At 40.6% G+C, this 144,179-nt stretch overlaps 1 protein-coding gene across 3 annotated transcripts; it reads left to right on the plus strand.

Annotated features, from left to right (window-relative positions):
* Positions 1 to 4,343: 4,343 nt before the first annotated feature.
* LOC132828227 (membrane cofactor protein-like) lies at positions 4,344 to 65,555 on the plus strand. 3 transcript variants are annotated; one of them, XM_060845181.1, is made up of 14 exons: positions 4,344 to 4,577; positions 12,683 to 12,883; positions 15,695 to 15,791; positions 18,053 to 18,126; positions 20,526 to 20,711; positions 24,528 to 24,710; positions 38,788 to 38,884; positions 41,218 to 41,291; positions 41,667 to 41,846; positions 51,138 to 51,200; positions 54,428 to 54,448; positions 59,893 to 59,980; positions 60,513 to 60,642; positions 65,418 to 65,555. In XM_060845181.1, exons 1-13 carry the CDS (start codon positions 4,523 to 4,525, stop codon positions 60,607 to 60,609), a joined length of 1,416 nt encoding a protein of 471 aa, XP_060701164.1. In that variant the 5' UTR covers positions 4,344 to 4,522; the 3' UTR covers positions 60,610 to 60,642; positions 65,418 to 65,555. The 3 variants fall into 3 exon arrangements, with proteins under 3 accessions (XP_060701164.1, XP_060701165.1, XP_060701166.1); XM_060845182.1 differs by lacking the exon at positions 54,428 to 54,448; XM_060845183.1 differs by lacking the exons at positions 54,428 to 54,448; positions 59,893 to 59,980.
* The last annotated feature ends 78,624 nt before the right edge of the window (positions 65,556 to 144,179 follow it).

A 144,179-nucleotide genomic window follows, 5' to 3' on the forward strand; every position in this document is an offset into this window, starting at 1 on the left:
GTGTTTGTGAACAAATTTAAATAAAAGTGATGTAACCTTTTCTTAAAATTTTGTGACCTCATTTATTCTCCACTGAAATAATCACTCCAACAATGCTCAAGTTATTTTCTTTTTAAACTTTCCACTGATGCCTCTTTGTTTTTCACATATCAAAGATGTAGTCATGATTCCTATCAAGAAACACAATGGGCAGAATTTTCCCATTGCTAGGGAATATCATTTTTGTTGAGTTTCTTAGAAGGTTTCTCCCACTGAGATCTGGTGAGTATTCTCACATCATAGTCTCAGACTCATCTCAAAACTACTTATCCAATTCCTAAGTGCCCTTCTCATCTGATATTATCACTCATTGTAGGTAATAAGCTTACAATACTGACCAGATATCTTGAGATAGGAAATTGTCCCGAGTACTGGCACCATATTTAAAAAGCCATTGTGCATCTGTCAAGTGCTAGAATCTGGAACTGTCCTGTACAGTCACCGCACAAAGTTGAGGGAAATTGACATTCCACTTTATGGACAGGACTGAAGGTTTCTGGTAAATGGGTGATGCAGAAGAAGATTGACCTCTTTCTCAGGACTGAAGCCATGCCAACAGACCCTACCAGCTTGACCTGAGATTGCCACCTAAGTTAGTGTGGTATCCATAGTGCAGATAAATGCCTAGCAATATTGTTCAGGGTCCATATTCATTGACCTCACACAAACTATCTCTGCTACTGTACTTATCTCCCAACAAGGCTCCTATTCTACCACTGTAGTGTGCAGCTCCTAATCACTTTGGGTACCTCACCAATTGTCTCTCAGCTGCACTAGCACAATAGCTATGCCATTCATGTGTGTCTGAATGCAATCCCTTCTTCACTTGTTTCAGGAGAAAGTGGCATATAGCAGATCTAAAAGGCTCAGGATGGGCACTGGGTTGCCCAGATTCAGCTCCTCACCCACTAAACAGAGGAGATCTTGATATTGGCCAGCGAAGATGGGTTGGGACCAGTCTTGTATCGATGTTGTACTATTCGTGACCTAGCAGCAGTAAAAAGCTTTGTACAGTACAATACCAGACCTTTATTAACTCCAGTTACATTTCATCCAAATGTCACAAACTTTACTGCCTGGTCATGATATTCTCTCTTATACTTGTGTCTCACATATACCTGTGGGTACTGTGGGATCATGTTTAAATTACAGCCAGAATCGATGAGTGGTGAAAACAGCCTCTTTATTCAGCAACTGCAGTAGTACAAGTTCGAGGCAGCAATAGAATCCCAAAATATAGTTCTTACATTAGCGTCTTTATACACTGTTCTTAAATATATTAAAAATCCATCAGCATGGTGTTACATTGTTTTACCTATAGTACACAAAGGTTTGAGGAAACATGAGATGGCCTAAACATTTCCTAATTGCTACCTGAAACTCCTGATTGGATTAATTATGAAGTCTGTCTGGTTTGGTTGCACAATTAGGAGGGGTTAGTCCTTTCGTCTTTTAAGTTAGTAAATATTAGTGATAATACTAGGTCTATATACTCTAAATAACTTTGAAATTATACCTGTATTTAATAAAAGAATAAAGCATATTAAGCTGATTACTACAGCTGGTTTGTGAGATTTGTTTACTATTTGCTTCATTCATGCAGTTTCATGGAAGCACTGTTTTGGTAATTAAGGGGATAGTGGTCCTGTTAAAAAGTACATACTAACTAGGAACCATGATGTAGAGGTGCTGGAGTTCAACTGGGTTGGACAAAGTAAAAAAAATCACACAACACCAGGTTATAGTCCAACAGGTATATTTGGAAGTACTAGCTTTCTGAGCACTGCTCTTTCATCAGGAAGCTATGAAGCAAGATCATAAGACACAGAACTTGTAGCAAAAGATCACAGTGCCATGCAACTGAAACAATATATTGAACAACCAGAGCTCTGAAACTAGTACTTCCAAATAAACCTGTTGGACTATAACCTGTGTTGTGTGATTACTAATTGGGGAAACTGTTTGGTGTTCTGTAATCTATTCAGGTCTGAGAGATGGTGGGTAAGGGCTGATGTAGAAATAGGCCTGATAAGGGTTTAACGTGAATGGGTTGAAAGGGATGTTCTAATTTTAGCCTTTATTATAATAGTAAAATATAGTACAAAATGCGGTTCTATGAATGAATGAGACTGTGTTCTAATAAACATTGGGTTAGAAAAAGGTTACGAATGAATGAAGGAGAACCTAGTATTAATTAATATCGTGAGCTGGTGAGTGGTTTAGTAAAGATATTCTATCACACAATATCTCACAGTACCAATGCTCACAGTGGCTATGGTCAAGAGGGTTACTCTATGAGAGATTCTCACTCCCAAGACTGAGGAAGAGAGTCAGGATACCTCTCAATCAACCCCATAGGCTTTGCTCCTCACCATATCCTCACCCAAAGAATCTGAGTGTCCATGTGCTGACCTTTCCACCACCCAGCCCCAGTTATACTAGATTGATCAGCCAGTTCAGGCACTTAAATCAAGGTTGATGTTTGCAGTTCACAATCCCCCTTTCGCTTGGCTCTTCTCTCTCTCATCCTGTACTATATACACCCTTTGTTTTAATATAAAGAGCTAGAGATTAGAAACAGACAAAAACAGGAGAAAATCAGCAGGTCTGGCATAATTCATGGAGAGAAAAGAGAATTAACATTTTGAGTCTAGACATGCTTCTTCAGAATTTTGCATATTGAGTTGACCCTCTTTAATACTGTCATTTCCCCAACTCCAAGTTACAGCAATCTGACTTCTATCCCCAAAATTGAATTCTCTAGTCTTCCTGCACAATATCAGTCCTTGATAATCCCCCTTGACTTTTAACAGTCAGATGCCTCAAACTGACTATGGCCCTTGAGAGACCTTGACAGTTAGCCCTGAACAATGAATAATTAGATGTCTGACATGTCTGTACAGCTACCCACTATGTTCCATAAGTCCTTGAACTGGTTACACTGGACCCATAGAGTGTGACCCCACTCCCTGAACTGCAGAGATTACTTTCTTTAGACTTTGAGCTATGCCTGTTTACTTGCAGCGCATGGTAGTGTGTTTTCGGATACACTACTGAGGAGAAAGTGACGACTGCAGATGCTGGAGATTAGAATAGAAGAGTGTGGTGCTAGAAATGCAGAGCTGGTCAGGCAGCATTTGAGGAGCAGGAGAGTTGACATTTCGAGGATAAGCTCTTCAGGAAGGTCTGGTTGAGAGCTTATGCTTGAAACATTGAGTCTCCTGCTCCTCAGATGCTGCCTGACTGGCTGTGCTTTTCCAGCACCACACTCTTGATGCACGTTACTGATACAGGATGCAGGTGTGACATTGACATAGTGACAAGCCATAGAGCAACATATCCACCCCCTTGACTGACAATCGCTGACAAGCATGAACAGTGGAGTGGTCTGGCTTTGTGTCTGCAAAGAGAAAAGTCAAAACAGAAGTATCTTGACCCTTTAAGATTTGGCTGAAGGGGTAAAGCTCAGATATGAAGGCAAAACAGGAATGCTATTAGCATCCAGGTATGCACTACATTAGTAGTTGGTAAGAGTGCAAATGAACAAATCTGAGATATGGGCTGGCCAAAACTGCAAGCTAGATGTCCCTGTGCATAATGTGTCTCCATGACTGCATTGCAATAATAATTGCCAGTGCGCTCTAAACTGCAACATCACTTTGTAAAAAATGTCCAGTAAGTGGATAAGAGATGGATCTTCATAGTGCAGTGAAGCTGGCATGTGTCTGATGGTGTGGAGCAACACTAATGTGTTGGGGCCAGAAGTCCAAGATGTTACCCAGAGTAGCCAGCTGCAAGTTGGCATCAAGATTGGAGTGGTGCTGGAAAAGCACAGCAGGTCACCAGATACCTGTGCTTATTCTTTTTCCTCAATGAAATTCTGACTTGGTGGAAACTGAAAGAGATGTGAGAAATCTTTTGTTTTGTGTTGCAATCATATTCTCCTGATTTGGAGATGCCGATGTTGGACTGGGATATACAAAGTTAAAAATCACACAACACCAGGTTATAGTCCAACAGGTTTAATTGACAGCACACTAGCTTTCGGAGGGGTGTGTCAAGACACGCATGCGCTGAGGGTTGATCGGCATTGGCGGCCATACAGACACGCATGCGTAAAGTGGAAGTTTCCTCGGCGGGCAGGGCGGTTGGCGGAACGCGCATGCACCGTAGGTAAAGGTCCCCTGAAACGGGCGGTTGACGGAATGCGCATGCGCCGTCGGTGGATGTCCTCTTTGACAGGCGGTTGTCAGAACGCGCATGTGCGCGCTGCTGTGTTTGACTGTCGAGGCGAAGTTGGTGAATTAACGGAAATTGGGCTCGGGGCACATCTGGGAGGAGGATAGGCCCGGGACTGAAACACCGGCGAGTTTTGCAAAAAGGCTCAATGTTACTGAGTTAGAGTCTAACAGTTCTGTGGAAGGAGTATTCTAGAGTTTTCATAATATCCCCGAATATTAAACAACGGAGAGAGGATTGTGAAATGTTAGAGAGACTCATCCTCGCTCTCATGGCGACCGGGGTGACCCGGGTAACCGGTAAGCAGCACCCCAGCTTCCCGTTGCTGCTTCAGACCTGCCTGCCTTTGTATCGAGCAAAGTGAATTTTACTTTGACTAGAGGCAGCTTGACAGAACTTCACGGGTTGCTAACTTGTTTACCTTTAAATTCTCCGTTTTTTTGGGGGGGGGTCACGCTTATGAATCAATAATACAAAGTGATTAAACGCTAGCATCTCGCTTCTGACGATACGTTTTGTGCGGCTCAATGAAGCACTCCAGCCTCCGAGTTTTCCATGGACGAGAGTTAATTTGTACTGCAACATAGCCATCTTCGGTGTGAAGGGACTGCCTAAAAAGACAAGTTTTTCGTTTCAGGTGCCAATCCCTGGATTTGTGTTCTAATCCTGCAGATGATCCACTGTCCTTGTGTTGGGATACTGTGTTGTCCAATGAGGAGTCATGCTATTATGTAGTACAGAAAGAGCACCTCTGGTCCATCATGTCGAAACTGGTCATCAAGCACCTATATACCCTAATTTCGCAGCACTTGGCATGTTGGCTTCAAGTGATCATCTAAATACTTCTTAAATGCTACAATGCTACATGTTTCAGCACCCTTTCAATAGACAATAGGTGCAGGAGTAGGCCATTCTGCTGTTCGAGCCTGCACCACCATTCATTATGATCATGGCTGATCATCCTCAATCAGTATCCTGTTCCTGCCTTATCTCCATAACCCTTGATTCCACAATCCTTGAGAGCTCTATCCAACTCTTTCTTAAATGAATCCAGAAACTGGGTCTCTACTGCCCTTTGGGGCAGAGCATTCCACACACCCATCACTCTCTGGATGAAGAAGTTTCTTCTCATCTCTGTCCTAAATGGCCTACCACATATTTTTAAGCTGTGTCCTCTGGTTCGGGACTTGCCCATCAGTGGAAACATGTTTCCTGCCTCCAGAGTGTCCAATCCTTTAATAATCTTATCTGTCTCAATCTGATCCCCTCTCAGTCTTCTAAACTCAAGGGTAAACAAGCCCAGTCGCTCCAATCTTTCAACATAAGATAGTCCTGCCATTCCAGGAATTGACCTCGTGAACCTACGCTGCACTCCCTCAATAGCCAGAATGTCTTCCCTCAAATTTGGAGACCAGAACTGCACACAATACTCCAGGTGTGGTTTCACCAGGGGCCTGTACAGTTGCAGAAGAACCTCTTTGCTTCCAAACTCAATCCCTCTTGTTATGAAGGCCAGCATGCTATTAGCCTTCTTCACTACCTGCTGTACCTGCATGCTTACCTTCATTGACCTGTGTACAAGAACACCCAGATCTCTTTGTACTGCCCCTTTACCTAAATTGATTCCATTTAGGTAGTAATCTGCCTTCTTGTTCTTGCCACCAAAGTGGATAACCATACATTTCTCCACATGAAACTGCATCTGCCATGCATCTGTCCACTCACCTAACCTGTCCAGGTCACCCTGTAATCTCCTAATAACCTCATCACATTTCACCCTGCCACCCAGCTTAGTGTCATCAGCAAATTTGCTAATGTTATTACTAGTACTATCTTCTATATCATTAACATATATTGTAAAAAGCTGCAATCCCAGCACTGATCCCTGCGGTACCCCACTGGTCACTGCCTGCCATTCCGAAATGGAGCCGTTTATCACTACTCTTTGTTTCCTGTCAGCCAACCAACTTTCAATCCAAGTTAGTACTTTGCCCCCAATACCATGTGCCCTAATTTTGCTCACTAATCTCCTATGTGGGACTTTATCAAAAGCTTTCTGAAAGTCCAGGTACACCACATCTACTGGATCTCCCTCGTCCATCCTCCGAGTTATATCCTCAAAAAATTCCAGAAGATTAGTCAAGCATGATTCCCCCTTCATAAATCCATGCTGACTCTGACCTATCCTGTTACTACTATCCAGATGTGTCGTAATTTCATCCTTTATAATAGACTCCAGCATCTTTCCCACCACTGAGGTCAGACCAATTGGTCTATAATTTCCTGCTTTCTCTCTCCCACCTTTCTTAAAAAGTGGTCCAACATTAGCCACCCTCCAATCCGCAGGAACTGATCCTGAATCTATTAAGATTTTATAAACCTCTATAATGTCACTTCTTAACTTCCTACGCTCCACTGAAAATGTTCTCCTATAACTAAAACTCTCCATTCCTGGCAATATCCTGGTAAATCTCTAATGAATGTTTTCCAGCTTAATAATATCCTTTCTATAATAGGGTGACCAGAATTGGATATAGTACTTCAGAAGAGGCCTCAATAACATCTTGTACAACACAAGGTTATAGTCGAACAGGTTCATTTGGAAACACCAGCTTTTGAAGCGCTGCTTCTTCATCAGATGGTTGTGGAGAATAAGATTATAAATCACAGAATTTATAGCCACAGGAGTACAATTTTAGATTCATCCTTTCATCTTTTAGAATGGGATGTACTGTTATCTGTTCTTTGATATGTTAATGTAAATATAATTTAAAAGAAGTTCTGGGATTTACATTATCAAAGAACAGAAGCTGGTACCCCATTCTAAAAGATGAAAGACTGAATCTAAAATTGGTTTGTGTTTCATTGCATCTCCATGCCACTGTACTCCTGTGGCTATAAATTCTGTGGCTCATGATCTTATTTTCCACAACTACCTGATGAAAGAGCAGCGCTTTGAAAGCTAGTGCTTCCAAATAAACCTGTTAGATTATAACCTGGTGTGTGATTTTACACTTTGTCAGCCCAGTCCAAAACTGGCATCTCCAAATCTTGTACAACCTAAGCATAATGTCCCAATTCCTATATTTAAAGGTCTGACCAATGGAGGCAAACATGCTAAATGCCTTCTTGACTGCCCTATCTATATGTGACACAAACTTCAAAGAATTATATACCTGAACCCCTAGATCCCTCTGTACAACACTACTCAAGGCCCAATATTTAATTGTATAAATCGTGCTCTTGTTTGTTTGACCAAAATGCAATACCTCACATTTATTTAAATTAAACGCTATCTGTCACTCTTCAGCCCATTGGCCCATAGTGATAGTGATGGTACTTAATTTCTCTCCCATATCCTTTAGTATTTCTGGAATGTTTGAATTATCTTCCACTGTAAAGACTGATGCACAATATCTTGTAAACTCTTCTGTCATTTCTTTGTTCCCCAAAACTATCTCCCCAGATTCATTTTTTAAGGGATCAATGTTCACTTTGACCCCTTTCTTCCTTGTTATGTACTTAAGCTCTTAGTGCTAGTTTTTATATTCTTCATTAGTTTGACCTCGTTTATTTTCTCTACCTATTATTCTATCCTGTCATTGTACTACCTTCCTTGTTAGTCCTCCCAAAATATATCTCCTTATACGTTTCAGTATTAGATTTCAATTGCACTGCCTATATTGACCAGTAGTCTAATACTTTCTACCTCACTATTTTCACATCAAACCTTCTGTGTTCGTGTCTAGATCACCAATAAGCACCAAGAGACCTAGCAACAAGCTGTTCACTGTGTCACTGGAAACAAATTTCCAGTCACAAAAACAACCTTTAACCATTACCCTCTGCATCCAGCTACTAAGTCAGTTTTTGATCCAATTTTCCAAATTATTTTGGATCCTTTGGGCTCTTACCTTAATCAGTCTCCTGTATTAAACATTGCCAGAGTTTTACACGGGTCCATGGAGACTGCATCTGCCACACTAACTTTGGCTACACATCAAATCACTACCTTGAAGAACTATGTCAAACCTGTCAGATGTCAACAGCACCTTACAAAGACATGTTGACTATGCTTGATTAATCTTTGCCTCTCCATGTAAAGACTGATTCAATCCCTCAGAATTTTCTCCAGTAGTTTCCTACCATCCTCACAGTTCCTTGCTTTATTCCTACCACTCTTCTTGAAAATGATACCAGATTAGTTGTTTTCCCAGTCCTCTGTCACCACTACTGTGTCCAGGGAGGATTTGAAAATTAATGTCAGGGTCCCCTGTAATCACCATCTTTGACTCCCATGGCAACCTGGGACTCTTGTGAATTTCAGGACTTATCCAGTATTAAACCTGCTAATACTTTCTGTCTTTCAGTGTTAAATCATTCAAATATAACACAGTTTCTTTCCCTAATTTCCATATCTTGATTGTTTTTCATGACAGTGAATACAGGTGTAAAGTGCTCATTTAAAATCTTGCCCAAGCCTTCCAGCTCTGCCCACAATTTAATGGTCGTTCCTTAATGGGTCCCACTCTCTTTTCTCATTATCTGCTTGCTCCTAATTTACTCATAAATTGTTATTTAATTTTTCTGCCAGTCAATTTTCACCCTCCGCCCTCTGTTTTCTCAAGTAACCCCTAGCTCTTTGTTCACCCTCCATCCTCTGTTTTCTCAAATAACCCCTAGCTCTTTTTATACACTTATAGGGCTTTAGTGTTTTCAACCATTGGTATCTACCATAAGCTACCCTTTTGTGTATCTCCAATCCTTCGATATTGAAGGTTCCCTGAAATTTTTTATCTCATTCATCATCTTTGCAGGAACATTTTGGCCCTGCGTGTTGCTCAGTGTTTCCTCTTTAAAGGACTCCCAATGCTCTGATATAGATTTTCAAAGAAATAATGACTTGCAGTACATTTTGGCCATATGTCATCCTGAAAATGACCTTTCCGAATTCAAATCTTTATTGTTGGAATGAAACAACTGTGCATAATGAAGATCTGGAATAAAGATAGGAATTGCTAGAGAATCTCAACAGGCCTGCCAATATCTGTAGAGCTTCAGAACTCTGAAGAATGCTCTCTGGATTCAAAGTGTTAGCTTTATTTCTGGCCCATTTTTGTTTTGTTTCATGACTACCTTAAACCTTAATGAGTCATGGTAATTATCAGAAATGCTCTCTCTCTCTGACACTCCTGTAGCTTGCCCAACTTTGTCCCCTAAAGTTAGGGCTGTCTATACACCAGCTTTAAAAGCTTTCCTGAATACAGTTTTAAATATTCAACCCCTAAATATTTCACACTTTTTATATGTCAATTAATAATGGACATGTTGTAATCCCTTACTGTCATCATTGATATTTTTTACACTTAGGTTTCCTTGCACATCTGCCCTTCAGTCATTTCGTAACTGTTTGGATGTTTATAATACTCTTCTAACTGCTATTGTTCCCTTTTTTGTTTCTAGTTCTACCCTTATGGTCTTAATTGAGGAGCCTTCTAAGATATTGTCAATAGACAATAAGTGCAGGAGTAGGCCATTCTGCCCTTCGAGCCTGCACCACCATTCATTATGATCAAGGCTGATCATCCTCAATCAGTATCCTGTTCCTGCCTTGTCTCCATAACCTTTGATTCCACTATCCTTGAGAGCTCTATTCAACTCTTTCTTAAATGCATCCAGAAACTGGGCCTCCACTGCCTTCTGGGGCAGAGCGTTCCACACACCCACCACTCTCTGGGTGAAGAAGTTTCTCCTCATCTCTGTCCTAAATCGCCTACCCCATATTTTTAAGCTGTGTCTTCCGGTTCGGGACTCACCCATCAGCGGAAACATGTTTCCTGTCTCCAGAGTGTCCAATCCTTTAATAATCTTATATGTCTCAATCAGATTCCCTCTCAGTCTTCTAAACTCAAGGGTATGTAAGCCCAGTTGCTCCAATCTTTCAACATAAGATAGTCCTGCCATTCCAGGAATTGACCTCGTGAACCTACACTGCAATAGCCAGAATGTCTTCCCTCAAATTTGGAGACCAGAACTGCACACAATATTCCAGGTGTGGTCTCACCAGGGGCCTGTACAGCTGCAGAAGAACCTCTTTGTTTCTATACTCAGTCCCTCTTGTCATGAAGGCCAGCATGCCATTAGCTTTCTTCACTACCTGCTGTACCTACATGCTTGCCTTAATTGACTGGTGTACAAGAACACCCAGATCTCTTTGTACTGCTCCTTTACCTAACTTGACTCCATTTAGGTAGTAATCTACCTTCTTGTTCTTGCCACCAAAGTGGATAACCATACATTTCTCCACATGAAACTGCATCTGTCCACTCACCTAACCTGTCCAGGTCACCCTGTAATCTCCTAACATCCTCATCATATTTCTTGCCACCCAGCTTTGTATCATCAGCAAATTTGCTAATGTTACTATTAATACCATCTTCTATATCATTAATATATATTGTAAAAAGCTGCGGTCCCAGCACTGATCCCTGCAGTATTTGCTGGTCACCGCCTGTCGTTCCTTACTGCAGTAATTGACGCCTTGATTGCTATTGTGACACCACTTCTTTTTCACTATCTTTGTCACCCTCTTTCCACCTGCAGATTATATACCCCAGAGTATAAGTTGCAGTCCTGTCCCTCAAACTTGTCTCCATGGCAGCCATGATGTCGTATTCCCATATGTCAATGATCACTTTTAACTCATCTACCTTACTTGGAACACTCCTTGCATTAAAATAAATGCCATCCAACACTAATGAACACCTTTGTATCTTAGCTTGATTATAAAAGCTCTGCCTGCCAGTATGACTTTATTTTATATTTATTTCTGTGTCACCCACTATTGTACTTCCTCCACTCAGACCCCATTCCATTGCCAAATATGTTTAAATTCCATCACCAGCATTCACAAACCCCTTATCAAGTATTTTGACCCATGTGGCTCAAGTGCAACACATCATACTTGTATATGTCCAGTCTTCCTCAGGTACAGACGAATAACTCAGGAATCTGAAGCCTTTCCTCCAGTGTTTCAGCCGCACATTCATCTGTTGTATGTAATTATTCTATACTCATTATCCTTCTTTTCAATCTGCTACTAAGCTCTCTAACTGCTGAGTTCTGAAGAAGAGTCTCTGGACCTGAAACATTAAATATGTTTTCTCCACAAGTGCTACCAGATGTGCTGTGTTTTTCCAGTAGATTCTGTTTTTGTTTCTGATTTCCAGCATCTGCGGTTCTTTGTTTTATTTCCACAATGTCTTGTTGCAAGACCTCATTCTTATTTCTCCCTATGTCAATGGTATCAGTGTCAATGGCAGTCAACCGTCTGACTGCCAACCCTTCACCTTCAGAATGCTCTGCAGTTATCAAGTGATATCTTTCAGCAGGCCCCAGGTGGGCAACGCACCAGTGTGAAGTCATGTCTGTGACCATTGAAACACCTGTCTGTATGCCTGATGATTGAGTTTTCTACCACTATAGTTCATCTTATCTGTTGTCCCCTTGTGTAGCAGGGCTATGTCTGTACTCCCCAGAGGGAACGGTCATATTTCCTGTTTTCCAGCACACATTTTGGGTGAAATGCGATTTGCGGGCTTTCTTAAGCACCTGCTTCTGATTGCTGTTCAACTGTTGTTTCTCTGACTGTTCTTACTTACGAACATGCTATCCACATAACTCTCAGATTGTTGTGCCTCTAGCCGATGGGAATGTTTTAAAACCTAGCTTTCAGGCTAATCGAACTGATGTCACTCCTGCAGATGTGGTCATGTAAACTGCCAGGAGCATCTAAGATTTATGACATACTGAAAGCCATATAATGCACAGAATTAAGTTTTCGAACATATTTAATACCTTTAGTTTTAAAAAGCAACTCACTTATTTTTCATGCTGAGTATACAATTAATTGTTTTATTTTTGAAAGAACTTGCTAGAATTCATACCTTTCCTTAATGCAGCTTTATGGTGGACAATAACAATTCCACCACTACTTTCCTGGATTTGGGTTAAAATTCTGGAAGGGGTCTATAACTTTTTCTTAAAGAAACGCTTTCTCAAAATAAACAATATCTATCAGTCTGTGCTTTGAAATTTGAAATTCAGAAATTGACATTGATACGTGATGTATGTTTCATCCTAATCCAGAACCCAGCTTGTTTTTCGTAATTCACACATTTACCAATTTACATAAGTTTTAAACAGCCTATAAAGAACAAAAAAAAGTGGGAATATAGTTGGTGAAAATGCTAATATAGAGAAATACAAGACAAGAACAAAGTGCAGGATATCAAGAATGATGTTGAACAGAAGAGATTTTGGAGTTAAAGATTGGTCTCTAAGCTACCTAAAACTTTTATGTTACTGAAATAATGAGCATAATTGTGTTTTTTTTGTTTTAAAGGTGACTGTAGCAAACCTCCGCTGTTGGAAAATGGATTCCCAACAAACAAATTTACTCCTGAGACCTTGTTTGGTGTGGGTACAGAGATCACTTATAAGTGTAATTTAGGCTATGTATTTAAGAAAGAAATGTTAAATGGTTCAAGATCTGTTAATTGCAAGGAAGATTCAACATGGACACCACTGGAGGTCATTTGTGAACGTAAGTAATGAGTCATTTGATTTTACCCTATTCCTTTCTCCTTGCCCATTCTTTTACTTAAAAAGTGACTCCTGCTGGAGCAAGTGCATTTTCATGAGTAACTCTCTAGTACTTAGTTTTGAAGTTCAATGTTAACATATGTGCATTTGTTCTTTACCTATGAAATATGTGTCTTACCTCTGACTCTTAGGTAAGGACAAACTGAATACAATTGATGTATCAAAAGTGCTTCAACCTTAATACTCATTAAATTTGGAAGCAAGGTCTATCCATGGAAAGGTTAGACTACAAATTGAGGCATTTTAGTTACTCTATGCCTAATTGCCTTTTGTTGTATGTTAGTATTCCTAAATGATATTTTTTTTAAGCTGAAAAAAGCAGGAAAGGAAGGGAGCTTACACCGCTTAAAAAATTGCATCTTCTCAGTATTTACTGAAACTTTATTATAATTTATGACTTGTAAATTTAGAAACGGAGTCAGTGCAGATTTCTCTTCCCTGCTACTTTGGCTTTCATTTTTAAAATTCAACCAGATCTGTGTTTGTTGAGTACTGGACTATAAATTTTGCTAAACCTGTAAAAGTCACCAGTTAAACCACACCCAGAATACTATTAACAAATTTGGTCCCTTGTTCAAAGGAAAGGAAGGCTGGCATTGAAGGCAATCCAGAGCAGGCTCCAGAGATTGATACCTGTTATGGAGGTAATATCTTAAGAGAAGTTGAGTAAGTAGGGACTGTACTCATTGGAGTTTAAGAATGAGATATGACCTTACTGAAACACAAAATTCTAAGGGGGTTTGACAAGGTGGAAAGAGGAATTGTTATTCCCTCCTGGGAGATACCAGGACCAGAGGGTAAAATCCCAAAGTATGGGGTCACTCAATTAGGGAAAGAGATGAGAGGAATTTCAACTTTGAAGAAAGAGAATCTGTGGAATTCCTTAAAGCTGTAGAGGCTGGGTCATTGTGGGCATTCAAGGCTAAGCTAGACACTTTTCTCATCAATAGCAAAATCAAGGGTTAGGAGTCAAAGGCAGGAAAATGGAGTTGAGGCTTATTAAATCAGCCATAAACGCATTCAGCCCCCCAATGGGCTGAATAGGTCACTTCTGTTTCCATGTCTTATGTTGAAGAATTACTTAATTCGTTAATCCAGTGATTGGGACATGATGTATGAAGGATGAAGGATGTACTGCGTATGTTTGAAATCAAAATATGTTATTTTGTTGAATGACTCAGATTTTATATCTCTAGACAAAGTTTATTGACTTTCTGCATTTCTGTCCGTATTTGTCTGAGGAAACAATTAAATTTAAAATGTCAGCAAAGAATCTTTGACCTTCATTTCTGGAAGCTATTTAAACTGAGAGGAGAACAATGTACAACTTCAAATAAAAATTGATAATTTGGCGATTGATGTCAGATGAAGTTTAATATGAGGAAGTGAGTTGATACGTTTTGTTAGAAAGGAGGAGAGACAGCATTAAGTATGCTGCTTTAAAGAATGTGTTTTTGTATAGAAGTCACTGAGTTGACAGGGATGATAAACTTGAGTTTTCATGCATGAGTCAAAATAATGCAATATATTGGTACAGGAAATAATTAGGAAGCCTAATACAATGTAATTTATCGAAAAATAATTTAATACAAAAATAGGGAGACTATTCTCAGTTATACATTAATGGAGTATTGTGTACAATATTTGGTCACTTTTTTTTAAGCAAGGATGTATTGGATGCAGGTCAGAGAAGGTTTAGCAGACTGATACCTAAATGGTATGGGGAAAAATTGGACAGCCTAGACTTTTTTCAACTAGAGTTTAGTAGACTAAGATTGCTTGATTGACATATATGATCTTGGGGGTTGGGCATGGAGGTGATGCTTCCTCTTCATATGAGAATATAGAATTATTGAAAGATAAGGAGTCCTCCCTTTAAAGCATAAAGTGAATTTGTTTCTCATAGTGTCCTGGATCTTTAGGAACTCTCTGCCTCAAATGGCAATGGAAGCAGCTTTGGAAAACTTTCAAGGTGGGGTGGATAGAATCTTGGTAATTGAGGCTGTGAAAGACTATTGTGTGTTGGCTTGTGGTTACAATCAGATCAGCTTTGAATTTGTTAAGTGGCCTGAGTCTTTTTCATTGTTCATATATAGTCATGAGGAAAGCTTTGAGAAATTCACACCACTTTTCTTAGAGAGGAGAAGGCTGGAAGATTTGATTGAAGTTTTCAAATTCATGATTAATCTAGAAGGAGAAATTTGGAGAAATTGTTCCTTCTCATGAACAGATTAAGAATGAAAGGACAGATGTTAAAGTGATTTTCAAAAGAAGTAAACATGATATGTGAAGAATTTTATCATTGAGCAAGTGGTTTGGGTCTGGAATGTACTGCCTGGAAGTGTGGTAGAAGCAGATTTAGTTGAAGAATTAGTTTTTTTCCATTAATGTGCAGTTTTAAAGGAAGAGGCAAATGAGTTGCACTAAGTCATGATGCTCACCCAGAACTAGTGCAGACAAGATGGATTGAGTGGCCACATTCTGTACATAAAACTTCTGTAATTTTGTTAATAAAGATTGCTTTTGTACTTCTGTCTTATTCTGTGGCACAGTTAAAAGGAATCTTAGCAAATTTTTTGGACTGCTAATGGATGGAAAATCTAGCCCTAAATTCCAGAATTGGGGAAGCCTGTTCTTGGAAATAAGTGTAGATTTGCCTGTACACATGTGTTCAATGAAATTAAAAACTGAAAAGAAAATTCTGTTGGAGACCTTGGTATTATGCAATACTCTTTCTCTTTTTGCTCTATAGCAAAGATATGTGGTAACCCAGGCAAGATAGCAAATGGATATTACGAGGCACCAAATGCTACTTTTGGAAGTAAAGTTATTTTTCACTGTGACACAGGGTAAGCATTTTGTGTATCAAATCCTGAATGAGGCTGAAGTGACTTTAGTTTTTTTATATTGTTTAATAATGTCAGGTTGTCTTTCCTGTCTATTTTTCCAAAGATTTACAGTGATTCTGCAACTAACAACCTGATGGTACTCTTTGCCTAATTCAAATCAACATTATATTTTCTAAAATCCTATGAGGAAATTATGTACAAATGTTGTTGCCATGTAAATCTTCTGAAGGAGTCTATCAGAATTGGTAGTTGGTCTTTTGAATATTGCTGTTGGCACCTCAGGAAAAATATGCTCATGTGTGAAGAGTGTATGAGCAGTAACCTGTAGACAATAATGATTTGCAACTGAAACACATTGAAATAGAAGTAAAAATGCTATAAGTACTTGGGTTAGATGGCAAATGTGTTGAGGGAAATAATCTACATTTTATGAGCTTGGTCATCACACTGAGTGAATCTTGCTGGATTGCTTCCCCTGGCTTTGGAACTCGCTGCATCACAGCTAATTGTGAGCTTGTTTACATGGGGACTAATAGAAGCTGCTTGGAAACTGAGCTGAGAGAACAACTGGGATAAAGAGAAGAGCAAAACAGACTAAGAGAAACAGGGAGAATTTGTTTCAGTCTGTGATATGAGCAGATTTTATAATGTGTTTTCTTCCAGGAGTCAAGTAGTCTCACCTCTGAGACAACCCTTTCATTTTGTTTTTCTAAATGATTTTTTAGTTTGGAGCTGTCAACTGAGAGCTGAAAAGTGACCTTCAGACTATGAGCACCAGCTTATGTTTAAAAAAAGCGAACAACTTGTTATTTATTTTTGAGGCCAGGCTTGAGAGTTGCAGGTTGGTTCTTGACCAAAGAACTCTGTAAACTCTTTGCTCTGGGGAGGCAGTACGTTTAACCAGATGGCAGATGTTTAGCCATTAACGAGGTCAATACCTGGAAATTAGTTAGAGCAAGTTTGGGATAGAACATGAAGATCATATGGAGGGAGGACCCCAAGCTTTTTGAACTGTGGATTTCTGAGAGGAGGAGCTTTGTCTGTTGATGCAATAGCTTGAAGATTTGAAAGCTCACTGCCTAACTTCCCATTATCAACGATTGAAAGTTCAGAAAATAGAAACTAAGTTACAAATATTATTGAATCATCCTCAGAATGAACTGGAAAAGGTGACATCAATCAACATCTTCAGAAAATCAATCAAGAAACAATTCCATATCCCTGTGAAGCAACACATCATGAAAACTGCTAAAGTGATCTGGCCAACTTTGTTATTTTTCCTTTTGTTTATTTGATCTCTTAGTTCTGTTTTCTGGCTATGTTTGTGTGATTGGAGCTGTAAAAGGTTATTGTGTTTAAACCATATACACTAATTAAGTTATTTTATTGTTTAACTTTGCAAAAGTTTCTGTATTGTTAATAAATTGTCAAGGCTTTGATTTAAGCTAAAACCTGGATTCTAGTGTCAATCATTCAGAGTCTGGTGTTGGCTATTCAAAATGTCTGCGTGGGAACCACTGAACTCACTTGTAAGGGTATTGAGTATTTTAATTTTACCATGTTGCGAATACAGAATTAGGAAGGTTGAATTGGTTTGGTATATCCTAACAAAAAAATGGCACGTTCTTTTGACCGAAGGATAGAATCTGATGACTTCTTACGGTTCACTGATTTTCCTGGTGCCCAAATTGAATTGCTTACAGCTGCAGACTAATGGAAAATGTTCAGTTCTGATTCTAATCTACCTCTCTGAGTCTTCAGAATGTGATCACAGACCACTTCCTCAGATTTTACAAGGTATTTAGACATGGTACTTGGAATTCTGTCAGGTTTTAGGAACTTCTATTGAGAAAAAAAGAACAACTTGCACCTTCTGGGCTGTCTTCCTTACTGATTATTTAGGTGTGTAAAACAAAAATCCAAATACAGTTTGCAAGATACCTATTAACATTGAAGCCTCTGTAATATTTTTTCAAAACCAGGTCCCAGTAATTAAGAACCTCTTAACTCATTGAAAGTTTTGTTTGCATTTTCTCACAAACAGACCTGATATTTGGAAATAGCAGGTGGCTTGCAGCATATATTAAGTTGTTGACTACATTACTTTTAAAATGTACATGATAATTTATTTTTAGTCCTGGAAAAAAGGCAAACTATTCCATGTTTTCTGAATTTTCCACACAGCCCTTAAATAAGTCATTGTTTCAAGCTCAATCATATCTACATTTGTTTTTCTACACTAATTTGTTTTTTTTTCTTAGATATAAGATGGTGGGTCGAAGTTTTCGGGTTTGTAAAGCTGATGGTTGGGATGGCCAAATCCCAACATGTGAAGGTAAGTTATGATCTATATTCTTTGGGTAGCTGATTTGTATCTCAATGAGCAATTTGGGTTTCTAACTTTGACCTATTGAGGGATGCTGCATGCGATCAGTTTAGACTTTTGTGCCTTGCATGACCAAACACAGACCATATCCTTTTTAAAAAAAAATTTCTTTCTTAAAAGGACTTGCGGGGGCATGAAAGAGTTATTCCAGCAAGGAATTATTTCAGCCCTAGGATTTTTAAACCAAGTCTTTGTCCATTTCTGTGACACATTGGTTTGTTTGGCATTAGCGAGTGCTTATGATGAAGGTGATGGAGACACTTTTCTAATATAATAAAGATGGATATCCACAAATCTACACCCTTATGCATTATTATACTAAAGGTCCAAAGATTTTGAATAGTTATGCAATTCAATTTTTGAATGTCGTGGATTGGTTAAAGTACAGAATAGAACAGAATATCCTTTATTGTCAAGTGTACTACGGGAGTACAGTGAAAAGTTTACAATGTCACTCCACATGGCACCACCTTAGGTACAAAGTACCTAGGTACAGATCTTAGATATAAAATACTGAAACAAAGGGGAAAAAAGGAAAATGTTACATTATCCTACAGTTATTCATAGTATAAGTTATAAAAATGAGAAGTAAAGTTAAAGATAAGCATTACAGTCTTTGATGGAGACCATGAAACCTATTGTGTCTTGGCCAACTTTGTGAAAAGGCAAATCAGCTTAAGCCAATTCCCTTTTGAACGTCGTGATTCAATCTGTCTTTACTACAGTCTCAGTCTATGTATTCCAGATTCTAATCGTTTGCTGCTTTTAAAGGAGAACACTTTTCCTCACGTCACTTATGGTTCTTTTGCCTGAAAATAATGCCGGTGTTTCTTGACCTTTCTACCAATGGGAAGGATTTCAGTCCAAACCATTCATAATTTTAAGCCTCGAGAGTGTGGTGCTGGAAAAGCACAGCAGGTTAGACAGCATCCAAGGAGCAGGAGAATCAGTGTTTCGGGTATAAGCCCTTTATCAGGAATTCCTAATGAAGGGCTAATGCCCAAAACATCAATCCTCCTGCCCCTCGGATGGTGCCTGACCTACTGATCTCTAGCATCTTCAGTCCTCACTTCCTCTATGATTTTAAGCCTACCATGTATCATGAGAATAATAGTCACTGGACCCTGTGTTAACTCTGCCAGAACCCCTTGATATTTCCAGCACTTTTTGATTCAGATTTTTGTGAATATTTTACTTTTCTTTCATTGTATCTTTAGTAATGCTGAAACTTTTAGATTATTGGAGTTATGTTCCAGAATTTCACAAGATGTAGTAACTCAGCAAGAAGGTCCATTATTTTTATGTTTAGCAGGGTTCGTATCTGAAAAAGGGTAATCAACTTCAAACATTTACTCTGTTCCTCTCCACAGATGCTGCATGATCTGCTAACTATGTCAAGCATTTTCTGTTTTTATTTCAGACTTTCAACATCTACAATCCTTTATTTTTGTAAAAGGAAACCTCTAACGGGAAAGATTTCTTTGGTAGCTCTTTAAAACAATATAGAAGGATAACTGAACTCAGATTCCGTGATTCATATTATCAGGAATTTAAATGAGATATATTGGATCAGAATTCTGGAACTCCATCATTAATGGCATTGTAGATTATGAGCTTTTCTTTTGTTTTTCCTCTTAAAATTGCTCAGTGATCCAGCAAATGATCATAATACATGTGTTGGATATATTCAGGCGCAGCAATGCCCAAGGAATAATTGGGTTAATTCATTTTTACAGCATATTAAAAAAGAAATTGTTCCTCAATCTTGTTGACTGCAAATCTCCTGTGTTAAAACTTTTAATTGTACATGCAGCATAGTTTATAGGGATAGCTAAAATCTGCTGTTTAGAATAGTGTGCTCCAATTTTATCTACCTGGTTTGGAGTGAGGTGGTGGGGGAGGAATGCTGCTGTAAGTTGCCATTTGTATGCAATGTCATTTGAAGTTAGTTTTCAGAGATATTTGCTGTACTTGGATTTGCATATGTTCTGTACTGTACATACTGTACTGACTAACATTTGACTCCATGTTAGTCAAAGTTAAGCTCCATTTTTTATATCAGTGTTTTAATTTTACTTCTGGTATCTCTGATTTGGCTTGTTGCATTATAAATATTTGGAGATAATAATGGAAATTTTTTTTCTTATCTAATTATCACTATTCCTAGATAATATATATTATATTGGAAAGTAGAAAGGAATGTGATATCCAGTTAGTTGGTCAATGTTGGATTTTTGGTTTGGCAGTCTGTTATGTCTGAACTGAAAAATAATTAATTCTGGAAAATCTAGTTTTCATTTGACTGTTTAGCCAGATCATTAAGTATGTTCCATTCTCCCTTACCCAAGCCGTCACATGCGATGACCTTCCACCTATCAGTAATGGGAAAACTCCATCACTACCTCGTGGAGATCACTGGCAATATGGAATGGTTGCAGTATATTCTTGTAACAATGGCAATTCGTTGATTGGTGCTGAGAAACTTATTTGTACAGAGTCTGGAAAGTGGGACAATGACCCACCTACTTGCAAAGGTACAGAACTTTGTTATCTTTAAATTGTTTGCAACTTAACTTGCAAGTGTATAGTTCTCGGGTAGTGTTTACATAAATGTTGCTATTTACTCCTTTGCTAAAAATCATTTAATAGACATGATGAAGAAATCGTTCATCATATGTTAGAACCCTTGCTCGTTTTTTACTATCATTTTTGATAGAAGCTATATTGGATTAGATTAGATCACTTACTGTGTGGAAACAGGCCCTCGGAAGAGCAACCCACTCAGACCCATTCCCCTACTCCTAATACTGCAGGTAATTTAGCATGGCCAATTCACCTAACCTGGACATTTTTTTGACTGTGGGAAGAAACCGGAGCACCCGGAGGAAACCTACACAGGCATGGGAGAATGTGCAAACTCCACACAGACAGTTGCCTGAGGTGGAAATTGAACCCGGGTCTCTGGCGCTGTGAGGCAGCAGTGCTCTATGCTGAGAGTTGAAAGAAACGTACAGACTATGAGCAACAGATTTGTTTTTCTAAAAGAAGGAAAACAAACAAACCGATATTTGTTTATAGGACCTGACATGGAAATTAATTGCAGGTTGATTCTTGATCAAAGAATACTGGAGACATTTTGGTTCCTTAGGTGCATGTCTCAAGTGTTTAGATTAGATTAGATTGTCGAGTGTTCGGATGTTCGCAGCATCCATCAAAGAGAGGCCTATGTCAATCAGTCTTATTGAGAGTATGTTGAGAAAAACAGAATGAGGAACCAAAGTTTGAATTCTGCTTTTTGTCAGGAGTATGGCTGCCAAATCTACAGGATGGAGGTTTGATTGATCCCTGGTGATCCTCCCAGAGTTAGTTGTTGATGGTTTGGAGAATAGAATGTTAGTTATAAGAGGTATATAAATATTTCAAGCTACTTGCATTGACTGATATCTTGAAAAATCAAACAAGGTAAAATCCTATGTGCCTGTGATATTCAAATCATTGAATTATCCAGTTATATATCTTTTATTTCTCTTTTAATTTATCCCTTCATTGAGTGTGTGTGTCTGTCTTTGTGAGTGGGGACTAGACTCAGAAGATTGTATTTAAATCATAGATATCAATTAGATTATCTCATTGTTTGACGTTGCTCAGCTCAAACTCCTATTTTTAAAACAAATAATTATTTTGTTTTAAGCTATACATTTGGTGTCTGGTGTAGATTATTCAAAAAAGTCTGATTAAGAACCATTGGAGGCATTTTCAGAGTGATAATTGCATTGTGATACAGATGCAGGGATAAGGAGGCTGATTTGATTTGTCCATGTTGTAACGCATGTATGTCTGAAATGTTAATGCTATTCAAAAGTAAGTATTTTCAAGTATTCTTCTCATAAGTGACACCTTGCATGTTACTTTTTGTTGTGTCAGTCCTTTTTGAAAACAATATCTTGTGCTGTGCAGGCCAACAATCTCTTAGTAACTCTCATTTCCAAGCGTTACTAGGTGATTCCATTAAATTCTGCCAAGCAGAATAGAGTCATAAGTCATTGCAAAAAATTTAATAGGTCTTTTAGGACTGTTCAGGGGTCAATGAAGAGGCATTCAAAGGTAATGACAATGTGGTAGATTCCTTGAAAAGGGGAGAGAGAGAGGAAATAAAGAGAGAGAGAGATATATGGTTGCCTTGTTAGGCATTGCTGCTTTTAGCTGTATTGTGGAGAAAGCAGCTGAACTGCTCAAGTTGTAAAACTTTTATTGAGAAGTTCAGAGCCATTGAATATTTCCTTGCTGATTGACCGCCCAAATACATTTAAGGAGCTATTAGACAACTAAGTTTTGGGGTCATTTGTAGACAAGTGTTGGAACCTATCGGGACTTGGAAGAAACTGTCCAGAATGATTAGTTGAGATTGGGTATAAAAGGTTTATCACAGGTATTTACTTAACCAGCTAAGCAAAGTTAGAATTGAAGGAAACACACTAAGGTAGTTCTAGATTGGTGAAAAACTGGAGTTATACGTATAAGTTCAATAGTGTAGTTTTTGGAGACTAAGGGAGCATAAACCCAGGAAAGGAGAGCAATACTTCAGATCAGTTGTCATAGGTTCAGTCCAATTCCTGAGAAGGAATTTCACAGTCAGATGAACAAAAATGAAGAATTTAATCTCTTGAGAAATTGAATGAGATTAGATGACTTACTGCATTATGAACAGCTGGGGGGAGTTGCTCAGAATTTCATGGGATCTGACTTGATTGCATTTGCTGTTGTGGGGTGTTCAATCACATCTGTTGCCCTTATTAACCACATGTTAATTCTGGGTGTTAGAATATAAATGGTAAATGTATTGTAAATTGTATTACTGTTCTGACATTGTATATTAATGTTTATTGTTTTGTTCAAAATCATGGACTCTTGCGATCTGTTATCTTAACAAGTACCCCTTTGTCAAGTAAACAAACTGGTTATTGATTTCAGCCAGATTGACGCTTTAATTTGGTGATCTGATCCAGGATTATAAAAGTTTTCAATCTGAATCTATTCTGCGTTTCACATATAGCCATTTTGCTATCACCAGTTAGGTTGGATGACTTCTATATTTTCCAACAACTTAATTTTATAAGTATGTTGATATGTTATAGCTGAAAATGTGTTGCTGGTTAAAGAGCAGCAGGTCAGGCAGCATCCAAGGAACAGGAAATTCGACGTTTCGGGCAAAAGCCCTTCATCAGGCTTTTGTCCGAAACGTCGAATTTCCTGTTCCTTGGATGCTGCCTGACCTGCTGCGCTTTAACCAGCAACACATTTTCAGCTCTGATCTCCAGCATCTGCAGACCTCACTTTTTACTTGTTGATATGTTATACTTTACCTTGTTGCCAAATCAGAATATGACAATAATGCATGGGAATGCTGGAGTTTGGGATAATACTCTCTTTTTCTAAATCAGCCATACTCATTTGAGATAAGTGGAAGCTTGTAAACTGTTCATGAGGCTTATATTTTAAATTCAGTTGTTCACTTTCCAAGTGCAGACAAATGCCATTATCTGAATAGATTGTGAAAATATTGCCCATTTTAAGGCATGATGTTCTGCAGAATCATATAATGAAACAGTGAGGTAAAATGACAATAATATTTTTGCTTGGACATCTTTTAATTTATAATACAAGGCTGGAGCAGCTAAATATGCTGCTGAAACAATTTTTTTCTCACAACTATGAACCCTTGTCAAATTGTTAGAATAGAAAATCTTGACCTTTTAATTTGTTTTAAACTTTATCAAGATTGATATAGTTCACAATACTGCCATTTATTAAGTAGTGTAATATTAGCTCAGTTGGATTATAGTAAAATTAATGTAAGAATTTTGGCAGTGGAGTTAAAGGAGTATTTTATAACTTGAACAAATGAATATCTGTTCAATTTAGATTTAGCCTAGAATGGTTATTTTATAGAATACTAGTTTGATCTGTGAAAGGTTAATTTGTATTCAAAGACAGTAAAAATGGCACAAGTAGGACAAATCTAACCTAGACAAGCTCAATCTGTTAACCTACATAAACCATAGTTAAGATTATTTCAAGACATCTAAGAAAAAAACGCTATTCTAAATGAAAAGAGATTCTTAAATTTTAGTGTACTCAAAAGAGAATTCGGAATTTGTAAAAGACACTCATTATATATTGATTGATATTTAACAACAGGGCTTAAAAAGCACGATGTTTTAAAATCTTATGTCCACACATCTCTTTTATAGCATAGATATTGTACTCACTGATGATAAAGGTAATATTACTGGTATATCATAAGCTCAGTCAGCTATCTAGTACATCTTGATGTATTATGTTTTTTGTAGTTGTTGAATGTCAACGTCCTGAACTGCCTGCCAATGGCAAAATAAAAGAAGGATTTGGACCCAAATATAGATATCAAGAGACCATCAGTTATATCTGTAATGAAGGCTTTGAGATGGTTGGCAACCATGTGATTGAATGTAAAGAGAACAATACATTTATACCATCACCACCTATCTGCAAACGTAAGTAACGATTCCTTGAGATAAGTCCTGCATTTTTGGTTCTCTTCACTCTTGTGAAGGTTTTAAATAAATGAAATCAAAAGATGTGGTTAGTAGGGTGAACATTGCTTCAAGTCTGGAAAAGTATGTAATGTGTATTTTTCTGTTTTGGACTTCCACTGATGTGGATATTTTAAATAAATGAAGTTTTGTGCCTTGATGTTCTTTTAAAATACTGCAAGATTGGTTTTCAAAAAATACCTAGCTGTTAAAAATACAGCAGCCAGAACACCTTGCTAAGGTTTTAATTATCTCTGAGTGAAAAGGGTTCAAAGTATAAAGCCTTTTGTCTTCTTTAAAAAGGTATTGTTCTGTCTTCACGTAAGAGAATTAGTGCTGTTGATTGTCTGCTCCAAGAGGGGTTGTTCTGCGGCAATGTGTGATGGTGCAGGTCTCCCATGTTCACAATAAACCTATTTTTTCATCACATGAGTCAAATCTGCCAGCTATCACCAATAAAATTCACCAGTTGGTGAATAAGTGGAGGCATTTGAGCAGTAATCCTGCCTAATATGGTCCATGATTAACATAAGACCACCAAAATAGCAAGATAAAAAATATTAAAGTGCATTTAATTCATTATTAACTGTTGAGGTAGGCTTATGATATAATAATAATTGAGGTGTTGACTAATTATTGAGTCGTAGAGATGTACAGCATGGAATCAGACCCTTCGGTCCATCCCGTCCATGCCGAACAGATATCCCAACCCAATCTAGTCCCTCCTGCCAGCAGCCGGCCCATATACCTCCAAACCCTTCCTATTCATAAACCCATCCAAATACCTCTTAAATGTTGCAATTGTACCAGCCTCCACCACTTCCTCTGGCAGCTCATTCCATACCTATACCACCCTCTATGTGACAAAGTTGCCTCTTTGGTCTCTTTTATATCTTTCCCCTCTAACCCTAAACCTATGCCCTCTAGTTCTGGACTCCCTGACCCCAGGGGAAAGACTTTGCCTATTTACCCTATCCGTGCCCCTCATACTTTTGCCTCCAACACTCCAGAGAAAACAGCCCCAGCCTGTTCAACCTCTCCTTATAGCTCAAATCCTTCTACCCTGGCAACATCCGTGTAAATCCTTTCTGAACCTTTTCAAGTTTCACAACATCTTTCTGATAGGAAAGAGACCAGAATTGCGCGCAATATTCCAACAGTGGCCTAACCAATGTCCTGTACAGCTGCAACATGACCTCCTAACTCCTGTACTCAATATTCTGACCAATAAAAGAAAGCATACCAAATGCCTTTTCACTATCCTATCTCCACTTTCAAGTGCGACTCCACTTTCAAGGAGCTATGAACCTGCACTCCGAGGTCTCTTTGTTCAGCAACACTCCCTAGGACCTTACCATTAAGGGTATAAGTCCTGCTAAGATTTGCTTTCCCAAAATGCGGCACTTCACATTTATCTGAATTAAACTCCACCTGCCACTTCCCATTGGCCCATCTGGTCAAGATCCTGTTGTAAACTGAGGTGACCCTCTTCGCTGTCCACAACACCTCCAATTTTGGTGTCATCTGCAAACAAATAGCAATAGGAATAATTTGATAAATACTCGGCTGGTAGAGGGTTTTGAGAACCATTGGTCAAAATGTACTCTTGTGCTTCCAAGCAGACTTCCATGCCACGTTTGAAGTAACTAATTGAATCCCAAAAAGATATTTTCGAAAAGGAGTTGATTAACTGGCATTTGAATTTATCGATGCCAACTGCTTAAGAAGTAGACTAGAGAATTCCTCACAGGAAAAGAGAATACCATAACAAACACTAGAAATGATAATCATGTAACATAACCATGTCACTGTATGTTGCTTGGCCTTTAACAATACCTTAACAAGGTGTCTAATGTATTGATCTTCTAATTTTCATGATTCTGTGGTATTCCATTGGGCAGGAGCTGTCCACAATTGTATTGCAGGTTAATTTTCTTGAAGGATTCATAAAGGGCGTTCTCTAATTGCTCAAGAGGCAAAGACTGATGGAAGCTAGGCCAGTTGTGTGCTCCTCTTGCAGCATGTGGGAGATAAGGGTCACCACTGGTGTCCCTGCTGACTTAGTCTGCGAGATGTGTACCCAGCTCCAGCTTCTCACAGACCATGTTAGGGAACTGGAGCTAGATGAACTTCGGATCATTCAGGAGGAAGAGGAGGTGATAGAGAGGAGTTATAAGGAGGTAGTCACACCTAAGTTACAGGATAAAGGTAGCTGGGTGACCATCAGGAGAAGGAAAGAGAATAGGCAGCCAGTGCAGGGACCCACTGTGGCAGTTTCCCTCAATAATAGTATACCATTTTGGATACTGTTGGGGTGACGACCTACCAGGGGAAAGTCACAGTGGCCAGGTTTCTGGCACTGAGCCTGGCTCTGTGGCTCAGATGGGAAGGGAGGAGAATAGGAGTGCGACAGTGATAAGAGATTCAATCGAGAGAGGTACAGACAGGAGATTCTGTGATCACGCGCGAGACTCCCGGTTGGTATGTTGCCTCTCAGGTGTCGGTGTCAGGGATATTTCACATTGAGTCAACAAGGATTCTTAAGGTGCAGGGAGAGCAGCCATAAACCGTGGTACACGTCAATACCAATGACATAGGGAAGGAAAGGGAGGAGGAGCTAGAAAGAGAATTTAGGGAGTTAGGTTGGAAGCTAGAAGTTAGTGGGTGTAGAGTAGTAATCTCAGGATTATTAGTACTAGTGAGGCTAGTAATAGAGAGTGAGTGCAGATGAACTTTTGGCTGCCAGATAATATAGGAGGGACGGCTTCAGATATGTGGATCATTACCTCCAGGGGAAGGTGGGACCTGTACAAGAAGGATGGGTTGTACTTGAACTGGAGGGGCACCAGTATCCTGGGCAGGAGGTTTGCTAGACATCTTTGGGAGGGTTTAAACTTGAGTGACATGGGGTAGAAACCAGGTGACAGGCAGGAATGGACAGGACTGGCAGCTTAATGTTCCAGGATACAAATGCTATAGGAAGGAGGGGGAGTGACATTTTTGATAAGGGATAGTATTACTGCTTAGGGAGGATATTCTGGGAATACATACAGGGAAGTCATTTGGGTAGAATTAAGAAACAAGAAAGGAATGATCACCTTATTGGGATTGTAGTACAGACATCTTAATAGTCAGCGGGAAATTGAAAAACAAATTTGCAAGGAGATTTCAGTTATCTGTATGAATAATAGGGTGATTATGGTGGGGGATTTTAACTTTCCAAACATAGACTGGGATTACCATTGTATCAAGGATTTAGACGGAGAGGAATTTAAGTGTGTATAAGAAAATTTTCTGATTCAGTGTGTTGATGCACCGACTAGAGAAGGTGCAAAACTTGATCTCCACTTGGGAAATAAGGCAGGGCAGATCACTGAGGTATCAATGGGAGAGCATTTTGGGGGCAGCAACCATAATTCTATTAATTTTAAAATAGCAATGGAAAGGATAGACCGGATCTAAGAAGTTTCAAAAGCTGATTGGGGGCAGCTGTTCACAGTAAAGGGACGGCTAGAAAATGGGAAGCCTTCAGAAATGAGATTACGAGAGTCCACGAAGTGCTTTGAAAGGCTGGTCATGGCATTAATCAACTCCAGCCTCCCCACAACTCTTGACCCACTCCAAATTGCCGATCAGACCAACAGATCCACATCAGATGCCATATCATTTGCCCTTCACTCCTCCCTAGAACATCTTGACACCAAGAACAGCTATGTAAGAATCCCACTCATTGATTACAGTTCAGCATTATTATCCCCTTTAGACTGATTACTAAACTTAGTGATCTCGGACTAAGCCCCACTCTTTGCAACTGAATCCTCAGTTTCCTGACCCACAGGCCACAATCAGTGAAGACTGGGGATAATATTTCACTCTCACTAACACTCAACACAGGAACCCCCCCGTGTGGCAGCTGTACCATTCAAGATCGGAGGTGGTTACAGAGAATGGCGAACTCGGCCCAACAATCACAAAGGTCAACCTCCCATCTGTAGAATCCATCTACCAGGCCCGCTGTCAAAGAAAGGCCTCCAACATTCTCAAAGATCTATCCCACCCTGGCAATGTTTTTCTACAACCTCTACCATCAGGGAGAAGGTGCCTGAATGCACGCACCAGCCGGTTTTGTAATCGTTTCTGCCCTACTGTTGTTAAAATACTGAATGGACTCTCAAACTCTTAACATTCGCCTGTACCTGTGTTTTTGTTTTTGCTGCTGTTTACCTATTATTTACTTACCTATGTTACTTAACTATGTAATCTGCCTGTATTGCTCGCAAGACAAAGCTTTTCACTGTGCCTCGATATACGTGACAATAAATTCACTTCAATTCAGCTCAGTTCAATTCAGACAATATATTTCTGTTAGTGTGAAAGGAAAGGCTGATAGGTGTAGGAAATGTTGGATGACTAGAGAAATTGAGGTTTTGGTTAAGAAAAAAAGGAAGCATATGTCAGGTATAGACAGCAGAGATTGAGTGAATCCTTAGAAGACTATAAAGGCAGTAGGAGTATACTTGGGAGGGAAATCAGAATGGCTCAAAGGGGACATGAGATAGCTTTGGCATGTAGGGTTAAGGAAAATCCACAGGGTTTTTACAAATACATTAAAGCCAAAGGGAAACCAGGGAGAGAATAGGGCCCCTCAAAGGTGGCTTTTGTGTGGAGCCACACAAGATAGGGGAGATACTAAACAAGTATTTTTTATCAGTGTTTACTGTGGAGAAGGACGTGGAAGATATGGAATGTAGGGAAATAGATGGTGACATCTTGAAAATACCCACATTACAGAGGAGGAGGTGCTGGATTTCTTGAAACTCATAAAAGTGGATAAATCCTCCAGCACCTGATCGGGTGTACCCTAGAGCTCTGTGGGAAGAACAAAGAGGCCTGGAAGCGCAGGTTCATAGTTCCTTAAAAGTAGTGTTGCAGGTGATTAGAATAGTGAAGAAGGTGTTTGGTCTACTTTCCTTTATTAGTCAGAGCATTGAGTATAGGAGTTGGAAGGTCATGTTGTGGCTGGACAGGACTTTGGCTAGGCCACATTTGGAATATTTAGTGCAATTCTGATCTCTTTCCTATTGGAAGTATGTTGTGAAACTTGAAAGGATTCAGAAAGATTTACAAGGGTGTTACCAGAGTTGGAGGGTTTGAGCTACAGGGAGAACCAGAATAGACTGGGGCTGTTTTCCCTGGAGCGTCGGAGGCTGATGGAAGTCAGAAGTTTATGAAATCATGAGGGGCATGGATAAGATAAATAGGGAAGATCTTTTCCCTGGGATGGGGGAGTCCAGAACTAAAGGACATAGCTTTAGGGTCAGAGGGGCAAGAAAAAAGGGATCTAAGGGGCAACGTTTTCATGCAGAGGGTGGTGCGCGTATGACATGAGCTGCCAGAGGAAGTGGTGGAGGCTGGTACAATTACATTTAAAAGGCATCTGGATGGTATACGAATAGGAAGGGTTTAGATGGATATGGGCCAAGTGCTGGCAAATTGGACTAGATTAGGTTAGGATATCTGGTCGGCATGAACAAGTTGGACTAAAAGGTGTGTTTCCGTGCTGTGAATCGCTATGACTCTATAAGTCCATGAGTAGGTAGTGAACAGCCAGATACAGCATGCAGAGAATCTGTGAAGAGGCATTGGCAGTTGATAGGGAAAAGGTGCAGTCAGTGTGATAGGTTGAAGTGTGCCTATTTTAATGCAAGAAGTATCAGGAATAAGGGTGACAAACACAGAGCATGGATCAGTACTTGGAACAATGATGTGGCCATTACATATACTTGGATATCACGGGGGCAGAAATGGTTGTTGGATGTTCCAGTGTTTAGATGTTTCAAAAGGAATGGTTGGGGGGGGGGGAGAAAGGTAAAGGAGGCAGAGGAGTGGCATTGCTAATCAGGGATGGTAGCACAGCTGCAAAAAGGGGGTCATCGAGGAGGGTTTGTCTCCAGCGTTAGTAAGAGTATATGTCAGAAAGAGGAAAGGAGCAGTCACTATTGGAAGTTTTCTACAGGCCCCCAGTAGCAACAGAGACAGAGGAGCAGATTGGAAGGCAGATTTTGGAAATGTGCAGAACTGATTTGTTGTCAAAGGTGACTTTAACTTCCCTAATATTGATTGGAACCTCCCTGGTTCAGATAGTTTGGATGGAGCAGCTTTTGTCAGGTGTGTCCAGTAAGAGTTCCTGATGCAGTATATGGATCGGCCAACTAAGGGGATGCCATATTGGATTTGGTGCTTAGCAATGAACCATGCCATGTGTCAGATCGCTCGATGGGAGAGCATTTTGCAGATAGTGATCACAACTTCCTGACCTTTACTATACTTATGGATAGGGATAAGAGCAGAAGCTATGGTAAAGTATTTAATTGGGGAATGGGGAATTACAATGCTATTAGGCAGGAACTGGGGTGCCTGAATTGGGAACATTACATTTCTAAATGTTCTCAGGGAAATGCATGACAGAAATGTGGAGGTTGTTTAAGAAGCTCTTGCTGATAGTGCTGGACAGGTTTATTCCACTGAGATGAGGAAGGGATGGTAAGTTGAAAGAACCTTGGTTGACGAGGGATGTGGAACATCTAATCAAGAAGAAGAGGGAATCATATTTAAGGTTGAGGAGGCAAAGGTCAGACAGGTTTACAAGATATCCAGAAAGTAACTGAAGAATGGACTTCAGAGAGCTTCAGCAGATAGGATTAAGGAAAACCCTGCGGCATTCTACACTTGAGGACAAGAGGATGGCCAGAGTGAGGGTAGGGCCGATCAGGGATCATGGAGGGAACTTGTGCCTGCAGTTGGAGGAAGCAGCGGAGGTCCTTAATTAATACTTTGCTTCTGTATTCAGTACCAAGAGGGACCTTGACGTTTATGAGGACAATGTGAAATAGACTGATATGCTAGAACAGATTGATGTTAAAAAGGAGGAAGTGCTGAAAACTTTGAAAAATATGTGGATAGATAAATACCCTAGGCCAGACAGGTATACCCTATGTTACAACAGGAAGCGAGAGAAGGGAATGCTGCGCTTTTGGCGACGATATTTGTGTGCTCACTGTCCACTGGAGTAGTGCAAGATGATTGGAGGATGGAAATGTTATTCCCTTGTTCAAAAAAGGGAATAGGGATAATCCTGGGAATTACAGACTAGTCAGTCTTATATCAGTGGTGGGCAAAGTATTGGAAAGAATTCTGAGAGACAGGATTTATGATTACTTGAAAACCGTAATTTGATAGTCAGCATGGCTTTGTGAGGGGCAGGTCATGCCTCACAAACCTTATTGAATTCTTTGAGGATGTGACAAAACATGTTGATGAAGGTAGAGCAGTGGATGTGCACATGGACTTTAGCAAGGCATTTGATAATATTCCCCATGATAGGTTTATTCAGAAAATAAGGAGACATGGAATACAGAATTGGCTCACCTATAGAAGACAGAGGATGGTGGTAGTTGGAAAGTGTTCAGCCTGGAGCTTGGTGATCAGTGGTTTTCCACAGGATGGGTTTTGGGATCTCTGCTCTTTGTGATTTTTGTAAATGACTTGGATGAGGAAGTGGAATGGTGGGTTAGTAAGTTTGGCAATGACATGAAGGTTGGTGGAGTTGTCGATAGTTTGGAGGACTGTTGTAGGTTGCAGCGGGACATTGACAGGGTATAGAACTGGGCTGATAAGTGGCAGATGGAGTTGTGAAATGTGAAATGGTTCACTTTGGAAGATTGAATTTGAATACTAGGATTAAAGGCAAGATTCTTGGCAGTGTGGAGGAACAGAGCGATCTTGGGGTGCATGTTCATAGATCCCTCAAAGTTGCCACCCAAGTTGATAAGATTGTTAAGAAGGCATATGGTGTGTTGGTTTTCATTTGCAGGGGGATTGAGTTTAAGAGCCGTGAGGCTATGCAGCTCTGTAGGTCCCTGGTTAGTCCACACTTGGAACATTCTGTTCAATTCTGCTTTAGTGAGAGTGCAGAGGATATACCAGGATGCTGCCTGGATTGGAGGGCATGTCTTATGAAGAATCATTGAGGAAGCTAGAGCTTTTCTCATTGGAGGGAAGAAGAATGAGAAATGACTTGATAGAAGTGTACAAGATGTTGAGAGGCAAAGGTAGAATGCTGGAGACTTCTTCCCATAATGGGAATATCTATCATAAGGTAATTGGAGGAAGGTTTAGGGGAGATGTCAGAGGTAGGTTCTTTTCACAGAGAGTGGTTGGTGCATGGAATGCACTGTCAGCAGTGATAGTAGAGTCAGATACATTTAAGAGACTCTTGGATCGGCACATGGAAGATAGTACAATGAAAGGTATGTAGGTTAGTCTGATCTTAAGAGTAGGATAAAAGGCTGGCACAACATTGAGGGCGGAAGGGTCTGTACTGTGCTGTAATGTTCTGTGTTACAAAAAAACAGTCTTAGTTACTGCTAAGCAAAAGTGTTTGAAAAGTTCTGTAGTCCTTTGTTCTCTATCAGAACAATCTCTTCTTCACCGGCTAATGGCCATCTATTTCAACGAAAGCTACTCTGATGTGTTGTTGCAATGTGCAACAGCTCCAGCCTCACTATTTCACATTAAGCACCATAATGAACATATGAATACTGGAATGGCTTAAGAAAAGGAAAAGAATTGAAGTGAATTAAATTTGTCTTGTATTATGGTCCACTAATGTTTAAGGTGTTGACTAATCATAGCATCTCGGAATTTTGGAAACTGTAAATCAAAAGTCATCTTTCTTCTGGTATGTGCTATATTTGCCACATCTTGTGTCTCAAATTATTCAAGAATCTTGAAAAATTGTTTTCTGTAAAAATAATGTAATTTGTGATAAAAACAGAATGCTTGGCCAATAAAACTGGTTACCAAATGCAGCCTCCCTTGGTTGATGAAACAGTTCTCTTTCATGGTGAATACCACTGGGGGTGGAAAGGATGGAGAATGCATTATGGGATGGGAATTTCAACATTTGTCACTAAGACTGGTTCAGCAGCAACACTACTGATCAAGTTCATAAAATCCTAAATGTCATAGCTGCTAGATGGTATCCACTGAAGGTTGTGAGTGCACTAAAAAGATGGAAAAACATACTTAGCTTCACCTGCACTAATCTACCTGCTGCAGATCCATCTGTCCATGAGTGTCGACAGGATTGACTGACAAACACTCATTGTAGGAACTAGGTCCCTGCCCTGCATTGAGGAGACTTTCCATCATGTATAGTACTACCATCACACTAAATAGGATAGATTTCACATCAATTAATTCAAAGCATCCATGAGGTGCTGTGAGCCATTAACAGCAGCGTAACTACACTCTAACACAATCTGCAACCACAGAAAACAAATAGATCCAACCTTGTCAGTGACAAGTGGATGTGGTTTGGACTTTCAGAAGAATTTTGATAAGATCTTTCACAAGAGATTGCCATATAAAATGAAAGTCCATGCAATTGGGGTCATATGCTTTCCGAATGGCAGCCAGTGACCAGTGGAGTTACTGCAGGGCTCGTTTTTGGACCTCAACTATTCACAACAAATGTTAATGACTTAAATGAAGGAATAAACTTACTATTTCTAAGGTTTCAGATGACACAGATCTCAATGGCAGAGAGACCTGAGGAAATACGAATGTTCTTCAGTGAGGTTCGACAAGTTGATTAAATGAGTAAATTCATGGCAGATGAAATGTGATGTGGATAAGTGTGCAGTTATTCACTTTGGTAGCAAAAGCAGAAAGGTAGATTATTATGTGAGTGGTGATAGCTTGTGGAAAAGGGGAACATGTATTGACAACTAGGTATCCTTGTACGCCATTCGCTGAAAGTAAGTATGCAGGTACAGTTACTGGTAAAGAAATGGTATGTTGGCTTTCTTAGTGAGATTCAAGTACAGGGGCAGGGATGTCTTGCTGTAATTGTAAAGAGGTTTGATGAGACCACACCTGGAGTATTGTGTATGGTTTTGCTCTCAGCTGACGACGGAGGAAGTGCGACTGAGGTTTTGCAGACTGATTCTGAGGACGATGGGACTAATGTATGAAGAGAGGCGGGATCAATTTGGATTATATTCACTAGATTTTAGAAGAATAGGGGGGCATCTCCTAGAAGGCTATAAAATTCTCACAGCTCTAGAAGGATTTTCCTAAGACTGGGGCCTTGAGAAACAGGGTCACAATCTAAGGATGCAGGATAGGCTGTATAGGACTGAGGTGAAGAAACATTTCTTCATCCAGTGTGTGGTAAACCTGTAGATTCTATGCCACAGAAAGCAATTGAGACCAAAACATTGAATGTTTTCAAGAAGAAGTTAGCTTTGCTCTTAGCACTAAAGGGACCAAGGGTATGAGAAGAAAGTGGGATCAGGATATTGAGTTGGCTGATAAGCTACATTAATATTGAATGGTGGAGCAGACTTGAAGGGCTGAATGGCCTACTATAGCTATTTTCTATATTTCAGTTTTTATCATCCCATCAGTCTGCTCTCCATTGTCAATAAAGTGATAGAAACTATCATGTCATTAGGTAATGGTTGCTCAGCAATAACCTGCTCACTGATGCTCAATTTGGGTTCTTCTAAGCCTGCTCAGCTCCTGATCTCATTACAGTCTTGGTTCAAATATGGAACAAAGAACTTAAGAGGTGAGGTGAATGTCATACCTTTGACATCATAGTGTTATGAAGATGTAGGTATGTACTGTACTTTTAAGACAGACTGGAAGCTGACACGGACTTAAAGAGGCACAGAGTTTGCTAAAAGAATTTAAGATGTAACATTGGAATGAAACCAATTGTGTAGCTGAGTTGCCATGGTACACAACAAATTCATATTTGGCCAATCAGTTTAAATTATGCCCCAAATCACAAAATCCTGTCTAATTTGAATTTAGTGTTTTGATGACATTAAATCAATAAAATGATTAAATATTTTGGAATATAAAACCAGACATTTTGAACAGTTAGAGGGAGAATTGCCATGAAAACCAACAAGTATAGACTGCTAGCCAAGTAGCTCTCTGAAAGATACCTGTTCATAAGAAAAGTTGTGCAACAAAAGACTGAAGAAGAGACAACTCAGAAAAACTGAGAAAAATCTAGAGTGAAATCTACAAAGGAGAATCAACAAAACTGGCTGGTTTTGAATCTTATTTTCGGAAATGTTAATCAGGTTTTTTTTATCAGACTGGTAGAGTGGGAGGTAAAGGTTTAAGAGAAAGTAGTTTTAATGTTCTCTGTTGGACTCAAAGAATAAAATAGTTAATTTTTACTTTAAATAGTGAAATACGAGATAGTTCCTTGCCTCTCAAAATTTAACAGATTACGGCGTGAGCTTCTCTGTTTGTTGGGTTTAAATTAGCAGAGGGGTTTACCCAGTGTCGTAACAATAGTCACTTCTGACTGAATATGCCATCAAGGAGCCCTAGCAAAACCCAGGTCAGTGGATTTCAGGGGGAAGCCACCTTGCACGTTGAAGTCACCCAAGAGGCTAGTTGTGAGTGAGCTCACTCACTCAGCTCCAGGACATCTCTGCAATAGTTCCTCGGCAGTATCTAGGCCTATTCATTTTCTGCTGCTTTATCAATGATCTTCCCTGTTTCCCCTTCCCATTGTAAGATCAGAAGTGGAGATTCCTGATGATAGCAAAATGTTCAATACCATCCTCAGAAAATGTCTTATGTTCAAATGCAGCAAGGCTTGGACATAACAAGTATCAAATAACATTTACCCCACGGGCAGTGACCATCTATAACAAGATGGAGTCTAAATATCCTGTTGTTTGATATTGAATTGCTTTAGCATTACTGAATCCTCAATATCCTGGGAGTTACCATTGATCAGAAATTGAACTGGATTATCCATATACTTACCCATGTCAAAGGCTAGGTTTCTGCAATGAGCAGCTCCACTCTTGACTCTCCAAAACCTATCCAGTATTAAAATGGTGCAAATAAGGAGTAGATATGTGCAACTGTAGTGACACTCCAGTTTGACACTATTCAGGACAAAGTCTTCTAATTGGCACCACATGTAAAGGTTCACTCCCTCCCTTACATAGGTATATCCATAGTTCTATCACGTAGGGAATTCATGGATTTTGATGCAGCAGAAGTGACAGAATACTATTATAGTTCCAAGTCAAGATGGTGTATGACTTGGGCAAAAGTTGTTGGTGATGATGCTCCCAATCATCTGTTGACCTTCCCTTTCCACTTGGGAGAGGTTGTGGATTTAGAACACATGTTGAAGGAGCCTTAGTGAGTTATTATAGTGCATCTAGTAAATAGTATTCACTGCTGCCATTGTGTGATGGTGGTGGAGCCATTAAATCTTGAAACTGGTATATAGGATTCCAGTTAAGTAGGCTGCTTTTTCCCTTGTGTCATCATAGCTCTGAATGTCGTTGGATTTGCACTCTAGGCAAGTGAGTAACATTCCATCTCATTCCTGACTTTTTCTTTATGCATCGTAATCAGGTTGTGGGAAGTTGAGAGATGAATTATTGCCAATGGAGATCTAGCCTCCAACCTGCCCTTGTGGCCACATAATACATATGGTTCATTCAGTTCAGTTTCCAGTCAATACGGGTTGTGGCCCTCCACCTGCCCAGCATGTTGACAGTGGAGGATTTGGGGATAATAAAACCAGTGAATGTTCTGTGGAAATAGTTAGTTGATAACCCCATATGAGGTCCATTGGGAATCACTAATTAATTTCTCTATGAATCTCATTGAATATGAGTTCCGTTGGTCACTGGTAATAGCCTGCCCATTTGGAACTCATTACCTCGCTTCCTTATCGCTTGTGGCACAGTGGTAATGTTCCTACACCTGGACCTGAAAAACTAAGTTTGAATCTCATCCGCTGCAAATAACATTTCCGAACACGTTGATTATAAAAATAAGTTAAGTTAAATAGAGTCTGCTGGCTTTCACACAAAACTTTAACACTTTGCCTATGGCCATACCAGTTTAGAACACCTGATCTGATCTGGTTTCAAATGTTAAGCAAACACGGGCCTGTTTAGCACATGGATCGGAGACCACCTGGGAATAACTGGTGAATGGGCTCCACTGTTTCTATGGTGTAATGGTTATCACATTAGCTTTACATCTCTGTCTTTGAGCCAGGAGGCATGGGATCAGGTGTCACCTGTTCCACATTCGTGAACAGATTGTTTAGAAAAATAGTTTAACAAAAACTTGAAAAAAAAAATTAAACATAAAGCAAATCTAGACTTCTGTTAAGTATTTTCTCTGTTTTAAAACTTGGGTCCTTTACTTCTTACCACATAAGGTGGTAATTTTTAAGTGAATAATCTTGCAACAAGTATAAGTCATGTAAAGTAACAATTTAAATCTGTTTTTAATCCTTTAAAATTTTGCTTTGGTTCAGGATATTGGCTATCATTCTCACTTGAGGCTTTGTATTTTTCTCTTTATATTGCATCTGTTTCATTAAATGATTATTGCTTAAAGAAAAAGCTGACCTAGAGGGGTTTTGTAGCACAATGATAGTGATATGGTGACGTGGTGCCACAGAGTTAGCCCTGCTACCTCACACTGTTTTGAATACACCTTTGCGCATTTTCCCCCTGTCTGCTGTTGGTTTCCTTCAGGTGCTCCGGTTTCCTTCCGCAATCCAGAGATTTGCAGATTAGGTGGATTGTCCCTACTGAATTGCCCATAGTGTGCAGGCTAGGTGGATTAACGATGGTAAAAACAGGGTTACAGGGATAGTATAGAGGAGTGGGCTTGGATGGGATAGTCCCCAGAGGGTATGAGTGGGCTCAATGGGCTAAATGATCTGCTTTCAAACTGTAAGGATTCTATCATTAGAAGCCCTTTTCTTGCAAGATGCAGCATAGATAGAGAAAATTATACGTTGCTTGTGTGCACTGCCATCATCTTTGCCATAATCAAAGTCTTGTCTTATAAATAGTCCTACAGAAGAATTGTGAGGACTGAAAACTTGCACAGCTTTGTGGAAAACCTTTGTTAGTTTTCTTTGCAATACTTTTACAGCTTTCTTTTTTCCTTCTGTCAGCAAGGAACTGTGGTATTCCAGGAAATATATTGAATGGATATTATGAGCTTCGCAATGCAACTTTTGAAATGAAAGCTACTTTTTATTGTAACGAAGGGTGAGTTTTTGGCATACCCCATTTTGTGATTGAAGTAGAATTGACTAAGGTGATACCCTGAGGATATTATCACATCATCAAAAAACTGATAACCTACAATTTCCTGATGCGAGCCATCTGACAATGTGCGCTGGCAGTGAGATATTTCATCTCTCAATTCTCAAGTCAAATTTTTTGCACATCAGGTTGCAGGAAGTGCCTGCTGAAAGTAATGTGGAAAAGACAAAAGATCGCCTGTGACTTTGACCAAAATTGAGATCAACAATAAAGTATAAGATTAAGAATGGATTTTAAAAATGGAGTCGGAAATTGTCTAATTTAACTAATTTATTCTATGAAAGAGAAGTAAAGGGAAAGTAAAATTTTAGATTTAATCAGGAAAATATGGAAGTAATGTTAGATAAGAAAAAATCTAACAAAAATTGCTATGTTTTTATTTAATATTTTTTGGGATGTGGGCATCTCTGGCTGGCTAGCATTTATTGCCTATACCTAGTTGCTTTCGAGAAGGTGTTGGTGACTTGCCTTGAACCATTGCAGACCACCTGCTGTGGCTTTAGAGAGAGAATTCCAGGATTTTTGCCCACCGACAGCAGAAGAGAACTTGAAGAAGGTGGTGTTCCCATACATCTGCTCTCTGTGTCTTTCTATATGGAAGTGGTTGTGAGTTGGAAGGTGCTGTCTGAGGATCTTTGGTGAATTTCTGCAGGGCATCTTGCAGATAGTACACACTGCTGCTCCTGGGAGTTGGTGGTGAAGGGAGTAGATGCCAGTCACATGGGCTGCTTTGTCCTGAATAGTGTCAAGTTTCTTGATTGTTGTGCCAGATGAGATGCCACGGCTTCCCTTTGATTCCTTTCTGAGATGCAAAGATATTGAGTAGCTTTGTAGGAATACAGACCACATTCTTGGGTCCTTAAAATATTAAGCACCAGAAAATGTTTGCGTTGTTATGCAATCGTACGTTATGGAAAAATCGTACTTTAGAAACAGTGCTTAAAGTGTTGGCTCTGTAGTTGTGTTACAGCCAACACACGTTTTAAATGTTTGTGCAGTAGAAACAGTGTGACCAATTCATCAATTGCTTTACAGAGAATTTGTGTTGACAAAATGCATGTTACAACAAAATGACCTGTATATTAAAAAGACAAGTAGCTAAAATAAGCACTTATCCCTGCGCTGCACAGGTCTGAGAATTATTATGGGAATAAGGAACTGGCATAAATGTTAGACAATATTAAGTGTTCATTATAGGAGATTCAAATCCCATCCCAGAATTTAGGGTTAAATGAAAGCCTGATGTGAGTGATTTAAAGAAATTAATAGCAGGATAAAGAAATATTAGAGAAACTTATGGGAGCTAACACCTGATAACACTCCAGAACCTGCTGGTTTAAGCCTGAAAGAGGTGTTTACAAAGATGATGTGCATTGGTCAGATATTTTTAAAAATCCTAGTTCCTAAAATGTCCTGACAAGTTGGAAGTTGGCAAATGTCACAGCACATTTCAGGAGTAAGGTAGAGAGGGAGCATACATGCTAAAAACTACAGACTAGTAAGCCTAAAAGCAACAGTTGGGAAACCTGCAATCTGTCATTTAGGAAATTCTAATGTTTTATTCTGAATTAAAATCGTTGCATAATCAGACATCCAGCATAGTTTTAGACACAGGGAATTATGCCTGATTAATTTATTACAATTTTTAAAGAGGATAACTAGTACAAAAGGTATTTATTTGATAGGGTGCCATAAAGAAGTTTTATTATGCATGTTAGGAGCACATGCGTGTTGGTAATATGTTACCACCAACATTAACGTTGGCGAGAAACTGGAAAGAAGCTGCCCAATTGCTAATTATAGAAGGTTTGTGATGTGAATTTTAGTGTTGCAGTTGTTTGTACATTTGTCAGTTGGATTTCCCAACAGTATTTCAAAGTGGAGATGTTTACTTTGTTGTCTTAATCACAATAGTGGTAAAAGCTTCCTGCTGATTCATCAAAACTTTTTTTTATTTAAAGTGAGAGCACATTGACTAAAGTTACACCAATATCCATCCCAGGACTAACTGATTAGACCTGCACATTATACCCCAACGCAAATTTCATAAGGAACTTTACAGCTTGTCCTGATTTACGTTCTGTTCCTCAGTTAATATTTTGTATGCTTTACCATTTACAATTATATTCATGTCATGACTTGTATCTGCTAAAATCATAGCTTTCTTTCCTGATCAGAATGCAAAATTACTGTTGCATTTAATAGAGAACTCACAGCCTAATAATTAATAATTGTTGCTTTGCCTATTTCAAACTAATTTGTTCCCTTTTGTCTAGATACCGGATGGTGGGTAGGAACTACCGGCTGTGTAAAGCTGATGGTTGGGATGGCCAAGTCCCGACATGTGAAGGTACCTTAGGCCCAAATTCTTTGGGTGATTGCCTTCTATTTCTGTGCTAAATAACTGTGGCAAATTCATTGGGACATGTGAAGAGTTAGCATCATATCCCAAATTTTACTGATTATATTTTATTCTTTGTCTATTGGCTGAATGTTTGAAGTGGCAGGAAAACATATTTGTTGAATTATAAATACCAGGAGTTAAATAATGGGATAGGTTTTCCTGGAATCTGCATCATCAAAGCTAGGATCAGTAGGGGGGGTTAATCTCTACTGCATTGTTAAGTCACCCATTTTCCACCTCTGAAGTCAAAACCTTTAATCACTGAATCTAATATTTTCATTCAACTGTCTGTTTAAGACCAACTATTTCATTTTTCTACAGTTATCTCATGTGACCTTCCACTTCTTAATAATGGGACAGTTTCATCACCACCTGGGGACCATTGGGAACCAGGAATGGTAGCAAACTATTCTTGTGATAATGGTTATTCATTGATTGGTGCAGAAAGACTGACTTGTACGGCATCTGGAAAGTGGGACAAAGATCCACCAACATGCAGAGGTATAAAACTTTACAACGCAATTTGTTTAATTTGATATTGAGAAACTTGAAACGTAGTTGAAACACTTGTGTTTCATAATCTGGTCTTTGAGAGTTCTACTGACAATCATTGATGACATTTGCAGGTTTTAGAAATCACCTAAAAGACCCTGGGAATATTTTCTTTTATTTGTTTATGAGATGTGAACATTGCTGGCAAAGCTAGCATTTATTGTGCATCTGTAATTACTGTGGAGAAGAAGGGGCATTGATAAGCTTCTGCAGTCAATGTGTAGGAATACCTGCATGGTTTTAGGCTGAGGGTTCCAGACTCTAGACCCAGAAATAATTAAGGGATATTTCCAAGTCAGGGTATTGTGTGATTTTGGCAGGCAACTTGCAGATGGTATTTTTTCCTTGCGTTTTTGTTTTTGCTTCTCTATATGTTAGTGCCAACAGGTTTAATAGATGCTGCTGAAAGAACCAAGGTGCTTTGCTGCAGTGCATCTTGTCGATCAGACTTCCAAAGTATGGGTTCAGGAACCAAGATTTTGGGGTTGCAAACTTCAAGGCAGCAGTGCCTGCTGAGGAGGTCTGACATGCCAGCAGCCGCAAGGCCCTTTTAAATCATCTAACAAAAAAAGAGCTTCAGATGCTGAAAATCAGAAACAAAAGCAGAAATTGGTGCAAAAATCCCAATAGGTCTGACAGCATCTGTCTGGCAGTATCAGGCAGAACCTTTCTGTTCTGAACGTGAGTCACTGGATTCAAAATGTCAATTCTAATTTCATGCCAGAGAGGCTGCCAGACCTCCTGAGTTTTTCCAGCAATTTCTTCTTTTGTTTCTTTTAAATCCTTGCTCTTCTGAATTGTGGATATGATCTAACTGTTGATTTAAGAAGCTTGATGCCTGTCCTGAAAATCCCAGTGAAAAGGTAGGTGTTTTCGATTTGAAGTTTAACCTCTGCACCCAACCCTCTGGCTGCCATAGGTTGTGATGATTACCAAGCCTTAAACTGGAAAAGGTTTCTGGTAACACCATCTTGGATGGTGAGCATTGCAGCCATGAGCATCAGGCTATTTTGTCATCTTCTATGTTTTATATCTTGTTTGTTTTCTAAGATTTTGCACAAATACCACCTCCAAGTTACAAATGCATAAAACATGTCACTTAATCCTGGCAGTGGGTTTGGTAAGACTTGAGAAGAGTAGCATTTCTTAAGATGATAAGTTGTATTGTACTTCAATTCCCCCTCTGCTAATTAGTAGAGACCTTGAGCGTAACGGAAGCCTACCTTCACTGATCAGTATTCATGTTTGGATTCCTACAGTTCCTCGTGTTTTAAGATTGATTCATCTGCCTCATACTTAGTACCAAATCCAATTGAGGCCAGGATGAAGATATTCATAGCCATGACAATTTTGTCAGAGTTAGGGTTTAAGGATGATCTTAAAAAGTAAATGGAATGGTATAGGGTCAGGGAGGGACTTACAAAGGTCTTAGAGCCTTGATGACTGAATTCTAGGGATTGCAAAAAAAGCCAAAGTTGAAGATGTGCAGACTATTCAGAAGGTTATATGGTTGGCAACAATTAGAGATAGTGAGTACTGAGCCGAGGCTGTGATTTAAATATGAAGATAATTTTAAATTTGATGCTCTGAGACAATATGCATTAAGTACAGGGGTGAAGGGTGTACTTGTGTAGAAAAAAGTACTCCTCGGAGATAATTATATCAACAAGCTACTTCAATGTGCTCTGGAAAATTGTCAAGCAGCGCATAAATGAGATGAGAGGTAAAGAAGGTGATGTTATAATCTATGTGTCATTACTACTTGTGGAGATTACAAATAGTAGTCCAATAGCATCAAAATATTCTTGGCCTAAAATTGATTGCAATTTGTCAAATGTGGATTTTAAATAGGCACTTGGTAGCCAAAGATGTGCAGTGTTTTCTTTCATTTTGTGACGAGACATTGACCCTAGTATCAAGAGGACTTGATTCAAATTAACTTGATCTTAGAACTTGATACTAAAACTTAGGATGAAGGCATTGCTGGCAAGGTGAGCAGACAGTCAGAAGGTGAGCTGTCATTAGAGGTGTACAGACCCTTCGATCCAACTCGTTCATGCCGACCAGATATCCGACCCAATCTAGTCCCACCTGCTAGCACCTGGCTCATCCCTCCAATTCATATTCCCATCCAGATGCCTTTTAAATTGTCCTAGCCTCCACCACTTTCTCTCGTAGCTTAATCCATACACGTACCACCCTCTGAGTGAAAAAGTTGCCCCTTAAGTCTTTTTTATATATTTACCCTCTCAACCTAAACAAATGCCCTCTAGTTCTGGACTCCCCCATCCCAGGGAAGAGATTTTGTCTATTTATCCTATTCATGCCCCTCATGATTTTATAAACCTCAGTATGGTCACCCCTCAGCCTCCGGCACTCTAAGGAAAATAGCCCCAGCCTATTCAACCTCTGCCTATAACTCAAATCCTCCAACCCTGGCAACATCCTTGTAAATCTTTTCTGAACCCTTTCAAATTTTGCAACACCCTTGCAATAGGAAGGAGACCAGAATTGCATCCAATATTCCAAAGTGGCTTAACCAATGTCCTGTATAGCCACAACATGACCTCTCAACTCCTATACTCAATACTCTGACCAGTAAAGGAAAGCATACCAAACGCCTTCTTTACTATCCTATCTACCTGTGGCTGTACTTTCAAGGAGCAATGAATCTGTACTCCAAGGTCTCTTTGTTCAGCAACACTCCCTGGGATCTTACCATTAAGTGTATAAGCCTTGCTAAGATTTGCTTTCCCAAAATGCAGCACCTCACATTTACCTAAATAAAACTCCATCTGCCATTTCTCAGCCCATTGGCCCATTTGATCAAGATCCCATTGTAGTCTGAGGTAACCTTCTTTGCTGTCCACTACACCTCCAAGTTTGGTGTCATCTGCAAATTTACTAACTATACCTCTTCTTCCAAATCATTCATACAAATGACAAAGTAGTGGACCCAGCACCGATCCTTATGGCACTCCACTGGTCACAGGACTCCAGTCTGTAAAACAGCCCTCCACCACTACCCTCTGTCTTCTACTTTTGAGCCAGTTTTGTATCCAAATGTTCTCCCTGTATTTCATGAGATCTAACCTTGCTAACTAGTCTCAATTGGGGAACCTTGGGGAATGCCTGATGGAAGTCCATATAGATCACATCTACCACTCTTCCCTCCTCAATCCTCTTTGTTACTACTTCAAAAAACTCAATCAAGTTTGTGAGATATGGTTTCCCATGCACAAAGCCATGTTGACTATCCCTAATCAGTCTTTCTAGATACATGTTCATCCTGTCCCTTAGGATTCCTCCAACAAGTTGCCCATCACCAACATCAGGCTCACTGGTCTATAGTTCCCTGGCTTATCCTGACCACACTTCTTAAATAGTGGCACAACATTAGCCAACCTCCAGTCTTCTGGCACCTCACCTGTGATTGTTGGTGATACAAATATATCAGCAAGAGGCACAGTAATCAGTTTCCTAGCTTCGCACAGTGTTCTAGGATACACCTGATCAGGTCCTGGCGATTTAGCCACTTTTATTTGTTTCAAAACATCCAGCACTTTCTCCTCTGTAATATGGACATTTTTCAAGATGTTACCATCTATTTCCCTGTATTCTTTATCTCCCATGTTCTTTTCCACAGTAAACAGTGATGCAAAATACTCGTTTAGTATCTCCCTCATCTCATGCTGCTCCACACAAGGCCACCTTGATGATCTTTGAGGGGCCCTATTCTCTCCCTAGTTACCCTTTTTCCTTAATGTATTTGTAAAAACCCTTTGGATTCTCCTTAACTCTATTTGCCAAAGCTAACTCATGTCCCCTTTTTGCCCTCCTGATTTCCCTCTTAAGTAAAGTCCTACTTCCTTTATACTCTTCTAAGGATTCATTCGGATCGGTCTTGTCTAGACCTGACATATGCTTCCTTCTTTTTCTTAACCAAGCCCTCAATTTCTTTAGTCATCAGTATTCACTGCACCAACTAGCCTTCCCTTTCACCCTAACAGGAATATATAGTCTCTGGACTCTCATTATCTCATTTCTGAAGGCTTCCTATTTTCCAGCTGTCTCTTTACCTGTGAATATTTGCCGCCAATTAGCTTTTGAAAATTCTTGCCCAATACTGTCATAATTAGCCTCCTCCAATTTAGAACTTCAGGTTTTAGATCTGGTCTAACCTTTTCCATCACTGTTTTAAAACTAATAGAACTATGGTCGCTGGCCGCAAAGGGCTCCCCCACTGACACCTCAGTCACCTGCCCTGACTTATTTCCCAAGAGTAGGTCACGTTTTGCACCTTCGTAGTAGGTACATCCACTAACTGAATCAGAAAATATTCTTGTACACACTTAACAAATTCCCCTTCATCTAAACCCTGAACACTATGACAGTTTATGTTTGCAAAGTTAAAATCCCCGACCATAATCACCCTATTATTTTTAAATATAACAGAGATCTCCTTACAAATTTGTTTCTCAATTTCCCTCTGACTATTAGAGGGTCTATAATACAAACCCAATGAGGTGATCATCCTTTTCCTATTTCTCCATTCAACCCAAATAACTTCTCTGGATGTATTTCCAGGAATATCCTCCCTCAGTACAGCTTTAATGCCATTTCCGTATCAAAAATGCTACTCCTCCTCCTCTCTTGCCTCCCTTTCTGTCCTTCCTGTCGCATTTGTATCCTGGAACATTAAACTGCCAGTCCTGGCCATCCCTGAGCCACATTTCAGTAATTGCCAAGATATTCCAAGATAGCACTGCTGCCTCACAGCGCCTGAGACCCGGGTTCAATTCCCGACTCAGGTGACTGACTGTGTGGAGTTTGCACGTTCTCCCCGTGTCTGCGTGGGTTTCCTCCGGGTGCTCCGGTTTCCTCCCACAGTCCAAAGATGTGCGGGTCAGGTGAATTGGCCATGCTAAATTGCCCGTAGTGTTAGGTAAGGGGTAAATGTAGGGGTATGGGTGGGTTTCGCTTCGGCGGGTCGGTGTGGATTTGTTGGGCCGAAGGGCCTGTTTCCACACTGTAACCATGCCCTGAGTTCATCTACCTTCCCTGTCAGGCCTCTTGCGTTGAAATCAATGCAGTTTAATTTATCAGTCCTACCTTGTTCTCTGCTTTTGACCCTGCCTATCCTGACTGTTTGACTTGCTTCTTTTCTCAATTGTACCAGTCTCTTTCCTTACTATCTCCTTGGGTTCCCCCCACCTTACTAGTTTAAGTCATCCTGAGCAGCTCTAACAAATCTCCCTGCCAGTATGTTAGTCCCCTTCCAATTCAGTTGCAATCCGTGTTTGTATAGGTCACTTCTACCCCAGAACAGATTCCAATGATACAAAAATGTGAATTCTTCTCCCTTAGACCAGCTCCTCAGCCATGCATTCATTCTATCATCCTTTTCCTACCCTCACTAGCTTGCAGCACTGGCAGTAATCCAGATATTACTATTTTTGAGGACCTCCTTTTAAAATTCCTGCTTAACTCTCTATATTCTCCCTTCAGAATCTCATCCTTTTTCCTTCTCATGTCATTGGTTCCAATATGGATAATGACCTCCTGCTGGACCCTCTTCCCCCTTGAGAATATTCTGCACCCTATCTGAGACATTCTTGGTCCTGGCACCAGGGAGGCAACACACATTTCTGATTTTTCACTACTCATATGACTAGATTCTGGATCAGTGGTGCTGGAACAGCGCAGCAGTTCAGGCAGCATCCAAAGTGCAGCGAAATCAACGTTTCGGGCAAAAGCCCTTCGTCAGGAATAAAGGCAGTGAGCCTGAAGCGTGGAGAGATAAGCTAGAGGAGGGCAGGGGTGGGGAGAAAGTAGTATAGAGAACAGTGGGTGAGTGGGGGAGGGGATGAAGTTGATAGGTCAGGGAGGAGAGGGAATGACTTCCGCCACCCCTACTGCCGTGGTCACCACCACTTCCGCCCCCACCAGCACTACTCACCTGCAATCTGCTGACACGCCCCCCCCACAGACCCCATTGTCACTATCCCCACCCCCCCCAGAACCCCGAGGGGAACACTACCCCTGCTCATGTCTCCACCCCCATTCCCCCCACCATCACACCCACTCCAGTTACTGGCTTCGACCCCACTCCCAGCTCCACACCCACACCAGATCCCAGCTCCCAGCCCTGCCGAGTTTTCACCATCCCTTTAGACCTTCCCCTCACTGAGGACGAACGATCAGTCCTCAGCAAAGGACTCACCTTCATCCCCTTCCATCCACGCATCAATGAATTTAATACACGCCATGATGTCGAACAATTCTTCCGTTGCCTCCGCCTTCGAGCTTACTTTCACAATCAGGACTCCCGCCCACCTTCCGAGGACCCCTTCGCCCACCTCCAACACACTGCATCCACCTGTACACCCCGCGCTGGTCTGTTACCTGCCCTCGACCTCTTCATTTCCAACTGCCTCTGGGACATTAACCGCCTCAATGTCTACCCACATCCCCACTCCAACCTCTCACCCTCACAACGCGCAGCCCTCCAATCCCTCTGCTCCAATCCCAACCTCATCATTAAGCCAGCGGATAAAGGGGGCGCAGTGGTAGTCTGGCGCACTGACCTCTACACCGCTGAAGCCAAACGCCAACTCGAGGGCACCTCTTCCTACTCCCCTCTCGACCATGACTCCATCACCAAACCATCATCTCCCAGACCATATAGAACCTCATCACCTCAGGAGATCTCCCACCCACAGCTTCCAACCTCATAGTCCGGGAACCCCGCACTGCCCGGTTCTACCTCCTTCCCAAGATCCACAAACCTGACCACCCTGGCCGACCCATTGTCTCAGCATGCTTCTGCCCCACTGAACTCATCTCTACCTACCTCGACACTGTTCTATCCCCCCTAGTCCAGGAACTTCCCACATACGTTCGAGACACCACCCACACCCTCCACCTCCTCCAAGACTTCCGTTTCCCCAGCCCCCAACGCGTCATCTTCACCTTGGATATCCAATCCCTCTACACCTCCATCCACCATGACCAGGGCCTCCAAGCCCTCCATTTTTTCCTCTCCAGACGTTCCCAACAGTACCCTTCCACCAACACTCTCATTCGTTTGGCCGAACTGGTCCTCACCCTTAACAATTTCTCCTTTGAATCCTCCCACTTCCTCCAGACCAAAGGGTTAGCCATGGGCACACATATGGGCCCCAGCTATGCCTGTCTGTTTGTTGGCTAGGTAGAACAGTTGATCTTCCATAATTACACCGGCACCACACCCCACCTCTTCCTCCGCTACATTGATGACTGCATTGGCGCCACCTCATGCTCCCGCGAGGAAGTTGAGCAATTCATCAACTTCCACCCTGACCTTAAATTTACCTGGACCATCTCTGACACCTCCCTCCCCTTCCTGGACCTCTCCATCTCCATTAATGACGACCGACTTGACACTGACATTTTTTATAAACCCACCGACTCCCACAGCTACCTTGATTATACCTCTTCCCACCCTATCTCTTGCAAAAAATGCCATCCCGTATTCTCAATTCCTCCGCCTCCGCTGTATCTGCTCCCAGGAGGACCAGTTCCACCACAGAACACACCAGATGGCCGCCTTCTTTAGAGACTGCAATTTCCCTTCGCACGTGGTTAAAGATGCCCTCCAACGCATCTCGTCCACATTCCGCACCTCCGTCCTCAGACCCCACCCCTCCAACCGTAACAAGGACAGAACGCCCCTGGTGCTCACCTTCCACCCTACAAACCTTCACATAAACCAAATCATCCACCGAAATTTCCGCCACCTCCAAAAAGACCCCACCACCAGGGATATATTTCCCTCCCCATCCCTTTCCGCCTTCCGTAAAGACCGTTCCCTCTGTGACTACCTGGTCAGGTCCACGCCCCCTTACAACCCACCCTCCCATCCTGGCACTTGCCCCTGCCACTGCAGGAACTGTAAAACCTGTGCCCACACCTCCTCCCTCACCTGTATCCAAGGCCCTAAAGGAGCCTTCCACATTCATCAAAGTTTTACCTGCATATCCACTAATATCATTTATTATATTTGTTGCTCCCGATGCGGTCTCCTCTACATAGGGGAGACTGGGCGCCTCCTAGCAGAGCGCTTTAGGGAACATCTCTGGTTCACCCACACCAATCAACCACACAGCCCCGTGGCCCAACATTTCAACTCCCCCTCCCACTCTGCCGAGGACATGGAGGTCCTGGGCCTCCTTCACCGCCGCTCCCTCACCACCAGACGTCTGGAGGAAGAACGCCTCATCTTCCGCCTCGGAACACTTCAACCCCAGGACATCAATGTGGACTTCAACAGTTTCCTCATTTCCCCTTCCTCCACCTCACCCCAGTTCCAAATTTCCAGCTCAGCACTGCCTCCATGACTTGTCCAGACTTGTCCTACCTGCTTAGCTCCTTTTCCACCTATCCACTCCACCCTCTCCTCCCTGACCTATCACCTTCATCCCCTCCCCCACTCACCCATTGTACTCTATGCTACTTTCTCCCCACCCCCACCCTCCTCTAGCGTATCTCTCCACGCTTCAGGCTCACTGCCTTTATTCCTGATGAAGGGCTTTTGCCCGAACCGTCAATTTCGCTGCACTTTGGATGCTGCCTGAACTGCTGTGCTCTTCCAGCACCACTGATCCAGAATCTGGTTTCCCCAGCATCTGCAGTCATTGTTTTTACTCATTTGACTAGTCCAGTTCAGATTCTGGCAAATGGCAGAATATAGGCATAGTGTGCTATTCAGTGATGGCAGTACCAGAGAATGTCATGGAGTGATTATTAGATTCTGTCTTATTGGCGATGGTCATTGCCAGACACTTGAGTGGCTGAAATATTAATTGCCATTTGTCAGCACAAGTCCAAATATTCTCAATGCTTAGCAAAAACATTTAAATCATTGAAGTCATTCATTTTATACAGTCTAGCAATAAGGAAGTGACGCTGGAATTTTAAAAAAATGGACAGACAAAGCAAGTACCAAGAAGAGATGTTCTATAAATTTAAAAATTCTGATTCTTGACTTTTTATCATGATGATTAAATACATTTTAAATATTGTCAACAAATTAGTTTTTGTAATGATTGAAAATTTGTCAGTGTCAATTTTATTATGTAGTAAACATGTATGTGTTATTATGTAGTGGTATCCTTAATATTTAGGTATTAATATTTACATGATCTGAATGTGAATACCATGCCTGTTGTTTGATTCTTGTAGTTTTGTTTCTACCCTTAGAATCAAAAATGCCCCAGACTCGTAAAATTGGAGAGACCAAGGAGAAGCCCCCTGCAACCATCGGTACTGTGAGATAGTTTTTTTCAATTAATAAAAGTGCAGTTCTCTCTCTTTCTCACTCCTACCCCATCACCACCAGACCTGGGTATTTTTGATCAGCTATAAGCAAGCTTTACTAATAGAGAGCTGTAACTGCTGCCCAGAGAGTGATATTAAATGGCAAACTATATTACTAAGTGTAACTATATTGCAAAATGTGGCAACATTTCTTCTGCTAGCTTGAATGGTAGGAAGGAGTCTTTTTCAATATAGTTAGAGGGCTGCATGTCAAATTCACTACTTTGCTATTTAATGTCACTCTCTGGGCAGCAGTTCCGGCTCTCTATTACTAATAAAATTGTCAATATATTTTGATCATTTCCGTGTCATCTTAAAAATCAAATAAGAATGACACTACAACCATCAAAAAGTGAGCTTAGTCACTTCTTCAGTCGTTTCAGGAGTGTAAGAAGGAAAGATGGTTTGATTGATTAATCGTTCCATGGTCCTTGAATAAATCCCTCAAACTTTAGAGCTGAGTCTCTTCCTGAATTGACCTGGAACACAATTTATGGTTATCATAGCCTGGTAAAGGTGTCTCTGTAGGTATGGGAATGTTGCATTAGAAATTTTCTATGTAGAACGACATCAGCTACCATTTTGTTGTCATCTGGGGAGAAAATATTGTATCTCTTAAGATTATTAATGTTTACTTCTGTTGCTTTCACTGTTAGTGAACACTAAGAGAGATTGGGACACCACCCAAACCCTCCATCTCCTCCATGACTTTTGTTTCTCCGGCCCCCAATGCCTCATCTTCACCAGGGGCATCCAGTCCCTGTACACATCCATTCGCCATGACAAAGGCCCCCAAACCCTCTGACCCAACCAGCATCCTTCCACTGACATACTCATTTGATTGACTGAACTAGTCCTCACCCTCAACAATTTCTCCATTGAATCCTCCCACTTCCTCCAGACCAAAGGGGTAGCCATCGGCACCTGCATGGGCCCCAGCTATGCCTGCCTCATTGTAAGGTATGTGGAAAAGTCCATCTTCCGCATCTACACCACCACTATTCCCTACCTTTTCCTCCGCTACATCAGTGACTGTACCGGCAGCACCTCATGCTCTCATGAGAAGGTTGAACAGTTCATCAACTTCACGAACATCTTTCATCCCGACCACAAGTTCACCTGGACCATCTCGGCCACCTCCCTCCCCTTCCTGGACCTCTCCAACTCCATTTTCAGTGACCGACTCAATATTGGCATCCACTACAAACCTACCAACTCCTACAGCTACCTGGACTACACCTCCTCCCACCTTGCCTCCTGTAAAAATGCACTATACCTTATTCCCAACTCCTCTGCCTCCACCACATCTGCTCTCAGGAGCACCATTTCCATCATAGAACATCCCATATGGCCTCCTTCTTCAAAGACTGCAATTTCCCCTCCCACGTGATCAACGATGCCCTCCATGTATCTCTTCCACTTACTGCACCTCCACCCTTGAGCCCCACCCCTCCAATAAGTACAAGGACAGATACCTACCCCCCCCCAACAAAAAAGAACCCGATACATCCCACCAATCTCCAGATATATCACATCATTCTTTGCCAATTCCAGTACTTGCAAATAGACCCCACCACCTTCCCATATATTTCCTCCCCACCCCTATCTGCGTTCCAGAAAGACCATTCCCTCCAGCAACCCACCCTGCACCTTCCTTTGCCAAAAGTGCAAAACCTGTGCCCACACCTCCCCCTCACCTCAGTCCGAGCCCCCAAAGGATCCTTCCACATCTGACAGAAATTTACCTGTACTTCCACACACATCATCTACTGTGTCCGTTGCTCTCGATGTGGTTTCCTCTACATTGGGGAGATAAGACACAATTTGCAGAACATTTCAGAGAACGTCTTGGACACCCACACTGAAAAACCCTACCACCTGTGGCCAAACACTTCAACTTCCCCTCCCACTCAGCCAAGGACTTGCAAGTCCTGGGCCTCCTCCACCCGCCAAACTCTCGCCACCCGATGCCTGGAGGAAGAACACCTCATCTTCCACCTTAGGACCCTCCAACTACATGGGATCAATGTGCATTTCACTAGTTTCCTAATTGCACCCCCCACCCCTCCCACCTTACGTCAGATCCAACCTTCCAGCTCGGCACCCCTCTTGAACTGTCCTGCCTGTCCATTTTTCCTTCCAAACTATCCACTCCATCCGCCTCTCTGACCTATCACCTTCATCCCCACCATCATCCACCGTTTGCATAACCTGCTACCTTGCCCCCACTCCCACCCTCCTTCCAATTATCTCTCAGCCCCTTTGGTCCATCCCTCAATTCCTGATGAAGGATTTCTGCTCGGTACGTTGACTCTCCTGCTCCTTGGATGCTGCCAGTCTGGCTGTGCTTTTCCAATACAATATTGTGCAATTCTGATCTCCAGCATCTGTAGTCCTCACTTTTTCCTGTGATGAGATTGGGCCAAGTATATAAGAGGCAGCTGCCTAGGATTCACTGATTTTGTTCTTCATGGTATTAAAACTGATTTCTTTTTTTTAAAATGAGTTATTGTAAGAGTCAAATCACACTGCATTATTTGCATAAATCTACCATTAATTGGATATTTAATGTGGCTAATTACTAGTTAGGAATTTCCTTGAATTTTTTTTTTTGCCTATTCTTCATGAGAATAATCACAGCCCAGGAAAATTTGTCTCAAATAATTAGCATGCAATGATTTACTAGATATTTATTTTAATGAAATACTTGGCATATTTAGATCTGCAACACTTGACATGACTTTGGAAGGTAGTAGAGTGAGTAGAGATGTGATTATGAATATCGTCCTTTGTGTTTTGAAGAAGCAACAACGTATCTGGGTCATTAACTAGTTATACATAAAACTTCAGTCTAACATATATAATTGTGTATATTTATTATGTACAGAATCACAAGTGCTATTTTACCATTACCAATGCAGTGATCAGGGTATATAAAGAGTAAACAGCGTACCAACACTCCAGCCAGTGGCAGTGTGTAAAAAGTTTGTTCTTACCCAATTTAAATAGTGCAGTTAAACTAGAAACCTGCCTATAACTCCACTATCCATTCTACCCGATAGAGGAGATGAAATCTTATTTTAATGATAACAGATTTGCCATATAAACATTGCATATATTAGAAGGCAATTACCTGCATATGATAGATTTAATCTTTTTCTTTAATCCTACAGTAGAAGATGAAGGAGGACTTGGTAAGAAGAATTGTACAATACAAGTGTTTTATAAATTTTTATTGCCACATGTTGTGGTTTTTGAGCGTTCGCAGATGTTTTATAAGCCATGGATCACAATTGAATATTAAATTGTAGTTTTAAATGGCATTCGTAGAAATTAACACCATCAAATATATTTTCAGATTCATGGTCTTAGAGTCATGGAGATGTACAGCATGGAAGCAGACCTTTCAGTCCAATTCGTCCATTCCAATCAGATATTCCACCCAAATCTAGTCTCTTTTGCCAGCAGTTGGCCCATATCCCTCCAAACCTTTCCTATTCATATACACATCCAGATGCCTTTTAAATGTTGTAGTTGTACCTGTCTCCATCACTTCCTCTGGCAGCTCATTCCATACAAGTACCACCCTCTGCATGAAAACATTGCTCCTTATGTCCCTTTTAAATTTCTCCCCTCTCACCCTCAACCTTTGCCCTCGAGTTCTGGACTCTGCCACCCCAGAGAAAAGCCCTTGTCTATTTACCCTATCCATGCCCCTCATGATTTTATAAATCTCTATAAGGTCACGCCTCAGCTTCTGTGTTCCAACTCCAACCTATTCAGTCTCTCTGTATAGCTTAAATCCTCCAACCCTGGCAACAGTCTTGTAAATCTTTTCTGAACCCTTTTGAGTTTTATAACATCCTTTCGATAGGAGGGAGACCAGAATTGCACATAATATTCTAAAAGTGGCCTAACCAATCTCCTGTACAACCGCAACATACCTCCCAGCTCCTATACTCAGTGCTCTGTCCAATAAAGGAAAGCGTACAAATGCCGCCTTCACTATTCTATTCACCTACGACTCCACTTTCAAGGAACTATGAACCTGTACTCCAAGGTCTCTGTTCAACAATATTCCCAAGGACCTTAATATTAAATGTATAAATCCTGCTCTGATTGCCTTTCCAAAACACAGCACCTCACATTTATCTAAATTAAATTCCATCTGCCACTCCTCACCCCATTGGCTCATCTGATCAAGGTCATTGAGCAATGACTGGTTAATGCCACTTATTATGGGTGGTAGTCTGATCATAGGGATAAAAGCCTACCTGTTTGTGAGTGTGCTGGGGGCATTACTACTTCTGTTCCTGGTCAGCAAAAACCACTGGAAAAGCATTTGTCGCCTTCCATGCAACAGTCTTTGCTTCTCTTTAGCTGGTAGTTTTCCTGAGACTTGGGGCCACTGATCAGCTAAATCAGTTACTTTAAAAGAAAGAAAACATTTGTGGCACACAGTCTTATTCAAATGAAACAGCTGTCTTCTCAGAATTGACTTGGTTTCCTGCTTCTCAGTTTCCCATTGTTAAGACTGAAAATAAGCAGATTCAGGTTGGATTCAGTTTAAAATTCTTAAAATTATGACATTCCAGCAGCTTTGTTAAAATTACCTCCTTGAGTCTTCCATGGATGAGAGACTTATAGTTAGTAAGATAAGGCTTCCATTTCTATCACTTATTTGAGTGTCTTTTTAGTTTAGCAATGTTGCAAGGTTTTTTTTGTATTTGCCCATCTAACGCATTGGAATACAACACAGCTCTGCGCTGTGCACATACATTTATACTGTCACTCACGTTGCATCTGCTTGGATGATCAGATATCTCGGCCATGTAGTGCAACGCTCCTTCATTCAGGATACACTGGCTGACAGAAGTTCTGTGTTACCTTGTTTTTTCCATGAAGACAGCAAGCATGGCAACTTGTCATATTTTCCAGCTTTGATCAATCAAGATATGTTGATGTACGGAAGAATGCTATTCCAGTGTCACACCTACAGCGTTTGCTAACAACTTGAATGGCAAACAAACTGCACACACTTCAACCAGGTGGTCATGTCTGAAAGTCCAAAAGGAGTAACTTATTAATCCAGCAAAGGGGGACTGTTATTAGCCAGAGGGTGTTGCCACACTCAGTCAAAGGCTTTGTCTGATTTCACTCCAGGATTTGGTCTCTGTCAGATGAGCACTTAGTGCAGTCAGGATCTGTGTTTTGCAGTCTGTGGTCAGTCCTGGGATTTAAACACTAAATGTCAAAGGTGCTTATCAAGGACCAGTAGTATTTTGGGAAATGGCAAAGTCAAGCATAAGGATTGGAGTCACCGTACTAAATACGTAGAGGATAATCATGTGAAGGGGAGTGACTTTAAATACAAGCAGTGGAAATTGATACAACATGACAGGGATCAGGATATTTCAGGAGAGGAGACACTCAACAATGGTCCCCAGTACCTTGGGAGGACAGTACATCATGCTGTTGGTTATTGCTGTGCAGCTCAGCTGGGTCTTGGGATAAGTTGGGCAGATGATCAGTTAAATAAATAGGTTGTGTGAGAATGTGAGGCTTAAAATGAAGGAATCGACAAGAACTGTAAAGCAGGGAGGAATATGAAAGTGTGGTGGAGGAAAGGATCACCTAGATAAACAGGGTGCATTTGGAACTCACTCTGTCAAGTATAATCTAGAAAGCTTCGCACCTTCCGATTTCAATTGTTCATTAGCATTCCCAGCGTGAGTGGAGTAAATTCGTTTCAATTTGTCTCCAGGAATGGCCCCCATTTGTGGTTCATCTGAGGCTCTTAAAGTTACAGTTGTGTTAATCAGTCACTTGTAGATTTGAGATTAAAGGCATCCACAGTGACAAAATTCTACATGTGCTTCTCAGGCATTGACCAGGACAGAATTGTTACAAAGAAGGTGGCCATTCGATCCATTGTGTCTGCACTGACTTGGTGTCATCTGCAATCCTCACTTCCACCTGACTTGATGTCAGTCTCTTATCTTTCCCCTTAGTCTTGCACATTGTTTCAACCTAAATAATTATTCAATGCCCTCTTGAATTCATCAATGGCTTCACACATTTCTAGGGAGTGCATTCCGTACCGCAGCTGCTTGTTGGATGGAAACATTTTTTTTTCTCATCTCACATTTTTTTTTTGCAAAGTATTTTCAGTCTATGTATTTTGATCTTAATTCTGCTCCAGGTGGGTACAGTTTCTTCCTTTCCACTCTGTCCAGACTCTTGAAGATTTCGAAAATTTCCTTCAAATCTTTACTCTGCCTTTTTTTCAAGGAAACAGTCCCAAATTCTCTAATCTTTCTTCATAACCGAAGTGATTCATCCCTGAAACCATTCTTATAAATTTCTCTTGCACTCTCTTTTCACTCATCGCACGTCTTTCCTGAAGTGTGGTGCCCAGAACTGTCATTGATCATTCCAAATTTATCCGAGCAATCACTATGAAATAAACATAAATTGACCTTTACATTGTTACGTGCTGTGAACAATTCCCAAATATATGTGCTCCTGACTGTTAAGTACCTATTAAAGTAAAAGTACTTCAGCTGGTGCATGCTGCCGGAGACACCTTCACTGATGCAATGTGTGTAGCCTTCTTCAGAGGTGTGGTATTAACTGGTGACCATAGGGACTGCAGAGTCTGTGTGGGATATGGCTGATGCCTACAAAAGACAAGAGGGAATTAGTTGTGCAGTAGGAGTGGAACCTTGAACATCTTATGGATGTGTTCAGAGTAGTGGTAATAGGGGATCAGCACAGCACATCACAATCTTACTAGGTTGCCATAGCATGCAGATCTCAACTTACCTGCACAAGTGTAATTGATTAGTCACTTCACCCCCTATGAGGAGATAATTTCAGCCAGTGGCACGGTGGTTAGCACTGCTGCCTCACAGCGCCTGTAGACCCGGGTTCAATTCCCGACTCAGGCGACTGACTGTGTGGAGTTTGCACGTTCTCCCCGTGTCTGCGTGGGTTTCCTCCGGGTGCTCCGGTTTCCTCCCACAGTCCAAAGATGTGCGGGTCAGGTGAATTGGCCATGCTAAATTGCCCGTAGTGTTAGGTAAGGGGTAAATGTAGGGGTATGGGTGGGTTGCGCTTCGGCGGGTCGGTGTGGACTTGTTGGGCCGAAGGGCCTGTTTCCACACTGTAAGTCTAATCAGTCATCTGTCTTTGCCATCTCAGTCTTATTATGGGCCATTTTGATCCCTCGATGTAGCAAAGGGATTGAGTGATTTGAAAATGGATAGCATGAGTTTTAATGTTAGTGCAGGAATGCTATAAAATGGTCCAAGTTACTAAGGAGGAATTGCAGAGGGCAAGAGGTTTAATATTTTGGAGGGATGTGGTGGGTGTGACCTGTTGAGGCATAATGCTGAATGCAATATTGAGAATGGTTGGTCATGAGCCTTAATGGGAGATGGGTGCCATTGAAGACATAAGAGCAGAATAGCAGCTTCCCCTCAAATTTTCTTCCTGTTTGTTTGAGCCTTCAGGGTCCATGCACACAGCAGGGACAACCACAACCTGAATTCAATGCTGCAGTCAGCATGCTGATGCTGATCACGTGCTTGAAACCTTGGAGCTGCTGAGTGCTTGTGCAGCCATGTAGCTTCGAGGGAATGCTCTGAGTCAGTAGAGAGAAGGTGGTGACACTCAAACTTGTGAAGCATACTACATCATTCACCTTCGCTCAACATCATTGCTGATCCTTCTGAAATGCTGATACCACAGCGGCCCAGGTGTCAGCTTTGGACCAGGCTGGTATGATATGGTGATGTGCTGTCTTCTGGCAGTCATGGGGAAGGAGAATGGTCCATCTCTTCCCCCAGTCTATCCACTAGGACCTCCAGTCCCCTGTTGTCAGTGAGATACTAAATTGCCCCTCTCAGGCATGACTTTTCCAAATGTACAGCAGCCAACTGAACAACAATCCTTGCCGTGAAGCATAATGTGCACAGCTAAGGTTTAAATATGGCACCTCTAGCATGAATGCCTGATGGTCCCAGCAGTGGTAAACATTTCTTCCAATTGTGTTCATCTGTGTGAGGATGATATCAAAGGATTGATGCATCTTTAAGTGAGCAGTGGAGAATTGAGTAAGAATGTTTGCTAGGCCTCTCAAGGGTAAACTCCATGAAGCTCCCCAAAGTTAAAACTTTGCCAAGATTCAGTTCCATATTTTCGAAAGCATTCTTTATGAGCATTATATCATGCTCTTGGCATCATATAATGCAGTCACCCTTAATGTCACTACAGGTCCTTCTGCTGTAATGTGACAGTTGTGTTCCTCATCAACCTCGCGCTATAGAAATTCTCACTGCAGAACTTGCTAATAGAAAAGCGCACTACCTGTTCAGTAGAAAGTTTGTGTTATCCAAGCAATGTCCACAATTTATCAATCACATTGTAGCCAATTTGCACTAATGAAATATGCATGATAGTAGAATGACCTGTGATCAGTAATTTTGAGATGGTTGCATCTGTATTTGTCATCAATCACTATTTGTAAATGAAGTTAAGGAAGATATCAGAAGTTGAGAAAGAAAATGACACTATTAGCTAGTTTAGTAGCTACAATGCAAGCTTAATCATTGACACACTTTATGTACTCTTCAAGGTACGACAGGTATTGTTGTCAGTTGTATTATTGGTATTTGTGTCGGAATTGGTGGTGCTGCTGGATTATCCTTTTATAATAAGAAACGGTAAGATACTTTTATTGTCACGACTACTGTGTATCTTCTGGAAATCCACAAACACACCCTGCTTTGTTTTTTTTACATCTTTTCATAGTCTATTTCCCATTGATTTGCTCTTTTTTTCCCTAGCTTTTGATTCACTGCCACAAAATTGCCTTTTGAGAAACCTGCCAAAAAAAAATCTACTTTTCTCATAGAAATCATTCATTAAATTTAATATGTATGTTAACAACTGACCCCAGGTTTTCTTCCCAACAAGCTCAATCCAACTATTTTAATTTTTAACCCCTATGAAAATGTAAATGATTGATTTGCAATGATTTGTCTATCTATAGTTTTCATTTTTGGTTGGTTTCCTTCGCCTGCATTTTCCAAGTACTGTTATGAAGCTTGAAATCGCTTTGAATGTGTTGTCACTGTGATATTTCAAAGTTGAGTTATTTATTATGCTGTATTTATGATACTTATATTTTACAAATTTATCAACATTATGACATATTCAATTTTCATTTATGTTTAACATCTTTTGTCTTTGCAGACAGCGTACCATGTGTAAGAAGGTTCACATCAACCCTCAACCCAGTGAAAACCAAGTGGAGGCCAATGTTAATGAGTACCATGATGACCCAGCATGATCTTTAATGAAGTCGAACTTATGATTATAGAAGGTAATCCTGCTTTAAGTGCTTTCAGTATTATTCTAGTATACTGTTAATTGGCCAATTTTTAATCCCTTAACTAACTTTACTAAAAGAGACTTCCAGATAGCCATCTCATTACTGTTTCTGGAATAGTTCTATGTGCCAACTGCCTGTGATTCCTTCAATAAATATGATGAACATGCTTCATAAAAGTGCTTCATTGACTGTGAAACACCTTGTCTCATCAAGATTAGGGAACACACTACAAAAATCTAACTTCTGAAATAAAAATCGAAATTGCTGGAGAAATTTAGGTTTGGCAGCATCTCTGGAAAGAAAGAGCAAATGTTTCGAGTCCAGTGACCCTTCTTCAGAATCTAAGTGTGTTCTTCCTAGTGTAGTGATTGAGCCAACTAATCATGGCACCATGCTGCAGAATGTCATTCAAGTAATGGCGCAGAAGGTGATGTAGTGATGTGGCAGAAAAGAACAGTATTGTCAGGTTGGTTGGCATTGCTTTTTGCAGGAAATTGTGAAAATCCAGAAGGTTGTGTTGTCTTTTCAGTGCCAATGTTTGAGACATCTGCAGGAAAGAAGTTTACAGTGGGAAAGGGAGCTCCAGTCATTTTGCATGTAGGTATCAACAATATAAACAGGACCAAGAAAGATGTTCAGTGTAAAATCAGGCAGGTAAAGATAGCTGAGTTGAATTAATAAATCACATCTAAGATTGTTTCTTAAAAGAGCATGTTCTGGAACCATGACAGGGCAAACTGTACACGACCTGAACTGTTTAACAAGTCAAGGTTAATTAATACTGTTAGCATGAAGTTAGTTTAAGTTAGTGGTGATCATAATAATTGAATTCAAGATTCCAGTTGAGGGAGGGAAAAGCAGGGCTAAGACTGGAATTTAAAAATTAAGAGCAACTATCGAAATACAGAAAATTGGTGCAGGTGTATGCAGGTGCGGCCCTTTGATCCTTCTGTGCCACTTGGTCTTGTGCACTTTTATAAAGATCCAAAGTTATCCTTTTCCAAACTACTGTTTTCCAGATATTTTCCTCGATGGATTCACATAGATTTTTGCATCAGCTGCTAACACCCAACCTATTATTAGCATGACAATTTGCCCTTATTTACATTTTTTTCTTTATGTAAAACCAAAGTAAGGCCATAGGAAATAGGAACAGGGTAGCCATTTGGTCCCTCAGACCTGCACTGGTGCAGAGAGAGAAACTGGTGAGGAGCTAACTGCGAATCTAACATCTTGCTCTCAAAGAAATTAGAAAGCACTCTCTATTAAAGGCACCTTTTCATGTAAAACATACTCGCAGTAAAAAGAAAGAAGATGACCCAGGGAGATCAGTAGCTAGAAGAGTGAAGACACGGAAGAAGACAGAGACTGTGTGGTTTTGAGATTAAGTTAATGTAAATTGGAACAGCAAATTTTTACAGTTATATAGTAAGTAGTTAAGAGAAAGGGGGACTTTGGATTTGTGAATAATTTTGTTTGTTCACTTAGAGTTAGAAAAATCAATTGACTTTTTTTTAAATCGTGGAAGTTGGGAATACTCTGTTACTTACATTTTAACAGGTGAGGCGAGGTTTTCTGGGTGTTCGGTTTAATTACTGGAGGGATTCAACCTTCCGCGTCATGGCGAGATAAGGGACTAAGCCCAGTAGAAATATCACCAAAGATGAATTTTTAAAGAATTAAATCTTTCATAATCAATGTATTCAATTAAAATAAAAAAGCATTATGTTGATTCACCAGAGCAACTTTGCTGACGCAGCATAGCTAAGTCTAGGAACATAAAATAATAGTTGTGACACATTTCTTTTTGAGTAATTCTTCCAATTCATCTATGTCGGCCAGATATCCAAACCTAATCTAGTCCATGTGGATCAGACAGCTCAACGTAATTTAGTCCCATTCGTCAGCACCCGGCCCATATTCCTCCAAACCCTTCCTATTCATATACCCATGTAGATGCCTTTTGAACATTGCAATTGTACAAGCCTCCACTACTTTCTCTGGCAGCTCATTCCGTGCACGTACCACTCTCTGCGTGAAAACGTTGCCCCTTTAGTTCTCTTTTATATCTTTCCCCTCTCACCCTAAACCCATGCCCTCTAGTTTTGCACTCGCCAGCACCTGGGAAGACCTTGTCTATTTATCCTATCCATGCCCCTCATGATTTTATAAACTTCTATGAGGTCATCCCTCAACCTCCGAAGCTCTAGGGTAAACAGTCCCAGACTATTCAACATCTCCCCATAGCTCAAATCCTCCAAACCTGGCAACTTCCTTGTAAATCTTTTTTGAACCCTTTCATGTTTCACAACATTTTTCCAATACAAGGAGACCAGAATTGCACCCAATATTCCAAAGCTGGCCTAACCAATGTCCTGTACAGCTGCAACATGACCTCCGACTCCTCTACTCAATACTCTGACTGATAAAGGAAAGTATGCCAAATGCCTTTACTACCTTATCTACCTGCGACTCTACTTTCAAGGAGCTATGAACCTTTACTCCAAGGTTTCTTTGTTCAGCAAGACTCCCTAGGACATCACCATTAAGTGTATAAGTCTCCTTTCCTTTGTTGAATCTGTTTCCACCATGCTTTTTAAGCACTTGGTGGTCAATGTTATTTTCCTGCTGTTTGTCTAACAAGTGAACTGCAGTTTTCATAATTTTCAAAAGGTATACAGAAACAATGTCTGGTCTCATTCTTGTCAATCTGAGCACAGGCAGGCTATCAGTTGCCATGGTTTCTGTTCAAACTCATGCACCATTACCTCTTGTTGTTTCTGAAGTATCTACCCTTAGCTCTGTCCTTCGCTTTATCGACATGCTGCTCTTCAGTGACATCATTTGAAATTTCCAGGTATGATGATGACATCTAGGCTCAATCTCATCACCACCTCTCATGATTAATCCACATATTGTCAGATGTTTGTCTAAGATCTACTGCTGCATAAGCAGACATTTCCTACAATTAAAACCTTAAAAACACAACTAATTGGCTTCAAGCTCCATCTGCAAACTCTAGATGAAAGAATTGAGGACATTCTGGCTAAGTGTGCAAATGATATAGAGATAGGTAGAGGGATAGGTAGGATTGAGGCAGCAGGGTGGGTGCAGAAGGATTTGGACAGGAAAGGAGAGTGGGCAAAAAAGTAGCAGGTGGAGTACAACTTAAGAAAGTGTGAGGTCATGCACTTTGGTAGGAAAGTAGAGGCATGGACTATTTTCTAAATGGGGAGAAAATTCAGAAGTCTAAAGTGCAGAGACTTGGGGGTTTTAGTCCAGGATTCTCAAGGTAAATGTGCAGGTTGAGTCAGGAGTGAACAAGGCAAATGCACTGATGCCATTTATTTTGAGAGGACTTGAACATAAAAGCAGGGATGTACTTCCAAAGCTCTTTAACACTCTGGTCAGACCACATTTGAAGTACTATACGCAGTTTTGGTCCCATATCTCCAGAAGGATGTATTGGCCTTGGGAGCGTCTTTGGACAAGTTCACAAGAATGGTCTCAGGAATGAAAAGCTTAACATATGATGAAGTTTTGAGGACTCTGGTATTTACTTGGAGTTGAGAAGGTTGTGGGGAGATCTAACTGAAACATACAAAATACTGAATGACCTGGACAGAGTGGATATTGGGAAGATGTTTCCATTGGTAAGAAAGACTAGGACCTGATGGCACAGCCTTAGAATAAAGGGAAGATCTTTTAGAACAGAGATAAGGAGAAACTTCTTCAGCCAGAGAGTAGTAAATCTATGAAATTAATTGCCACAGAATGCTGTGGAGGCCAGGTGATTGGATATATTTAAGACTGAGAGAGATTGGTTCTTGAGTATCAAGGGTCACAGGGAGACAGCGGGAGAAAGGATTTAAGAAACCTATCAGCTATGATTGAATGATGGAGCAGACTCAAAGGGCTGAATTTCTGCTCCTATGTCTTATGGTCTTAAACAGACCATTTGGTCCAACTTGTCCATGCTGACCAGATATCCGAACCATTTGCCAGTATTTGGTCCAGATAAAAATCTTTCCTACTCATATACACATCCAGGTGCCTTTTAAATGATGTAATTGTCCCACCTCCAACAGTTCCTTTGGCAGCTCATTCCCCTCTCACCTTGTTTCAAGTTCATGGCCTCACTCCCAGCTAACATCCTACAGCCCACATCCTCCGAGATAAATATGTTTGTAATGTTGACCCCTTGAGCATCTGTGATTTTATTTGCTACACCATTTGTGGCTATATCTGTCTAAACTCTACAATTCCTTCCTTCAATCTCTTTATCTCTTTACATTTCTTTCCTCTTTTTAAAATGCCTATCTAAACTATTTCCTATTTCCAACCTTTTGGTCAGATCCCCTCATTTCACTTGATTAATTTTTGGGATGTTACTTTGATCCAGTTTAGCATATTGTGACATTATGTTACTAGTATTATACAAACAAATGTTATTTTTGTAAATTATCTCTCCATACACAAGAAGTTAAATTTAAAATGCTAAGTGTTGCTGTGGTTTTACGAACCATGATTAAATGCTGTTTATGCAACAAACGATTTCAGTAATAAGAACACGATTAAAAATAGTCAGAAATCTGGCAACATCTGTGAAAAGCTGTACAGTTAATGCTTAAGATTTGTTTCCTTACTATATTTTAGATTTTTTTAACCATCTGTTAATACAGTTATTGTTTCATCACCTTGCATGTATTCACGTTTGACTAATGTTAAGATCTTTTCTAATTGTCTATACTTTCTCTCCCCCCCAGATCAAAACTCTAAATAGATTCAATTTTGATGCAAACTTCTAACAAAATCCTACTTCAGTTCATCACATTTCTGAGCAAATGAACTGATGAATCTACCTTCTCGGATATTACAAAGCAACATTGATGCAGCTGTCGATATTTTCAACACACAATGTTGAAAATGCTCAGCAGTTCTGGCAACATCTGCGAAAAGGTAACTATTAACGTTTGTCAGCGATCTGAAATGTGAATACTGCTGCTCACATCACAGATGCTGCCAGACATGCGGAGTATTTCCAAGATTTTCTTGTTTTCTTTCAGATTTTCTCGCATCTGCAATATTTTGTTTTAATTTAACTTATTTGGTTTATCAAGGAGTAAAGTTTTCATGCCAGATGTTCTATCCTTTAGGCAATTGCACTTTAATGAAAACTTTAGGCTAGTTTTCATTTTTGATACCTGTGCAGCTGCTGTTGCTCTATAAAACTGTCCACTGGAAATTGTGATTTAGATTTGAACACTGTTTGTTTAAAAAATTATTATTCTATTGTTTATTTGAATGTTTTGTAAATATATTTGTACTGCCCTGATTGCAGTTGCATTTTCAGGGATGCAGAAGGTCCACGAATAAGTTATTGTCACTTTTATTCTGACGTCTGTGTGAATTACTGATTGGTGTCCTGCTTCTGGAAACTTACTGTTAATTGCCTTAAATGACAAAGTGCTATAGAGTATTTGACAAGACCAGCCTGATTGTGGTTTTCCTTCACCTTGCACTATATATTGTATCTGTGAAACTTCATGAAACAATTAAACCTTAACTAATAAGAACTAAAAGTCTGTCCTCCAGTTTTAAAACAAACCCTTGATTTTTTTTGTTACTTTTCTATTCAAGGATTAACAAAGCAAAGCTATTGTCCTTATATTTGAAACTAAAGCTGAAACATGACATTTGAATGCTTACTCTTTGTTTCCTGCACCTCCCAGATGAAACATCTAAAATTAGTTGCATGAACAACTTGAAGATGAGGTCATTCACTGTAAAGTTAACTTTCTTAATTGTGCATTACTTCACACTTCTAAAACATCAAACTATTTTTATCTAATAGTGTAGTTTTATTGAACTTGACTCACTGCTCAGGTTCTGATCAGGGTTTTGATCAGCCTTTTACAGCATTCTTTTTGTGTGTTCGAAATTTAAGATCCATTCATTCTAATATCTGCTCTAATGTCTGAAATACTTTGTAAGCATTTCTTAATCCTGTATCCAGGAGTGAGTTACTTTTCACAGTTGAGAGCAATATTCCATTTCCATTCTACTACAAAAGGAATAACTCAGTGCCTTCAAAAATAAGAGTATCACATTCAACAATAGCAAATTGCCTTTATTGTGCTCTGTACACCAGTTATTATGCAGCAAAGAAGAACATAAAGTTAAAAGCAAATTATCAGAAATGAATGCAATGGCTAAGTGTGTAATTGTGGAATAAATTTGATTCATACTCTATAATTAGTGTATAACCATGTGAACTGCTACATTGTTCTTTAAAATTAACAGCTGGCTTGCTAATGCCGTTCAGGAAAGGAAATCTGCCAGTCTACTGGGCTAGCTTATTCATGAATCCCAAACAGTGTAGTCCATTCTTAATGCATTCTGTAGATTCTCAGACCATCGTCATAGTTTGGTTGATTTCAAGAAGGCAGTGTACCATTACTTGCTCATGATAACTACATGTAAATGATAAATATTGTATTGTTACTGTTATCCATATGCCAATAAGAAATACTTTTTAAAAGCACTCAACGTTAAACTTTGCTCAATTCTAAAGAAATAAATTCATCTTGGGATAACCAAAGGTGACTCTTAAATTTGTGAATGTAACCAGTTTCAAAATGGCTGACCTGAAATAGGAAAATTAAGGAATATTAATTTTAATAATGTTGGTACTTAATTTTATTATTGCCTAAAATGTCCAAAAATGCTAATACCTTTAATCCAAATAATTCTAAAAATGTTTACAATGTGACCCTGGATTTTTGATTTAGCTCATTAATGCTCTAATCCCAAAAAGAAAGAGAACACAAGATTTTTGCTATTACAGTGTAAATCTGACTTTAATATTTAATATTTTGAGTCTGTGCAAAATGAATATACTTTGTTAATAGCAGCAGTCATGTTAGTTTATTTTCCTTTTGTATAAATGTACCATTTTAGACTCAAATCTCTATCGCCACTCAAATGGAATCAAAATAACCACGTAGATCACCTATGTTGTGGTTCTGTTCCCCAAGCTGGGAATTTGTGTTGCAGACATTTTGTCCCCTGTCTAGGTGACATCCTCAGTGCTTGGGAGCCTCCTCTGAAGCACTTCTGTGATGTTTCCTCTGGCATTTATAGTGATTTGTACCTGCCGCTTCCGGTTGTCAGTTCCAGCTATCTGCTGATGGTAGACGTGATGGTACAGAGAACACCGAATGGAGATTTCACCACAAAGGCATACAGGAAAGCCACACACACAGACCAAGTCCTAAACTATGAAAGCAACCACCCCAACACACACAAAAGAAGTTGCATCAAGACACTGTTCAAAAGGGCCACAACACATTGCAGTACACCAGAAATGCAAAAAGAGGAAGAAGAGCACCGATACAATGTATTTGCCAAAAACGGATACCCGCGCAATTTCATCAACAGATGCCTAAGGGAAAGACAACAGAATGAGGACATGCCACAACCCAAAGGACTAGCCACACTACCATACATCAAGAGCATTTTCGAACTGACAGCCAGACTACTGCGACCACTAGGACTCATAACAGCACACAAACCAACAGCTACTCTCAGACAACAATTCACCAGAATGAAGGACCCGATATTCAGCATGAGCAAAACTGACATAGTTTACAAAATCCCATGCAAGGACTGCACAAAACACTACATAGGATAAACAGGAAGATAGCTAATGATCCGTATCCATGAACACCAACTAGCTATCCTTAGTAGTCACACACTCAGATGACAAACAACATGAGTTTGACTGGGAGAATTATAGGACAAGCCAAACAGAGAACAGCCAGGGAATTCCTAGAGGCATGGCACTCATCCACAGATTCAATCAATAAGCACATCAACCTAAACCCAATATACTGGCTACTGCAGCGAACAGCTGGAACTGACAACCAGAAGTGGCAAGTACAAATCACTATAAATGCTGGAGGAAACATCACAGAAGCGCTTCACAGGAGGCTCCCAAGCACTGAGGATGTCACCTAGACAGGGGACAAAAACGTCTGCAACACAAATTCCCAGCTCGGCAATCAGAACCACAACAACGAGCACCCGATCTACAAATCTTCTCCCAAACTTTGAAGATCATCTATGTATATCTGTGATCATCTGCATTCCGAAACATTTCTGACTTCTAGCATCTGCAGTCCTTTGGTTTTTTTGATCTGTTTTACTTATCAAAGTTGAAGCGTTTTGAACATGTTATTTTATATACATGCAAATAAAAACAAAATACTGTGGATGCTGGAAATCTGAAACAGAACAGAACATAGTGCAGAAACGGCAGCATTTGTGAAGAGTGAAACAGACTTAATGTTTCAAGTCCAAAGTCTCTTTTTTGAAACTACAGGATTTGCTTAGTTTCTCCAGCATTTTCTGTTTTTATTTTATGGAATACATACAAGTTGTGTTGATGTATCTCCTTTTATTAAAGATTTTGGAACCTCAATCTTTGTACAAAATGCAGTAATTTGGATTTGATTTGAGCTGAGGACAAAGAAAGATGATGTTGAATATTATCCAGTGTTTATACTTTGTAGACTATGCTGTAGTATGTCATGTGTAGTACTGAAGGATGATGATGTCAGCTTGTACGAGAGACATAGCTGCAAATTGAGGGGTGATAGATTTAAGACAGATGTCAGAAGAATGTTCTTTACTCAGAGAGGGGTAAGAGCGTGGAATGCTTGCCAATGTACTTAAGTCAGCAACATTAGAGAGATTTAAACAATCCTTAGATAAGCACATGGATGATGATGGGATAGTAAATGGGGCTGGGCTTAGATTACTATACAGGTCGGCGCAACATCGAAGGCTGAAGGGCCTGTTCTGTGCTGTATTGTTCTATGTTCTACATTCTAAGTATGATAAACTAGCAATGTAATTCTGAAACAGTTGTAAAGATCCTTTTAGAAATATTGTAAACGTATGTTCTTAAAAACAATATGAATGCACTTTTCACCAAATTTACTATACTGATATATCAAATGATTGTAGCCATTCTCATTGCTCTTGTGTAGCATTTGTTACAACATGGGATAAACCCTCCTGCTTAATTTTGACTAGCTCCACAGAAAAGGTTTTTACCACGTGCAGTAATCTGTGAAAATTCAAGAGGCCAAAAACTATTTAAAGTAAAAATTACCAATTTCATTTCTTAAAGTATAACAGAGAATACTTAACAAACAACTATTTACAACTCCTTCCTCTAACCTATCTTTTACCTTCCCCCTTCTATAATACTAGTTTGATAAACCGCCCCCCCCCGATAAAGATTTACCAAAATTCAGATTTTCAAAATCAGCCAGATGTTGAATCTTTTGTTTCTATCTTTCTCTGTCTTATTTTCTTCTTCTTAGGGATTTCTGTTTCACCGGTTACTGATTGATAAAAGTACCTTTAAGAGAGCTATACTCCGGGCAGTCTGCAGATGTTGGTGGCATGACAGTTCTCCTCCCAACTGTTCAGTTTCCCCCGATTGTATACTCTCAAAGGGTTGGATTGTGTCATTGGCTTTTAAGATTGTCAAGATGCTAAATTTAAAGTTGATTAGAGTTGGTATTTTTCGGGTTGTAATTTAAACTGATTAGCCTAATTCAAATTTCCTTTGTTGTCTCCAGGCAACCAGCTAATCAAGTTGTTTGACCAAATGTTACATTATACCTTGTTTAGAACACTTCTTGCTGTGTCAGGTAGTTCGGCTAGCTTTTAACTCTCTGAATGATACAGTACACCCACATCTTCATAACACATTATTCAATAACTGTACTCAGCAATTCTCAAGCCCATGGCCAACTATTACTTGCTAGAAGGTGCAAGTAGGCTCAGTAAGTTTGTTTTATGACATTATATTTGAAGCCTGGTTGTGCACCAGATCAAGTGCTGCCAGACCAGAATAGACTTTCACAGTAGATGTTGTGGGAAAAGAAAAGCTTCTGAAGGTTTTTAAGTAGAATAGGTGATTCTTCATTGGAAATAGAATCTCACCATTATAAATTATTGTCTCTACATTATCACCTATCTGACCAACTGTTAAAGAAATCACAGCTGCAAGGATGGTTTGTTGCACCAAATCTTTACATAGCTGATCTGCTGAATGTGATGTTTTGCTTGCTTAATGCCTTTGCCTTCCTCTGAAGAATACTGCTGTTGCTTTCCCAGCTCTTCAGGATCGATCATGTACCTTCTTTGTTTTTCCCAGTTGGGCAGAGCACGTTGCACAAAGATGCTGTGGCACAATGGAAGGTAGTGTGAAACTATCTCCCACCCTCACACCACCACTGGCATTCACACTTCATCTTCAACAGGCCATGATGGTGGATAAGAATTATTTTCCATCTCTGAGCTCACTAATAATTACATAAGATTCCTAAGTCAAACTACGATTCCATTTAATTTTTGTTTGGTCAACGGAAGCAATTTACCAGAATTATTTAGTGTTTTTTTTAATGATGCATTTCTGCTATGTGCCATTTTGAACCAGGATTTCTTGTGCTATGGTGCCCACCTTAATAATGTTGATACCCTTAATCCAAGGAAACAAGCCAGGAATAGCTGTAAACCAGCATTAAATTTCTTATTTTGACCTGTTTTCCACTGGACATGATTTCTAACTAACAATTACTGAATTAGACCTACAGTTAACAATGACTCTTGCTTTTAAACATCTCAGAGGATTAATAGATCCAAGAACAGCATGGTGCAAGTATCCAATCCAAGTCTGGGTGGCGAGAAAGGTTGTGGTTTGGAAAATTGAAAGGAATGGGTGTATTTGATTACTTTATTGTAATTTTTTTTAGAAAGTTTGTTGCTTATTTTCAATATCTAATTGAAAAGCGATTCCAATTGCTGCAAAGAAGATGTGTAATGTTTCAAACGATATTTTGTAGGAAACAGATACAACTGCGCCATCATGTGATTAATGCCTGTAATTAAGTAGTGACAAGTAACATAAATGAAGACAGAAGTGTGTAATTGACAAAGTAAATGCAAATATACAGCAACTCATATGAAGTTTTTCTGAACACGGAAATATTTATGCCAAATAAATGGCTTTGACAAATAGTCTTTTCACAATGTAAGGTCGACGCCCAGTCTTGTTGACAGAAAATACAATTTCAGGAAATACTGAAGACTTCATTGAAAGGAAGAGAGTTGACGTCAGTGTGCCTAAAAAGCTGAACAAACTGAGTAACAATTTTTAAAAGATCAACCTTTCTGCAAGGAGATTAAAGCATCTTAAATATTCACAAAATTTTATTTTGGAAAAAAAACCCAAAACATTCTTTTTATGTATTTCTCATTTTTGTTAAATTCATCTCAACTATTCTACATAGACCCATATAGAGGAATAAAACTATTTCAAATAGCAATAATGCTAATACTACAATTAATTTTTAAAACATTCATTGATGGGGTGAGGGCATAGCTGGCCAGGCAAGCATTTATTCCCATCCCTAAGGTAGTTTATAAGTCAACCACATTGCTGTGGCTCTGGAGTCACAGGTAAAGGTGGTAGCTTCCTTCACTAAAGGGCATTAGTAAACAAGATGGGTGTTTTTTCAGCAATCGATTCAAGGTCATCTTTAGATTCTTAATTTCAGATTTTTTTTGAATGAATTCTAAATCTGCAATCTGCCCTGATGGGATATGAACTTAGGACCCAGAGCATGATCTGGATCTCTAGATTAAAGTACCATTAGTCTATCACCTCCCCTTGAGAGGAGGTTAAATTCACACACTTATAATTTGAGTTTTTTAATGTGATTAAGATTATGATAAGCAATATTGAATTATTAATTCAAACTGGTATGATGTTGAATAAAGTGTAGGAAAGTTTAAAGGTTATTTACATCCACATACTGCTCTACGTTTTAAAGAAGGGTTTCTCACAGACTAAGAATTTCATGTTCAGTTTCAAGAAGCTGGTATTTTGCCTTTATCACATTATCTTCCTTAATGACTTGACATCCCACTGCAATCATTTATTTGAAAATAAAAAAAGGAGAAAATATTGCATGAAGAATTAAAGCCTGTTGTTTGTAGTTTTTGTTTGAATACACAAACATGGATTTTGCCCTTATAATGTACTAATGAACTTTGAATGAGTATTATGCCTCTGCATTATTAAGTATACCTTTTAGTATTTATGGTGGCCTGCAAATTAAAAATCACAAATTACTTGATGATGTCATAATACAGGGCCACTTCTAGCAGGAGCTTTCTTGACATTGTTTTAACTCGATGTTTGGCTGCAAGACTTGCATACAATTTTGACAATTATGCTGCTGGCATATGGGAGGAGGGCTTAAGGGGAAAATGGGTCACAACTGTGATTTTTCTATTCATTCATTTTAAAGATGGAGGTGGAGAATTTAACTTTTAGTTCTGTTCGAAATAAGTCTCCAGCATTGCCAGGACAAAAGGGAATTATTTTTTAAACTAAAGCAATACAGCTCAACAATTCTCCCCAGAAATTTTCTTCTCTCACAATGACGTTTGCAGAGGTATGTGTAATTCCTACGTTTTGTGTTCCTTTTGCCACATCATCTTTGATTCTTTTGCCAATCACCAACAATGCATTTTATCAGCCATCAACCATTCAAAACATTGACTCCAACGCCTTTATCAAATCTCCTTCAGCCTTTTCAGCTCTAATGAGATTGATCCCAAGTTATCTAGTCTACGTAACTACAATCCTTCATCTTAAAACTATTCTAATAAAAGTCTTCTACACCTTCTCAGAAGTCTCCTTGTCTTTCAAGTGTGGTCATTTTAAATAAAATGGACATGTAGAGTAAAATCTGTGTTAAAACATTTTTTCCTTGCCTTTGTATTGTATATTTAACACATTTCTCTGTTACAATAGTTATAGTACCCAGAAACCCACATACTTTATTAAAGGCTGTGTTGATCTTTAAAATTTGTAACCAAGCACAAATTGGTGTTATTTGGCATGTATTGCTTCTATATTTTTCCTATTGCAGCATATCACTTCACAAATTTCTGTCATATATCCACATGGTCCTCTAAACTGTCCATGACCTCTTGGAATATATTACTATCATCCTCAGTGTGTGGTACATTTCCAAGTTCCATGCCATCAGCAAGTTTAAAAGTTGTTCCAATTACCATTAATCTGTTGGATAAAGATTGATTTGGATAAATGTGAGGTGTTGCTTTTTGGTTGGGCAAATCAGGACAGGATTAATACAGTTAACGGTAAGGTCCTGTGGAGTGTTGCCAAATAAAGAAACTTTGGACTTCATCGTTCCTGGTAAGTGAAATCACAGGGAGACAGGGTCATGAAGATGATGTTTGGTACGCTTGCCTATGTTGGTCAGTGCATTGAACATTGGAGTTGGGAGGTCATGTGCCTATACAGGATATTGGTTAGGCCACTTTTGGAATTCTGCTTTCAATTCTGATCTCTGCTATAGGAAAGATGTGAAACTTGAAAAGGTTCAGAAAATATTTACAATGATGTTGCCAGGGTTGGAGAAGGTGAGGAATTCAGATGCTGGAGAACCAGTATTGAAAATTGTGGTGCTGGAAAATTGCAGCATGTCAGGCAGCATCTGAGGAGAATGTGAGTTGACATTTTAGGCATAAGCCCTTCATTAGGAAATGGAGAGATTGAATAGGCTGGTGCTATTTTCCCTGGAGCATCAGAGGCTGAGGGGTGACCTTATACAAGTTTATAAAATCATGGCGGACATGGATAGGGTAAATAGACAAAGCATTTTCCTAGGGTAGGGGCGTCCAAAGCCAGAGGGCATAAGTTTAACGTGAGAAGGGAAAGATTTGGAAGGGAGCCAAGAAGCAACTTTTTCATGCAGAGGGTGGTCTGTATATGGAATGAGTTGTCGGAGGTAGTGGTGGAGGCTGGTACAATTAGAGCATTTGAAAGGCACTGGGTAGGTATATGAATAGAAAGAGTTTGGAGGGATATGTGCCAAATGTGGGCAGATGGGACGATATTAATTTAGGATATCTGTTTGACATGGACAAGTTTAATCGTGCTGTGTATCTCTATGACTGACCAAGCTTTTGGACATCCATCTTATCACCTCCTTTGACTCAGCTCAAGCCCTTTGAACAAAAGAGGCCATTAGTGGGTGGCAAGGTGGCACAGTGATTAGCACTGCTGCCTCACAGCGCCAGAGACCCGGGTTCAATTCCCATCTCAGGCGACTGACTGTGTGGAGTTTGCACATTCTCCCTGTGTCTGCGTGGGTTTCCTCCGGGTGCTCCGGTTTCCTCCCACAGTCCAGTTAGGTGACTTGGCTATGCTAAATTGCCCGTAGTGTTAGGTGAAGGGGTAAATGTAGGGGAAGGGGTCTCGGTGGGTTGCTCTTTCGGCGGGTAGGTGTGGACTTGTTGGGCCAAAGGGCCTGTTTCCACACTGTAAGTAATCTAGTCTAGAACACCGTTCCATCATTCTAGTAGAAAGTGAGGTCTGCAGATGTGGGAGACCAGAGTCAAAACGTTTGGTGCTGGAAAGGCATAGCAGGTCAGCAGCCTCCAAGGAGCAGGAAAGTGGATGATTCAGGCATAAGCCCTTAATCAGGAATGTTCCATCGTTCTGTTACATCACAGTACCTCTGTACTTCAGCTTCCAGGGAACAGAGCATTCTAAAATTACTGGGAAGTATCACCAAATCTTGCCGTGAGATTTAGAACTAATGAGAATTGATTATGTTGCAGATCTCAATTTGGTTACACTCATTCATGTTATAAGTGGATGGCACATGACAGTCCAACATGATGTATCCTGACAGATCTCCTCACATGATTAGCTAGAAATTGCAACAGTCTTATAAGACAGATGGAATCATTTCTATAATGTTTTCCAGATGACCCAATGAGGAGAGGCAATATGCCATGTGAAGCCCAAGAAAAATTTATTATAAAGCCACCTTAGAGCTTTGCTGTGAAGAACCTTTATTGTTGCTGTTATCAGCCACACAATCATTACTGTATACAAACTATAGCTTTGTTCGAGCAGCAATACAACAATGTCTAGTTAGTGACCCCTGGCAGTGTCGGTAATGGGATAATTATTGCTTGGGACTCCAAACATTTCCGTATAAAAGGACTTCAGATCGTTTACATCCAGTCTAAGAGGTATATTTTACCTCAATTTAATGTTAAAACCAAAAGGCACACCCAAAAATACAGTTCTGTCTCAGTGCTGCACTGAACTGTCAGTTTAGATTAGCAAAGTTAAATGCTTTATCAATGTTATCTGACTGATCTCAGTGAGAAAGGAAGGGTGTGTTCAGATAAACTAAGCAGCCCTTGAATGACCTAGGCAAGGGCGACCATAACCTGACTCATGCGCAGATGTTTTGTGACTCAAACTAGGCCCAGCGAAATGAAAGACCTTATAAAGCTCATTTTTTGGATTTATTCTTCATGACTTGGCAAGATACAGGAGGAAGCAGAGAAAATCCCAAAAGGAGTTGCAAGCTTCTGAGCCCTTATGATTTTTTAGGTCACATCTTTAACTTTAAAACTCTGCTGAGGACATTAATAATTTTAACAAAAGCAGAACAGATGTGTCCAAAAGCTTTAGAAATGTTTAATTGCTGAATTAAACTAGTTCATTTTTAATAAACAACAGTTGGAAAATTTGAATGAATTTCAGTAAATCAAAACTTATCCAGCCAGTTAGCTGATTGGATGTGAGCATAAGTGGTACAGTTGGTAAGTTTGCGAATGAGACCAAAATTAGAGGTGTAGTGGGCATCAAAGAAGGTTACCTCAGATTACAACTGGATCTTGATCAGATGGGCCAATGGGCTGAGAAGTGGCAGATGGAGTTTAATTTAGACAAATGCAAGGTGCTGCATTTTGGAAAGCAAATCTTATCAGGACTTATATACTTAATGGTAAGGTCCGAGGGAGTTTTGCTGAACAAAGAGACCTTGGAATGCAGGTTCATAGCTCCTTGAAAGTAGAGTTGCAGGTAGATAGGATAGTGAAGAAGGCATTTAGTATGCTTTCTTTTATTGTTCAGAGTACTGAGTACAGGAATTGGGAGGTCATTTTGCGGCTATACAGTACATTGGTTAGGCCACATTTGGAATATTGTATGCAGTTCTGGTTTCCTTCCTATGACAAGGATGTTGTGAAACTTGAAAGGGTTCAGAAAAGATTTTCAAGGTTGTTGCCAGGGTTGGAGGATTAAGCTATAGGGAGAGGCTGAACAGGCCAGGGTTGTTTTCTCTGGAGCATCAAAGGCTGAGGGGTAACCTTTTAGAGGTTTATAAAATCATGAGGGGCATGGATAGGATCAATAAACAAAGTCTCTTCCCTGGGTGGGGGAGTCCATAACTAGAAGGCGTAGGTTTAGGGTGAGAGGGGAAAGATATAAAAGAGTCCTAAGGTTCAACTTTTTCACTCAGAGTGTGGTATGTGTATGGAATGAGCTGCCTGGGGAAGTGGTGGAGGCTAGTATGATTGCCACGTTTGCATGATTGCATCTGGACTACCCTTGTGGAACTCCAGTACAAATATTCTGACAAGTATTCTCCAGTAGTTTCTCCTGCAAACATGGGAGTAATGAGGTGTTTTGAATGAATAAAGAGGACTGGTTAAGGGAGCTATGAAGAGGAAGTATAAGCAGCAAATGGAGGAGTGGGAATGTGAAGTTGTCCCCCTAACTGAGGATGGAGCAGCACTTCAAAAGCTTGAACTTTCAAATAAATCTGTTGGACCATAACTTGATTTTGCTTGATATTTAACTTGGTATGCCCCTGTCCAAAACCAGCACCTCCACATCAAGTTTGTGCATGGACAGAGTGGAATTGGTATACCTGCTTACTGATTCTCACTTTCACATTGAAAGCAATGTTCTGCTCCGTACATTACAGCCAAACACAGATAAATATAATTAATTCAAGAGATGGGTTGAGACTGAGTGCCCTCAACATGAAGGTATTATTTGACATAATCACACCAAGCATAATGAATGCTGTGCTGTGGGTTGTTGCATTTTAGCCCAGGGTATTTCTACAAGAATAACTCAGGGCCTACCCTCAAACCAACCTTGGCTACTTCATCAATGATCATTCCAGAAGATAAGAAGCAATTACTGATTATTTCAAAATGTTCAGTTCAATTTACAACTCTTCAGATAAAGAATCAGTCTATGCCTGCAATATAATAAGACTTTGAGCAACTTTCTGAATGAAAAATAGCAAGCAGCAATTGTACAAGCAAAGCACGAGGAAAATGTTATCAATCAAACTGAAGGTCATACTGGTTAAGTAAGATCCCATAATTAAATCTAGCTTGATAGACCATGTCCAAGTTTATGATGTTGGAAAAGCACAGCAGGTCAGCAGCCTCTGAAGAGCAGGGAAAGTGGATGATTCAGGCATAAGCCCTGAATCAGGAATGTTCCACCATTCTTTTACATCACAGTTCCTCTGTATTTCAGTTTCCCGGGAACAGAGCATTCTAAAATTACTGGAAAGTATCATCAATTCTTGCCATGAGACTTAGAACTAAAGACAATTGATTATGTTGCAGATCTCAATTTGGCTACACTCATTCATGTTGAAAGTGGATGGCACATGATATACCAACATGATGTATCCTGACAGATCTCCTCACATGATTAGCTAGAGATTGCAACAGTCTTAAACTACGAATGGAATCATTTCTATAACGTTTTCCTGATGAACTAATGAGGAGAGGCAATACACCATGTGACGCCGAAGAAAAACTTGTATTATAAAGCCCTCATAGAGCTGAGCTGTGAATGACTTTATTGTTGCTGTTATCAGCCACACAATCATTACTATATACAAACTATAGCTTTGTTCAAGCAGTAATAGAACAATGACTAGTTAATGACCCCTGGCAGTGTCGGTAATGGGATAATTGTTGTTCAGGACTCCAGACACTTCAGTATAAAAGGACTTCAGATCATTTACATCCAATTTAAGAGGTATATTTTACCTCAATTTAATGTTAAAACCAAAAAGTGGCACACCCAAAAATACAGTTCCATCTCAGTGCTGCACTGAACTGTCAGTTCAGATTAGCAAAATTACATGCTTGATCAATGTTATCTGACTGATCTCAGTGAGAAAGGAACGGTGTGTTCAGATAAATTAAGCAGCCCTCAAATGACCTAGGCAAGGGCAACCATAACCTTACTCAAACGTTCATGCGCAGATGTATTGAGTGTGACTCAAATTAGGTCCAGCCCAATGAAATACCTTTTAAAGCTTACTTTCTTTATTTATACTTCATGAGTTGGCAAGATACTGGAGCACTACATCTGAGTCAGGAACAGGAGGAAGCAGAGAAAATACCAAAAGGAGTTGCAAACTTCTAAGCCCTTATGATTTTTTAGGTCACATCTTTCACTTTAAAACTCTGCTGAGGACATTAGTAATTTTAACAAAAAGAGAACAGGTATGTCCAATAGCTTTAGAAATGTTTAATTTCCGAATTAAACCGGTTCATTTTTAATATACAACATGAATGAGTGTAGCCAAATTGAGATCTGCAACATAATCAATTCTCATTAGTTCTAAATCTCATGGCAAGAATTGTTGATACTTTCCAGTAATTTTAGAATGCTCTGTTCCCAGGAAACTGAAATACAGAGGAACTGTGATGGAAAATTTGAATGAATTTCAATAAATCAAAACTTTTCCAGCCAATTAGTTTGTTTGGATGTGAGCATAAGAGGTATAGTTAGTAAGGATGCCGATGACACCAAAATTGGAGGTGTAGTGGACAGTGAAGAAGGTTACTTCAGATTACAACTAGATCTTGGTCAGATGGGTCAATGGGCTGAGAAGTGGCAGATGGAGGTTAATTTAGATAAATGTGAGGTGCTGCATTTTGGGAAAGCAAATCTCAGCAGGACTTATATACTTAATGGTAAAGTCCTAGAGAGTGTTGCTGAACAAAGAGACCTTGGAGTGCAGGTTCATAGCTCCTTGTAAGTGGAGTTGCAGGTAGATAGGATAGTGAAGAAGGCATTTGGTATGCTTTCCTTTATTGGTCAGAGTATTGAGTACAGGAGTTGGAAGGTTATGTTGCGGCTGTACACGACATTGGTTAGGCCAATTTTGGAATTTTGCATACAATTCTGGTCTCCTTCCTATGAGAAGGATGATGTGAAACTTGAAAGAGTGCAGGAAATCTTTACAAGGATGTTGCTAGGGTTGGAGGATTTGAGATACAGGGAGAGGTTGAATAGGCTGGGCTGCTTTCCCTGGAGTGTCAGAGCTGAGGTGTGACCTTATAGAGGTTTATAACATCATGAGAGGTATGGATAGGATAAATAGACAAAGTCTGTTGCCTGGGGCAGGTGGAGTGGGATCCAGAACTAGAGGGCATAGGTTCAAGATGAGAGGGGAAAGATATAAAAGAGCCCTAAGGGGCACCATTTTCACACAGAGGGTGGCATGTGTATGTAATGAGCTGCCAGAGGAAGTTGTGGAGGTTGCAACTTTTAAAAGGCATCCAAATGGGTATATGAATAGGAATGGTTTGGAGGGATTTGGGCCAGGTACTGGCAGGTGGGACTAGATTGGGTTGGGATATTTGGGCAGCATGGACGGGTTGGACTGAAGGGTCTGTTTCTGTGTTGTACACCTCTATGACTATTACTTTATGAGTATTCAATGGAAGCAATTTGTATGTATTGCTAAATTTAGACTTCTGAACAAATTTGAGTTCAATAATACATCAGTTAATAAAGTAAACTGGTAGATAGAAGCAACTAGATTCTAGTTAAGTTAGGAGGTTTGAAAGATCATCACAGGTAGTTGGGAATATGTATTTGAGATGACAATCAAATCATTTCAATTTTATTAACAGGTAGAACATGTTCAAGGGGCTGAATTACCAATTTCTGCTTTGAATTCATATTAGATTACTTACAGTGTGGAAACAGGCCCTTCAGCCCAACAAGTCCACACCGACCCTCCAAAGAGCAACCCACCCAGACCCATTCCCCTACATTTACCCCTTCACCTAACACTACGGGCAATTTAGCATGGCCAGTTCACCTAACCTGCACATTTTTGGACTGTGGGAGGAAACCAGAGCACCCGGAGGAAACCCACACACAGACACGGGGAGAATGTGCAAACTCCACACAAACTGTCGCCTGAGGCGGGAATTGAACCTGGGTCTCTGGCAGTGTGAGGCAGCAGTGCTAACCACAGTGCCACTGTGCTGCCCAATCATGCTTTATTGAACTCTGTTAATGTTTCTGTCGCCTTAAATGATTTGCATACATCAACACATAGTTTCACAAGCATTGCACCCCTTTAGAATTTTGCCAGTTATTTTATCTTTGCGCTCTTCCAACACGATCAATCACTACACATTCCTCCCTATTAAATTCAACTGCTGCTTGCTGACCCATTTTACAACTTTCATATGCCCTTTTGAAGTTTCAAACTATCCTCCCCATGGTTCATAACTCTTTCAATTTTCATGTCATCCATATATTTGAAATTGTGCCTTGTGCTCAAATGACTAAGTTAACAATATGTATCATGAAAAGCAAGAGTTGACGGATCCTTGTGGAACTTCAGTGCAAATATTCTGCCAAGTATTCTCCAGCAGTTTCTCCTACAAAGATGGTAGTAATGAGATGTTTTGAATGAATGGAGAGGATTTGTTGAGGGAATTATAAGGAGGAAGTATGCCATTGCAGTATAAGCAGCAGATGGAGGAATGGGAATGTGAGGTTGTCCCATGAGCTGAGGAAGGAGCAGCACTCCAATAGCTTGTATTTTCAATAAACCTGTTGGACCATAACCTGATGTTGCTTGATTTTTAACCCGAAACAACTTTTTAACTTTTCCTATCATGAGGGGCATGGATAGGATAAATAGACAAAGTCTCTTTCCTGGCGTGGGGGATTCCAGAACTGAGGAGCATAAGTTTAAGCTGAAAGTGGAAAGATGTAAAAGCGGCTGAAGGGTCAACCTTTTCACACAGAGCGTGTACATGTATGGAATGAGCTGCCAGAGGAAGTGTGGAGGCTAATACAATTGCAACATTTAAAAGGCATCTGGATAGGTATATGAATAGGAAGGGTTTGGAGGGATATGGGCCGGGTGCTGGCAGCTGGGATCAAGGTTGTGCATGGACAGGTTGGAATTGTTATACCTGCTTACTGATTCTCACTTTCACTTTGAAAGCACTGCTGTGTTCCAAACATTACAGCCAAACAAGGATAAATATATTGAATTCAAGAGATGAGCTGAGACTTGAGTGCCCTCAACATGAAGGTATTATTTGACAGAATGTCGCCAAGCATAATGAGTGATATGTTGTGGGTTGTTGCATTTTTGCCCATGGTATTTCTATAAGAGTGACTACCCTCAAACCATCTTTGGCTACTTCATAATAACCTTCCCATTGTCAGAAGAAGGAATTACTGATGATTGCAAAATGTTTAGTTCAATTTACAACTCTTCAGATAGTGTTCTTCCTCTAGACATCAGGTGGTTAGGGTTTTAAGATGGAGGAGGCCCAGGACCTGCATGTCCTTGGGTGAGTGAGAGGGGGAGGTAAAATGTTCAGCCACAGGGTGGTAGGGTTGGTTATTTCAGGTGCCCCAGAGATGTTTTCTGAAATGATCCACAAGTTGGCATTCTGTCTCCCCAATGTAGAGGAGACCACGTCGGGTGCAATAGATACAGTAGATAATGTATGGAATTACAGGTAAATTTCTGTCAGATGTGGAAGGATCCTTTGGGGCCTTGGACAGAGGTGAGGGGGGAGGTGTGGGCATCTGTTTTGCACTTCTAGCAATGGCAGGGGAAGGTGCCAAGAGCAGAGGGTGGGTGTGGACCTGACAAGGGAGTCATGGAGGGAATAATCCTCCGGAATGCAAAAAGGGGTGGGGCAGGAAATATATCTCTGGTAGTGGGGTCTGTTTGCAGGTGGCGGAAATGGCAGAGGATAATGTGGTGTATCTGGAGGTTGATGGGGTAGAAGGTGAGGAGCGAGGGGAGTGGGGGTGTGGTGGTGGTGGTTTAGGTTCTGTCTTTGTTGCGATCCAGAGGTTGGTATTCCCAGCTATCTTCCTCCCCAGCCCCACAGTCACAAAACCTGCAATAATTAGCGGATATTTCTGTAGCATTTTTACTCTGATGAACCTGGAGTCAGTGCCTTGTCTTCAGAATCTGCTGCGTGTAGTAATAAACGACTGGAACATCATGTGTTTCTCCTCTTCTTTCTGGCAGTAATACCATAAGTACTTGAAGCTCCCTCATCAGGTGGTTGTAGGACCAGCGCTCTAAAAGCTGATGCTTCCAAAACAACCTGTTGGACTATAACCTGGTGTTGTGTGATTTTTAACTTTGCCCACCCCAGTCCAACACCGGCACTGCCAAGTCACATATATATTTTAACATTGGTCAATCTCATATAAAATTCAACCACTTATTTTTGCCCAAATAATGTGGAATTTTCCATATATCTCAGGTAAAAGTCAGCCCTAGTTCTTCGCAGATAAATGATCAACGTTTGTGAGTCAGTGTGCCAGCCATCACATCCTGCTCCAACTTACCGGTTTTCCGGTTGTTCAACTCTGCTCTTGGTCTTCCAGACCACCGGATGTTGAGTTCCGCTCCAGGTTTTCAGAATTATTATATTCATTTAGAGATCAGTTGGGCTTCTGCTAATGATACAGTATGTATTTTGATGGGCATGAATTTCAGCCTCTTGAAAGTAGTGTCCATGTAATGGTCGACTGCATAAAGTTAACTTCAAAAAGTAGTCAAAAAATTTGACTATTACTCGAGTTTATATAGTACTAATGTCATAATTCTCCTGGTATCCAATATCTAAGTTTCATGAAATCTGGCCAACTTGTATGATTGGGTGATGACTGTAGACATTTTCAGCTAATATTTTTGTTTCCATTTTTAAAATCATCTATGAAATTTCAATGTATTAAATCAAACAATCGGTTTCAAGATTAATAGTGCATATTTTATATCATCGTATGGATTGTAAATAATAACACCAAAATGGTGGTGGGTAGGACTCCGAAACAGAGCTAGTCTCCTCCATCTGTTTCATTTATTTTCTTTCTTGTTTTTCTTGCATTTTTCTCTTTTTACCTCCCGTTCCCAGGTGGCATTGACAATGTCTGGGATGTAAGCCAGTGCTGACTCCTGGCCACGGTGTGGGCTTGACTCCTGGCCTTGAAGTGAATCCCGGCCCGATCCCAGTTGGAAGGACTGTTATTATGAACAATTATTTCTCCATGTTTCTAACTTTTGGTTTGATGTCTTAATTTCTTTATTTCTGTAACCTTGTCCCCCTAAGAACTTGGACTTAAGAATTTGTACTTAAGTGGTAACAAAGAACAAAAGAAGAATAAAGAAAATTACAGCATAGGAACAGGCCCTTCAGTCCTCCAAGCCTGTGTTGATCCAGATCCTCTGTCTAAACCTGCCACCTATTTTCCAAGGATCTGAATCTCTTTGCTCCCTGCCCATTCATGTATCTGTATAGATAGATCTTAAATGACGCTATCATTCCCACCTCTACCACCTCTGCTGGCAATGCATTCCAGACCCTCACCACCCTCTGCATAAAGAGCTTTCTACACATATCTCCCCTAAACCTTTCCCCTCTCACTTTGAACTCATGACCCCTAGTAATTGAGTTCTGCACTCTGGGAAAAAGCTTCTTGCTATCCACCCTGTCTATATCTCTCATGATTTTGTAGACCTCAGCCAAGTTCCCCCTCAACCTCAGTCTTTCTAATGAAAATAATTCGATTCAACCTCTCTTCATAGCTGGCACCTTCCATACCAGGCAACATCCTGGTGAACCTCCTCTGCACCCTCTCCAAAGCATCCACATCCTTTTGGTAATATGGTGACCAGAACTGTGCACAGTATTCCAAATGTGGCTGAACCAAAGTAACTGTAACATGACCTACAACTTTTGAATTCAACACTCTGTCCAATGAAGGAAAGCATGCTTTCTTGACCACTTTACTGACCTGCATCGCCACCTTCAGGGAACAATGGACCTAATCACTCAGATCTCTCTCAATGTCAATTTTCCCCAGCACTTGTCCATTTCCTGTATAGTTCGCTCTTGAATTGGATCTTCCAAAATGCATCATCTTGCAATTGGTTGGATTGAACTCCATCTGCCATTTCTCTGCCCATCTCTCCAATTTATCTATATTCTGCTGTACTGTCTGACAGTTCTCTTCATTTGTGCTATTCCACCAAACTCCACGTCATCTGCAGACTTGCTAATCAGGAACCGATACCCTCCTCCAAATCATTTATATATATATAATATATATATTAAAAAAATCAAACCTGCACAGACCCCTGTGGAACAGTACTGGTCACAGGTCTCCATTTTGAGAAACTCACTTCCACTGTTACTCTCAGTCTCCTGTTGCCCAGCTAGTTCTCTATCCATCTATTAGGACACCCAGGATCCCATGTACCTTCACCTTCTCCATCAGCCTACAATGGAGAAACTTATCAAATACCTTACAAAGTCCGTGTATATGACATCGCCAGCCCTTCCCTGTCTACCAACTTTGTCACCTCCTCAAAGAATTACTTTAGGTTTGTAAGACCTAAGCCCATTACTGATAAGCCCATTTTTTTCTAAATGGAAATAGATCCTATCACCTGTTTGCTAAAGATCTTTCATGACCCCTTTTAAGCCCTCTTAATTCCTAATTTCAGATTGGTCCTACTTCCCAATATTCTTCCAAACCTTTGTCTGTCTTCAGTCACCTAGACCTTATGTACATATCCTTTTTCCTCTTAGCCAGTCTCACAATTTCACCTGTCATCCGTGGTTTCCTAACCTTGCCATTTCAAACACACATTTTCTCCTGAACTCTAATAAACCTCACTTTAAAAATCTCCCACATATCGAATGTGGATTTACCTTCAAACAGCTGCTCCCAATCTACATTCCCCAGCTCCTGCCGAATTTTGGTATAGTTGGCCTTCCCAAATTTAGCACCTTTCCTTTAGGACCACTCTCATCTTTGCCCTTGAGTATTCTAAAACTTAGGGAATTGTGATCACTATTCCTAAAGTAATCCCCAACAGAAACATCAACCACTTGGCTGTGCTCATTTCCCACCACTAGGTCCAGTATGACCCCTTCCCAAGTTGAACTATTGACATACTGATCTAGAAATTAGGAGTTTGCACGTTCTCCCCGTGTCTGCGTGGGTTTCCTCCGGGTGCTCCGGTTTCCTCCCACATTCCAAAGATGTGCGGGTCAGGTGAATTGGCCATGCTAAATTGCCCGTAGTGTTAGGTAAGGGGTAAATATAGGGGTATGGGTGGGTTGCGCTTCGGTGGGTCGGTGTGGACTTGTTGGGCCGAAGGGCCTGTTTCCACACTGTAAGTAATCTAATCTAATCTAAAAAAAAACCCTCCTGGATACACCTTACAAATTCTGCACCATGTAGACCTCTAACACTAAGGGAATCCCAGTCAATATCGGGAAAATTAAAATCTCCCATCACCACCACCCTGTTGCTCTTTCATCTTTCCATGATCTGTTTACATATTTGCCTCTATCTCATGCTCGCTGTTGGGAGCCTTGTAGTACAGCCCCAACATTATTACTGCATCCTTCCTATTTCTGAACCCTGCCCATATTGCCTCACTGCTTAGCTCTTCTCTTGTGCCCGACTTCAGCACAGCTGTGATATTTTCTTTGACCAGTAATGCAACTCCTCCATCCATTTTACCTCCCACTATCCTGCCTGAAGTGTTGATATCCTGGGATCTTTAGCTGCCAATCATGCCCTTCCAAGTCACAGTAATAGCAACAGCATCAGGCTCCCAGGTACTAATCCAAACCCTATGTTCATCTGCCTTACCTACTATACATCTTGCATTAAAACAAATGCACTTCCGACCACCAGTCCCTTTGCATCCATCATCTGCTCCCCGCCTCCTCTTCCCCTTTGTCACACTGACTTCATTACAACTTGCAAACTTTTCACTGTACTCACCTGAATATATGTGACAATAAAGCTATTTCTTGTAATTCATAATTACAGTTGCGTAGATAGTGTCTAGTTATATTGTATATATGTGGGTGTTGTTTTACAGAACAGTAGGCATTGTAATTTTTCAGAACTGTAGATTGTGTTCAGTAGAGTTGCATATCTATGGTTGTGGAGAGTTCTATTACAGAATTGTAGGCACTGTATACAATAGTAATATCTGAAGTAGTGCATAAGGAATATTATATGGCTGTTAGTCTTGTACAATAATATTGCATTCCATATAATCAAGTGTGAAAAGTGAAAATAAACTGACAGGCAATGCAAAGGCTTTGGTTTCAAAAGCCGACTCAACAAGTGGAAATTATTTTTAAAGTGCGGCACTTGTTTCTTTAGCTTCGCTTTCAGGATCCAATGAGCCCTGGTGTGCACGATAACTTTTTACACCAAGCATAGGCTGGGGTGCAGTTGAGTTTAAAGGAAGGGGAGAAATAATGACAGACCGTTTCTGCTAACTGCGATCAGCTCGCTGGCTACTAAAAACCTTTCGAACATCCAGATACGAGCAACCACAAACACAACGTCGTCTTAGGAACTAGCGAATCAAATGAAGCATCGGATTCTGGGTTAATTCTCACGTTAATATTACGGCCAGAAAGAAGCGGAGGAACACATATTGGTCCCGTGATATATTGTTACAGGCAGCAGATTCTAAACATACAACACTGACTCCAGGCTCATGAGAGCGAAAATGTGGCAGGAAATTTCCCGAATTGTGGTAGTTTTTGTGACTGATCTCCACTGACAATCTCACCAGCTCTCACATTTATTTTCTATTGGGGAATTATAAGAGATTAAAATAATAGTTTTTACTTTACAAATTAGTACACTTCCAGGACAGATGGGACTGAAATTCGGACTAGGCTTCTATTGTCTTACAATTACATTTTATCATCAACCGTGCTGGTTTCAAGCGTTACCATTGTTGGGAATGTCCTCTCTCAGAGTTTAAATGGATAAAGTGCCCAAGCCTGACTGCGTTCTCACATTGGCAAGTTCCTGCAAATTGCATTAATAACCTTCTGAATGTAAAATGGCTAGAATTGAACCAGGTAATGAGGATTAAGTGATTTTACTGTTTCCTCAGCCTGGTTTGGGGAAAACAGATTGCAATTGTGAGTAGTGAGCTGCGAGCAGTGTCTAAGAATTAAGCCAGGCAGGCATTCTTGAGTTAAACAGCGGAAGAGTTCGTGTGAATGTGCAAAACCCACCCAGTAGGAAATATTAAAGCTACTAAAATATATACTCAAGTTCTGCTTTTCACCAACACATAGTCATGCTTCTAGCATGCAGAAATACGCAGCTTTCAGAGTATGGGAGATTAAACTTGGTCAGGTTCAAAAATGCAGATTTTGAGGGAAGGTCTACAAGGACTCAATGATTGTATCTGCAGATGGTTTCACGTTGCAGCTGGTATGTCCTTTGCCTCCCTGCAAAATATTTGTAGAACTCCAGTGGCTTTCAGTAGAGGTTGTCTCTTGTAAGAATGTACACATGCGTTTCTTTCTTAACAAACAGGGTTCAATGCTTCGATGGACTGTTGTGTAGACAGAGAGAGGGAGAGAGAGAGAATATGAGAGGGCAGCTATTTGCAATAACTGCACAGAGACTGTGGTCAAGACTCAGTTCAACTTTTCACACAAAAGTTATTATCACATAAGAACACTTTGGGGCCAGTGACCACAATTCTATTAGTTTTTAAATAGTGATGGAAAAGGATAGACCAGATCTAAAAGTTGAAGTTCTAAATTGGAGACAGGCCAATTTTAATGGTTTTAGGCAAGAACTTTCAAAAGCTGATTGGGGGCAGACTTTCGCATGTAAATGGATGGCTGGAAAGTGGGAAGCCTTCATAAATGAGATAACGAGAGTCCAGGGAAAGTATATTCTTTGAGGGGCTACTTTCACCCTGAAAGAAGAATGAAAAGGAAAGGCTGGTAGTTATAGGGAATGCTGGATGATGAAAGAAATTGATGGTTTGGTTAAGAAAAAGAACAAGGCACATGTCAGGTATAGACAGGATAGATCGAGCGAATACTTAGAAGAGTATAAAGGCAGTAGGAGTATACTTAAGAGAGAAATCAGGAGGGCAAAAAGGGGTCATGAGATACCTTTGGAAAAAAGAGTTAATGAGAATCCAAAGGGTTTTTACAAATACACTGAGGACAAAAGGGTAACTTGGGAGAGAGTAGAGCCCGAAGAAGGGCTTATGCCCGAAACATCGATTCTCCTGCTCCTTGGATGCTGCTTGACCTGCTGTGCTTTTCTAGCAACACATTTTTCAGCGCTGATCTCCAGCATCTGCAGTCCTCACTTTCTCCTAGAGAATAGAGCCCCTCAAAGATCAGTGTTGAAAATGTGTTGCTGGTTAAAGCACAGCAGGTTAGGCAGCATCCAAGGGATAGGAAATTCGACGTTTTGGGCATAAGCCCTTCATCAGGACCCCTCAAAGATCAGCAAGGTGGCCTTTGTGTGGAGCCGCAGGAGATGGAGGAGATACTAAACGAGTATTTTGTATCTGTGTTTACCGTGCAGAAGGACATGGAAGACATAGAATGTAGGGAAATAGATGGTGACATCTTGAAAAATGTCCATATTAGAGGGGAGGAAGTGCTGGATACCTTGAAATGCATAAAGGTGGATAAATTGCCAGGACCAGATCGGGTGTACCCTAGAAATCTATGGGAAGCTAGGGAAGTGATTGCTGGGCCTCTTGTTGAGATATTTGCATTATCAATAGTCACAAGTGAGGTGCCAGAAGACTGGAGATTGGCTACTGTGGTGCCACTGTTTAAGAAGTGTGGTAAGGACAAGCCAGGGAACTATAGACCAGTGAGCCTGATGTCGGTGGTTGGCAAGTTGTTGGAGGGAATCTTGATGGATAGGATGTGCATGTATTTGGAAAGGCAAGGACTGATTAGGGATAGTCAAGATGGCTTTGTGCATGGGAAATCATGAAGCAAACTTGATTGAGTTTTTTGAAGAAATAGCAAAGAGGATTGATGAGGGCAGAGCGGTAGATGTGATCTGTATGAACGTCAGTAAGGCATTCGACAAGACTTCCCACAGGGACTGGTTAGCAAGGTTAGACCTTATGGAATACAAGGAGAACTAGTCGTTTGGATACAGAAGTGGCTCAAAGGTGGAAGACAGAGGGTGGTGGTGGAGGGTTGTTTTTCAGACTGGAGGCCTGTGACCAGTGGAATGCCACAAGGATCGGTGTTGGGTCCACTACTTTGTGCCATTTATAGAAATGTTTTGGATGTGAACATAACAGGTAGAGTTGGTAAATTTACAGATGACACCAAAATTGAAGGTGTAGTGGACAGCGAAGAAGATTACTTCAGATTACAACAGGATCCTGACCAGATGGGCCAATGGACTGAGAAGTGGCAGATGGAGTTTAATTTGGATAAATGCGAGGTGCAGCATTTTGGGAAAGCAAGTCTTAGCAGGACTTATACACTTAATGATAAGGTCTGAGGGAGTGTTGCTGAACAAAGAGACCTTGGAGTGCAGGTTCATAGCTCCTTGAAAGTGGAGTCACAGGATAGTGAAGAAGGCGTTTGGTATGCTTTCCTTTATTGGTTAGAGTATTGAGTACAGGAGTTGGGAGGTCATGTTGTGGCTGTGCAGGACATTGGTTAGGCCACTGTTGGAATATTACATGCAATTCTAGTCTCCTTCCTATCAGAAAGATGTTGTGAAACTTAAAAGCATTGTTTCCATAAAATTCACCTCAATTGTCAGTTCAGTTAAAAATATTATATTAGTGTGGCTAATGGAATATTTATTTACATTTCTTATCTTTAATTTAATTATCACAACAGCACAATGACAGTGTATTCGTCTTCCAGTGGTTCATGGAATAAAATGGTAGAATGTTTATGACACAGAAACAGAGTACTTGTCTCATAATCGACGTTTAGGGCATGACCCCCTTCTTCAGGAAGAAGGGCTCATGCCCGAAACGTCGATTTTCCTGCTCCTTGGATGCTGCCTGACCTGCTGCGTTTTTCCAGCAACACATTTTCAGCTCTGATCTCCAACATCTGCAGGCCTCACTTTCTCCTACTTGTCTCATAATGTCTGCACCAGACAAAGATGAACCAGCCAGCCTAATCCCATTCTCCAGCATTTGGTCCATAGTCTTGCAGGTTATAGCACTTGTTATCCAGGCACCTTTTAAGTGAATTGCGAGTGTGTGTCTGTGCTATCTTTCCGGGCAGACAGTTCCAGACATCTAGGGTGAAAAATATGTATTCTCATCTCCCTTTTAACCTTTCTGCCAATCACTTTAAATCCGTGCTCCTCCAATTACAGACCTTGCTGCTGAGGTAGACAAACACTTTCCATTTGATCAAGGCCCTTTGCAATTTTCTACATCCGAATTGAACATCGCCTTGACCCTTTCTGTTGCCAGGACAGCTCCAGACTGTCCAATCTTTCTTTACTGCTTTATTTTTCCCATCAACATCTTCCTAAATCTCCTCTGCACCGACTCTGGTGCAATTCCATCCTTTTTGTGATGACCAAAAATGCACATTGTGCACAAGTTTAGCCCGAACTAACGATGTGTACAGTTCCAGTGTAACATCACAGTTCTAAATATCATAGCTAAAATACCTACCTTGTTAATGATCTTTTCAATCTATCCTGATATCTTCAGGGAATTGTGGATATTCTCTCCAATGTCCCTATCAGTGTTCTCCCAGTTAATGTCTATTCCTTTTGCCTGTTTGACCTCCTCCAGTATATCACTGCACATTTCGCTGGGTTGAATTCCATTTGCCACTTTTATCCTCATCAGATCAGTCTGTTGACATTTTCCTGCAGTCAAAAACTATCTGTCTTACTATCAACCATGTGACCAATTTTGTTGTGTCATCTGCTAAATTTTGACCATGCCCTTTACATTTATAAACGGATGATTAATATGCACCACAAAAAGCAGAGGCCTTGAGTACTGGGTGCTGAAGAATCCCACTGGAAAAGGCTTCCAATTCAAAACACCCTTAAACATTTTGTTTTCTGCCACTGAACCATCATTATATCCATGTCATGGGATATGAACTTACAGATGTATATCTGTTACTCATGGTACAAAGGATCCAGATTCGAACAAAGCCATCAGCGAAGGAGATAGGCCAAGCTCATATAACATCCAACATAGAACAAAGCAGATAGAAAGGTACAGCACAGAACAGGCCCACCATGTTGTGCCAAGGTTTAATCCTAACCTATGCACCCCTCAATTCACTGTTGTCCATGTGCATATCCAGCAGTCGCTTAACTGTCCCTAATGACTCTGCTTTAACTGCCACAGCTGGCAACGCATTCCATGTAATCACAACTCTCTGCATAAAGAACATACCTCAGACATCTCCTCTATACCTTCCTCATAACACCTTAAATCTATGACCCCTCATGGCAGTCAATCCTGCCCTGGGGAAAGTCTCTGCTTATCGACTCTGTCCATGCCTCTCATTACCTTGATCAGGTCACCTCTCTTCTTCCTCCTCTCCAGAGAGAAAAGTCTGAGTTTAGTCAACCTCTCTTCAAAAGACAAGCCCTCCAGTCCAGGCAGCATCCTGGTAAACATTCTTTGCACCCTCTCCAAAGCTTCCGCATCTTTCCTATAATTGGGCAACCAGAACTGCACGTAATATTCAAAGTTAATTCCAATATTCCTAGCTTTCAGAGCGGTGCTCTGAAAGCTAGTGCTTCCAATTAAATCCGTTGGACTATAATCTGGTGTTGTGTGATTTTTAACTTTGTAGATCCCAGTCCAACACCGACATCTCCAAATCATAATATTCCAGTGTGGTCTCACGAGGGTTTTGTAGAGCTGCAGCAAAACCTCATGGCTCTTAAAATTGATCCCCCATTAATAAGAGCCAAAACTTTCCTAATAATCTTGGTGGCAACTTTGAGGAATCTATGCACTTGAACACCAAGATCCCACACTATTCCTCCACACTGTCAAGAATCCTGTCTTTAATCCTATATTCAGCATTCAAATTGGACCTTCCAAATTGCGTCACTTTGCATTTATCCAGGTCGAACTCCATCTGCTATTTCTCAGACCAGCTCTGCATCCTGTCCATGTTGCATTGCAGCTTGCAACAGCCCTCGATACTATCAACGGCACCTCCAATCTTCGTGTCATCGGCAAATTCATTAACCTCCCTCCGAACCTCCTCATCCAAGTCAATTCTAAAAAGTGCAAAGAGCAGAGGCCCAAGAACAGAACCCTGTAGGACACTACTCAACACTGACTTCCAGACAGAATACTTTCCACCAGAACCACTCTCTGCCTTCTGTCAGCCAACCATTTCTGATTCCTGAGAACCAAATCTCCCATATCTCCTAACTTTATGAGCCAAACATGGGGAACCTTATCAAATGCCTTGCTGAAGTCCATATACACCACATCTACTGCTCGACCTTCATCAACCTGTCTTGTCACCTCATCAAAGAACTCATTAAGATTTGTGAGCATGATTTGCCCCTCACTGCTGACTGCTTTTAATCACGCTATGTTTTTCCAAATAATCATAGATCCTATCTTTCAGAATTCTTTCCGAAATCTTGCTGATCACAGACCTAAGGCTGACTGGTGCATAATTGCCAAAGATTTCCCTATTACCCTTCTTGAAAAGAGGAACGTTCATCTCCCTCCAATCCTCCGGTATGACTCCCGTGGAGTGTGAGGAAGCTAAGATCTTCGCCAGCAGCTTAGCAACCTCCTTTCTTGCTTCCTGGAGCAACCTAGGATAAATCTGGTCTGGCTCTGGGGACTTATTAATCTTATTGTTTGTCAAAATTTCCAGCACGTCATCTTCTTAAACCTTGATCTGTTCAAGCCTGCTTCCCGGCTCCTCAAAGTTCACATTCACAACAAGGACCCTTTCCTGAGCGAAAAGTGTAGCTAAAAACTCATTTAGAGCAACCCCTATCTGCTCAGACTCCATGCACAAGTCCTCTACTCTATTGCTGCCTGGTCCTACCTTTTCCCTGATCATTCTCTTATTCATCTCATATGAGTAAAATGCTTTTGGATTCTCCCTAATCCTTCCTGCCAAGGCTTTCTCGTGTCCCTCCTGGCTCTCCTCAGTCCCCTAAAGCTGTACTAAAGTTGCTATTATTGAAGGAGAACATGAATTAACTCAGTCGTGTGTAAACCTCAGCAAAAGTTGTACAATTAATATTCAATCAATTTATGTCATGATTATCAAATATTGAGTCTAGTGTAGTTGTAGCAGTTTCTGTTTTTATTACAACGTATGTTTTGTCAATGCAAATTGGCCATAACGCGATTGATGAATTGTGAACACTGTTTAGATAGCGGGAATTTTCTACTGAATGGCTATAGTGATCTTCTACGGAGCAATTTTCTTTAGTGCAAGGGTTCAGATGAAAACAACTGACGCATTATACCAGAACACACTGTAAATTAATGTTTCAAATTCTGTAAGAACATTTTAGTTACATGGGTTAGAGGTCTGGCAAGAGATGCTTATTGGTATTGGGATTAGAGTAAACATTGAAATGATGTTAAAAATATCTCTTTGTCTATGTTTTCCACAGCTAAACAATGTGGTCGTATAAAGGATTTACAAAACAGCTATTACACTGCTACTGGTGAAAGATTTAGGGACATGACAGCTTACCACAGCAATAAAGGGTAAGCATTAACTCACAGTATCACAGATTCACATAACTGATCGGGGATTTTCACATTGTAATTGACATTGTGATTACTGAGACAGTATGTGGTGGCAAGCTCAAGTTAGTAAATATAGATACGGGTGGACATGTTCACAACAGAATATGTTCGCCGAGCTGGGAATTTGTGTTGCAGATGTGTCATCCCCTGTCTAGGTGACATCCTCAGTGCTTGGGAGCCTCCTCTGAAGCGCTTCTGTGATCTTTCCTCTGGCATTTGTAGTGGTTTGAATCTGCTGCTTCTGGTTGTCAGTTCCAGCTGTCCGTTGCAGTGGTCGGTATATTGGGTCCAGGTTGATGTGCTTATTGATTGAATCTGTGGATGAGTGCCATGCCTCTAGGAATTTCCTGGCTGTTCTCTGTTTGGCTTGTCCTATAATAGTAGTGTTGTCCCAGTCGAATTCATGTTGCTTGTCATCTGCGTGTCTGGCTACTAAGGATAGCTGGTCATGTCGTTTCGTGGCTAGTTGGTGTTTATGAATGCAGATTGTTAGCTGTCTTCCTGTTTGTCCTATGCAATGTTTTGTACAGTCCTTGCATGGGATTTTATACACTACATTGGTTTTGCTCATGCTGGGTATCGGGTCCCAGATTAGAACAAACAGTCTTACTGCAAATTCAACCCAAACTCTGGGTCAGATATGTGGATGACGCCTTTGTAATCATTAAAAACACAGAAACAGAGAACACACACTGGATCATCAATGCCACACTCATAGGAATATGATTCACTAGAGAGGAAGAAAAGGACAACCAACTCCCATTCCTAGATGTGATGGTACAGAGAACACCTAACAGAGAATTCACCACAAAGGCATACAGGAAAGCCTTACACACAGACCAGGTCCTAAACTACGAAAGCAACCACCCCAACACACACAAAAGAAGTTGCATCAAGACACTGTTCAAAAGAGCCACAACACACTGCAGTACACCAGAACTGCAAAAAGAGGAAGAAGAACACCTATACAATGTATTTGCCAAAAACGGATACCCCGCAATTTCATCAACAGGTGCTTAAGGGAAAGACAACGGAACGAGGACATGCCACAACCCAAAGGACTAGCCACACTACCTTACATCAAGAGCATTCCCAAACTGACAGCCAGCCTACTGCGACCACTAGGACTCATAACAGCACACAAACCAACAGCCACTCTCAGGCAACAACTCACCAGAATGAAGGACCCGATACCCAGCATGAGCACAACCAATGTGGTGTACAAAATCCCATGCAAGGACTGTACAAAACACTACATAGGACAAACAGGAAGACAGCTAACAATCCACATCCATGAACACCAACTAGCCACGAAATGACACGACCAGCTATCCTTAGTAGCCACACACACAGATGACAAGCAACATGAATTTGACTGGGACAACACTACTATTATAGGTAAGCCAAACAGAATTTAGCCAGGGAATTCCTAGAGGCATGGCACTTAACCGCAGATTTAATCAATAAGCACATCGATCTGGACCCAACATACCGACCACTGCAATGGACAGCTGGAACTGACAACCAGAAGCAGCAGATTCAAACCACTACAAATGCCGGAGGAAAGATCACAGAAGCGCTTCAGAGGAGGCTCCCAAGCACTGAGGATGTCACCTAGACCGGGGATGAAATGTCTGCAACAGAAATTCCCAGCTTGGCGAACAGAACCACAACAACGAGCACCTGAGCTACAAATCTTGTCACAAACTTTGAACAACAGAATATAGAACTATGTATGGATCATGGAATAAAGTGGGTGTGTAGCACTAGGATTTTTGTGGTTAACAGTAGAGTACTGGATTTGAACATAGAATCAAGTGCTCCTTAAGCATTTAAGTAGCCTGTGATGGGTTTCCTGCAGAGTTGAAGTCTTTGACAAGAGTGACAAAGATATTGTCTTCAAGAGCTGCCAACAAATTCAAGGCCAACTGCTTCTCATGTTGGAAGCACAGCTGGGAGCAGTGTTTGATGGAGAGCATCCCACCACCAGGATCACCAGATGATCCAAAGCCAGAGGTGAGTGAGGGCAGGATGAGGGTCATGTGGTGAGGATCATGGGCTACAAGAAGGTTTAGAGACAAAAAAAACTGCAGATGCTGGAATCCAAAGTAGACAGGCAGGAGGCTGGAAGAACACAGCAAGCCAGGCAGCATCAGGAGGTCGAGAAGTTGATGCTTGAAGGAATGGCAGGTAAGGACAGGAGTGGCTTTCATTGGATAATCCCCACACAGTGCAGGCTCTCTTGATTTACTGGCAATGCCTGATACCCAGAGACCACCCCATGCAGGTTGCTGTCGGCAAACCAAACAGGGCCATGTTGTGTAGATTTTGAGAGAGATGGGGAATCTGTGTCATACACATGCATATCCTGAGGCACCACTGAATTGCAATGTGTTCATAGTTTTAACTGGCCTGTTTTATTGGACATACTTGACCCCACTTCCAGTAACTGACTCCTGCATCATTGATTCTGGCATCCAACTTAATTGTGGAGGTTTTGTCACCATTGGAAAACTGACATGGGTCGACTCCCTCAACAATTTGGAGTTTACTCCCATGGTTCTCAGTGTATCTGGCTGCATTTAATTCTGATCCTTGACCCCAGAATAAGATAATGAACTCATCTTTCCTAAAATTTGGCAGGCAGTGTTTTATATAAAATGAATAAAGAATAGAAAACATCCCATATGACACTTCCATTAACAACAATCCAGCAAATGAAATATAGGAATTGATAAATAACTTCTGACATCAACCTGTCAGGAAGAAATATCTGTCGTGGTACATTGGGACCATAAGGATTCCTCCAAGTAAACCATTTCATGAAAAAGGCAGATTTATCATTGCTATAGGTTGTGACTGAGTGCAGGTCTGACATTAAATGTGTGCTAGAAAATACCATCTCGGGATATGCCAATAATCATATCTCAAAATCTTATCTTTATTCTTCACATGGATATGTTCAGGTTGTTTCTATCCTGCCCTCTACCTGAATTCATACAACAAGCATTGATTTAATGGATTGGAATGTGGGTGCCTGGATGAAAATTTTGCAATTCTGGTAATTGTGTTGAAGTGGTCTGTGGTTCAGAAAACCAGGCAAACTGGGTTACATAGGTATGAACATCTTTTTTACTTTTCATGACACGGTTTGACTGGAAGAAATTTGAAACACAAGCAATGACACCTTGGCATGTTCTCTCTTTTCCTCTGGCAATATCTTTCACCTTGTTCCACATATTTGCCCATCATTTAAAATCTAATTTTCTATCATTCACCCAGCTATCAGTCTCAGTCTTTCCTACCAAAGCTTGTGAGAATTCTTGTCCTCAGGGATTTTCATCCTACTATGCTGTTTCTCCTTTGAGTTCACTGTCCTAACTTCCCTCTGTTGCTGTTGATTTATTAAGCGTTTCTACCTATATTTCTGACACCTTGTTTACCATGCCATCACGTGTGACATCAGCAGTCCCAATGTGTCAACACAGTTGACACTATCTCCTTGTATTATTGTCCAGGCAGATCCCCTTTTCTATGCACAATGCTATTCCCTTCTGTATTTCTCGTTGCAAGAAAAATATATTCATTCATTTACAGCTGTGCTTTGAAAATTACACTGTCTAGCATTTACTATTTCTGCACAGCATGTCTATGACTGGCAAAGTGCTGAAGCATACTTTCATTGCTACCTTTATCTCCTTGTTCTCTTTAAACCATTGTGCTCTCTCATTCTGATTGGACACCTTTTGTGGCCCAAAACTGCTGACTGTCCACCTTCCCTTCTTGGTGCTCACGTTTGATATTTATTGTTTTCTGTTGTTGGGCAGTGTCCCTTTCTCTTTCAAATCCATTGGTATCATTTATAGATTAAAACAAAACTGTTGACCTTTTTACAAATGTTATCCTATCTCAACCCTTCCTTTCGTTTCTAATCTCCTTGAGTGTGCAATCTTCCCCTGATCAATGCCATCTTTTCTGAAACTCCATATTTGGAACTGTCAAAACTGGGTTTCTGTCCCAGCCGCAAAATTGAAATAGCTCTTGTCAAAATAATAAATAACATCCTCTCTTGCTGTGGCTTTGGCAAACTAACTCTCCCCAAAATTGTCCATCTGCTTTTAGCCTTTGACATGGTTAAATGCATCATCCCATTTCAGTGGTTCTCACCTGTCATCCAGCTGGATGGACGTGCACTTGCCTGGTTCTATTTTTTCTAACCACTTCCATTTATCCAAATAGCAATAGTTTCTCTTAATGCTCCTACCCTGTTATCTCTGCTGCCCCTCAAAGATCTATCCTCCACCAGTTCAAGGTGGAGAATTTTCGAGTGATGCATTTTGGTATAATGGTATTGGTGAGACAGAATAAAAGAATATGTACTCTTCTGAAAGGTATATGGAGCAATTGGTTGATTGTCTAAAAGTCATTACAGATTGTAAGGCAGGTTGAAAGAGCAGTTAATAAGTAATACAGTACTCTTGGCTTCATAAATGGAAACAATAAGTACAAGAACAGGGAGGTTATGATGAACTAATATAAAACACTGGTTTGGAGTATTGCATACAGTTCTGGACACCACACAATAGGAAGAATGTGAATATATTAGAGAGAGTGCAGAAGAAGCTCCATGGAAATGGTTCCAGGGTCAAGACTGGATTGGGAATTATTTTGAGGATGGATTTGGGAAATTGGGACCCTTTTCCCTGGAGAGGTAAAAGGTGAAGGCAGATTTGACAGATATTTCAAAATCATGAATTGTACACAGTTGACAGGGAGAAACTGTCCCCCTCTTGTAAAAGATTTGAGAATGAAATGGCAGTGTATTAAAGTATTTCATGAAAAAAAGTAATTGGAAGTTGAGAAAACTTTTTCACACAATGAGTGTTCTGAGTTGATGATGAACTAAATAGAAGTGTAGCAAAGGTGGGTTCAAGATAATGTTGGATAATTGTTTAATTGGAAACAATGTGAAGAAAGAAAGGAGTTTGACAAAGTCAAAATATTCTGACAGCCAGTGCAGACACAATGGGCCAAATAGCCTCCTTCTGCACTGTAACAATTCTATGATTCTGCAAGATTATAGTTTCTCATTCATTTTTGATGCTGCTTTAAATTTTATCTTTGTGTTCAGGCAATAGCTGCTCACCAGCACCTGGCATATTTTGGCATATTTTCTTCAGTTTCATTTTCATCGTAGACTCACAGACTTATAGAGTAATACAGCATGGAAACAGGCCCTTCAGCCCAAACTAGTCCATGCTAACCATGGTGCCCACTCAGCTAGTTCCAATTGCCTGCATTGGAAGGTCCATACCCCTCTAAACCCTTCCCATTCATATACCTGTTCAAATGTTTTTTTTAAAAATGTTACTATTATATCTGCCTCAATCACATTCTATGACAGCCCATTCCATATATGCACCACTCTCTGCATGAAGAAGTTGCCCCTTATGTCCTTCTTAAATCTTTCCCCTTTCACCTTAAATCTATACCCTCTACTTTTCAATTCCCCATCCCTGTGAAAAAGACTATATGCATTCATTCTATCTATGCCCATCATGATTTTATACACCTCAATAAGGTCACCCCTTACTCTGGCCAATCTCTCCCTATAACTCAGACCGACTAGTCCTGGCAACATCCTCATAAATCTTCTTTGCACTCTTTCCAATTTAACTATGACTTTCCTATAACCAAAACTGTACACAATTCTCCAAGTGAGGCCTCACTGACTACTTATACAACTATAACATGACATTCCAACTCCTGCACTCAGTGCCTCAACTGATGAATATTATCATGCTAAATGCCTTCTTCACCACCATGTCTACTGTGACACCAATTTCAAAGAACTATGTATGTGTATTCTTAGGTCCCTCCTCAGGACCTTACAATTTACTGTGTAAGCCCTACCTTGGTTTGACATCCATCTTTGACTCTGTAAGACTAACTCTTTGTCACTTAATTTCTCCAATCAGTCACTGACATTCCTTTTTGTCATTGTTTCACCCATTGCGTGCAGAAAACCTATTACATCTCTGACCTGTTCTCCCTCTAATGAAAGGCACATCAACATGAAACATGAAGTATTTTCATAGATACTCCCTGACTTTCTGACTATTTTCAGTATTTCTTGTTATAATCTAAATTTTTATGTTACTGGTGAAATCCAACTCTATTTAAATGCCATCTCTCCATCTCTTGGTAATCAATTTGTTTGTCTGGCATTCAGTTAGAGCTGAGTGAGAAAAATCCTCCAGCCCAATGTGGAAGGAATTGTCTTTGCTTCTCCTCATAAATTTTGTTTCCTATCTACTGATGTCATCCCTCCTCCTGTCAATTGTCTGATTCCGAGCCAAATTATTGCAAGATTTTCAAACTTGACACTGAGATACAGTGAAATGTATTGTTTTACATGCTCTACAGGCATATTGAACCAATCAAAGTGCATCAGGGTAGCAGAACAGAATACAGAATGCAAAGCTACAGCTGCAGAGAAGGTGCAGAGAGAGAGAGAAAGAGAGAAAACATGATTAATATTTTCGAAGACTGTTGAAAAGTCTGATAATAGTGGGAAAGAAGCTGTTTTAGTATATGTGCTTTTACTGTGACTACAAATGCTTTTTCAATATCATCAACCAAATAAACCCCTCCTTTGGCTCATTTGCTGCTGAAATGGTCATCCCTACCTGTGTTGATCTATGCTTGATTATTCCAATGCACACTTGACCAACATCCACCCTTCTTAAACTTAAGCTGAACTAAAATTCTGTTATTTGCGTTCTAGCCTGCATTTACTTGGATCCAGGTTAAGCAGTGTCACCATTATAACATTTTTTCCTTGTTTTTGATTCTTCCATAGCCTCAACCTTCAATATCTCTTTAATCTCCTCCAACCCCTACCATCCAAGATATATGTGTGCATTTAATTCCCACAACGTAAACAAACTTTACTTTAATGACTCCATCATTGGTGATTGAAACTCAAACAGCCAAAGATCTGGACATTTGGAATTTTCTTTGAAAATCTCTCGATCTCTTTACTTCTCTTTGGTCTTTATCTCTTTAATATGGTCATTGAAACTGCCCTCTCTGACCACATTATTAATTGCACTGAGATGTTTTACTGTTAAAGGTGCTAACTAGATGCAAGTTTTTGTTGTTGCTATATCAGAATACACCTCTGTTAACAATCGATTTGCTTTTTAAGGTAAAATTCATGGTAGATGCTTAGCATTGAAACAATCAAAACTGAAGTCAAAATCTGAAAGACAAATTAAACTCTCTATCCCTAACTAGATTGTTAAATATTTTAGACCATCGCTGGAAAAGAGAATTTACATTAATTTTCTCTGTTAGTTCAGAGAATTTTCATTTATTTTTCTCTTCTTGTTCCAGCTATCAATTTCTTGACAAATGTCTGATCCGGTGCACCGAGCATGGATGGAGCAATAGTTTGGGAATCTGTGACCGTAAGTAACTAACCTGTTGTTTAGTAAGGATCCACATCAGAATACTGTCAGGATATAAAGCCGGAAGGACTCCTGAACAAAATTCTAGTTTTGAGCTTGCTTTAATTGCTTTCCCCTCCATGAAAAGGGAATGACTGCCAAATATTAAAACAATGTGTACAAGGGCAAATCATTCTCTGTTAATAAATTCACATCCTCAATTCAGTGGCTGGAGCTATGTGTCACAATTGAGGTGTCTTACTGTTACATTGTCAAATATTGTATAGTTTGTCAAAGATCTACATTTGACTTGAGTATCAGTTCAGTGTTTACCATTCACTGCTGAGCTAACATAATTGGCATGCAAATAGCAAATTCAAACTGGGATGAAACATTGACTTTTCATGAACTAAAGGGACATTTATAGAATCTTACAATGTGCAGTATATCATTCTCCATGGTGATGTCTTGTTTAGGTTATTTTAAGGCAATGAAAATAATCTCCTGACATTCAAAGTTCAGACTCCAATCATGAGAACCCTAATTTGCAAGAAGGTTCACCTCGAGGAAGTTATCTGGCCCATTCCTGATTGACAGTGGGGGAAATGTTTTCTTCATGAACTTTTTCATGTTAGACAGGTGTGATGGCTACTGGCCAACTGCTTAAAGAGTTCTGGGGAAGACTAGCTAGAACCATCCTTCACAACAAGGTGGACATCAGGATGAAGGCAACATTGTATATGGTTTCTCCCTTTTTATCTAGAAATTTGCACATCATATCCAGATGATTTTCAACTTCCAGATGAGGCAGAGGTGTTCTCCTTGGTGCAGGAATGAGGAGTGCACCATACACAGCAACATTGGGAGATTCTTGCACCTGAAAAATATTGAGCAAGTGTTCCCATGCCCAGTTTTGGGTAATTACTACTTCCAGTTTTTAATGCACCTCTGAACCATATTCGCAGAACATTTGGTTGGCACAGGGACAAATGCAAGGGCAGAGAAAAACAAACTGATTCAATCCCCACAATATTTTCTTCAGAATTCATAGGTTACATTTGGCCATCACAGAGAATAAATCACATTCCTAAAACAGCAACAAAGCAGAACCCAGTGACATTAATTGGAATTTTTAGTATAATTGGGCTGTAAATGGTTTGAGATATACCTCTTCCAATTTGACGTTCTATTTAGCTCAGTGGCAGTGTGTCATTTTCTTCTAAATGTCTTAAATGTTTTATAGCCCAGGAAGACCCAAAGTCAAAGGAGTTGAACAAACATAACTGAACAGACACATTAAATCAAATTTCACAACAGTCTGAGAACTCCATATTGTTTGCCAGCATTGTCTTCTGCTGGTCTCAGGACTCCAGGGTGAAATGCAACCATTCAGCACCAGCCTCTGTCTTCTACCTTTGAGCCAGTTCTGTATCCAAATAGCTAGTTCTCCCTGTATTCCATGAGATCTAATCTTGCTAACCAGTCTCCCATGGGGAACTTTGACAACTGCCTTACTGAAGTCTATATAGATCACATCCACCACTCTGCCCTCATCAATCCTCTTTGTAACTTCTTCAAAAAACTCAATAAAATTTGTGAGATATGATTTCTCATACACAAAACCATGTAGACTATCCCTAATCAGTCTTTGCCTTTCCAAATGCATGTAAATCCTACCCCTCAGGACTCTCTCCAATAACTTGCCCACTATCGACATCAGGCTCACTGGTCTATAGTCCCCTGGCTTTACATGACCACACTTCTTAAACAGTGGCATGGCATTAGCCAATCTCTGGCACCTCACCTGTGACTATCAATGATACAAATATCTCAGCAAGAGGCCCAGCAATCACTTCCTTAGCTTCCCACAGAGTTCTACGGTACACCTGATCATGTCCTGGGGATTTATCCACTTTTATGTGTTTCAAGACATCCTGCACTTCCTCCTGTGTAATTTGGATATTTTTGAAGATGTCACCATCTATTTCCCTACAGTCTATATCTTCCATATCCTTTTGCACAGTGAACACTGATGCAAAATATTTGTTCAGTATCTCCCTCATCTCCTGCGACTCTACACAAAGGAGAGGCCCCATTTGCTTTCTGTTATCATTTTGCCTTCATTTATTTGTAAAATCTCTTTGGATTCTCCTTAACTCTATTTCCCAAAGCTTTCTCATGTCCCCTTTTTGCCTTCCTGATTTTTCTCTTCAGTATACTCCTAGTGTCTTTATACTCTTCTAAGGATTCATTCAATCCATCTTGTCCTTACTTGACATGTGCTTCCTTCTTTTTCTTAACCAAACCCTCAATTTCTTTAGTCATCCAGCATTCCCTACACCTACCAGCCTTTCATTTCACCCCAACAGGAATACACTGTCTCTGGACTCTCGTTACCTCATTTATGAAGTCTTCCCATTCTCCTGCCATCCCTTTATCTGCGAATATCTACCCCCAATCAGCTTTTGAAAGTTCTTGCCTAATACCATCAAAATTAGCCTCCTCCAATTTAGAACTTCGACTTTTAGATCTGGTCTATCCTTTTTCCTTCACTATTTTAAACCAGTAGAATAATGGTTGCTGGCCCAGAAGTGCTCCCCTACGGACACCTCAGTCACCTGTCCTGCCTTATTTCCAAGGGTAGGTCAAGTTTTGCACCTTCTCTGGTAGGTACATCCACATATTGAATCAGAAAATTTTATTGTACACTGTTAACAAATTCCTCTCCATCTAAACCCGTAACACTATGGCAGTCCCAGTCTATGTTTGCAAAGTTTAAGTCCCCTACCATAACCACCCTGTTATTCTTACAGATAACTGAGATCTCCTAACAAATTTGTTTCACAATTTCCCGTTGACTATTAGGGGGTCTATAATACAATCCCAATGAAATGATCATCTCTTTCTTATTTCTCAGTTCCACCCAAATAACTTCCCTGGATGTATTTTTGGGAATATCCTCCCTCAGCACAGCTGTAATGCTATCCCTAATCAAAAACACCAGTCCGCCTCCTCTCTTGCCTCTCTTTCTGTCCTTCCTGTAGCAATTGTATCCTGGAATATTAAGCTGCTCGTCCTATCCATCCCTGAGCCACGTTTCAGTAATGGCTATGATATCCCAGTCCCATCTTCCTAATCATGCCCTGAGTTTTTTGATTAGATTAGATTCCCTAGATTAGAAACAGGCCCTTCGGCCCAACCAGTCCACACCGACCCTCCGAAGAGTGACCCACCCAGACCCATTTCCCTCTGACTAATGCCCCTAATTAATCCACTATGGGCAATTTAGCGTGGCTAATTCACCTGACCTGCACTCTTTGGATTGTGAGAGGCAACCGGAGTACCTAGAGGAAACCCACGCAGACACAGGGAGAATGTGCAAACTCCACACAGACAGTCACCCGAGGCTGGAATCGAACCTGGGACTCTGGTTCTATGAGGCTGCAGTGCGAATCAGTGAGCCACCGTGCCACCCCATCTGCCTTCCCTGTTAGGCCTCTTGCATTGAAATCAATGCAATTTAATTTAACAACCCTACCTTATTCTTTCTTTGTCCCTGCCTGCCCTGACTGTTTGACTTGCTTTTCTCAACTGTACCAATCGCAGATTGATCTCTTTCCTCACTATCTCCCTGGGCTCCCCCCCATCTTACTAGTTTAAACCCTCCCCAGCAGCTCCAGCAAATCTCCCTGCCACTGTATAATTCCCCTTCCAATTCAGGTGCAATCCTTCCTTGTCCAGGTCACTTCTATCCCAGAAGAGATTCCAATGATCCAAAAATGTGAATCCTTCTCCCATACACCAGCTCCTCAGCCCCACATTTCTCTGCGCTATTGTCCTTTTCTTACCTCACTAGATTGCAGCACTGGGAGTAATCCAGATATTGCTGCTTGTGAGGGCCTCCTTTTTAAATTTCTGCCTAACTCTCCATATTTTCCCTTCAGAATCTCATTCTTTTCACTTCCTATGTCATTGGTTCCAATGTGTACAATGACATCCTGCTGGTCCCTCTTCCCCTTTAGAACATTCTCCATCCTCTGAGACATCCTTGATCCTGGCACCAAGGAGGAATGCACCATTCTGCTTTTTCACTGCTGGCCACAGAAACGTCTGTCTGTAAATTGGACTAGAGAATCCCCTAACACAACTGATCTCTTGGAACTGAACATGCCCCTCGTTGCATTAGAGCCAGTCTTGATACCAGAAACTTGGCTGTTCATGCTGCATCCTCTGAGAATCCATCACCCTCTACATTTTCCAAACAGCATACTTGTTTGAAATGGGAATAGCCACAGAAGACTCCTGCACTACCTGCCTACCACTCTTACCTTTCCTGGAGTAACCCATCTGTGTGACAGTATCTGCAACTTTTCTCCCTTCCTATTACTGCCATTCATCACATCATCTTGCACTTGTAAATTCCTCATTGCCTCTGTCGCTCCAACTGACCCAATTCGATCTGATAGGATTTGTAACCAATGGCACTTATTGCAGATATCATTCTCAGTAACACGTAAACTCTCCATAAACTCCCACATCATCCAAGGATGGCTTAGTGGCTCAATGGTTATCACTGATGCCTCACAGCACCAGAGAACTGAGTTCAATTCCAGCCTCAGACGAATGTATGTGTGGAGTTTGCAAATTCTCCATGTGTCTGCGTGTGTTTCCCCTGGGTGCTCCCACAGACAAAAGATTTACAGGTCAGGTGAATTGGCCATGCTAAATTGCCCATAGTGTGAGGTGCATTAGTCAGAGGGTAATGGGTGTGGGTGGGTTGCTCTTTGGAGGGTTGGTGTGGGCTGAAGGGCATGTTATCAAACTGTAGGTTATCTAATCAAGAACATCCAACTCTACTAGAGGGCATTTTTGCTTCTTTCAATCTACAGACCCAAACAATAGCACTGTCTTATCCCTCAATGCAAAATTCCTAACCTCTTGATCTGCTGTTATATTTGCAACATTTATATGACTAGTCCAACTCAGATTCTGATGAATGGTAACTCCGAAAATATGGATAGTGTGCTATTCAGTGATGGCAGTACCAGAGAATGGCATGGAGTGACTATTAGATTCTGGCTTGTTGGAGATGGAAAAGTCCATCTTCTGCTGCTACACTGCCACAATTCCCTATCTTTTCCTCTGCTACATCAATGACTGTATAGGCAAAACAAGGAGGTTGAACAGTTCATCAACTTCACAAATAACTTATTTCCAATTCCTCTGCCTCCACCACATCTGGTCCCAGGAGGACCAATTCCACTATAGAACATCCCAGGTGCCCTCCTTCTTCAAAGACTTCAAGTTCCCTCCCATGTGGTTGACGATGTCCTCCAGCGTATCTCTTTCACGTCCCGCATCTCAGCCCTTGAATCCTACTTCTCCAATCTTACAAGGACAGAAGCCCCCAACCCCACTCCTATGCTGTGGTCCTCACCTTCCACCCCAGCAACCTCCGAATATATTGCATCATTCTTTTCCACTTCTACCATTGTAAACAGGCCCCACCACCCTCCCCATATATTTCCCTCCCCACCCCTATCTGCATTCCAGAGAGACCATTCCCTCCGACTCCCTTGTTAGGTCTACACCTCCCAAACCAACCCACCCTCCACTCTTGGCACCTTCCTTTGCCACCACAAGAAGTGCAAACCTGTGGCCACACCTCCCCCACCACCTCCGTCCAAGCCCCCAAATGATCCTTCCACATCTGATAGAAATTTACCTGTACTGCTAAACACATCATCTACTGTGTCTGTTGCTCTCAATATGGTCTCCTCTACATTTGGGAGACAGGTCGCCAATTTGCAGAATGCATCAGAGAACATCTCTTGGACACCCACACTAAAAACCCCACCGCCTGGTGGCCAAACACTTTCACTCCCCCTCCCACTCCCCCAAGGACATGCAAGTCCTGGGCCTCCTTCACCCGCCAAACTCTGCTACCCGATGCCTGGAGGAAGAACACCTCATCTTCCATCTTAGGATTCTCCAACCACATGGGGCCAATGTGGATTTTACCAGTTTCCTCATTTCCTCTCCCCCCGCCTTATCCCTGATCCAACTTGGCACAGCCCTTTTGAACTGTCCTACCTGTCCATCTTCCTTCCAATCTATCCACTCCATTGCCTCTCTGACCTATCACCTTCACCTGCACCATCATCCACCTTTTGCAAACCCATCTACCTTGCCCCAGCCCCACCCTCACCTCCATTTATCTCTCAATCTTCTTGGTCCATCCTTCATTCCTGATGAAGGGCTTATGCTCAAAACATTCAGTCTCTTGCTGCTTGGATGCTGCCAGACTGGCTGTGCTTTTCCAGCACCATATTCTTCAATTCTGATCTCCACTATCTGCAGTCCTCACTTTCTCCTATGATGAGATTGGGCCAAGTATATAAAAAGCAGCTGCCTAGGATCCACTATCTTAGTTTCTCAGAGTATTAAAACTGATTTCTTTTTTAAAAATATGTTATTGTAAGATTCAAATTACAGTGTATTATTTGCATAAATCTACCATTAATTGGATATTTAATGTGACTGATTGCGAGTTAGTAATTTCCTTGATTTTTTTTGTGCCCATTCTTCGTGAGAATAATCACAGCCCAACAAAATCTGTATCAAATAATTAGCATGCAACAATTTAATAAACATTTATTTTTATGAAATACTTGGCATATTTAAATGTGCAACACTTGACATGACTTTGGAAGGTAGCAGAGTGAGTAGAGACATGTGATTATGAATATCATCCTTTGTGTTTTGAGCGTACCAACACTCCAGCCAATGGCAGTGTGTAAAAAGTTTGTTCTTACCCAATTTAAATAGTGCAGTTAAAATACAAATCTTCCTATCAGGTACAACAGATTGTTTTGATAAAACACATGTTTTGTTAATACAACTTTCCTGTAACATAGATTCACAAATTGGGGACAGATTTCTAAAACGCAAACGTTTTAAACATGTTTTGACTGTAAAGTGATTAGATCACCAACACTTGATGTGATGTTTTTAATGCACTACTTTCCTATAAAATGGGATTGCACGATAACATAACCATTACATTATAGAAGAAGTACCTAAAGTGAATTGAGAGACACCAATGAAAATAATGTGAAATGTGAAAGCTTAAGGTCTAAAATGATAGTCACAGGTGAGGTGCCGGAAGACTGGAGGTTGGCTAATGTGATGCCACTGTTGAATAAAGGTGGAAAGGACAAGCCAGGGAACTATAGATCAGCGAGCCTGACATCGGTGGTGGGTAAGTTGTTGGAGGGAATCCTGAGGGATAGGATGTACATGTATTTGGAAAGGCAAGGACTGATTAGGGATAGTCAACATGACTTTGTTTGTGGGAAGTCATGTCTCATAAACTTGATTAAGTCTTTTGAAGAAATAACAGAGGATTGATGAGAGTAGAGTGGTAGATGTGATGTATATGGACTCCAGTAAGGCATTCAACAAGGTTCTCCATGGGAAACTGGTGTGTAAGGTTAGATCTCATGGAATACAGGGAGAATTAGCCATTTGGATACAGAACTGGCTCAAAGGTAGAAGACAGAAGGTGGTGGTGGACGGTTGTTTTTCAGACTGGAGACCTGTGACCAATGGAGTTCCTCAAGGATGGGTGCTGGGCCCACTACTTTTCATCATTTATATAAATGATTTGGATGTGAAGATAAGAGGTATAGTTAGTAATTTGCAGATGACACCACATTTGGGGGTAAAGTAGACAGCGAAGAAGGTTACCTCAGATTACAATGGGATCTTTATCAAATGGGCCAATGGGCTAAGAAGTGGCAAATAGAGTTTAGCTTAGATAAATGTAAGGTGCTGCATTTTTGGGCAAGCAAATCTTAGCAGGACTTATACACTTAATGTTAAGTCCCAGGAGTGTTGCTGGACAAAGAAACCTTGGAATGCACTTTCATAGCTCCTTGAAAGTGGAGTCACAGGTAGAAAGGATAGTGAAGAAGTGTTTGGTATGCTTTCCTTTATTAGTCAGAGTATTGAGTGCAGGAGTTGGGAGGTCATGTTGCACTGTATAGGACATTGGTTAGGCCACTTTTGGAATATTGCACGTAATTCTGGTCTCCTTTCTATCAGAAGCATGTTGTGAACCTTGAAAGGATTCAGAAAAGATTTACAAGGATGTTGCCAGGGTTGGAGGATTTGATTTAGAGGCATAAGTTGAATAGGCTGGGGCTGTTTTCCCTGGAGCGTCAGAGGCTGAGCAGTGACCTTATAGAGCTTTGTAAAATTATGAGCAGCATGGAAAGGATAAATAGGCAAAGTCTTTTCTCTGGGGTGGGGGAGTTCAGAACTAGAGGGCATAAGTTTAGGGTGAGAGGAGAAAGATATAAAAGATACCTAAGTTCAAAATTTTCAAGCAGAATATTGGCAGGTGTGTAGAATGAACTGCCAGAGGAAGTGGTGGAGGCCAGTTCAATTGCCACATTTAAAAGACATCTGGATGCATATTTGAATAGAAAGGAGTTGGAGGGATATGGGCCAGGTGCTGGCAGGTGGGACTAGATTGGATTGGGATATCTGGTCAGCATGGACTTATTGGGCCGAAGGGCCAGTTTCCACACTGCAGGGAATCTAATCTAATCTAATCTAATACTCTGGGAGTCTCAGGAGCTCTATTGTGGCACAATATAATTCAAGTATCCCTACCCTTGGAAAAGCAGACTCAGGTTCAAGTCCCACCTGCTGCAGAGATAAGCAATAACATCTCTCATCTGGTTAATTAAATAGGTTTATAAAAGAAACTGGATTTGAATCCCACCAGGAGAATGGTGACATCTGAATTCAATTAATGAATCTGGAATTAAAAGGTAGACTAATGCTGCAAAAACCCACCTGGTTCACTCATGCACTACAGTGAAGGAAAATATGGCAACCTCACTTGGTCTGGCCTGTATGTGACTCCAGATCCCCAATAATGCAGGTGTTTGTGTGAATGACCTCTATATTGGCCTAACAAGTCACTCATTTGCATCAAATCACTACAAAATTTGATAAAAGGAATGAAACTGCAGAATGCTCTGCACTGACCAAGGCACTGGAAATTACAATAGCACATACAACCTTAATGACCCTGCAAAGTTCTCCTTAATTAACATCGGGTAGTTTGTGCTAAAATAGGGAGGCTTGTTCCGTAGCCACAACCAGTCAAGGAATGGTTAGAATCATCAAGTCCATTCCTGCACCAACTGAGTTTATCAAAATGGACCTACTCCTTCAACCTCACCCTTCATCTGAAGTGTAATGACTGTCAGGTTAGACTCAACACTTGTTGCCTCTTTATAGGACAGCAGCTGTATGGTCTGCTGGGAATATAGTGACTTAGACTTGTTACCTCTAGGTAAAGGCAAAAGGTAACAAAGGGGTAAGCAAGCATTTAAACAGAAAATGAGCTGAGGAAAGAGCAGAATTGGCTGAAGTAATGGTGATGGAGTTAACAATTCTCAGTGATGTTTGGAGGCTCATCTCAGGATCAAGTGTGACATCAAGTTTGCAAACTGTTTTAACCTCAAACAGATGCCAGGGAACAAATGGAACCACTGGCTGAAGGATGGAATTTATGGTGGAGATGAAAGACAATCTAAACTTCCTGAAATATATTTTAAAAATTACATAAAATGTTCCATAATTTGAAAACCTTTGGTTTTGTTAACCTGTTCTACTATCATTGATGATTGTTATTGGATTAATATTACAGGTAACTAATTTGACTTAACCGTAACAAGATAAATTTCATTGAAATAAAAACACATCTTTTTGACATAATATAGCTGGTTAGTATGAAAAAGTTTAAAGCTGTATCTGATCGATGAATGCTAACATGATTATTGGGTTCCAGATTTCATTTCTATTTTCACTGGGTTACGCTCATCACTGCCATGGAATTGCACTGCAAACAACACATTTTTTGCAGCTCTCCAAAACAGAGTGGCTTTTAATATCTCTGTAAATCTCTTCCCTTTTAACCAAAGTGATATTTCTTTTATTATGTTATGCACTCAATGAATTTACAGACACTGAATTAATTTAAAGAACAATGAACCTATGTTTTCACAGCAAATTTCCAGAACATCTACTGGCTACTTTTGCACATGGATCAGTTACTGAGGACAATATGCCATTTGAACATGTGCAAGAACATAAGAAATTGTAGTAGATATAGACCCATTTGACCCCTCAACACTTGTGTTCCATTCAGTAAGATCATGGCTTATCTGTTGGTATTTCACATTCCTTATTTTCATGTATAACTCCATAACTTTGGATTCTGTTGCCTAATAAGAATCTATCGACCTCAGCTTCCTAAGGCAGAGAATGCAAATGCTCTTAAGTTTCTAAATAGCACAATTCCAACTGGCATTAATCTTAAAGCTGTGCAATGCCTATTGCAGATATTTCCACTCTGAAGTACACTGAGCTTTATGTGGAACATTCATTCTCATAATTCTTCTCCTCTGCACTCCAACTTTTGACCGTTCTGCCATCCTATCTCCGTCCAGTCCTTTTTCTCGAGCACATCATCTCTCTATTACGTTTCCAGATTTCATACAACTCCCTGATTTAATCTCTTTATTTCGACTTTTGGTCCAGTCAAACCACCAATGAACAATTTTAAGCAATGTTATAAATAACAATTCCTGCTACTTTGATCATGTTGAATATAATGCCCCATCCCCATTGATCTTCCTGTCACCATTGGCATGATCCATGACTCAATCCTCCTCCAATAATATTCCTGTATTGTCCATTTCTGTGGGGCTGCACTCAGCTGGTCATATTCACACTGTTCTGATTATAGCCTCAGAGAACCAACAACACTGCATTCCCTTCTTACATCCTACTGTCAGAATCAATCAAGGTAATATCATTGGCTGTTCTACTCTTCTCTGGCAGCCCTTTGAAAACATTCATTGAGGACATGGAATTAGTTTCTACGTATAGTTTGCTGACAAATAGTTCTTCCTCTTCATCAACTCTCTGATATTCTCCAGTGGTTTTATGTCATCAGAGTGGGTTTTAAGCAGTATTGAATAAGTTGTTACATTTGATATTCACTGTCTTCTCATCTGGGTGCATTTCTGAATCCAAGGAATCCATCCATTGGCTCAATCCCCAGGTAACAATACGCTATTTGTACGTATCTGTTGACACTCTTAAATATCAGGAATTATCTTGCCATTATCTCTCCAACTACATATTCTGTGCATGTGCACTTGTCCCCACTTCACCTGATGAAGGAACAGTGCTCCAAAAGCCTGTGATTTCAACTAAACCTGGTGGACTATAATCTGGTGCCATGTGACATCTAACATGAGCAATAATTGGTGTGTGTGGTATTGCAAACCTGCCAAAAATCCTGATCCCAGAGAAGGCACCTTCATTGGCTAGGGCCCCTATCGTTTCCATAAAATTCACCTCAATTGTCAATTCAGAATAATATATTACATTAGTGTGGCTGATGGAACATTTATTTAAATTTCTTATCTTTAATTTATTTATCATAGTTATCATACACAGTGACAGTGTATTTGTCTTCCAGTGGTTCATGGAAAAAATTGTAGAATGTTTATGACACAGAAGCAGAGTACTTATCTCATAGAGTCTGCGCCAGACAAAGATGAATCAGCCAGCCTAATCCCATTCTCCAGCATTTGGTCCATAGCCTTGCAGGTTATAGCACTTATTATCCAGGCACCTTTTAAGTGAATTGTGTCTGTGTGTCTGTACTGTCTTTCCAGGTAGCCAGTTCCAGACATTGAGGGTGAAAAATATGTATTCTCATCTCCCCTATAACCTTTCTGCCAATCCCTTTAAATCCATGTTCCTCCAATTACAGACCTGTCTGCTGAGGTAGACAGACACTTTCCATCCATTTGATCTAGGCCCTTCATAATTTCCTACATCTTCAGCCTTTTCTGTTGCCAGGATAACTCCAGCCTATCCAATTTTTCCTCACTGCTTTATTTTTCCCAGCAACATCTTCCTAAATCTCCTCTGCATCAACTCTGGTACAATTCCATCCATTTAGTGATAAGCAAAAATGCACACTGTGCACAAGTTTAGCCCCGACTAATGGTGAATTCCAGCATAACATCAGAGTTCTAAATACCATGGCTAAAATAGGAAAGGATTCCATCTTCCTTCTTAACGATCCTTTCCACCTGTCCTGATACCTTCAGGGAATTGTGGGCATTCTCACCAAGGTCCCTATCAGTGTTCTCCCAGTTAATGTCTATTCCTTTTGCCTGTTTGACCTCCTCCAGTGTATCACTGCACATTTTGCTGGGTTGAATTCCATTTGTCACGTTTATCCTGATCAGATCAGTCTGTGATTTTTTTCCTGCAGACAAAAGCTATCTGTCTTACTATCAACTATATGACTATGTGCCATCTGCAAACATTTTGACCATGCCCCTTACATTTATAAGCAAATGATTAATATACACCACAAAAAGCAGAGGCCTTGAGCACTGGGTGCTGAAGAATCCCATTAGAATAGGCTTCCAATTCAAAAACCACCCATAAACATTTTGTATCCTGCCATTAAGCCAGCATTATATCCATGTCATGGAATATGGAATTACAGATGTGCATATGTTACTCATGGTACAAAGTATCCAGATTTGAACAAAGCCATCAGCAGAGAAGATCGGCAAATTTCATAGAACATCGAATTTAGAACATAGAAGAGTACAGCACAGAACAGGCCGTTTAGCCCACCATGTTGTGCCGAGGATTAAGCCTAACCTAAAATAAAATAACCTAATCTATGCGTCCCTCAATTTACTGTTGTCCATGTGCATGTCCAGCATTTGCTTAATGTCCCAAATGACTCTGCTTCCACCACTATTACTGGCAAAACGTTTCATGCATTCACAACTCTCTGCATAAAGAACCTACCTCTGACGTCTCTTCTATACATGCCTCGAAACACCTTAAAACTATGAGCCCTTATGACAGTAAATCCTGCTCTGGTTATCAATTCTGTTCATGCCTCTCATTATCTTGTGCACCTCAATCAGGTCACGTCTCTTCCTCCTCCTCTCCAGAGAGAAAAGTCTGAGCTTAGTCCACCTCCCTTCATAAGACAAGCCCTGTAGTCCAGGCAGCATCCTGGTAAAACTTCTTTGTGCCCTCACCAAAGCCTCCGCATCTTTCCTATAATATGGCGACTAGAACTGGACACAGTATTCCAAATGTGGTCTCACCAGGGTTTTGTAGAGCTGAAGCAAAACCTTGCGGCTCTAAAGATTGATCCCCTGTTAAATAAACGCTAGACTTCTCTATGCTTTCTTAACAAACTTATCCATTTGTTGGCAACATTGAGGGATCTCTGCACTTGAACACCAAGATCCCACTGTTCTTCCACACTGTCAAGAATCTTGTCTTTAATCCTGTATTCAGCACTCAAGTTGGACCTTTCAAAATGCAGCACTTCACATTTATCCAAGTTGAATGCCATCTGCCCTTTTACAGCCCAGCTCTGCATACTGTCCATGTCGCACTGCAGCCTGCAATAGCCTTCAATACTATCAATGGCCCCACAAACCTTTGTGTCATCGGCAAATTTACTAACCCAGCCCTCAACCTCCTCATCCATGTCATTTATAAAAACTACAAAGAGCAGAGGCTCAAGATCAGAGCCCTGCAGGACACCACTCACAACTGATCTCCAGGCAGAATACTTTCCATCTACAACCACTCTCTGCTTTCTGTCAGCCAACCAATTCTGAATTCAGAGAGCCAAATATCCCTGTATCCTATATCTCTTGATTTTATGAATCAGCCTACCAAGGATAAACTTCAGAAATACCTTTCTGAAGTCCATATACACCACATCCACTCCTCAACATTTGATAACCTGCCTCGTTACCTCCTCAAAGAACTCAATAAGATTTATGCGGCATGACTTGCCCCTCACAAAGCTATGCTGACTGCTTTTAATCATTTTTATGCTTTTTATGCTTTTCAAAATAGTCATAAATCCAATCCCTCAGAATTCTTTCCAAAACCTTGCTGACCACAGACCTATGACAGACTGGTCTGTAATTGGCATGGATTTCCTATCGCCCTTCTTGAAAAATGGGAGAATGTTTGCATCCCTCCAATCCTCCGGTACGACTCCCATGGAGCATGAGGAAGCAAACATCTTCACCAGCGGCTTAGTAACCTCTCTTCTCACTTCCCAGTGCAACCAAGGATAAATCTGGTCTGGCCCTGGGGCCCTATTAATCTTAGTGTTTCAAAGGTTTCCAGCAAATCAACATCCTCAATCTCGATCTGTTCAAGCCTGTATCCCAGTTCGTCAAAGTTCTCATTCACAACAAGGACTCTTTCGTTAGCGAAAACAGAAGGAAAAAACAATTCATTTAGTGCTTCCCCTATCTGCTCAGACTCCATGCACAAGTTCCCTACTTTATCCCTGACCAGCCCTCCCTTCTCCCTGATCATTCTCTTATTCCTCACGTAATGCCTTTAGTTTCTCCCTAATCCTTCCCACCAAACCTTTTTCATGCCCCCTCCTGGTTCTCCTCATTCCATTTTTGAGCCCCTCTCCAGTAAGTTTGTAAGGTTGTGCTAGATCCTTGCTTCCTCCACCTTACGTAAGCTGCCTTCTTCCTTTTGACGAGAAGCTCCTCTGTTCTCATCATCCAAGACTCCCTCATCTTACCTCTTCTTGCCTGTCTTAGAGGAACAAATTTATGTATCACTCGCAACAACTGCTCCTTTAACAGTTTCCTCATGTTTGTTGTGCCCTTTCTGTGGAACAATTGTTCCCAATCTGTACTTCTATCTGACAGCATCATAATTTCCTTTTCTTCAACTAAACATCTTCCCATGGTAACTGCTCCTTTCCCTCTCCATGGCTATGGTAAATGCGAGGCAGTTGTGGTCACTGTCACCAAAGTATTGTCCCACCACGAGGTCAGACACATGTCTTGGCTCATTGCTGAGCACAATATCCAAAATGGCTTTCCCCCTCTTCAGCCTGTCTACATACTGAGTAAGGAAACCCTCCTGAACACACCTGACAAAAACGGCTCCATCCAAACCATCTGCACGAAAGAGGTTCCAGTCAAAATTGGGAAAGTTGAAGTTACCTATAATAATACCCTGTTAATCTGCATTTTTCCAAAATCTGCCGGCCTATGAGTTCTTCGATCTTCCTACTGCTATTAGGGGGTCTGTCACAAGTCCAGAGTAAGAATTATTTAGATATTACTGTCTTTTGCCTTCTGCTTGATTTGCTCAGAATGATCATTGCTACAAGGTTTGAAGCAGATCAAATACCCGTGTCCTTAGAAAATGTAAAAAGGGTTGAGGATAGAGTACATGAAAAATAGGACTCAGAAGCAGAGATAGACCATTTGGTCCTTTGAAACCGATCCACAACTTGATAACATCATGGCAGGTCTGATTATTGTCTCATTTTCCTGTCTGCCTCCCACAATGTTTGATTCTCTTGTCTATCAAAAATCCAGCTAAGTCACATAAGCTTCCATTGCTTTCTAGGAAAGTGAGTTCCACAGACTAAGGGTAAAAAAAATTCTCCTCGTCTGTCTGAAAAGATTTAAATTGTACTTTAAAAGTATGGCCCCCTACTTCTCATCTCCCCATTAAAATAAAGAATGGAAAACAAACCTCAAGGAATTTAAACATAAATTGTTAATATGACAGATAGTGTCCATCAAAAGATTATATATATGATGCATATATTTGATATACATTTGATTCTTCAATAGAAATTTGCGATTCTCACCCTAACGTTTTAGTGTTTTACTTTCTCTTCAATATATCCAACTGTTAAAAAATACTAATTTTATCCTGAGCGCTACGCAGTGATCAACATTAAAATAAAGAAGTGCCCAAATGTTTAGCCTAAATGTTTTTAAACCTGTGCCTTAAAAATTAATATTTTGCTCATAATGTGTCAGTTTCTTCCATGTATTTTCATTTTGCAGCTTTAATTTTAATTTATCAATGGAATGTGGGTGGTTATGTGGGATATGGTAGACCAAGTACTTACTGCTTTTCCCTGATTATCTTTGAGAAGATGGTATTAACAAAGGAATGCTTTGTTAGGCCAATAAAGAGGACAATTAAGAGTCAAGTATAGCGCTGTTGTCTAAAGGTATATTTAGGCCACCCCAGACAGGTTCCCTTCACTAAAGAATCTTAGTGAATTAGTTAGATTATCTGACAATCTGATCATTACCAATACTGGCACTAATTTTGATTACAAATGTACTCAATTAACTTAATTTAAATTTCCAACTGGCAAAATGAGATTTGAACTTCTGAATCTGAATTATTAGGCTTCTACATTATCTGCAATATGAGTGTCCCTGTTTATTTATATAGGACATGTTCTTTATCGTTGGCAATAATATGTTGCCCAGTAAAGGATAAGGATATTTAACCATTTCATATGTGACAACAACTGTTTGAGAAGGTATGAATTGTCTTACTCTTTTTAATTCCCCTCCATAGCAATTGATGTCACATTTCTTTTACATGTGCAACTATATCACATTGCAATTAAAATAGAGTCTTAGTCAAAGTTAAGGGTCAATTACAAGATTTTTTGAATGCAATTAAGATAAATTTTATTATTTACTAACCCCAAGAATGTCAATACGATGTAACACTTAAGACACAGACAAACACAAGTTTAATGTTTAAGAAGAAAACATGTCTAATTCAAAGGAATAATAAAGAAAATGCAGTTTAAATGTTCTTGGATTCCTTGAGTTGTAAGAGTTGAACCTGTGAACACAGAGTTGATATGCCTCACCGTCAGCAATAGCCCTTGATTTCTTGGGAAATTGTTGTTATTTCTCTGATTTGCTTTCTCACTGATGCTCACGATTGAGAGGTTAAGACGAAAATATGGAGAGAGAAAGAGCAAGCCTTCTCAATAATGCTGTTACAAATCAGCTTCCTTTCACTCTGCCTGGAAGCTGTTTATATAAAATGCAGTTTAATTGTGTATCCTCATGCTTGGTTTCATTGTTTTTCTTTTAAGCAGGATAATCTGTAAGCAACTCTCAGCCTAATATCTGAAACTTCGAGAAAGGTCAAATCAAAAACAGAAGACAATTGTTTCTTCAGGCTTGATGGACTTTCAGTACCATTTGAGAAAATGTTAATTTTGCTCAAATTGTCTCTCTTTTTCTCTTTACTTTCATGAGCTTGATGCTTTTTCATCAGGTGATCATTACTCCAATCTTAAGTCAATTTTTTTTCCTTTTTTTATTTAAAAGCAATTTTAGTCCATGAAGGTCTTGGATATTAAAATAAGATGATGAAATTGAAAATTTATAATCCATATATTACTGACATTATGATGATTTGTAACATAAATTGTGAAATAATTAAGATCTTTGAAGGTCAGTGCCAAAAACCTCCACTTGTTAAGAGTGCTGTCCTACTGGATCAGTATCTCATTCGGCAAAATGTTTCTGTGGATGATGTTGTTTCTGACAGATGTTTACCAAGTTATGCTTGGGATGACAACACTCCAAATGATGTCACTTGTCAGCCAGTTTAACTTGGTCAGAGCCAAAGATGAGTTGCATGTCAATGTAACTTTTCACTGCTTCTCCTTAAGTTTGTTTATGAAAGAAATGAACCTGCATAGTTGAAGTCTTTGGTCATAAAAGCTAGACCCATCTTTCACAACAAGATGGACATCAGGATGAGGGCAACATTGGGTGTGGTAAACAGTGATGCAAGATAGTCATTTAGTATCTCCCCCATCTCCTGCGGCTCCACACAAAAACCACTTTGATGATCTTTGAGAGGCCCTATTGTCTTCCTAGTTACACTTTTGTCCTTAATGTATTTGTAAAATCTCTTTGGATTCTTCTTAACTCTATTTGCGAAAGCTATATAAAGTCCCTTACATTATTGAAGGTGTTGTTAAACCCAAGCCATTGCAGGTGATTGTAAAATGTATGGTGGCACTATCTGTAACAAGGTGTTCCCCGGTGTCTTGACCAACACATTCATTAACCAGCACCACAAAAGAAAACAAATTATCCATTTATTGATTGCATGGTTATTTGTGCAATTATACTGCTTTGTTTCTCTACATCAGAATAGCAAATTTACTTCTTCATATTTAACTTCATTTGAAGTGTCCTGAAACATCCTGAGGAGATGTAAACTGCTGCATTAACTCAAGGTTGCTATTATTGAAGGAAAACATGAATTAACTCAGTCATGTGTAAAATTCAGCAAAAATAGTACAATTAATATTCAATTAATTTAAGTCATGATCTTCAATTATTGAGTCCAGAATAGTTGTAGCAGTTTCTGTTTTTATGAATACACCTGTTTTATCAATGCAAATTGGCTATAATGCAATTGATGAATTGTGAACACTGGATAGTGAGAGTTTTCCACTGAATGGGTGTAGTGCTCTTCTACAGAGCGATTTTCTGTCATGCAAGGTTTCAGAGGAAAGCAATTGATGTGGTATACCAGAACACACTGTAAATTAATGTTTCAAATTATGTAAGAACATTTTAGTTACTTGGGTCAGAGTTCTGGCGGGAGATGCTTCACATTATTGGGATTAGTGTAAACATTGAAATTATGTTTAAAATATCTCTGTCTATGTTTTCCGCAGCTAAAACATGTGGTCATCCAAAGGATTTACAAAATGGCTATTACAAAAGGGGCTGGTGAAAGATTTGGAGGACATGACAACTTACTACTGCAATGAAGGTCAAGTATTAACTCACAGAATCACAGATTCACACAACTGATCAGGGATGGCCACATTGTAATTGAAATTGTGATTACTGAGACTGTTTGTGGTGGCAAGCTCAAGTTATAAATGTAGATATGGGTAAACATGTTCACGACAGAATATAGCACTATGTATGGATCATGGAATAAAGTTGGGGTGTAGCACTCGGATTTTCTGGACTTACAGTGGAGTACTATATTTGAACATTGTATAGTGGCAATCATGATGGAATCAAGTGCTCATTGAGCATTTAGGCATCCTGTATTGGACTTCCTGCATAATTGAAGTCTTTGGTGACAAAAGCATTGTCTTCAAGAGCTGCCAACAAATTCAAGGCAAACTGCTCCTCATGTTGGAAGCACAGGTGGGAGCAGTGTCTGATGGAGAACATACCACCACCAGGATCCCCATTTGGGCCAAAGCCAGAGGTGAGTGAGGGCAAGATGAGGGTCATGTGGTAGGGATCATGGGCCTCAAGAAGGGATAGAGACAAAAAAACCTGCAGATGCTGGAATCCAAAGTAGACAGGCAGCAGGCTGGAAGAACACAGCAAGCCAGGCAGCATCAGGAGATGGAGAAGTCAACGTTTGAAGGAATGGCAGGTAAGAACAGGAATGGCTTTCATTGGATAATCCCAGGCCAATGCAGGCTCTCTTGATTTCCTGGCAATGCCTGACTTCTGGAGACCACTCCATGCAGGATGCTGTTGGCAATCCAAACAGGGACATGTTGAGTAGCTTTTGGGAAAGATGGGGAATCTGTGTCACACCCATGCATATTCTGAGGCCACCACTGCGATGGAATGTGTTCATAGTATTAATTAGCCTGTTTTATTGGACATAATTGACCCCACCTCCAGTAACTGTGACTCCCACATCATTGATTCTGACATCCAACTTAATTGTGGAGGTTTTACCTCCATTGGAAAACTGACATGGGTCAAATCCCTCAATAATTTGGACCTTACTTCCCTGTTTCTCAGTGTATCTGGCTGCATTTAATTCTGTCCCTTGACTCCAGAACAATATAATGAACTCATCTTGCTTAAAATTTGGCCGGTCGTGTTTTACATAAAATTACTAAAGAATAGAAAACACCCCATATTCATTAACCAGAATCCAGTCAGCTGACATATAGTAATTGGTAAATAACTTCTGACATCAATCTGTTAGGAAGAAGTTGTGGTATAATGGGACCATAAGGATTCCTCCAAGTAAACCAATTTCAGAAAAAAGCTGATTTATCATTGCTATACGTTGTGACTGAGTGCAGGTCTGACAGTACATGTGTGCTAGAAAACATCATCTCGGGATATGCCAACAATCATATCTCAAAATCATATCTTTATTCTTCACACGGATATGTTCAGGTTGTTTTATCCTGCCCACTACCTGAATTCATACAACAAGCATTGATTTAACTGATTGGAATGCGGGTGCCTAGATGGAAATTTTGCAATTCTGGTTTGTTTTTGAGTGGTTTGTGGTTTAGAAAATGATGCAAACTGGGTTACATAAACATGAACATCTTTTTTTACTTTTCATGACACGGTTTGTCTGGAAAAAATTTGAAACACAAGCAATGACACCTTGGGATGTTCTGTCTTTTCCTCTGGCAATATCCCTCACCTTGTTCTACATATTTGCCCATCATTGAAAATACTAATTTTTCTATCATTCACCCAGCTATCAGTCTTAGCCTTTCCTGCCAAAACTTTTGAGAATTCTTGTCCTTGGGGATTTCTATCTCCATCTTACCATGCTGTTTCTCCTTTGAATTCACTGTCCTAGCTTCCCTTTCTTGCTGTCGATGTATAAAATATCTCTATGTATGTGTCTGAAACCTTGTTTACCATGCCATCACATGTGACATTAGCAATCCCAATGTGTCAATACAGATGACACTGTCCTTGTATTATTGTCCAGGCAGATCCCCTTTTCCATTCACAATGCTATTTCCTTCTGTATTTCTCATTGCAAGAAAAATATATTCATTCATTTACAACTGTGCTTTGAAAATTACACTGCCGAGCATTTACTATTTCTACACTACATTTCTATAACTGGCAAAGTGCTGAACCATATTTTCATTGCCACCTTTATCTCCTTGTTCTCTTTAAACCATTGTGCTCCCTCATTCTGGTTAGAAACCCTTTGTGGCCCTAAACTGCTGACTGTCCACCTTTCCTTCTGGGTCCTCACATTCAATATTTATTGTTCTCTGTTGGGTAGTGTCCCTTTCTCTTTCAAATCTGTTGCTATCATTTATGGATTAAAACAAAACTATTTGCCTCTTTACCCTTTCAAATTTTATCCTATCACAAACCTTCCTTTCTTTTCTAATCTCCTTGAGTGTGCAATCTTCCCCTGATCAATGCCATCTTTGCTGGAACTCCATATTTGGAACTGTCAAAACTGGGTTTCTGTCCCTGTCACAATCCTGAAATAGCTCTTGTCAAAATGCACATAACGTCCTCTCTTGCTGTAACTTTGGCAAGCTAACTCTCCCCAAAATTGTCAATCCAATTTTAGCCTTTGACATGGTCAAATGCACCATCCCATTTCAGTGGTTCTCACCTGTCATCCAGTGGGTGGACGCGCACTTGCCTGGTTCTATTTTTTCTAACTACTTATATTTATCCACATTGCAAAAGTTTCTCTTAATGCTCCTACCCTGTTATCTCTGCTGCCCCTCAAAGATCTATCCTCCACCAGTTCAATGTGGAGAATTTTTGAGTGATGCATTTTGGTATAATGGTATTGGTGAGACAGAATAAAACAATGGGTACTATTCTGAAGGGTATACAGGAGCAGATACCTGATTGTCTAAAAGTCATTACAGATTGCAAGGCAGGTTGAAAGAGCAGTTCATAAGTAATACAGTATTTGTGGCTTCATAAATGGAAACAATAAGTACAAGAACAGGGAGGTTATGATGAACTAATATAAAACACTGGTTTGGAGTATTGCATCCAGTTCTGGACACCACACAATAGGAAGAATGTGAATACATTGGAGAGAGTGCAGAAGAGGCTCCATGGAAATGGTTCAAGGGATAAGACTGGATTGGGAATTATTTTGAAGATGGATTCGGTAAGTTGGGACTGTTTTCCCTAGAGAGGTAAAAGGTGAAGGCAGATTTGACAGATATCTTCAAAATCGTAGAACATAGAACATAGAAAAATACAGCGCAGTACAGGCCCTTTGGCCCTCATTGTGCCACCGATCCAAGCCCACCTAACCTACACTAGCCCACTATCCTCCATATGCCTATCCAATGCCCATTTAAATGCCCATAAAGAGGGAGAGTCCACCACTGCTACTGGCAGGGCATTCCATGAACTCACAACTCGCTGAGTAAAGAATCTACCCCTAACATCTGTCCTATACCTACCACCCCTTAATTTAAAGCTATGCCCCCTCGTAATAGCCGACTCCATACGTGGAAAAAGGTTCTCATTGTCAATCCGATCTAAACCCTTAATCATCTTGTACACCTCTATCAAGTCACCCCTAAACGTTCTTTTCTCCAATGAAAACAGCCCCAAATGCCTCAGCCTTTCCACATATGACCTTGCTACCATACCACGCAACATCCTGGTAAACCTCCTCTGCACCTATTCCATTTCCTCCACATCCTTCCTATAGTATGGCGACCAGAACTGCACACAATACTCCAGATGCGGCCGCACCAGAGTCTTATACAACTGCAACATGAGCTCAGGACTCCGGAACTCAATTCCTCTACCAATAAAAGCCAGTATGCCATATGCCTTCTTCACAGCACTATTTACCTGGGTGGCAACTTTCAGAGATCTGTGTACATGGACACCAAGATCTCTCTGCTCATCCACACTACCAAGTATCCAACCATTAGCCCAGTACCCCATCTTCTTGTTACTCTTACCAAAGTGAATCACTTCACACTTGCCTACATTGAACTCCATTTGCCACCTTTCTGCCCAGCTCTGCAGCTTATCGATATCCCGCTGTAACCTGCCACATCCTTCTTCACTGTCAACAACTCCACCGACTTTTGTATCATCTGCAAATTTGCTCACCCAACCTTCTAGCCCCTCCTCCAGGTCATTTATAAAAATGACAAACAGCAATGGTCTCAAAACAGATCCTTGTGGCACACCGCTAGTAACTGCACTCCAAGATGAATCTTTACCATCAACTACTACCCTCTGTCTTCTTCCAGCCAGCCAATTCCTAATTCAAACCTCTAATGCACCCTCAATGCCATATCTCTGTATTTTTTGCAGTAGCCTACCATGGGGAAGCTTATCAAACGCCTTACTAAAATCCATATACACCACATCTACCGCTTTACCCTCGCCCACCTCCTTAGTCACCTTCTCAAAGAATTCAATAAGGTTTGTGAGGCACGACCTGCCCTTCACAAAACCATGCTGACTATCCTTGATCACATTATTCCTATCCAGATGTTCATAAATCCTATCCCTTACAATTCTCTCTAAGACTTTGCCCACAACAGAAGTGAGACTCACTGGCCTATAGTTACTAGGGTTATCCCTACTCCCCTTCTTGAACAAGGGAACCACATTTGCTCTCCTCCAGTTTCCTGGCACAATTCCTGTAGACAACAAAGACATAAGAATCAAGGCCAATGGCTTTGCAATCTCCTCCCTTGCTTCCCAGAAAATCCTAGGATAAATGCCATCAAGCCCAGGGGACTTATCTATTTTCACCCTTTCCAGAATTTACAACACCTCTTTCCTACATACCTCAAAGCCATCCATTCTAATTAATTGTGACTCAATATTCACATCGGCAACAATGTCCTGCTCCTGAGTGAATGCTGACGAAAAGTATTCATTCAGTGTCTCCCCAATCTCTTCAGCCTCCACGCACAACTTCTCACTACTATCCTTGACTGGACCTATTCCTACCCTAGTCATTCTTTTATTTCTGACATATCTATAGAAAGCCTTTGGGTTTTCCCTAATCCTACCAACCAAGGATGTTTCATGTCCCCTCCTTGCTGCTCTTAGCTCTCTCTTTAGATCCTTCCTGGCTACCTTAAGTCTCAATCGCCCCAATTGAACCTTCACGCCTCATCTTTACATAGGCCACCCTTTTCCCTTTAACAAGGGATTCCAATTCGTTATTAAACCATGGCTCCCTCACACAACCCTTTCCTCCCTGCCTGACAGGTACATACTTATCAAGGACCCTCAATATTGCTCCTTGAACAAGCTCCACATATCGATTGCGCCCTTCCCTTGAAGCCTACTTTTCCAAGCCACGCATCCTAAGTCATGCCTCACTGCATCATAATTTCCCTGCCCCCAGCTATAACTCTTGCCCTGCAGTGCACACTTATCCCTCTCCATCACTAGAGTAAAAGTCACCGAATTGTGGTCACTGTCCCCAAAGTGCTCACCTACCTCCAATTCTAACATCTGGCCTGGTTCGTGAATTGTCTGGACACAGTTGACAGGGAGAAACTGTCCCCCTCCTGCAAAAGATTTGAGAATGAAATGGCAGAGTATTAAAGTGTTTTGTAAGAAAAAGCAGTTGGGAGATGAGAAAACTTTTTCACACAATGAGTGGTCTGAATTAGTTATGAACTAACTAGAAGTGTAGTAAAGGTGAGTTCAAGATAATGTTGGATAATTGCTTAATTGGAAACAATGTGAAGAAAGGAAGGAGTTTGACAATGTCAAGATATTCTGACAGCCAGTGCAGACACAATGGGCCAAAAGGCCTCCTTCAGCACTGTAACAAGTCTGTGATTCTGCAAGATTATAATTTCTCATTCATTTTTGATGCTGCTTTAATTTTTAATCTTATTTTTGTGTTCAGGCAATAGCTTCTCACCAGCTCCTGGCATATTTTCATCAGTTTCATTTTCATCATAGACTCATACTCTTATAGAGTAATACAGCATGGAAACAGGCCCTTCAGCCCAAACTAGTCCATGCTGACCATGGTGCCGACTCAGCTAGTTTCAATTGCCTGCATTTGGTCCATACCCGTAAAACCTTTCCCATTCATGTACCATCTAAATGTTTTTTAAAATGTTACTATTATATCTGCCTCAACCACATTCTGTGGCTGACCATTCTATGTACACACCACTCTCTGCGTGAAGAAGTTCCCCCTTAGATCCTTCTTAAATCGTTCCCTTTTCAGCTTAAACCTATGCCCTCTAGTTTTCAATTCCCCATCCCTGTGAAAAAGACGATATGCATTCATTCTGTCTATGCCCTCATGATTTTATACATCTCAATAAGGCCACCCTTCACTCTGGCCAATCTCTCCCTATAACTCAGACCAACTAGTCCTGGCCACATCATCGTAAATCTCCTTTGCACTCTTTCCAGTTTAGCTATGATGTTCCTATAGCCAAGCCTGTACACAATTCTCCAAGTGAGGCCTCACCAACCACTTATATAACTGTAACATAACATTCCAAGTCCGGTACTCAATGCCTCGACCGATGAAGGCTAGCATGCTAAATGCCTTCTTCACCACTCTGTCCACCTGTGACGCCGATTTCAAAGAACTATGTGCGTTTACTCTTAGGTCCCGGTGTTCTACAACACTCCTCAGGGTCTTACAATTTACTGTGTAAGTCCTACCTTGATTTGACTTTCATCTTTGACTCTGTAAGACTAACTCTTTGTCACTAAATCTCTCCAGCCAATTACAGCCATTCCTTTTTGTCATTCTTTCCCCCATTGCGTGCAGAAAACCTATTACATCTCTGACCTGTTCTCACTCTAATGAAAGGCACATCAACATGAAACATGGAGCCTTTTCATAGATACTCCCTGACTTTGACTATTTTCAGTATTTCTTGTTATAATCTAAATTTTTATGTTTACTGATTAAATCGAACTCTATTTAAATGCTATCTCTCCGTCTCTTGGGAATCAGTTTGTTTGTCTGGCATTCAATCATAGCTGAGTGAGAAAAATCCTCCAATCCACTATGGAAGGAATTGTCTTTGCTTCTCACCATAAATTTTGTTTCCTATCTACTGATGTCATCCCTCCTCCTGTCAATTGTCTTAGACCGAGCCAAATTATTGCAAGATTTTCAAACTTGACCCTGAGATACAGTGAAATGTATTGTTTTACATGCTCTACACAGATATTGAAATAATCAAAGTGCATCAGGGTAGCAGAACAGAATACAGAATACAGCTGCAGAGAAGATGCAGAGAGAGAGAGAGAGAGAGAGAGAGAAAACAGAATCAATATTTGAAAAGACTGTTGAAACATCTGATCACAGAGTGAAAGAAGCTGTTTTTGTATTTGTGCCTTTACTGTAACAACAAATGCTTTTTCCATATCATCACCCAAACTAACCTCTCCTTTATCTCATCTGCTGCTGAAATGGTCATTCCCTACCTGTGTTGATTTATGCTTGACTATTCCAGTGTACACTTGGCCAATGCCCACCCTTCTTAAACTTAAGCTGAGCTAAAATTCTGTTGTTTGCATTCTTGTCTGCATTTACCATCTGTGCAATTTTCTTTGGATTGAGTTAAACAGTGTCACCATTATCGCATTCCTATCCTTGTTTTAAGACCTCCATGACCACATCCCTCTACATCTGTTTAATTTCCTCCAACCCCAACCTTCCAATACCTAATTCCCACATCTTAAGCAAACTTAACTGACTCAATCATTGGTGATTGAACCTCAAACAGCCAAAGATCTGGAGATTTGGAATTTTCTCTGAAAATCTCTCGATCTCTTTACTTCCCTTTGGTCTTTATCTCTTTAATATGGTCATTGAAACCGCCCTCTCTGACCACATTATTAAGTGTATTAAGATATTTACTGTTAAAGATGCAAACCAAATGCAAGTTTTTGTTGTTGCTATTTCAGAAAACACCTCTGTTAACGATCAATTTGCTATTTAAGGTAGAATTCCTGGTAGATGCTTAGCATTGAAATTATCGAAGCTGAAGTCAAAATCTGAAAGACAAATTAAACTCTCTACCCCTAACTAGATTAATAGATAATTTAGACTATAGCTGGAAAAGAAATTTTACATTTTTATTTCTGTTAGTAGAGAATTTTCATTTACTTTTCTCTTCCTGTTCCAGCTTTCAATTGCTTGGCACAAGTATGACCCAGTGCACCGATCGTGGATGGAGCAATGGTTTGGGAATCTGTGACCGTAAGTAACTAGCCTGTTGTTTAGTAAGGATTCACATCAGAATACTGTCAGGATATAAAGCCGGAAGGAATCCTGAACAAAATTCTAGTTTTGAGCTTGCTTTAATTGCTTTCCCCTCCATGAAAAGGGAACAACTGCCAAATATTAAAACAATGTGTACAAGGGCAAATCATGGGCGGCACGGTGGCACAGTGGTTAGCACTGTTGCCTCATAGCGCCTGAGACCCGGGTTCAATTCCCGACTCAGGCGACTGACTGTGTGAAGTTTGCACATTCTCCCCGTGTCTGCGTGGGTTTCCTCCGGGTGCTCCGGTTTCCTACCACAGTCCAAAGATGTGCAGGTCAGGTGAATTGGCCAGGATAAATTGCCCGTAGTGTTAGGTAAGGGGTAAATATAGGGGTATGGGTGGGTTGCGCTTCGACGGGTCGGTGTGGACTTGTTGGGCCGAAGGGTCTGTTTCCACATTGTAAGTAATCTAATCTTAAATCGATCTGTTGATAAATTCACATCCTCAATTCAGTGGCTGGAGCTATGTGTCACAATTGAGTTGTCTAACTGACACATTGCCAAATATTGTATACTTTGTTAAAGATCTATGTCTGACTTGAGTTCAGTGTTTACCATTCACTGCTGAGCTAACATGATTGGCTTACAAATAGCAAATTCAAACTGGGATGAAACATTTACATTTTATGAACTAAAGGGACATTTATAAAAGTTTACAATGTGCAGTATATCATTCTACATGATGATGTCTTATTCGGTTATTTTAAGGCAATCAAAATAATCTCCTGATTAATCATTTATTTAATCATTAGAACCCGAATTTGCAAGAAAGTTCACCTCGAGGATGTTATCTAGCCCATTCCTGACAGACATTAGGGGAAATGTTTTCTTCATGAATTTTTTCATGATAGATAGGAGTGATGGCTACTGGCCAACTGCTTAAAGAGTTCTGGGGAAGACGATCTAGACCCATTCTTCACAACAAGGTGGCGATCAGGATGAGGGCAACATTGGGTATGCTTTTTCCCTTTTAGTCTAGAAATTTGAACATCATATCCAGTTGATTTTCAACTTTCAGATAAGGCAGAGGTGTTCTCCTTGGTGCAGGAATGAGGAATGTACCACACACAGCAACATTGGGAGATTCTTGCACCTGAAAAGTTGTGAACAAGTGTTCTCAGGTTTGGGTTACAGTGGCTAATTACTACTTCCAGTTCTTAATGCACCTCTGAACCATATTCCCAGAACATTTGGTTGGCACAGGGACAAATGCAAGAACAGAGAAAGACAAACTGATTCAATCCCCACAATATTTACTTCAGAATTCATACGTTACATTTGGCCATCACAGAGAATAAATCACATTCCTAAAGCAGCAACAAAGCAGAATCCAGTGATGTTAATTGCAACCTTTGGTGTGAACGTAAATAAATGGGCTATGAACTGTTTGAGACACACCTCTTCTAATTTGGCGTTTTATTGAGCTCAGTGGCATTGTGTCCTTTTCTTCAAAATGTCTTAACTGATTTATAGTCCAGGAAGATGCAAACTCAAATGAGTGAAACAAACATAAGTGAACAGACACATTAAATCAAATTTCACAACAGTCTGAGATCTCCATACTGTTTGCCAGCATTGTCTTCTGCTGGTCACAGGCCTCCAGGCTGAAATGCAACCCTTCACCACCAGCCTCTGTCTTCTACCTTTCAGCCAGTTCTGTATTCAAGTGGCTAGTTCTCCCTATATTCCATGAGATTTAACCTTGCTGACCAGTCTCCCACGGGGAACCTTGACAAATGCCTTACTGAAGTCCATATAGATCACGTCCACCACTTTGCCCTCATCAATCCTCTTTGTTACTTCTTCAAAAACTCAATCAAGTTTGTGAGACATGATTTCCCACACACAAAGCCATGTTAACTACCCCTAATCAGTCCTTGCCTTTCCAAATTGATGTAAATCCTGCCCCTCTGCATTCCCTCCAACAACTTGTCAACCACCAACATCAGGCTCACTGGTTTATAGTTCCCTAACCTGTCCTCACCACACTTCTTAAACAGTGGCTTGGCATTAGTCAAATCTCCAGTGTTCTGGCACCTCACCTGTGACTATCAATGAACAAAATATCTCAGCAAGAGGGCCCAGTAATTACTTCCCTAACTTCCTACAGAGTTCGAGGGTACACCTGATTAGGTCCTGGGGATTTATCCACTTTTGTGTTTCAAGACATTCAGCACTTCCTCCTCTGTAATTTGGACATTTTTCAAGATGTCACCATCTATTTCCCTACATTCTATATCTTCCATGTCCTTTTCCACAGTAAACAGTGATGCAAAATACTCGTTTAGTATCTCCCCCATCTCCTGTAGGTCCACGCAAAGGCTGCCTCAATGATGTTTGAGGGGCCTATTCTCTCCCTAGTTATCGTTTTGTCTTTAATGTTATTGTAACATCACTTTGGATTCTTCTTAACTCTATTTGCTAAAGCTATCTCATGTTTTGTTTTTGCCTTTCTGATTTCTCTCTTCAGTATACTCCGACTGCCTTTATATTCTTCTAATGATTCATTCGATCTACTTTGTCGATACCTGACATATGCTTCCTTCTTTTTCTTATCCAAATCCTCAAATTCTTTAGTCATCCAGCATTCAGCACACCTATCAGCCTTTCCTTTCACCCTAACAGTTTCTGGACTCTCATTATCTCATTTCTGAAGGCTTCTCATTTTTCAGCCGTCCCTTTACCTGTGAACAGCTGCCCTCAATCAGCTTTTGAAAGTTCTTGCCTCATAATGTCAAAATTAGCCTCCTCCAATTTAGAACTTCAAATTTTAGATCTGGTTCATTCTTTTCCATCATTATTTTAAAACAATAGAATTATGGTCGTTGGCCCCACTGACACCTCAGTCACCTGCCCTGTCTTATTTTCCAAGAGAAGGTCATGTTTTGCACCTCCTCTAGAAGGTACATCCACATACTGAATCAGAAAATTTTCTTGTACATTCTTAATAAATTCCTCTCCATCTAAATCCATAACACTATGACAGTCCCAGTCTATGTTTGGAATGCTCAAGTCCCCAACCATAACCACCCTATTATTCTTACAATTATCTGAGATTTCCTTACAAGTTTGTTTCTCAATTTCCTGCTGACTGTAGGGGGTCTATAATACAATCCCAATGAGATGATCATCTCTCTTATTTCTCAGTTCCACCCAAATAATTTCCCTGGATGTATTTCCAGGAATATCCTCCCTCAGCACAGCTGCAATGCTATCCCTTATCAAAAACATCACTCCCCCTCCTCTCTTGTCTCCATTTCTGTCCTTGCTATAGCATTTGTATCATGAAACATTAGGCTGCTACTCCCGTCCATCCCTAAGATATGTTTTGGTAATTAATATGATATCCCAGTCCTGTGTTCCTAATCATCTGAATTCATCAGCCTTCCCTGTTAGGCCTCTTGTGTTGAAAGAAATGCAACTTAATTTATCAGTCCTAACCTCGTTCCCTGCTATATACCTGCCTGCCCTGATTGTTTGACTCACTTTTCTCTACTGTACTAGGCTCAGATTGATCTCTTTATTCACTATCTCCATGGGCTCCTCCCCACCTTGCTTGTTTAAGCCCTTCTGAGCAGCTCTAGCAAATCTCCCTGCCAGTATATTAGTTGCCTTCCAATTCAGTTGCAATCCTTCCTTGTACAGGTCACTTCTACCCCAGAAGAGATTCCAATGATCCAAAAATGTAAATTTTTCTCCCATACACCACCTCCTCAGTCATACATTCATCTGCTCCATCGTCCTTGTCCTACCCTCACTAGATTGCAGCACTGGGAGTAATCCAGATATTACTACTTGTGAGAGCCTCCTTTTTAAATTCCTGCCTCACTCTCTATATTCTCCCTTCAGAATCTCACTCATTCCCTTCTTATGTCTTTGGTTCCAATGTGTACAATGACCTCCTGCTGGTCCTTCTGCCCCCTTGCAAACATTCTACACCCTCTCTGAGAGATCCTTGATCCTGGCACTGGGGAGGCAACACACCATTCTGATTTTTCACTGCTGGCCACAGAAATGTCTGTCTGTGCCTCCGACTAGAGAATCCCCCAACACAATTGATCTCTTGGAATCTAACATACCCCTCATTGCATTAGAGCCAGTCTATATACCAGAAACTTGGCTGTTCTTGCTACATTCCCCTGAGAATTCATCAGCCTGTACGTTTTCCAAACAGCATACTTGTTTGAAATGTGTATAGCCACAGAAGACTCCAGCGTTACCTGCCTACCTTTCTTACCTTTCCTGTAGTTAACCCATCTATGTCACTGTCTCTGCAACTTTTCTCAGTTGCTATAACTGCCATCATCTTGCTCTTGTAAATTCCTCATTACCTCTAACTGTCTCTCCAAACGATCCATTCGATCTTATTGGATTTGCAACCAATGGCATTTATTGCAGATATAATTCTCAGTAACATGTAAACTCTCCCTAAACTCCCACATCTGACAAATGGCACAGTGACTCAGTGATTAACACTGATACCTCATAGCGCCAGGCACCTGAGTTCACTTCCAGCCTCGGGCAGCTGTCTGTGTGGCGTTTGCACATTCTCCATGTATCTGCCTGTGTTTCCCCTGGGTGCTCCCACAGGTCAAAGGTGTACAGGTCAGGTGAATTGGCCATGATAACTTGCCCATAGTGTTAGTTGCATTAGTCAGAGGTTAATGGGTGTGGGTGGGTTGCTGTTTGGAGGGTTGGTGTGGATTTGTTGGGCTGAAGAACATATTTTCACACTGAAGGTAATCTAATCAAGAATATCTCACTCTCCTAAATGCCATTTTTGTTTCTTTCAATCTGCAGATCCAAAAACTATTTCTCGTTGCAAGATTTCTAACTTCTTGATCTGCTGTTATATTTGGAACGTTTATATGACTAGTTTAGTTCAGATTCTGGTGAATGGCAACTCCGAAAATATGGATAGTGTGCTATTCAGTGATGACAGTACCAGAGAATGTCATGAAGTGATTATTAGATTCTGTCTTGTTGGAGATGGTCATTGCCAGGCACTTGAGTGGCTGAAATATAAGTTGCCATGTGTCAGCACAAGTTTGAATATTTTTCTCTCTTTCTCATCCTTACCCCATCACCACCAGTTCTGGGTATTTTTGATCAGCCATAAGCAAGCTTTAAGTAACAGAGAGCTGTAACTGCTTCTGAGAGAGGGATATTAAATGGCAAAGTAGTGAATTTGACATGCACCCCTTTAACTATATTGTAAAATGTGTGACTATTACTTCTGCCTTGCTTGAATGGTAGGAAGGATAGTCTTTTTCAGTACAGTTAGAGGGCTGCATGCCAAATTCACTACTTTGCCATTTAATGTCACTCTCCTGGCAGCGGTTACAGCTCTCTGTTAATTAAAGCTTGCTTCTGGCTGATCAAAAATACCCAGCTCTCTGTTATAGATAAAATTGTCAATATATTTTGATCGTTTCTTGGTCATCTTAAAAATCAAATAAAAATGAAAATACAACCAGCGCTGAGTCTCTTCCTGAATTGACCTGGAATAGAATTTATGGTTATCATGGACTGGTAAAGTTATCTTGCCTGATAAAGATGTCTCTGTAGGTATGGGAATGTTGCATGAGAGATCCTTTATGTCCAAACCAATCAACTGCCATTTTGTCATCTTGGGAGAAAATATTGTATCTCTTAACATTATCAAAGTTTACTGCTGTTGCTTTTCGTGTTAGTAAACACTAAGAGGAGATTGGGACACCACCCATGCACTCCACCTCCTCCATGAATTTTGTTTCCCTGGCCTCCAATAGCTCATCTTCACGAGGACCATCCAATCCATGTACACATCCATCCACCATGACAAAGACCTCCAAGGCCTTTGGTCCAATCTGCACCCTTCCACTGACACACTCATTCAATTAGCTGAACTTGTCCTCACCCTCAACAATTTCTCCTTTGAATCTTCCCAATTCCTCCAGACCAAAGTGGCAGCCATTGGCACCCGCATGGCCCCAGCTATGCCTGTCAGGTACATGGAAAAGTCCATCTTCTGCAGATACACCAGCACCATTTCCTACCTTTTCCTTCGCTACATCAATGACTGTATTGGCACCACCTCATGCTCCCATGAGGAGATTGAACAATTCACCAACTTCACAACACCTTCCATCTCGACCTCAACTTTATCTGTACCAGCTCGGCCACCTCCCTCCCCTTCCTGGATCTCTGTAACTCAATTTTCAGTGACCGACTCAACACAGACATCTACTACAAACCTACCAACTCCCACAGCTCCCTGGACTACATCTCCTCCGATTCTGCCTCCTGTAAAAATGCACTGTACCTTATTCCCAATTCCTCTGTCTCCATTGCATCTGCTCCCAGGAGGACCAATAATGGTGACACGCTGGCTCATTGTTTCGCACTGCTGCCTCACAGGACTAGCGACCCACCTTTGGTTCCGGCCTTGGCCGACTGTCTTTGCCCAGGTTGCACATTCTCTCTGTGTCTGTGTGGGTTTCCACCAGGTGATCCGGTTTCCACCCAGAATCCAAAGATGTGCAGGTTAAGTGAATTGGCCATGCTAAATTGTACAAAGTGTGAGGTGCATTAGTCAGGGATAAATGTAGGGTCGGTGGATGGGTCTTGGTGGGTTGCTGTTCGTAGGGTCAGCGTGGACTTGTTGGGCCGAAGGGCCTGTTTCCATACTTTGTGGAATCTAATCTAATCTAATTCCACGATAGAACATCCCAGATGGCCTCCTTCTTCAAAGACTGCAATTTCCCCTCCCATATGGTTGATGATGCCCTCCAGCGTATCTCCTCCACGTCCCGCATCTCTGCCTTTGAACCCCATCCCTCCAACCTACAAGGACAGAAGACACCCTCACCCCACCCCCCCAGTCATCATCTTCCACCCCACCCACCTCCAGATATAATACATCAGCCTTTTCCACTTCCACCACTGTAAACAGACCCCACCATACTCGCCATATATTTCCCTCCCCACCACTATCTGCATTCCAGAGAGACCATTCCCTCCGACTTCCTTGTTAGGTCCATATCTCTCTGACCAACCCACCCTCTACTTCCAGCACCTTCCTTTGCCACTGCAAGAAGTGCAATCCTGTGCCCACACCTCACCCCCCCCCCCCCACCTCTGTCCAAGTCCCCAAAGGATCCTTCTACATCTGACAGAAATTTACCTGTACTTCCACACACATCATCTACTGTGTCCATTGCTTGATGTTGTCTCCTCTACATTGGGGAAACAGGACGCCAATTTGCGGAATGTATCAGAGAATATCTCTTGGACACCCACACTAAAAAACCCAACCACCTGGTGGCCAAAAACTTTCACTCCCCTCCCACTCTCCCAGGGACAAGCAAATCCTGGGCACTCTCCACTCGCCAAACTCTTGCTACCCGTTGCCTAGAGGAAGAACACCTCATCTTCCACCTAAGGAACCTCCAACCACTTGGGGTCAATGTGGTTTCCTTATTTCCTCTGCCTTCACCTTATCCTAGATCCAACCTTCCAACTTGGCACTGCCCTCTTGAACTGTCCTATCTGTCCATCTTCCTTCCAACCTATCTGCTCTAGATGCCTCTCTGACATATCACTTTCACCATGACCATTATCCACCCATTGCATTCCTAGCTACCTTTCCCCAGCCCCACCACCATTCCATTTATCTTGCAGCCCCCTTGGTCCATTCCTCATTCTTGATGAAGGACCTTTGCTTGAAACGTTGACTGTCCTGCTCCTTGGATGCTGCCAGACTGGCTGTGCTTTTCCAGCACCATATTCTTCAATTCTGATCTCTAGCATCTGCAGTCCTCATTTTCTCCTATGATGAGATTGGGCCAAGTATATAAGAAGCAGCTGCCTAGGATCCACTGCCGTTGTTATTCCGAGTATTAAAACTGATTTTTTAAAACAATGTTATTTTTTAAGATTCAAAATACAGTGTATTATTTGTATAAATCTACCATTAATTGGATATTTAATTTGACTGATTACGAGTTAGTAATTTCCTCGAATTCTTTTTGCCTTTTCTTCATGAGAATAATCACAGCACAGGAAAATCTGTCTCAAATAATTAGCATGCAACAATTTACGAGGTATTTAATTTATGAAATACATGGCATATTTAAATGTGCAACACTTATAGTCCTAGAGTCATATAGATGTGCAGCATGGAAACTTGACATAACTTTGGAAGGTAGCAGAGTGAGTAGAGACATGTGATTATGAATATCATCCTTTGAAGAGACAAAAAAGTATCAGGGTTATTAACGAGTTTTACATAAAACTTCAGTTTCACATATATAATGGGTGCATATTTGTTATTTATAGAATCACAATTGCTTTTTACCATTATCAAAGTAATGAAGAGTGTATAAAGAGTTAAACAGCGTACCAACACTCCAGCCAGTGGCAGTGTGTAAAAGGTTTGTTTTTACCCAATTTAAATAGTGCAGTTAAACTAGAAATCTGCCTATAAGGTACAACAGTTTGTTTTGATAAAGTGCATGTTTTGTTAATGCAAATTTCCTGTAACACTTATTAACAAATTGGGGACAGTGTTAGTAAAATGCAAACTTTTAAAACGTGTTTTGGCTGTAAAGTGATTAGATCATGAAGCGCTGTTTCTAATGCACTACTTTTCTATAAGATGGGGTTGCACAAGAACACAACCATCACATTATAGGAGAAGCACCTGTAATGAATTGAGAGATGAAAATAATCTGAAATATGAAAACTTAAAACCTAAAATGATAGTCACAGGTGAGGTGCCAGAAGACTGGAGGTTGGCTAATGTGATGCCACTGTTGAAGAAAGTTGGTAAGGATAAGCCAGGGAACTATAGACCAGCGAGCCTGACGTCAGTGGTGGGCAAGTTATGGGCAAGAATCCTGAGGGACAGGATGTGCATGTATTTGTAAATCTTTTCTGAATCCTTTCAATTTGAACAATATCTTTCTGGTAGGAAGAAGACCAGAATAGCACGTAATATTCCAAAGGTGGCCTAAACAATGTCCTATACAGCCGTAACATGACCTCCCAACTCCTGCACTCAATACTCTGACCAATAAAGGAAAGCATACCAAACGCCTTCTTCACTATCCTATCTACCTACGACTCTACTTTCAAGGAGCTGTGAACCTGCACTCCAAGATTTCTTTGTTCAGCAACACTCCCTAGAACCTTACCATTAAGTGTATAAGTCCTGTAAAGATTTGCTTGCTCAAAATGCAGCACCTCACATTTATCTAAATTAAACTCAATCTACCACTTCTCAGCCCATTGACTCATCTGCTGCAAATGTGTTGCTGGTCAAAGCACAGCAGGCCAGGCAGCATCTCAGGAATAGAGAATTCTCTATTCCTGAGATGCTGCCTGGCCTGCTGTGCTTTGACGAGCAACACATTTGCAGCTGTGATCTCCAGCATCTGCAGACCTCATGTTTTACCCATTGACTCATCTGATCAAGATCCCGCTGGAATATGAGGTAACCTTCTTCGCTGTCCATTACATCTCCAATTTTGGTGTCATCTGCAAACTTACTGACTATACCTCTATACCAGTTATGTAAATGACAAAAAAAGTAGAGGACCCAGCACCGATCCACTGGTCACAGGCCTCCAGTCTGAAAAACAACCCTCCACCACCACCCTCTGTCTTCTAGCTTTGAGCCAGTTCTGTATCTAAATGGCTCATTCTCCCTGTATTCCATGAGATCAAACTTTGCTAACCACTCTCCCATGGGGAACCTTCTCGAACGCCTTACTGAAGTCCATATAGATCACATCTACTGCTCTGCCCTCATCAATCCTCTTTGTTACTTATTCAAAAAACTCGATCAAGTTTGAGAGACATGATTTCCCATGTACAAAACCATGTTGACTGTTACCAATCAGTTCTTGTTGCCAGGGTTGGGGAATTTGAGTTATAGGGAGAGGTTGAATAGACTCTGTTTTCCCTGGAGCGTCGGAGACTGAGGGATGACCTTATAGAGGTGTTTACAATCATGAGGGACATGGATTGGATAAATAGACAAAATATTTTCGCTATGGTGGGGGATTCCAGAACTAGAAGGCATAGGTTAAGTATGAGAGGAGAAAGATAGAAAAGAGACTTAAGGAGCAACTTTTTCACGCTCAGGGTGGCATGTGTATGGAATGAGCTGCCAGAGGAAGTGGTGGAGGCTAGTACAATTGCAACATTTAAAAGGCATCGAGCTGGGTACTTTAATAGAAAGACTTTGGAGAGATATGGGCCGGGTGCTGGCAGGTGGGACTACATTGGGTTGGGATATTTGGTCGGCATGGACAAGTTGAATGAAAGGCTGTGTTTCTGTACTGTACATCTCTCTGACTCTGTGACTCTATGACTGCTGTCTGAGTTGGTTAAGGTTTTAGTATTCCTGCCATTGACTGCTCATTGATACATCCTTCACCTTGATGAGATGGAAGAGCTGTCTACACCTCTAGAGGTGTGGCTGACTCTATTGGAGCCACTTTACTTTTCCATGAGGTGGAATACAGCTCCACAATTCATTTCAGCCATCTTAAATTTCAGTCACTTTTTTTTGTTTAAAATTGCCTTTCACAAATCAAACTGCAGATTAATTTACAACTTAATGTTTGATAGCACACCTCATAATAATATAAGAGGCAGTGCCATAGTATTTTTATTACTAGCATCTGGAGACCCAGGCTAATACTCTGGGAGCCTTAGGAGCTCTCTTATGGCACAATGTAATTCCAGTGTCCCTACCCTTGGGAAAGCAGGCTCAGGTTCAAGTCCCACCTGCTGCAGAGGTGTGCAATAATGTCTCTCAACTGATTAATTAAATAGGTTAAAAAAAAACGGATTTGAATCCCACCAGACAATTGGTGAAATCTGAATTCAGTTAATGGATCTGGAATTAAAAGGCAGATTAATGCGGTGAAAACCCATCTGGTTCACTAATGCACTTCAGGGAAGGAAATTATGGCATCCTCACCTGGTCTGGCCTGCATGTGACTCCAGATCCCCAATACTGTAGGTGTTTGTGTGAATGACCTCTACATTGGCTAACAAGCCACCTATTTGCAACAAATCACTGTAAAATTTGATAAAAGGAATGAAAGAGGCAGAACACTGAACATTGACCAAGACACTGGAAATGACAATAACACATACAACCTTAATGGCCCTGCAAAGTCTTCCTTAATTAACATCAGGTGGTTTATGGTAAAATAATGAGGGTTGTCCCATAGCTACAACCAGTCAATGAATGATTAGAATCATCAAGTCCATTTCTACACCAACTGAGTTTATCAAGACGGCCCTGCTCCATCAACCTCATCCTTCATCTGAAGTGTGATGATCCTCAGGTTAGACTCAACACCAGTTGACCGTGTATAAGACAGCAGCCGATTGGTCTACTGGGCATATCGTGACTTTGCCTTTATCTAGAATAGTCAAGTCTAAAGGTAACAAAGGGGTAAGCAAGCATTTAGGCAGAAAATGAGCTGAAGCAAGGGCAGAATTGGCTGAAGTAATGATGATTGAGTTAGAAAGTCTGAGTGATGCTTAGAGGCTCATCTCAGGATCAAGTGTGACATCAAGTTTGCAAACTGTTTTAACCTCAAACAGATGCCAGGAAACAAATGGAACCACTGGCTAAAGGATGGAATTTATGGTGGAGACAAAAGATAATCTAAACTTCCTGAAATATGTTTTAAAAATTACATAAAATGTTCCCTGATTTACTCTCTTTAATTAGACTTTTGCTCCTGTCAAAGCACTAATGAACAAGTTTAAGCAATGTTATAAATAACATTTCCTGTGACCTTCATCATGTTGAATATAATTCTTCATCCTCCTTGATCTTTCTGTCACCATTGATATGATCCATGACACAATCCTCCTCTAATAATATTCCTGTATTGTCCATTTCTGTGGGGCTGCACTCACCTGGTCATATTCACATTGTTCTGATTATAGCCTCAGAGAACCAATGACACTGCATTTCCTTCTTACATCCTACTTCCAGAATCCACCAAGGTAATATCATTGGCTGTTCTGCATCTGCTCAGACAGCCCTTTGAAAGCATTCATTGAAGACATGGAATTAGTTTCCACACATAGGTTGCTGACAAACTGCTCTTCTTCTTCATCAACTCTGAGACTCTCCAGTGGTTTTATGTCATCAGAGTGGGTTTTGTGCAGTCTTAAATAAGTTGTTACATTCGACATTCACTGTCTTTACATCTGGGTGTGTTTCTGGATCCAAGGAACCCACCCGTTGGCTCAATTGTGCCCTCACCAGGTAACAATATGCTATTTGTACTTATCTGTTGACACTCTTAATTACCTGGAATTATCTTGCTATTATCTCTCCAACTACATATTCTGTGCCTGTGCACTTGTCCCCACTTCACCTGATGAAGGAACAGTGCTCCAAAAGCCTGTGATTTCAACTAAACCTGGTGGACAATACTTGGTGGTGTGGAGTATTACAAACCTGCCAAAAATCCTGATCCCAGGGAAGGCCTATTCATTGTCTGGGGCCCCCATCATTTCCATAAAATTCACTTCAATTTCAAATCAGAAAAATAGATTACATTAGTGTGGCTGATGGAATATTTATTTATATTTCTCATCTTTAATTTAATTATCATAACAACATGATGACCGTGTATTCGTCTTCCAGTGGTTCATGGGATAAAATGGTAGAATGTTTATGACACAGAAACAGAGTCTTGTCACATAATGTCTGCACCAGACAAAGATGAATCAGCCAGCCTCATCCCATTCTCCAGCATTTGGTCCATAGCCTTGCAGGTTATAGCACTGGTTATCCAGGCACCTTTTAAGTGAATTGCGGGTGTGTGTCTATGCTATCTTTCCCGGCAGCCAGTTCCAGACATCTAGAGTGAAAAATATATATTCTCATCTCCCCTATAACCTTTCTGCCGATCACTTTAAATCCATGCTCCTCCAATTACAGACCTGTCTGCTAAGGTAAACAGACACTTTCCTTTCATCTGATTAAGGCCCTTCACAATTTTCTACATCCGAATTGAATATCTCCTTGACCCTTTCTGTTGCCAGGACAACTCCAGCCTATCCAATCTTTCCTCACTGCTTTATTTTTCCCGGCAACATCTTCCTAAATCTCCTCTGCACCAACTCTGGTGCAATTCCATCCTTTTTGTGATGACACACTGTGCACAAGTTTAGCCCTAACTAACAATGTATAGAGTTCCAGCATAACATCACAGTTCTAAATACCATGGCTAAAATAGGAAAGGATTCAATCTACCTTCTTAACCTGTCCTAATAACTTCAGGGAATTGTGGTCATTCTCTCCAAGGTCCCTGTCAGTGTTCTCCCAGTTAATGTCTATTCCTTTTGCCTGTTAACCTCCTCCAGTATATCACTGAACATTTCGCTGGGTTGAATTCCATTTGCTACTTTTATCCTCATTAGATCAGGCTGTTGATGTTTTCCTGCAGTCAAGAGCTATCTGTCTTATTATCAACCATGTGATCAATTTTGTTGTGTCATCTGCAAACATTTTGACTACGCCCCTTACATTTATAAACGGATGCTTAATATACACCACAAAAAGCAGAGGCCTTGAGCACTGGGTGCTGAATAATCCCATTGGAAAAGGCTTCCAATTCAAAAACACCCATAAACATTTTGTATCCTGCTACTAAGCTAGTCATATCCATGTCATGCAATATGAAATTACAGATTTACATATGTTACTCATGGTACAAAGGATCCAGATTCGAAAAAAGCTATCAGTGGAGGAGATAGGCCAAGCTCATAGAACATCCAACATAGAACAAAGCAGACAGAAATGTACAGCACAGAACAGGCCCACCATGTTGGGTCTCTGGCGCTGTGAGGCAGCAGTGCTAACCACTGTGCCACCATGCCTCCTCTCCGGAGAAGAAATTCCGAGCTTAGTCAACCTCTCTTCATAACACAAACCCTCCAGTCCAGGCAGCATTCTGGTAAACATTCTTTGCACCCTCTCCAAAACCTCAGCATTTTTCCTATAATTGGCGATCAGAACTGCACATAATATTCCAAGTTAAAAATCACAGAACACCTTCATCAGGTGGTTGTCACCTGACGAGCGGCACTCCGAAAGCTAGTGCTTCCAATTAAACTTGTTGGACTATAACCTGGTGTTCTGTGATTTTTAACTTTGTACACCCCAGTCCAGCACTGGCATCTGCAAATCATAATATTCCAAGTGTGGTCTCAAGAGGGTTTTGCAGAGCTGCAGCAAAACTTCACAGCTCTTAAACTTGATCCCCTGTTAATAAGCGCCAAAACTTTCTGAACAACCTTATCCATTTGGTGGCAACTTTGAGGAATCTATGCATTTGAACACCAAGATCCCACACTGCTCGTCCACATGCTGCCTGACCTGCTGCGCTTTTCCAGCAACACATTTTCAGCTCTGAACTCCAGCATCTGCAGACCTCACTTTCTCCTGCTGGTCCACACTGCCAAGAATCCTGTCTTTAATCCTATATTCAGCACTCAAGTTGGACCTTCCAAAATACATCACTTTGTATTTATCCAGGTTGAACTCCATCTACTATTTCTCAGACCAGCTCTGCATCCTGTCCATGTCGGGCTGTAGCTTACAACAGCCCTCGATACTATCAACGGCACCTCCAACCTTAATGTCATCAGCAAATTTACTAACCTCCCCCCGAACCTTCTCATCCCAAGTCATTTATAAAAACTACAAGAGCAGAGGCCCAAGAACAGAACCTTGTGGGACACCACTCAACACTGACTTCCAGATAGAATCCACCAGAACTATGCTCTGCCCTCTGTCAGCCAACCAATTCTGAATCCTGAGAACCAAATCTCCTATACCTCCTAACTTTATGAACGAGCCAACCATGGGGAACCTTATCAAATGCCTTGCTGAAGTCCATGTAGACCACATCTACTGCTCGACCTTCATCAATCTGTCTTATCACCTCATCAAAGAACTCAATAAGATTTGTGAGCATGATTCGCCCCTCTCAAAGCCATGCTGACCGCTTTTAATCATGCTATGTTTTTCCAAATAATCATAGATCCTATCTTTCAGAATTCTTTCCAAAACCTTTCTGATCAAAGACTTAAGACTGACTGGTGGGTAATTGCCAGGGATTTCCTTATTATCCTTCTTGAAAATAGGAACAATGTTCGCCTCTCTCTCCAATCCTCCAGTATGGCTCTCCTGGACAG

Source organism: Hemiscyllium ocellatum, chromosome 26 (assembly GCF_020745735.1).
Source record: "Hemiscyllium ocellatum isolate sHemOce1 chromosome 26, sHemOce1.pat.X.cur, whole genome shotgun sequence".
NCBI classification, from domain to species: Eukaryota; Metazoa; Chordata; class Chondrichthyes; order Orectolobiformes; family Hemiscylliidae; genus Hemiscyllium; species Hemiscyllium ocellatum.

Coding starts and splice junctions, on each gene's coding strand:
- LOC132828227 (XM_060845181.1), top strand. CDS start 4,523: ATGTTAGAGAGACTCATCCTCGCTCTCATGGCGACCGGGGTGACCCGG. Junction 38,885..41,217: donor ACTTTTTATTGTAACGAAGG/GTGAGTTTTTGG, acceptor CCTTTTGTCTAG/ATACCGGATGGTGGGTAGGA. Junction 54,449..59,892: donor AGAAGATGAAGGAGGACTTG/GTAAGAAGAATT, acceptor GTACTCTTCAAG/GTACGACAGGTATTGTTGTC.